Here is a 104169-nt window from a genome sequence, read left to right on the forward strand (position 1 = left end):
GACGTTTCCTCTGATTGAGAACCATATTAAGGTAGGGTGTTCTCACTGTTTGTTTGTGGGTGGTTGTCTTCCGTGTCTGTGTATGTCGCACCACACGGGACTGTTTCGTTTTCGTTCGTGTATGTAGTCTGTTCCTGTTTGTGCGTTCTTCGTTATATGTAAGTTCTCAAGTCCAGGTCTGTCTACGTCGTTTATTGTTTTTGTAATTCTCTAGTGTTCTTCGTGTTTTCGGTTTCGTTTAATAAATCATTATGTCTACCTTCACCGCTGCATTTTGGTCCGACCCTTACTCCTCTTCCTCATCCGAGGAGGAGGAATTAGACGTTCGTTACAGAACCACCCACCTAACAAGGATCAAGCAGCGTGAGAGGAACCAGCAGCAGCGGCCAAAAAACCAGGACTCGTGGACTTGGGAGGAGATTCTGGACGGAAAGGGACCCTGGGCACAGCCAGGAGAATATCGCCGTCCCAAAGCTGAGCTGGAGGCAGCGAAAGCAGAGAGGCGGCGATATGAGGAGGCAGCACGTAAGCGAGGCTGGAAACCCGAAGAGAAACCCCAAAAATGTCTTGGAGGGGGGGGCTAAAAGGGAGTGTGGCGAAGTCAGGTAGGAGACCTGCGCCTACTCCCTGTACTTACCGTGGAGAGCGAGAGTACGGGCAGACACCGTGTTACGCAGTAGAGCGCATGGTGTCTCCTGTACGTGTGCATAGCCCGGTGCGGTACATACCAGCTCCTCGTATCGGCCGGGCTAGATTGAGCATTGAGCCAAGTGCCATGAAGCCGGCTCTACATATCTGGCCTCCAGTACGTCTCCTCGGGCCGGCTTACATGGCACCAGCCATACGCATGGTGTCCCCGGTTCGCCTACATAGCCCGGTGCGGGTTATTCCACCTCCCCGCACTGGTCGGGCGACGGGGAGCATACAACCAGGTAAGGTTGGGCAGGCTCAGTGCTCAAGGGAGCCAGTACGTCTGCACGGTCCGGTATTTCCGGCGCCACCTCCCTGCCCCAGCCCAGTACCACCAGTGCCTACACCACGCACCAGGTTTCCTGTGCGTCTCCAGAGCCCTGTTCCTCCTCCACGCACTAGCCCTGTGGTGCGTGTCTCCAGCCCAGTACCACCAGTGCCTACACCACGCACCAAGCCTCCTGTGCGTCTCCAGAGTCCTGTACGCACTGTTCCTTCTCCCCGTACTCGCCCTGATGTGCGTGCCCTCAGCCCGGTACCACCAGTGCCGGTACCACGCACCAGGCCTATAGTACGCATTGAGAGTCCAGTGTGCCCTGTTGCTGCTCCCCGCACTAGCCTGAAGGTGCGTGTCCTTAGCCCGGTACCTCCAGTTCCGGCACCACGCACCAGGCATACAGTGCGCCTCAGCCGGCCAGAGCTGTCTGTCTGCCAAGCGCCGTCAGAGCTGCCCGAGCCGTCAGAGCTGCCCGTCTGTCCCGAGCCGTCAGAGCCGCCCGTCTGTCCCGAGCCGTCAGAGCCGCCCGTCTGTCCCGAGCCGTCAGAGCCGCCCGTCTGTCCCGAGCCGTCAGAGCCGCCCGTCTGTCCCGAGCCGTCAGAGCCGCCCGTCTGTCCCGAGCCGTCAGAGCCGTCCGTCTGTCCCGAGCCGTCAGAGCCGCCCGTCTGTCCCGAGCCGTCAGAGCCGCCCGTCTGTCCCGAGCCGTCAGAGCCGCCCGTCTGTCCCGAGCCGTCAGAGCCGCCCGTCTGTCCCGAGCCGTCAGAGCCGCCCGTCTGTCCCGAGCCGTCAGAGCCGCCCGTCTGTCCCGAGCCGTCAGAGCCGCCCGTCTGTCCCGAGCCGTCAGAGCCGCCCGTCTGTCCCGAGCCGTCAGAGCCGCCCGTCTGTCCCGAGCCGTCAGAGCCGCCCGTCTGTCCCGAGCCGTCAGAGCCGCCCGTCTGTCCCGAGCCGTCAGAGCCGCCCGTCTGTCCCGAGCCGTCAGAGCCGCCCGTCTGTCCCGAGCCTTCAAAGCCGCCCGTCTGTACTGAGCCTTCAGAGCCGTCCGCCAGACAGGAGCCGCTAGAGCCGTCCGCCAGACAGGAGCCGCTAGAGCCGTCCGCCAGACAGGAGCCGCTAGAGCCGTCCGCCAGACAGGAGCCGCTAGAGCCTTCCGCCAGACAGGAGCCGCTAGAGCCTTCCGCCAGACAGGAGCCGCTAGAGCCTTCCGCCAGACAGGAGCCGCCAGAGCCGTCCGCCAGACAGGAGCCGCCAGAGCCTTCCGCCAGACAGGAGCCGCCAGAGCCTTCCGCCAGACAGGAGCCGCCAGAGCCTTCCGCCAGACAGGAGCCGCCAGAGCCTTCCGCCAGACAGGAGCCGCCAGAGCCTTCCGCCAGACAGGAGCCGCCAGAGCCTTCCGCCAGACAGGAGCCGCCAGAGCCTTCCGCCAGACAGGATCAGCCAGAGCCTTCCGCCAGACAGGATCAGCCAGAGCCTTCCGCCAGACAGGATCAGCCAGAGCCTTCCGCCAGACAGGATCAGCCAGAGCCTTCCGCCAGACAGGATCAGCCAGAGCCTTCCGCCAGACAGGATCAGCCAGAGCCTTCCGCCAGCCATGAGCAGCCAGAGCCTTCCGCCAGCCATGAGCAGCCAGAGCCGCCAGCCAGCCATGAGCAGCCAGAGCCGCCAGCCAGCCATGAGCAGCCAGAGCCGCCAGCCAGCCATGAGCAGCCAGAGCCGCCAGCCAGCCATGAGCAGCCAGAGCCGCCAGCCAGCCATGAGCAGCCAGAGCCGCCAGCCAGCCATGAGCAGCCAGAGCCGCCAGCCAGCCATGAGCAGCCAGACCCGACAGCCAGCCATGAGCAGCCAGAGCCGCCAGCCAGCCATGAGCAGCCAGAGCCGCCAGCCAGCCATGAGCAGCCAGAGCCGCCAGCCAGCCATGAGCAGCCAGAGCCGCCAGCCAGCCATGAGCAGCCAGAGCCGTCAGCCAGCCATGAGCAGCCAGAGCCGTCAGCCAGCCATGAGCAGCCAGAGCCGTCAGCCAGCCATGAGCAGCCAGAGCCAGTCAGCCAGGATCCGCCCCTCATTCCGGAGCTGCCCCTCATTCCGGAGATGCCCCTCATTCCGGAGATGCCCCTCATTCCGGAGATGCCCCTCATTCCGGTGTTGCCCCTCATTCCGGTGCTGCCCCTTAAGCTAGTGGGGTTAATTTGGAGGGTGGTCATTTTGAGGAGGCTACGAAAGCGGGTAGTGACTATGGTGGGGTGGGGACCACGACCAGCGCCAGAGCCGCCACCGTGGACAGACGCCCACCCAGACCCTCCCCTAGACTTTATGCTGGTGCGCCCGGAGTTCTCACCTTAAGGGGGGGGTTATGTCACGTTCCTGACCTTATTTTTCCTTTGTTTAACTTTGTTTAGTTGGTCAGGACGTGAGCTGGGTGGGTAGTCTATGTTTTGTGTTTCTATGTTGGGGTTAATGTGTTGCCTGATATGGTTCTCAATTAGAGGCAGGTGTTTGACGTTTCCTCTGATTGAGAACCATATTAAGGTAGGGTGTTCTCACTGTTTGTTTGTGGGTGGTTGTCTTCCGTGTCTGTGTATGTCGCACCACACGGGACTGTTTCGTTTTCGTTCGTGTATGTAGTCTGTTCCTGTTTGTGCGTTCTTCGTTATATGTAAGTTCTCAAGTCCAGGTCTGTCTACGTCGTTTATTGTTTTTGTAATTCTCTAGTGTTCTTCGTGTTTTCGGTTTCGTTTAATAAATCATTATGTCTACCTTCACCGCTGCATTTTGGTCCGACCCTTACTCCTCTTCCTCATCCGAGGAGGAGGAATTAGACGTTCGTTACATATTGTCCTGCTGAAAGGTGAATTCATCTCCCAGTGTATGGTGGAAAGCCGACTGAACCAGGTTTTCCTCTAGAATTTTGCCTGTGCTTAGCTCAATTCCATTTATTTTTATCCTTAACTCCCCAGTCCTTAACGATTACAAGCATACCCATAACATGATGCAGCCTCCGCTATGCAAGAAAATATGGAGAGGTACTCAGTAATGTGTTTTATTGGATTTGCCCCAAACATAACACTTTATATTCAGGATAAAAAGTGAATTGCTTTGCCACATTTTTTGCAGTATTACTTTAGTGCCTTGTTGCAAACAGGATGCTTGTTTATTATTCTGTCAATTAGGTTAGTATTGTGGAGTAACTACAATGTTGTTGATCCATCCTCAGTTTTCTCCTATCACTGCCATTAAACTCTGTAACTGTTTTAAAGTCACCATTAGCCTCATGGTGAAATCCCTGAGCGGTTTCTTTCCTCTCCGTCAACTGAGTTAGGAAGGATGCCTGTAGCTTTGTAGTGACTGGGTGTATTGATACACCATCCAAAGTGTAATTAATACACTATATATACAAAAGTACGTGGTCACTCCTTCAAATTGGTGGATTCGGCTGTTTCAGCCACACCCGTGTATAAAATTGAGCACACAGCCATGCAATCCCCATAGACAAACATTGGCAGTAGAATGGCCGTACTGAAGAGCTCATTGACTTTCAACGTGGCACCGTCATAGGATGCCACCTTTCCAACAAATCAGTTCGTAAAATTTCTGCCCTGCTGGAGCTGTCCCAGTCAACTGATTCTTTGCTTCCAATTTTGTGGCAACAGTTTGGGGAAGGCCCTTTCCTGTTTCAGCATGACAATGCCACGTGCACAAAGCAAGGTTCATACAGAAATGGTTTGTTGAGATCGGTGTGGAAGAACTTTACTGGCCTGCACAGAGCCCTGACCTCAACCCCATTGAACACCTTTGGGATGAATTGGAACACAGACTGCGAGCCAAGCCTAATCACCCAACATCAGAGCCTGACCTCACCAATGCTCTTGTGGCTGAATGGAAACAAGTCTCCGCCGCAATGTTCCAACATCTAGTGGAAAGATTTCCCAGAAGAGTGGAGGCTGTTATAGCAGCAAAGGGGGGAACAACTCCATAATAATAACCAGGATTTTGGAATGAGATGTTCGACATACACTACATCACCAAAAGTAACTTCACCATGCTCAAAGGAATATTCAATGTCTGCTTATTATTTTTTTAAATCTCCCAGTAGGATCTCTGTGGGCCTAGTTGTCAAAGATTTGTCATTTAACTTTTAAAATATATGACCTTTTATTGTGGCATAACCACAACCAGTCATGATGTTTTCATCTGATTGTCAAACAATCACTTCAAAGGACTATATTTCCAGCCTCCAAACAGTGGTGAATGGAAAGAGACATCTTTTACACAAAACACCAAAAAGTGTAATGACATTTGGTAATTGTCATTAGGCCAGAATTGATGTGTCCACTGCTGTCCATGTGCATCTCGGTGTCTGCCACTCATCTCTGCCATAGCAAAATGTCAGTGTTCTTATAGAACCACATTACATTTAGGAGTGTAGACTATAGGTCTACCACCTGTTTTCAAGTCTATTCACTCTTTTCCATGTCTCTGACATACAGTAATGATAAAACGTGGTGTAATAGCCTACAGTTTTCTTGACCTTTTGTTTGATTTATTGTGATAGGCTCATGTTTTACCGGCACAGTGTACCCCCACTATTTATTTTGCCTGGACGCAGGACAGTACCACCTTACTTTCACCCATGGTTGTAATAATTTTGGGCTCCCGAATGACGCAGCGGTCTAAGGCACTGCATCTCAGTACAAGAGGCGTCACTACAGTCCCTGGTTCGAATCCAGGCTGTATCACATCCGGCCGTGATTGGGAGTCCCATAGGGCGGCGCACAATTGGCCCAGCGTCGTCAGGGTTTGGCCGGGGTAGGTCGTCATTGTAAATAAGAATTTGTTCTTAAATTACATGCCTAGTTAAATAAAGGTTAAATAAATAAATTAATAATACAACAAAAGTCAAGGAGTGTGAATACTTTTTGAAAGCACCTTAACGAATTTGGAGTGCATCTGCCTGTCCTCCTCCCACACCAGACGCCTCTTCTCAAACACAGGCGTATCATCCATCACCTCTGACACACAACACACATACAGCATTGAAATAGTGGAACACTCCTAATAGTGTGTGTGTGTGTGTATATCTGTGTATGTATGTACCTGTGTGTATTTGAGGCGGGAGCAGCAGGAGCGCTCATCTGCATCCGGTTGGCCAGGTGCCTTAACAGGAAGAGGATATGACATCACACAGGGAGAAATAAATGGTGCAGGCAGGGTTACTGTAAAAGCACTATGTGATACCTGCCGGTGTAAAAAAGGCCATATAAATTTGCTTGATTGATTGATTGTATAAGTAGAAGCAAAGACCTCTAACCCATCAGGTAGGAAGAAGCACTTTAAATACCTCCACTAACGTCTTCTGTCTGCACCCCAGGTCCCTCTAACCACAGATAGACCACACATTAACCACGCAAGATGGTCAATACACGGTCAAATCAAACAACCCGAGAATACAAACTTCATAGAAAAGTGAACACAATGTTATCTCTCACAAAAAATACACACTTTTTTCTGAGTAGGACAGACTAAAACAACTGACACATGCAAGCACACATGGACACACTCACATGTGGAGGTAGAGATTTGTGTATGTCCTGGTCAAAGAAGAGGAAGGTCGTGTTTTGCAGGATGTTTTCCTCAGAAAGCATCATGTGAAGCAGCAGCTTTGAGCCTTCACACACTAACCCCTTCAGAGAGGACAGAGGGTATGACCCAGTTGGACTAAGTAGGACTATACCACCAGTAGTAGGCCTGTGCCAAATATCACAGCCAACTGATAAGTCACGATAATAGTTTTTTGATAATACTGCAGGGCTGGCTATTCACCACAACCACAGTAGCTACATGACAGAACCCTTAGTTTCTCTCCCAAGAATTACACAGTGTTTGGCCACAACTTATTTCTACACATTCTTACAAATAATAATTTTGACCACAGTTTTTATTCCACACCCAACTTCCCATCCCATCCTACCCATTCAACATGTCTCCATCCAATGTATCCAATCTAACTTTGTCCCAGAAGCATTTAACCATAGGGCAGTCCCACACAGTGACGGTTGGAGCCCTTCAAGATGAGCGAGGATACATCTTCTTTTTTTATGAGCATGGCCTTATTTCTATTACAGCATATTGGATGACTGTCATTCATATTCCACTCACCCAGCTCAATGTAACACCAGTATGTGATATACCCATCATGAGGTTGCTACAACCTGGCCTATGAATGAAAGTTTACAACATAGGTGCACAGGTTGAGAGAAATTTGAGTAATCAAGGTGACAGACATTGACACATTCGGATCTACAGGAGGGTGTAATCATTAGTTCAACAGTTGCAAACAAGAGTTTCTATTGGACAAATTCAGGTATGTTAATCCCCGCTTCATTCTGTTTGCTTCCTTTTAAGAAACAATTTTCAACAGAATCGGTGGAATGAATCCCCCCCCGATCACACACAAACACAGTTCACTTTCATAGCAGCCACATACAAAGGCATGATCACTTTGCTTGTTGTAAATTCTTCTCGCACCTACGCTCTCTCCTCCTCTCACCTGTTCCCTTCGCTTGTGGAATTCAGTTCACGACACATCAGCTGTCTGTGACCAGGCAAAAAAAAAAATCCAAGCCAAATCTTCATATCATAACCGCTAACCGCTACACACAGCTTACATTGATGTCACCATATTAGCTAACGGCAAGTCAACATAGCTACTAGAACTAATGTGTTAGTAAACCCGCTTCAATCATGCAGTACAGTGTATAGTTAGCAAGCAGTTTAACAGTTACACCGGCGTGCCCCAGTAGCAATAAATTAATAAAACCAAAAGCTTACCTTGACTTGGAAGAGTTCCAGTGTTGGATAGCCAGAGCCAGCTAGGTAACATAGCATCCTTCTCTGTTTGAGCTGGGTGTTTGAGTAGGCTGAACTAGCTAGCTAAGTAAATGAAAGTGAACCAGAAATACAGCCGATATGATGCAAAATGCCTCATACCGGCTGTATTTATGTATTTTGAAAGTTAAAGATCTTGAAAACTTGATTGCTGACATGCATAACATTTTGGAACTATATCAACAAGGACTAATGAAACAAATACCAAAAGATAGTTTTTGGGTGGACTTTTCCTTTAAGGGACCTAATGGGAATGTTGCTGAATGTCCTCAGGACATGCCCTGTTTGCTGGGATGCTGGATTGCATGGAGACAATACTATTTTTCAGTCTCATCAACTGTAGGCTACTAACAACAGCAGCTGCATAGTCTAGCCCACTATGCGCCCTGTCCCTCTGGCCAGATTAAAAGAAGCGGTAACATTGTGTATTTATAGCCCATTTCTTTGTGAGGAAATGTGAATGGGATCAAATTTGGGCTGAATAGGGTACCAAGCTCAGCCCTGTTTCATTGTCCAATCATGTTGCTTTCTGTGTCTGTGCCTAAGAACCCCTTTTGCCCTCAAAACAGCCTCAATTCTTTGGGGCATGGACTCTACAAGGTGTCAAAAGCATTCCAAAGGAATGCTGGCCATTTTGACTCCATGGGGCATTATCCTGCTGAAAAAATAATTTTGCAGATGGATACACTGCTGGCATGAAGGGATGCACCTGATTGGCAATGATGTTCAGATATCCTGTGGCATTCAAACATTGCTCCACTTTTATCAAGGGCCCAATGTGTGCCATGAAAACACACCCCACACTATCACACCACCACCACCAGCCTGCAATGATGACACACGGCACGATGGATACATGTACTCATGTGGTTTTCTCCATACCCTAGTCCTCCCATCAGCGTGAAACAGCAGGAACCGGGATTCATCAGACCAGGCAATGTTTTTCCAATTCTCCAGTGTCCAGTGCTTTTGTTCCTTAGTTCAGTTTCTTGTTGAAGGAAGTGGAACTCTGTAAGGTTGTCGGCTGCCATACACCATTCGTGTCAAGGTAGGACGAGTTGTGCATTATTTTATAGGTCTCTGGGCACCAATGTCGTACTGGACTGTCAGTTGACTAACTTTAGCCCGTCTGTTGCTCTGCACAATTGGTGTCAACCTCCTTTGTCCTCTTTCATCAATGAGCTGTTATCAACCACTGGCCTGCCGTTGGCTGGATGTCCTTTGGGTGGTGGACCATTTTTGACACATATGGGAAACTGATGAGGGTGAGAAACCCATCAGTGCTACAGTTCTTGACACACACAAACTGGTGCGCCTGGCACCTACTACCATACCCCGTTCAAAGGTACTTAAACATTTTGTCTTGCACATTCACCCTCTGAATGGCACACATCCATGTCTCAATTGTCTCAAGGCTTAAAAATCATTCTTTAACCTGTCTCCTCCCCTTCAGCTACACTGAAGTTTATTTAACAAGTGACATCAATAAGGGATCATAGCTTTCACCTGGATTCACGTGGTCAGTCTATGTCATGGAAAAAGCAGGTGTTCCTAATGTTTTGTACACTGTGTAGGCTAATATATGCAGAATTAGACAATTATTGATATAAGAAATGGAATTATCGATATCAATAATTCAACATTTTCATATCAATAACAAAAAAATCAGATCCATTTTTTTTAATGATTGATATTTATATTTAAATTCTCCATTGAATCCTATGAGGAATATTGACATCCATTTTTTAATTATCTAATTAATATCTAATAATTTATATTGATCATTCAATTATATATATTTTTTTATTAAATGTTTTATATAGATAATTCCATTTTTAATATCGATAAATATTTTTAAATATATTTTTTTAAATTATTGATATCGAAAATGTAATTATTGATATAAAAATATAAAATTATTGATATAAAAAAATTCTATGAATATATGTTAAAATGGCTTTTCATATTTCTCCATTGAACCTATGGGGAATTATTGATATAAAAATTATTATTTTATATAAAAAAATATGATTATTGATATAAAATGTTTTATGAATATATGTTAAAACGGCTTTCCATAGCTATGGCAAAATATTCATTTTGACAATAGATATTCTGCCAGCTAAAACAACTGGGATGTTAGTCCATCTACTGTGATCGGATTTAATTGATTTAAATGTTCCATTAAAGTTTCTGGCAATGGTTTTACCTAACGAAGTAAATATATCTGCTCCCAAATATTTTAAATGGGAAACGATTGGGATTCCATAAGTAGAGATGGAGTCCTCCATCGGGGTCTTGAGAGGCAGTAGGGCTGATTTGGTTAGATTCATTTTAGAACTCGAGATGAATTTATCTATGATCTTCAATGCGTTTGGGAGCGATTGACATACATTGTCTAGATATAGGAAAATATCATCTGCGTATAATGAGATGAAGTGATCAATAGATTTAAGGGAAATTTGTGTTATTTCCTTCGATTGACAAATTGCCTGGGCAAGCGGTTGCATGGATAATAAAAATTGCAAAGAAGAAATCAGATCGCCTCGTCTGCTGCTTCCATTGATTCTGAACGGAGCAGAGGAGATTTTGTCTCTTATAACTATGGCTGAGGGATTGGCATATAGTATTTGAATCGTATTAATTAAATTGGAGCCAATTAATCACACATTCTGTACAGCAGCTCCTGACCCAACAACCACAGGGAACAGTGTCATGTGTCATTAACCCAAGAATAATGTCTAGGGCCACAAGTCTCAGAATAATTTCCAGTTCAGGAAGTATTATCATATGATGAAATGAGATGTTGAAATAAGGTTCATGCAGGTGATAGTTGTCTTTTATTAGCACTTTGTTTTCTGGAATCAGAGGATACTCTGATGAGAAGAGAGGGTTGGGTGGATGGGAGGAGAGGGTTCCTGGAAAGACAGTGGTGATGTTTTATGTAAATGCCTGGACAGCATTACTGAATGGTTTCAAACAAGCCAATTAACCAGCAGGAAGCAAAATCAAAACAAGCATTGCGTGAATAACTGAAAAATAATTGCTTTGTGTTTGCTTATGCATGTGTGCTACCTTGGTGTGTACAGTATACACCTCATAGGCACCAGATGCCAAAATATCCAGTATTGTATGGTAGTAAGGCTTTTGTACCCTTGTCGTTTCCCCTTGACAAAAGTTTTTTTCTAACCTCTGGTACAGTGTCCCAAAATATTTTTGGACTGTACTCTTCCATAAGACTAAACTCATTGACTGTATAAAATATAGACTGAACATAGCAGCTATAGTGTAGAGCGACAGGAATGTCAAACTGTTAACCCGTAATAATGTAATTGAATTGAGAGACAGAGTTGATAAAATAAGAGGCATTTAGGCAAATTGACAATGGTTCGCTATCTTGAGTCGCCAAGATGTACTCAGCAAGACATAATCATCTCCTTGTTGATTGTAAAAATGGGGACAAGCTGCCCTTCATTTCCAAAAACAAATTATTAAAATGTATTTGACACAATAAAAATGTGTCAAGTTTGGTTCCTGTCAAACCTAGGGAAATCAGTTTTCTGTATGTTACAGGGAGGAAACGTTTGAGTGCCGGTGAGAGCTATTATGAAGCTGCTCTACACTACATATCTATAACATATCTTCGCCGCTTCCTTTATATTTGTATCAATGAATGACAGAATTTCACAGTCCCTAACCCTGGGGACAGTTTTGCACCATGTTAAATTTAATCAAATCAAATTTTATTGGTCACATACACATTTTTAGCAGATGTTATTGCGGGTGTAGCGAAATGCTTGTAAAAAACAAAAGTGACTAAGACCTAAGACACTGACTTTATCCTCTCATCCCCTTCCTTACTCCTGAATTCCACATGGTTGACTGGACTGGCCTGGATGAGACTGGCCTAGACTGGAGGGTTTGGCTAGTTCATGTCCCATTGGTTTTCGTAGGCTTCATGACTTTGAAGTTTGACAAGCTCAATTTTACAGCCTCATGCAATTAATTTCAGTAAACCAGTTCATTTCCAAATGTTATGTCATGACTTAATCACGGAGCATACAGTGGACAGCAATCGACCATGACCACATGCTAATATGGTTTATCCTAATAACACACTGTTGATGACAGTGGTCTCCTTACAGTACTTACAGTCTGGTCAATTTATCGTACAATAAATTTAAAAAAAAGTAAAGTTACTAATCAATTGAATTATTCCACAGAATTATTGAGCCTGCAAACATCTGGTCACAAGACTTGACAATTCTCCTCCTTTCTCTGTCATTCTACCATGACACACAGGTCAGAGTTCAACAGCCAGGGCTAACTGAAGGATTAACGTAAAGGTGTGGACGCTGCCTGACAGCTGAGGAAAAGCAGCAGGTGACACGAAGGAGTCAGAGAGTCGGGGGAGCTACAGTAAGACCGATCAATGACAGAGGTCGGGGATAGGATTCACACTCTTTGGTGTGCTTTGTCTCGGCTTGCCTGTTAAGCATGCGTCTTAAACAACATGCTAATGCTAAATGCATCTCCTCTTCTCTTAGATGGTTTGGGCTTTGAAAGAAAGACATGACTGAGAAACAGTGCAGTGAGGGTTTTGCGATGTGTTGTAACAAACCTGTCTTTGGTAGGCTGGATATGATGACGTCTGACCGCTTAGTCAATTCGGGGACTACGGAGCATTTTCACCTTGGTGGCTAGAGGGTTCTGAGCTTGATTCTTCTTGAAAAACAATATCCCCAAATTTGCAGCAATATAGTACCTAGCACATGCAACTCAGCCAATTTCTGTCACCAATTCTTACTTTTAAGTCATTACTTTCTTTATAACTTTGTCCCGAAATCCAACCCCAAGGGCTGGTGTGAGATCTTGTCCTTGTGGAACGATTTGCGAAACATTTCCAGTCCTCGTCCTTCCACCGCTAGTGCATCCGACTGGGCAGAGGAATGTGTTCAGCTAGAGAGAGGCCTGTAGGAAAATACTCCTCAGTATTAAAACTCAGTCCAAGTTCATAAATCTACACTAGCCTGTTTTAAATGTACTGGTTCTAATCACACCATTTCTCAAGTCTCAAGTTTGTGTTTGCGTGTTACATAGAACTGGTCCAAAGCACGTCACTAGGATCCACATAAAACAGATGCTGGTGAACTTCAACCGACCATGTGAACAGTGTAAGACCAGGGTCTGACTAGTTCTGTAGCCACAAACCGGAGAAAATATTTTTACATGGAGAACAAGTTCAGGTACAACCGCCTCCGTATCAAAACATTTTCTCACGTTAAGTGCATCCTGAACAGGACCCAGACCATTACTGACCCAGACAGGTCAGAAGATCATATGCAAAATTATCTATTTAGGCAGGAAGTGGGCGTGTTGGTGGAATAGGGAGTTGTTCCTGTGTGTGGGAAGACCACCCAGTCCTACCCCAGCTCTGCTCTGGGAGAATTACTGTAAATCAAGCTTCACTATGGGACTCTCACTCTCAAGTAGGAAAACTGGCACAGTTGCAAAAAACTAGCCCGGGTTATTTACTGGAAGAATGGCTGCTGACGCTATGAAGCTTTGCGTTTTTCATACCAAACATGTTTACAAATGTGTTAACACTTTCATGTGGATGGTTTTATAAGAACAGGGATTCTAACAATAGCATCGTTGTTAGACTTCACCTGTAGGATCTTAGCACGCACAAAACAAATTTACCAAAACTCATTCCCATACTATCCAATGTATTACTCTTCTTTAAAATCTCATCTCCCTTACACTTAGCTCTATTTAAACCACTTGTAACCATGTGATTAGGCTACCACTGACAAGGTGAAGGCACAACGCTCTAAAGCAGGGGTGGGTAACTCCAGTCCTCGAGGGACTGATTGGTGTCACACCTTTTCTCCATCCCTAGCAAACACAGCTGATTAATCAAATCGCATTTTAAACTGAAGATCATGATTAGATGATTATTGGAGTCAGGTGTGTTAGCTGGGGCAAACGTGACACCAATCAGGCCCTCGACGACTGGAATGACCCACCCCTGCTCTAAAGAATACAATAGTCTATGACAAAGGTTACTCTACGCATATGAAACCTACATTATTGAGTTAGTAAATTGGTCAATAAGACAAGCGTTTTCTGTCATGGGAACTGAGGGGGAGTTCAGAGTTTGGGATAAGTTAAACGGCGGAGCCAAAGACTCCTTATGGGGTTAAGAACCACCCCACTGGGCAAAAACTTGTTGAATCAACATTGTTTCCACGTCATTTCAACCCCAAAAATGTATGTGAATGTATGTGATGACGTTGAATGAACGTGGAAAACTAATTGGATTTGAAAAGAAGTCATCAACCTAAGGGAATTTTGTAATTTCTCACCCAACTTTTAACCAAAATCCAATGACATTTTGTTGATTTCACGTTAGATGAAAACTCAACCACATGTAAATCAAAACTAGACGCTGGGCTGTGCCAGTGGGATTACACATCATGGCTATCTATTAGGCCGACGTGCCAAAAGTCTGAGTGTTGTGCCACAAGGTTGGACATTCAGCTCGCTCTGAAAGGAGGCGTTGCCAAGGTAACAGTTGTCCCTCTCCCATGTACTCTCCCTAATTGAGTCTTGTATTATGGAGGGTGAATTCCACAAGCATACAAAGAGGGGATTATTCCCCCTGGCCATAGACTCACTTAAGAGGTTGTTGACGGGAAGAGAAAGGGGTAGAGGGGGAGGGAGAAAGTGAGGGAAAGAAAAATAAAAAGGGGGGGGGGGGTTGAGGTGAATAAAGAGAAGGGGGGAGGGAGAGAGAACGGGGGCGGGGGGTTTGAGGTTGTATTTTTGACTGTGTGCCACAGTGCTGTTCTAATGATCTCTGTTGGTTGCTAGGAAGTCTGTTCTGTTGCTCTCCGGACAGTTGGGGTCTATGCCAGTCATTCTGCAACAGTGGCTTTTCACAACACACATAATTCCTGGCTGTGCTCTTGTCTATTACACTAGTGGTTAGGTCACTGTCTGATGTCGAGGATGTCTCTGGGTTTTAGGTTGGCAATCTCAGATATACAAAATCATCTCCGAAGGTCAAGTCATTCTGACACTAGCCCAAACACGAGTCCCAAAAATCAGTTAGTATGGCATTGCCATCTCCTATGTCATTGTCCTGCCAAAACAGCACAAACAGATAAGGGACTCAGGCTAGTGTCAGTATGACTTGACCTTCGGAGATGATTAGTAATTATGAGGTAAAAGAACACTCAGCAGTGGGTTCTCGGTGGTCTCAGCTTAGAGACCCGTGTGGCTCAGTTGGTAGAGCATGGCGCTTGCAACGCCAGGGTTGTGGGTTCATTCCCCACGGGGGGACCAGGATGAATATGTATGAACTTTCCAATTTGTAAGTCGCTCTGGATAAGAGCGTCTGCTAAATGACTTAAATGTAAATGTAGAAATAGAGACATCCTGTATGGAAGACTTCATGAAACAAAGTTTATTGATACAAAATAACCAAAACAATAGATGAAATGTCTATATTGGGACAAATGGCAATAAATACAACAACAGTGGATGGGGTCTACATACAGACGGGGGCATTATGGCAAAAGGAATCAATGAGATATGAAGAACATTTAAAAATACCTAAGAAGTTTGGTCATGTGACAGAAACTAACATTTGAGATGATCTTCTGAGAGAGTCTCAAGATAGGCAGCGAAAGTACAAAAACAGAGAACTACAAAAACATTGCAGTGCTTTCAAGTCAAACTGGGACATGACAGCCATAAGCATCTTAACTACAACCATCCATCTTTTTCTCCTGCCAATCTTCTCTAAAATATGATTGCTGTATATTCAGAATGGACAGAACATATAAGTCTCTTACCAAAACTTACCACAGAGCAGTAGACTTGTGGTTCAGATTTGAAGGAGATGAAAGAGAACAGACGATATAGTATATTGAAAACAAAGAGGAAAGGAGGGAGCAGGTAAACATGATGTGTAGTGAATGCCAGTGATGGAATGTTTCTCATAGAACTCCCTAGTTGAGTTTCTGAACCGTGAGAACTACAAAACATAGAAAGAACTTGCCACATTCTATACATTATTACGATTGGTCGGAAAATATTGACATTCTAACGAGTTTAAAAGGAATGCTAGATTGATAAACCAACATATCCCTTTTAGGGGGGGGGAAAAAATGTTTTAAAAAACCTAGCAAGGATGGTAAAAGTCTTGCTCTGTTAACAAAATCGCTCCCTCACACTTACTTTACATTACAGTGGCTTTATACCAGAGTAACACATTTGCATCAGTTTAAACAACTTCATCAAAAATGGTACCACAAAAATTGTATCAAACTATATATAGGCCTACGGTTCTTATGATCCGTCAAGGTACTTGAACATGCAACTCCACTCCGGATTCCGGTAGAAGGCCACTATAAACGTTACATATTCCCAGACATACTGTGTTACACTTGGAACTACTGCTACACAGGGTGACATTTTGACTACGCAAAAAAGTCATGCAGTTGTCCAAACAAGCGCTACTTTTTGCGAAGCCAAAATGGGGCCCACAGAGGGGAACATGGCACCCTATTACCCATATAGAGCAATTACACACGAGACAGTCAGTCTAATAGTTGATGCCCTGGTCCTCGTCATAGTGCCCACTGTACTGCTGTTGGTACCCGCCCCTGTACTCTTCCTCGTCGTCATGCTGATACTGGTACTCCACCTGGTAGTCGCTGTCACTAATCTCCGATCCATTGGTGCCTGTTCCCAGGCTCCCGTTGCCGTGGCTACCGGCGTGGTTGCCGAGGGTGACGGGTGAGGTGGGCTCTGTGGGGGAGGCGCAGTACTTGGGGTCGTAAATCTGTCTGCCCAGGCCATAGCTGCTCATGCCCTTCTGGGACGCCACCTTGTTGGTGCCCATCTGCAGGGAGATGGTGGAGCTGTCTGCAGGCTGTCCCGCCGACTTCTGGTCGTAGATGTCGCGGCGGGTACCTGGAGCCGACATGCCAGCCTGGGGGAGAGGAGGTCAGGTTGGCGGTGGAGCGGTTGGTAGTATGTGTGTGTATGTGACCGATAGTGTGTGTGTGTGTGTGTGAGAGAGGGAGAAAGAAAAAGAGCGTGTGTGTACGCGTACACCTGACCACAGTAACCTTTAGTTGGTAGAGGTCTCACCCTGTTACAAGATTACTGCTAATTGCTTCCAGGGATTACAGTGGCTAGGAATCCATTGCAGCAGAAACCATTGAAGCATAAGAAACACAGCATACACATCAAAGACTACATTCTTACCTGGCTGGCGCCCTTGTTGGTTCCCATCTGCAGACTGATGGTAGTCTGGTCGTAGGGCTTGTCTGTCTGTGACTTTGGGTCATATAAGTGTCTCCTGGTCCCATACGCTGTCATACCAGACTGGCTGGCACATTTATTTGTTCCCATCTACCCAGGACAGAAACAGCTTTCAGACAAGGCTCCATCCATAGGTCATAATGTTCTCTAATCAAATCTCTTCTATATCTGGCCATTTTTATTGACCACAAATTAATTTCCGAGTATGACTGGGATCCATTATTAGGATTTTTTTTTAAATTAAGTGGAAAAATACAAACATGTCTACTGCTATAATATCATTATTTAGTGAAAAACAGATGAGATCCATTTAAAGCATTATCTCTGTTGTCATTGCTATTGTGTGTGCACGACTCACCTGCAGTCCAATGACACATTGTCCAGCCTTCATTTTGTCCTCGTCGAAATGGCGCGTCCTCTTGTCTGCGAACTTCACACCGATGTCACAGTTGGAGTTTGAGCCTTTGGTTTTCGCCTGTTGCATGGTATGAGACAAAGGAACAAAAGTCAGTGTCGCTTTCAGTTTTACATGACCATGTTTCTACTCACTATTTCCAACTGTACTGTGAGCCTACATAGTGCTGCATGGGTAGCTCAACCAAATAACATTTTATGTCACATGCACCGAATACAACAGGTGTAGTAGACCTTACCATGAAATGCTTACTTACAAGCCCAACCAATTCGTAACCAACATATCGCCCTAACAGATCCACAGATGATGCAATCTCTATTGCACTCCACACTGCCCTTTCCCACCTGGACAAAAGGAACACCTATGTGAGAATGCTATTCATTGACTACAGCTCAGCGTTCAACACCATAGTGCCCTCAAAGCTCATCAATAAGCTAAGGACCCTGGGACTAAACATCTCCCTCTGCAACTGGATCCTGGACTTCCTGACGGGCCGCCCACAGGTGGTAAGGGTAGGTAACAACACATCCGCCATGCTGATCCTCAATACAGAGGCCCCTAAGGGGTGTGTGGTCAGTCCCCTCCTGTACTCCCTGTTCACTCATGACTGCACAACCAGGTACGACTCCAACACCATCAAGTTTGCCGATGACACAACAATGGTAGGCCTGATCACCGACAACAATGAGACAGCCTATAAGGAGGAGGTCAGAGACCTGGCCATGTGGTGCCAGGACAGACAACAACAACCTCTCCCTTAACGTGATCAAGACAAAGGAGATGATTGTGGACTACAGGGAAAAGAGGACCGAGCACACCCCCATTCTCATCGACGGGGCTGCAGTGGAGCAGGTTGAGAGCTTCAAGTTCCTTGGTGTCCACATCACCAACAAACTATCATGGTCCAAACACCCCAAGACAGTCGTGAAGAGTGCACGACAAAACCTATTCCTCCTCAGGAGACTGAAAAGATTTGGCATGGGTCCTCAGATCCTCAAAACGTTCTGCACGGCAAGCGGTACCGGAGCACCAAATCTAGGTCCAAGAGGCTTCTAAACAGCTTCTACCCCCAAGCCATAAGACTCCAGAACATCTAATCAAATGGCTACCCAGACTATTTGTATTGCCCCCCCCCCCTTTTACACCACTGCTACTCTCTGTTATCATCTATGCATTGTCACTTTAATAACTCTACCTACATGTACATATTACCTCAACTAACCGGTGCCCCAGCACATTGACTCTGTACCGGTACCCCCTGTGTATAGTCTCGTTATTGTTATTTTACTGCTACTCTAACTTCTTTGGGATAGGGGGCAGTATTTTCACGTCCGGATGAAAAGCCTGCCCAGAGTAAACAGCCTGCTACAAAGCCATAAAAGCTAGAATATGAATATAATTAGTAGATTTGGATAGAAAACACTCTGAAGTTTCTAAAACTGTTTGAATGATGTTTGTGAACTCATATGGCATTCAAAAAACTGAGAAAAATCCAACCAGGAAGTGGGCAATCTGAGGTTGGTCGATTTTCAACTCAGCTCCTATTGAAGATAGTGGAATATTGGTAATGTTGCACTTCCTAAGGCTTCCACTAGATGTCAACAGTCTTTAGAACCTTGTCTGATGCTTCTACTGTGAAGTGGGGCCGAAGGAGAGGGGAATGAGTAAGGTCTATCATGACCTGAACATGCCCTGACCATGCGCATTCACGTGAGAGCGAGCTCTGTTACATCGCACTTCTGAAGACAAAGGAATACTCCGGTTGGAACATTATTGAAGAATTATGTTAAAAACATCCTAAAGATTGATTCAATACTTCGTTTGTCATGTTTTTTCAGACTGTAATTTAATTATTTTAACTTTTCGTCCGTACTTTCCGTTGGACTTGCCTGCGCATCGTGAGTTTGGAAAGTGTACTGAACGCTAGAACAACAAGGAGGAATTTGGACATACATGATGGACATTATCGAACAAAACAAACATTTATTGTGGAACTGGGATTCCTGGGAGTTCATTCTGATGAAGATCATCAAAGGTAAGTGAATGTTTATAATGTTATTTCTGACTTCTGTTGACTGCATAATATGGCGGATATATTTGTGTCTTGATTGGGCTCTGAGCGCCGACTCAGATTATTGCATGGGTTGCCTTTCCCTGTAAAGCTTTTTTGAAATCTGACACAGCGGTTGCATTAAGGAGAAGTGCATCTAAAATTCCATGCATAACAGTTGTATCTTTTAGCAATGTTTATTATGAGTATTCCTGTAAATTGATGTGGCTCTCTGCAAAATCAAAGGATGTTTTGGAACTTCTGAACATAAGGCGCCAATGTAAACTCAGATTTTTGAATATAAATATGAACTTTACCGAACAAAACATACATGTATTGTGTAACATGAAGTCCTATGAGTGTCATCTGATGAAGATCAAAGGTCAGTGATTAATTTTATCTATATTTCTGCTTTTTGTGAATCCTCTCTTTGGCTGGAAAATGGCTGTTATTCTGTTAATAGGCACTCAACTAACAATCGTTTGGTTTGCTTTCGTCGTAAAGCCTTTTTGAAATCGGACACTGTGGCTGGATTTACAACAAGTGTATCTTTAAAATGGTGTAAAATACATGTATGTTTGAGGAATTTTAATTATGGGATTTCTGTTGTTTTGAATTTGTCACCCTGCAGTTTCACTGGCTGTTGAAGAGGTGGGACGCTACCGTCTCACGTACCCTAGAGAGGTTAATACCTTGTTACTTTTATTTCTTATTCTTGCTTGTATTTTTTTTAAACTGCATTGTTGGTTAGGTGCTCGTAAGTAAGCAAAAAATGTAAAATAATAAAGTTAAAAAGTAACACTAAATAAAAACAACGAGGCTACAGTATATACAGGGGGTACCGGTTCCGAGTCAATGTGCAGGGGTACAGGTTAGTCGAGGCAATATGTACATGTAGGTTGGGGTAAAGTGACCTCGCATAGATAAACAGCGAGTAGCAGCAGCGTAAAAAAGGGGTCATGGCAAATAGTCTGGGTAGCCATTTGATCATTTCAATTTAAAAAAATTAAACCCTCGTGTTTGTCCGATCCAAGGTTTCAGCACCAATAAAAACAATGTTTTCCTCTTTCTCTTGATCAATCGTAATCCACTTCTATGACACACTCTTTCTGTGTGTTTGGTACTGGGTAATAACGACGTCAGGAACAACTCAGGGTTCTACACTCACCCTGGTCTAACTGAGAACCTACCATACCAGCCAGGGACAGCAGTGTGCTCTGGACCTGGGTCATGTTCCCATTCTCAAACAGGTCATTGGCTTCAAAGATGTCATTGGGACAAAGGCCAAACTTCAGAATGGCTCGGATGAAATTCCCCAGATTTTCCAGCTAGAACAGAACAAAGGAAATCAGACTCCAGTTCATTCTAGTTATTTAGTCTCGTATAATTAAAAGCATATTTCTCTGAAATACTGTAGCAGCTTTACAGTATACATCAAAATCTCAAATTGTATTTTGTCTCACGTACCTTGTGCCAGTTGAGTTTGGAGTGGTTGATTTTCTTAATGGAACAAGGCTGCAGTTTGTTAATCAGCCTGAAGCAGAAGAAAACAGTCCATCTCTTACAATTTGATATGAACATAAACAAAATTGTCAACTAGAGCAATGGAAAATAACAATACACAATTTCTAGTGGTAGTGAAAAGAATGGAGCGATTAAGACCCCAGCTAATCCTCTGTAGGCCTTTTCAACACCTGATCACTGTTATGGCAACAATATAACATCCTGTATTAATTCTACTTGAGTGATCATCTATCGAGGAATGTGACTAAGTATTCCCTTACATCCTCATAGCTGAAGTCTAAATGGTTCAGTAACCTGAACAGGGTAAAACATCCTTCACATGTTGGGATAATACAAACGAAGACTACTGATTGGAAGAATTGTACAATATGCACAAATATCAATGTGTAAAATACCTAAAATGGCAGCATACAAACCCTGTTGGTGAGTGGGTAAATCTAAACACACTTTTTTGTATAGACAGAAAACTTACTCGCAGAGGATGACTCCGTCCTTGAGGCCCTTCTGGAAGTTCTCTCCAATGGGCATGCCCGTCACCTCCTCGATCCAGAACCGGAGCTCCTCCTCCTTCTGCAGGTCGTACTTCCCTGCGATCTGAGAAGACAAAATACTGTTAACTCCACCCACTCTTCATTCAACAGTTGTTCAAAATCAAACCCTGACCCCCTAGACACTTGTTGGGATCTGACTTGTTTGGATAGGTAGGCTATAAAACATCAATACCACTTAGCTTAGAAAAGGGCAAGGTTGATCAATTACCATAAACATCCGATCCTGCAAGCAAACACAATCCTAACACTAACCAACCGAGCCACACACTTAAGGCATCTTGTAATTTGAAACAATTATAACCACAATGCAAGCCTAAACCCAGACTACTTCGCATAGAAAACTGAGTAACCTCTTTGTATATTTATGTATGTGTTGGCCACAGGGAGTGAGAGACAGAGGGAAAGTTATAATAGCCAGGCAGAGGCAGTTTGCTGTTATGAGATTCAAACGGTCAGATTGCTTAGTAAGCAGAGAGCAGCACGCCCACTCAATAGTTAGAACTCATGGTCATTGGGCCCAGCCGCTCCACTCCCTGGGAAAGATACAGTCTGTTAAAAGGAAGGCTTGCACAATAATTCAGAGGGCTTTTAGCACAATCTACTGTAAATACAGAACATCTGAGGAAGCAATGCGCAATAAAACATTGAGAAAAATCTGGTATCCATTCACGTATTTTGTGAAGCCACTTGAGGTAGCACTTCAGTCCTCACAGCAGAAGGTCAAAGCTTTTCAAGTGAAGCCATCACAGAATTGGTCTAAAAAAGGTGGTGCCGACAATGCCGCAAGGTCAGCTTTTCGGGAAAACACTCTCCTCACCCATGTCTAGGCTGTGTGTTTTCCCGAGGCCCGCTGCTAGGAGAGGTAAGACACAGGAAATTACATGGATCGCTGCCCCGCGCCTGAACCCTGGCTTCAGGGGGATTGCTCCACAGGTTCTTAAGACCAGACTGACACTGTTTCTTTACCCAATGGCAAGATTGAAGGAGAGATAGGAGAGAGACAGACAAAGACACACACAGAAAGTGAAAATATCACAGCCGTCAACTTTATCTGGCGTAGCAGACGGAAGGATTAAAGGGATATTGTTGTCATTCATCTTAAATAACTTTCATTGGCTGCTTGTTTGAAGCCCAGGGCATCCAACTGTGATATACATTTCTTGCTGCTTTCGATAAGAACTCAGGAGAAAGCACTCAGGGGCTCCATGTACATGTATCAACCATCTCAGAATTGAAGTGCTGATCTAGGGTCAGACCCCATGTATTCATTATTATCTAAAAGGCTAAACTGAACCTAGATCAGAACTCCTACACTGAGACGTTTAATGCATATGGTCCCCCCTGGCCATAATATTATTTATCATGATCTAAATGACAAAACTGATCCTAGATCAGCACTCCTCCTAGGAGACGGCTCCAGGGCTAATTACATGACTAAGGGGAAACTACGTGACAGCATGGCCAAAACATTATTTTTTTTATTTTTTTAAATCTCAGATTGTTCTTGCAATTCTCACATAAAAACTTCACTGGGAGGAAGGATGTTTAACATGCTTTATACATTTGTATCACAAACCATTTTTGAGAAAATCATGATGAAAGTGGCCCTTTTAAACCTGTACGACATGTATAGTGTGCTCTTAAATATGAAGTATATCTATATTCTGAAATACAAAAAAAAGGTACCTTTTTGATTTTGCCTATTTGTTTGGAACAATATACTCTTCAAACATAACATTTCCAGTGTGGGCTCTCCTCTACTTTTGAAGAAATTATCAGTTTTATATACACTAACGTTCAAAAAGTTTGGGGTCACTTAGAAATGTCCTTGTTTTCCATTAAAACATATATAATTGAGTTGCAAAATGAATAGGAAATATAGTCAAGACGTTGACAAGGTTATAAACTTTAAAAAATAAACGTCTTCTCACTGTCAACTTCGTTTATTTTCAGCAAACTTAACATGTGTAAATATTTGTATGAACATAACAAGATTCAACATCTGAGACATAAACTGAACAAGTTCCACAGACATGTGACTAACAGAAATGGAATAATGTGTCCCTGAACAGGGGGGGGTCAAAATCAAAAGTAACAGTCAGTATCTGGTGTGGCCACCAGCTGCATTAAGTACTGCAGTGCTTCTCCTCCTCATGTACTGCATCAGATTTGCCAGTTCTTGCTGTGAGATGCTACCCCACTCTTCCACCAAGGCACCTGCAAGTTCCCAGACATTTCTGGGGGGGGAATGGTCCTAGCCCTCACCCTCCGATCCAACAGGTCCCGTGACATGCTCAATAGGATTGAGATCCGGGCTCTTCGCTGGCCATGGCAGAACACTGACATTCCTGTCCTGCAGGAAATCACGCACAGAACGAGCTGTATGGCTGGCGGGATTGTCATGCTGGAGGGTCATGTCAGGATGAGCCTGCAGGAAGTGTACCACATGAGGGAGGAGGATGTCTTCCCTGTAACGCACAGCATTGAGATTGCCTGCAATGACAACAAGCTCAGTCCGATGATGCTGTGACACACCGCCCCAGACCATGACGGCCCTCCACCTCCAAATCGATCCCGCTCCAGAGTAAAGGCCTCGGTGTAATGCTCAAACCTTCGACGATAAACGCGAATCCGACAATCACCCCTGGTGAGACAAAACCGCAACTCGTCAGTGAAGAGCACTTTTTGCCAGTCCTGTCTGGTCCAGCGACGGTGGGTTTGTGCCCATAGGCAACGTTGTGATGGCAACGTTGTGGTGAGGACCTGCCTTACAACAGGCCTACAAGCCCTCAGTCCAGCCTCTCTCAGCCTATTGCAGACAGTCTGAGCACTGATGGAGGGATAGTGCGTTCCTGGTGTAACGGGCAGTTGTTGTTGCCATCCTGTACCTGTCCCGCAGGTGTGATGTTCGGATGTACCGATCCTGTGCAGGTGTTGTTACACGTGGTCTGCCACCGCGAGGACGATCAGCTGTCCGTCCTGTCTCCCTGTAACACTATCTTAGGCGTCTCACAGTACGGATATTGCAATTTATTGCCCTGGCCACATCCGCAGTCCTCATGCCTCCTTGCAGCATGCCTAAGGCACGTTCACGCAGATGAGCAGGGATCCTGGGTTCGATTACAGGCTCAAGCCACTTTCACCGTTATCATTTTTTGAGGTGTGTTACAAATGTAAAAAGCATACCAAACATCCTTCCTTCCTATTAAGTTTCTATGTGAGAATTGACAGAACAAATCAGAGATACCAAAATTGTAATCGCCCTAACGAGGTATTGTTTTTACTCTCCGGGCTACAGGAACAACTCCAGCAGGTTATGGTACAGTAACTCTTACCCTACGAGGTCCAGAGCCTGTTGGTTTTCTGTTCTACCTGATAATAAATTGTCCCAGGTCTAAATCAGTCCCTGATTAGAGGGGAACAATGAAAACAATGCAGTGGAACTGGCTTCGAAGTCCAGACTTGAGTTTGAGGGCTGTAGTGCATCTTTTTCCATTAGCGTGGTCACAGGCTCAATTTCAGCCAGCTACATTTTCCACTTCATATTAACTAGGCTACTTTTTATTTTTAGATTCGCTACTCCGTCGAGCCCTCTCCCACTAGAATGAACGATGTGCGTCTTCTAGCGATCTACTGATAGGCTAGGCGCCTGTCAGTCATCACAAAGTGAGCATGACAGGGAAATGCTGCAGAGTATAAGATGCGAAGGGAGAGGTTTCACTCTCGCCAAAATAAGCCCAATGCATTTCTATGGGCTTATTTTGGACCCAAGATTGCCTTCGCGCCTTTGGGATGACTCCCATTGTCAGGGTGGAGAAATGAGCATCTCGTCAATATATACAGATCTTTGGTTGCAGTAGTTTGACACATTTAATTTATTCTTTTATTTTGTGTGTCTCATATAGCCAGCCACATGGAGTCATGGTGCATGGTAGGCCTAGGCTACTTACTGTGTGTCGATTGACAACTGAACAGCAAGTGTTGATTAGTTTATGAAAAGATGTTGAACTGACTGAATAAAGTCGATCTCCTATATCCCTTTGCCATTCATAAAATCATGCAAAGTGATTGTCCATGGTATCGCATAGGTTTTTCTTTCCAAGGATGTCGGGACTTGCCAGTTAGTGACGCTAAAATGAGTGACTCTCGTCTCATCAGCCTAACAAATCGCATCGGTGAGAGCCATTCATTTGGCTCCCTAATTTGCATAGGCTACTGGTAGGCTTAGTCTTTTTGGTGATTATCTGCAGATAAATTATGAAAACATTTGATGAAGATGGTGAATCATCACTGCAGGAACAATAGGTAGTGGAGAGAAGCATTCTGGTCCAAATATGATAATTGGGGCCCTCACGGAATACAGGCATTAAAATAGAATTCAACAATATAAAAAAAAATATATATACAGTGGGGAGAACAAGTATTTGATACACTGCCGATTTTGCAGGTTTTCCTACTTACAAAGCATGTAGAGGTCTGTAATTCTTATCATAGGTACACTTCAACTGTGAGAGACGGAATCTAAAACAAAAATCCAGAAAATCACATTGTATGATTTTTAAGTAATTAATTTGCATTTTACAAACTGAATTCACATTTTCTTAGTAACTAAAAATTGTAAAGTCATGTCTTTTTACACAATAACACAACCATTTTTCCAATCTGTGAGGTAAACTCTATAAAGTATTCAATAATTTCAGATGGAATCAAGGTATTAGGATGTACCAGAGGCCGCCAAAACAGAGCTCTTTCGGACAAATATTTTGAACCCTGGGGGCGCCTGGCTGGCTACTTTTTCTATTTGGCTGGCTAGTCTATGTAATGGTGGAAAACACTGCTCTAAAAGATCAGTCTGGCACGCAAGGACAGATCTGACTGCCTCATATGGGGAAACCAGAGTTTCAGACTGTACGGTATAGTCACTGTATCTGGATATCAAGGAGAAAATCTGACACAAGATTCTTATTCACTGAAGATTTCATGAACAGAGATTGTGAGCTATGGGCTATTGCCATGCAATATCTTCAACAGTGAAGAGGCGACTCTGGGATGTTGGCCTTCTAGGCAGAGTTGCAAAGAAAAAGCCATATCTCAGACTGGCCAATAAAAAGAAAAGATTAAGATGGGCAAAAAAAACACAGACACTGGACAGAGGAACTCTGCCTAGGCCAGCATCCCGGAGTCGCCTCTTCACTGTTGACATTGAGACTGGTGTTTTGCAGGTACTATTTAATGAAGCTGCCAGTTGAGGACTTGTGAGGCTTCTGTTTCTCAAACTAGACACTAATGTACCTGTTCCCTTGCTCAGTTGTGCACCGGGGCCACTCCTCTTTCTAATCTGGTTAGTGCCAGTTTGCACTGTTCTGTGAAGAGAGTAGTACATAGCGTTGTACGAGATCTTCAGTTTCTTGGAAATTTCTCACATGGAATAGCCTGCATTTCTCAGAACAAGAATAGACTGATGAGTTTCGGAAGAAAGTCTTTGTTTCTGGCCATTTTGAGCCTGTAATCAAACCCACAAATGCTGATGCTCCAGATACTCAACTAGTCTAAAGAAGGCCAGTTTTATTGCTTCTTTAATTAGCACAAGTTTTCAGCTGTGCTAACATAATTGAAAAAGGGTTTTCTAATGATAAATTAGCCTTTTAAAATGATAAACTTGGATTAGCTAACAACGTGCCATTGGAACACAGGAGTGATGGTTGCTGATAATGGGCCTTGTGTACGCCGATGTGGATATTCCGTAAAAAAAAAGCGACAATAGTCATTTACAACATTAACAATGTCTACACTGTATTTCTGATCAATGATGTTATTTTAATGGACTTTTTTTTGTTGCTTTTCTTTCAAAAACAAGGACATTTCTAAGTGAACACAAACTTTTGAACGGTAGTGTACATATTACCTCAATTACCTTGACTAACCTGTACCCCAGCACATTGACTCGGTACTCTTGTATATAGCCTTGTTTTTGTTAATTTATTGTGTTATTTTTTCTTCTCCTTTTGTTTATTTGGCAAATTTTTCAGACAAAATTGTATTATTATAATTTTTTTAAAACTCTGCACTGTTGGTTAAGTAAGCATTTCACAGTAAGGTCTACAGCGGTTGTATTCGGTGCCTGTGACAAATTCAATTCTGTTTTATTCTAGCACTGCTGCTTGTCAGACTGAAGATACCACAATGTCAGAACAGAGCCTCTTCAAGTTCTGTGTCTGTCGGTGTTTATCAGGGAAGAGCGGAGGTAGAGGTTAAAGAGATCCCACATCTGTAATTTATTAAACCCCCCAGTCTGCACTTGGGTTACACACACACGGTTATCAATCCCCACACAATGCCTGCAGCTCTCTCTGCCTATGGTGGAAACAAGCAAACAAGAGGTTTTCCAAAGGTTCAGAGCCATCTGTGATAGGCCTAATCCTCCACACACAGACTAACCTCTGCTGAAAGCAGTCATCAGTAGTCCTCCCTCAGCAAGAGAGGACTCAAACCCCACCAACCTCTCCCTTCCCCTTCACACAAAACACCACTTGTATCGTGTCTAACAATTCATCACCCGCCCACATGTCAAATGAGAAAACTGTCAAGATTAAAAAGAGCTAACAACTACAGAGCTAAGGCTCTGTGTAGGAAAGATGGCAGCCCTTCCTACAAAGACCAGCAGTCTTCAAAAAGGGCAAAGAGTCTTTAATGGGATTAAATGGAGGGGGAAAGTTGATGCGATGTCCCAGAAATGCATTCATTTGACTCCTATCCCACACTGGGAGGGTCAGAGGTAGATAAAGGAAAAAGTTCGCTCGCAACCTTGTGTCACACCAAACAAGCTACGTTAGGCTAGCCGTTGCTATGAGACCCAGAAGACACAAGTCCCACACAGCGAGTCCCTTTAAAAACGTCCCATGGAGAGCTGAGAGGGGAGCGTGAACAGTCCCTGTTCGAGTCTAGAAATCGCTCCTCATGGCCAAACAATAGCTTCAGTGTTCTTGATAGAGCAGAACTAGCTAGGCATTCATAGAAGAAAGAGGGGGAGAAACACAGGTCTAGCCAAAAAGACCTTGACTCATCTTTCTCCTTCTTAGACATGCAAAGAAAGAAACCCCCTCTTCTTATACTACCACTGCTGCCCACACAACTGGAAGTATTTTCTGATGAGTCTGGGGAATGGAGAGAACATCTGGACTGAAAAAAGAATGAGAGCGTTGTATTGTAAATGGGCCGCTCCTTCAGGATACGACATTACGGTACTGCGAAAGTTAGCCTACGTTTGTGCGAAAATTACAGGCTTTGCCCTCCAAAACCTTGAAATGTATGCTCCTACAAAACCCCAAACCTGTTTAAATATTGGTTATCCATTTATTGTAGAGGAAATGTTATTGAATGGAGCCTTGACAATAGAGACAGCTGGTGGTGTTAATAAATTATTAACCTTACGTGCCTCTGGGAAATGTTCAATGGAGTGGAATGATGCAGCGATTTTTTTCTGTGATGAGTGTGGTGTGAGGTAGAAACAATTACACCATCTGTTTACGTTGCCCTAGGCCCATTGTCATAGTGTTGTTTGTTGACATACAGTAAGAACGTGTTAACAGACACAAGTAAAGCTGGAAGGCAGCCATTTTCCACATTGTGTGGACATTTTTCCCCATTTCCAATTGAAATCTGGCTCTATCCATCCTCACCTGTGAGCCATGACTCAAAATGTCACTGTTATCCGTAGGACACCTCCTCCTGACCTGATAATATAAAAATAACCAAAAAGGAAATAACTCCCGATATGTCAAAAACAGAAAGTGCTGCTGCTCCATCCTGTGTTCTTCCTGAGTTTGAAGGGTAATTATAGTGAGTGTTTACTTAACAGCACTCAGGAAGACTCCTTCCTGTTCGCCTTGAGATGTCAGCGTGGGGTTTAAAAGGCCACTCTGGGACATCCTCAACGGATGGAGGATGGCCAAGTTAGCACTTTAGAGGAGTGTCAACAAAATCATGACATTCCCTCCCAACAGCCATGTGTTGTGGTGGTAGAACTAATTAAATTACACACACATGCACACACTGGCCCCAGTTTGCTGAACTATATGAACATATTTTGCATTTACATTCTATTATGCAAAACAGAACAAGTGGTGAGTATTCCTGGGAGTTAAATGCAAATATTTCTGGACTGATACACTTGAGCGTAATCTATTCAGTCCTCTTTCAAACAACTAACACCACAAGCATGTCTTTGTTCTGTGTGGCTGGACATGGGTTAACGCTGAATACTGTAGTCAGGGGAGCTATTTTATGTCCTATGGATGAGGTGCACATGATGTTCACCACAGCCTTATCTCTTGTGCACAGGAGCGAAAAGTAGCTGTGGACACGTAACTGCAGATACGATACAAGGGCAGTGTGTAAACGTTGTCTGATTACTGAAGAGGTCAGCCAAGTTATGCGAAAGGTGGCTTGAACTCATCGTTATTGCAAATGATGCAAATGGTGTCCTCTTAGTGGGATTAACCGGTACGCGTTGAAAGTTGATGAGAAAGAATGTGCTTGGTTTCACGTTGGGTTATTCATGACATGAACATGTTTGTACCAGTATAGCCCACTTCTACTGTGTCTCTACTGTAGGGGTGAAGGTTACAGGGGTATATGTAACATTAGATGAGTAGGGGTCATGTCCATGTGCCAACACTTTCAGCCTGGTTTTCATAGTTAAAAATTGGTATTTTCTCTTGCTAGCACTTCCTAGCGGACTGGAGGTTTGAAGTGTCCTGTCCTCGAGCCAGCACAGATGGTCAGACCAACACAGCACCACTTTATTACAGTCCTTACTGTTAAGGGTTATGGCAAAAATAGGCAAGCCTTACAGCTGTCTTACAGATGTTACAGCTTACAAAGTCCTCCAAGTATCTGTACTACTAAAGAAAAAGCTATAACCACAACAGTTTCAGCCCTGTATCAGATTCATAACGTTTTGGACGGTGTCAGATAACACAATGCAGGAAGCCAGAACTTGAGGTATGACTGAAGACCAGGGAGAGGGTATTTTACAAAGTAGGCTAATTCACTTTAATTACTTTTGCAATTACTGGACAAAGCAACTTCCTTTGCAGTGTAGCGCTCCATTGTACTCCTGAGTGCATTGTAAGTATTAATAAATAGCACATACAAGCATTTCCCATCTCTGTAAGTAAAATAAACATAGGATGGCGTCAATACCATTTCAAGAAAGTCAATAATTAAATTTCCTGAATCCACTGAGTCGAAAAGGAATCGGCCACAATCACCCAAGCCTGCTACACCAGCACCATGTCCTACATTGTTGCTGTCTGGCATACAGCCATACTTGTGAAGATGTTGTGTGGTGGTTTTTAACAATCAAAGTATCAAAAGGCCGTGTAAGGTGATGTTGACAACCTGGTGACAGCCAGTTACACACACCAAAGCTCCCACTGTGGTCTTGACATGATGGGAGCCTCCCATTGTGATCAGCTGTTTACTTCCTGGAACACATCTGGGTGCCAGCTTGCCAGGAGTTACCATGAAAACTATGACCAGGAACCCATGTGGAGGGCTCTAACTCTACTATTACAGACAGCTTCCAGGACTCAGATTTTGCATATACCTGGACTAAAAAGCACTTTCAATGGATAATATCCATTGAGCATGCTTAAGTCCAGGAGTAAGCTTAATCTGAGCCTGGGAAACAAGTCCAAAGAGGCCCAAAGGATTTGCCTAAAAGTGCCGTATGCAGATCTTCACTAGAAAGGAATATTAAAATGGTATAAGGGGGGGGGGGGGGGGGGGGGGGGGGCTTGTACTCCGCTTGACAGTTCAGAGACATTCATGGCACTTCCTATGGAACACAATCTCGCTTTTCTTTTCCACAAGCCGTCGCAGCAGACCACTGAAGGGCTGGCATATCTCTGTCAGACTTCTAATAAAGCGTATCTTCTGGCAGACCACATGGAAAATGTCTCCGCTCACACTGGAAGGAGGCGGGGATTGGGATGGAACCATTGCTTCGCATGGATGGAATGACCCACTTTGGACTCCATTTAGAAAGGGAGTGAAAGGACAAAAACCCACTGGAGAGGAGCTGTGGATATCGGTATAAAAAGACTAGTAAATATGATAGCAGTTTTTTCACACTATGTGGCTTGACTTGGAAAACTCTGGGCCCTAGATATACTGTAGCTATAACCAGGTCAAGTTAGGTGATCAGGAAAAACTCCTGGCCCTAGTGAAGGGGGGGGTGATCCACCTCTTTAGTTATGGGACATACTGTACGTGTGGATCATAGACCTCTGGGCCATCTGGGATTCTCCCCAGGAGCAACGTGCTCAATTGAGCAGATGCCAACAAAAAAACCCACAGAGGATTTGGCAAGGGGCCCAGCCCATCATTCAACAGCTAAAAAGATTCATATTTAATTTTCATGCTATATTGCTGAACGGTAGATAGAAAAACATCTAGGGGACCCTTTAAAACGATAGTAGCAAATTGATTCCACATGAGTCTGACAATGAAGGCGACACTGCAGTTTTACACTGTGTATAAAATTCAATAAACTACAGTGAGGTCAGACAAGGAGAAAGCATTGTTGAGGCGGATGTTGTCTAGTACTGCAGACTTCACTCAGCAGTATAGGGACCCTTACACAACCCGTATAGGGCTCCACCCACTATGTTGGAGCAACAATGAGTTGTTGGCCTTGCCAAACATTCATGACGCTTTCATCCTTTCCTGTAGCAAAAAAGATCATAAGGGAATATTGTACATAATGTAGAATTGTTTTCATCCAGCATCACTTTAGCCCAAAAAAGTTGCATTTGTGAAAGGTCTGGGAAAAGTGGACCAAGAATGACAATACTTGACATACAGCCTATTTTTTTTTCCAGCGCAGTGTTCTTGCTGAGAAAATTACATAATTATGTTAAAGACATTAAATCACAGGCAATTCGCTTTTTTTGTGTGGGGGAGGGTGTCCTGCACCCTGTAACCTGATAGACTATCCCTTTTGGGCCAAATTGTGCAACAAGACAAAGGGCACATTGATTAAGAAATTGAGCATAATTCATACTGAATTACGTGGCCATTTGCCAACACACACTTTCCACAATTAGAAAAACAGTTGCAGGTCGTATCGAGAGGAAATGAATGCACCGACTTGATCCGAAGCAGTTCCACGGGGACCTATTTCATGTAAATAATCAGTGTTCTCCCAAACACCTCTCATTTAATCACTTTGATAGGTAAAATGGTATAATCCTAATATTCACGCACGCTTACCTTGCTTCTCAATTCTGCAGTCAAACCGTACACTGGACCCTTGTTGAATTGAGTCATTTTCTTTGTTTTGCAAATGTAAAACAGTGTCAATAATTTGCACAAAGAAAAGTTGCGCCTTCTTCCAAGTTTCCTCTGTTACAAAGTAGCAAGTTCCGTACAAGTGTTACAACTATGAAAATAAATCCGTAAACCTCTTCAATAGCCTGATTCTTCGACGAGCAGATGGAAAGAGAACGGAATTGAGCTTGCACATAAAGTTCTGGTTCGCAGTAGATAGCTTGTCTTTCGACCAAAAAAAAGTGTGCAGCGCGAGAGACCTGCGGTAAGCCAATCAGAAGCCTTGATTTGCCCTGCACTCGCTCATGGATCGCAAGGAAGATAAAGAAATAAGGACGTTAAACACACGTTATTCACAATAACAGATTCACAATTTGGTTTGTCAAGTATCCCCTGATTAGGCTATATGACACTCCTACCATTCGATCCCTTTCCCATAAAATATCAATAGAATATAAAGTGAATTACAAACAATACAAATCATTTATGAAGATGTCTAATTGCATTATAGTAGGCTATCATGCAGCATATGCCTCTCTTCCAAGAGTCCTCCACAACAGGATGGTTTAAGGTAGTAATGCAAGAGTGACATAAATAATGCCTCCTTCCACAATGCATTGAGAAATGACAAGTTTACACTAGACTGAGATCAGCTCTAAAAAACAGCCTCTAGTAAGTCTAGTCTATACTATCTCTACTTAAGCTGGCCAAATGCAAACAAATCATTCCCTCCCTCCCTGCATCCCTCCCCCTCCCTCCATGTGTTTCCTGTCCCCTGAGCAGTGCCATCAAGGGACTCCAAGTGTCCATAAACAGGAAGACTGTCCACAATGGAAACTTGCTGCCAGAACTGCTCATCCTGAAAATAACACAAACAGAGCTACCCTCTGAAGAACTCCCCATGCTATTCCCACCGTGAGGCCTAGCTGGGTCTCAGTCTCTGCCTTTTCCTCTGAAACACTCAGGGTGGTCTAGGCCTAGTCTACTAGTCTGTCTCCACTCCTGAAATAGTTCTGGATTAAATGTCTGAGGAAAAGTCATTTGAAAAGTTGAGCAAAAACACAACACATTTTTCTCAGGATGACAGTCATACTATTACTGTATATGCCTCATAGAAAGAGTCAAGTGCATGTTATTATTACTGTTGGATTGAGTGTGGGCTGTATTTATCAAACATTTTCATTCTGTACATGAAACATATTCATGCGTATGAGTCTGGTGTTTTGGATGTTACTTAGGTGATGAGAAAAAAAGTAAGGGAGGGAATTGGTATTCACCTAGGTAGGTAACAGTTGCCACAAAAAAGAAAAACAAACTGTGAATGGAAATTCAATTCCCTTTTTCCAATTTGTACAAGCAGTGACTATACAGACTCCACAGATCTGATTCAGCTCTTGTTCCAGTTTAACCTGTTGCGTAATTATTACTGTGCATCATTTCATGTTCACCAACAACTAATAAATGCCAACTGCACAACTACTGTAGGTAGTGTACTACTTACTGCATGCTTGATCCATTCACTGAAGCAATGACTGTTAGCCATTATGATTTTGCTTAGGAAGGAAGATAGCTAAGGCTTTCAGTTTACCGAAAAATACTGTAGAAGGTAAGACAATTGCTTAGTGCAGAAGACATTTCTCATGGAAACTGGCAGTGGGCTTATTTCAGCACATTGCAATGCCAAGACATTTACTGTTAAGTCCATCAGTCATTTTTTTCTCTCTCTACATCAGGTCCTGCCGGGAAATAGGCTACATGGCATGGAACTGTATTCCTGAGTGTTTAAAATGAGCAGTGTTAAAAATGTTTTGTGTGTGTGTGTGTTTGTGAGCCTATAGTGCTCAAACAAAAACAATTAGTAAAGCAGAGTACTGGCAACCAGCCATTGTCCATTAAATACTACCCAGTATAATAAAACACCATTTCCCATTTTTCCCAGCATGAGAATAGCTCCCACTGTAGGAAAAGATAGTTGCCTGGCTACCCAAACTCCTTGCTCAGGCCAAATGCTATGCCATGCCCATAGACATTAGTTTCTTCTCCGCAATGAGGGGATTTGATTATCTGGACCATATTACACCCATGGGAGGAGTTTGCACCGGGGGAAAGTGATTGGATTTATTTTGGATTCTAATTATTTTTGGGGGAACCGGGCTGCCTCCTGGGTGTAAACCAGGTGCCCTATTCAAAGCCCACAGCGAAGTCGACTCTAGCCTAGGCTAGATTAACCACGTGGAGTAGTGTGAAGGAATCTGTATTTTCAAATGCGAAAGTGATTGCTTTTGATAAAAATGCTTTTTCTGCCTTCCAATGAAAACTAGTTTTATGGAAAATATATGTTGTATGTTTCTGGACGATGCACCATGCTGCCTTGTTGACAACATGGCCGAGCAGCGCAGATTAATGTTCCATTTGAGAAGGGTGCTCCTCCCTCACCGCTTTTACCCGTTCACGTCACAGGCCATAGACCAGTGCACCACAGCTCAGATTAATAGAACTCCCTCCGTGAGTCTGGATCTGAATACTTCCCGATGATTTCTAGAATGCAAACACATTCTAACCGTTCTGATTTGTCTCAGAAACCGATGGGTTGGGCCAGAGCCAGAACACAGGTGGGTAAAGCGGCATTAGAAAATTTGCCATTGGCTTTGATGTTCTGATTGGTTAGAGATGATCCAATCGCTGATGACTTTGTTTTGTACAACACCCCTTATTTTGACATCACTACAAACAACTTCAGAGATGGCAGTCTTAGATTGAAGTATGTAGCGAACATAGAGTAGCCAAATAATTCAGTTTGAGTCGTCAGGCAACAAAGATAGTACTCACCATGTCTGGGCCTCTTGGGATTAATGTACCGGTACTTGAAGTACTTATCTCATGATCTCATTCAAATGTCCTTGTATGGTCATCACATATCTGCGAATGCCAAGTTTCCCTCTCCTATGCGGTGAGCCCGCCATCCCACTCATCCCAACTCGGAATTCTCCCCAGCTATGGCCATTGGCTCCTACTGTCATGCATGATTTACTAGAAACCTAACAAGAAATCCGACCAGATTCAGGACTAGATGTATTCAATGTGTTCAAAAGCCATTTTTTAAACACCTATGTGGACTTATCTGGCCATTTGCCCCACACTTTTCAAATGTTTCAGGTCGACTAGAGGAAAGAAAAGATGTGAATTTTCCCTCCCCACCAACTTTCCCTCTCCATCGTGGTGACACAACCATCCCACTCCTCCCAACTCTATTGTACACGTTCCCCATCTGTGACTCTTGGCCCCCTCTGTCATGTATGGTTTCCTTCCAAACAAACATGGAGTCGGAGCCCTATTAAATATGGAGAATCTGACTGAAAAACACTATATAGAATGGTGACTGAGGTCCTGTATCAGCAGATTACACTGAGATGTGGTGCTACCCACTGCTAATGAGCACCCCTTTGTTGACCCTGACCCATGTAGAGTAGACATGCAGTAAAGCTCAGACAAATACTCAGCCTAGACATCTGAGAGAGACAAAGAAAGAAAGAAAGAAAGAAAGAAAGAGAGAGAGCAAGAGACAGAGACACAGAGAGAGAGAGAGAGAGAGAGAGAGAGAGAGAGAGAGAGAGAGAGAGAGAGAGAGAGAAAGGAATGCTTCCTAATGAATCACAAGGATTAAAAGGCCCAGTCAAGTCTAATTCTATGTTAACATCTCACTGTTTACAGTATATCTATACATGGAGACAATAACCTTTAAATAGGCAAGATAAGTCATAAAAGTTATGTCATTTCAATGGGGTAATGTCCTTGACTTTCACAATACACTTTTCATTCAGCCCTCTGTATCATGACCATTAAACATTTAAACATTTAAAAGGTTTGACAACCATTAAAAAGTATTGTGATTGATCGACACTTTCTAAACCTCTTTGCAAATCTTAGCTGAGGCATTCAGAGGCATTCGTTAAGTAATTTGAGTAATTAGCTCTCAAAATTAAGGTAACACTTCATCCGATGTACTTCATCAGATTTGTGGCCCCATTTACAGTAATAACAGGTTCAAATCAAATCAAATCAAATTGTATTTGTCACATACACATAGTTAGCAAGATGTTATTGTGAGTGTAGCGAAGTGCTTGTGCTTCTAGTTCCGAGAAGTGCAGCAATATCTAACATGTAATCTAACAATTCCACAGCTACCTAATACACACAAATCTAAGTAAAGGAATGGAATAAGAATATATACATATAAATATAAGGATGAGCAATGACAGAGTGGTGTAGGCAAGATGCAATAGATGGTATAAAATACAGTATATACATATGAGATGAGTAATGCAAGATACGTAAACATATTAAAATCGCATTATTAAAGTGACTAGTGATCCATTTATTAAAATGGCCAATGATTTCAAGTCTGTATGTATGCTGCAGCCTCTGGGTGTTAGTGATGGCTGTTTAACAGTCTGATGGTCTTGAGATAGAAGCTGTTTTTTAGTCTCTCGGTCCCAGCTTTGATGCACCTGTAAAGACATCGCCTTCTGGATGGTCGCGGGGTGAACAGACAATGGCTCGGGTGGTTGTTGTCCTTGATGATCTTTTTGGCCTTCCTGTGACATCAGGTGCTGTAGGTGTCCTGGAGGGCAGGTAGTTTGCCCCTGGTGATGCGTTGTGCAGACCGCACCACCCTCTGGAGAGCCTTGCGGTTGTGGGCGATGCAGTTGCTGTGCCAGGCGGTGATGCAGCCAGACAGGTACTATGGTGGGTACTATGGTGTTGAATGCTGAGCTGTAGTCAATGAACAGCATTCTTACATAGGTATTCCTCTTGTCCAGATGAGATAGGGCAGTGTGCAGTGTTATGGCGATTGCATCGTCTGTGAACCTATTGGGGCGGTAAGCAAATTGAAGTGGGTCTAGGGTGACAGGTAAAGTGGAGGTGATATGATCCTTGACTAGCATCTCAAAGCACTTCATGATGACAGAAGTGAGTGCAACGGGGCGATGGTCATCTAGTTCAGTTACCTTTGCTTTCTTGGGTACAGGAACAATGGTGGCCATCTGAAGCATGTGGGGACAGCAGACTGGGATAGCGAGAGATTGAATATGTCCGTAAACACACCAGCCAGCTGGTCTGCGCATGCTCTGAGGACGCGGCTAGGGATGTCGTCTGGGCCGGCAGCCTTGCGAGGTTTAACACGTATAAATGTCTTATTCCCGTCTGCCAGGGAGAAGAAGAGCCCAAAGTCCTTTGTAACGGGTCGCGTTGGTGGCACTGTATTATCCTCAAAGCGGTTGGCCTGTAGAACATGCAGAGAGTAATATTGTTATTACGGAACATGCAGAGAGAGATTTTTGGAATTAGTTTGGTTAAATATTATCCAGAACAAATCCAGTTTTCTGAATGAATACTGTAAGCCAGTTGATGCTATTAGTAATTAGCCTCTTGGCCTGCTGATTTGTTTTGTAACGGAACATATTTATTTTGTGAGTATAAACCATAGGCTAGAGTAATCAGTAGTCATACACTTCAGCTCATGGCATAATATTGGATATTAAACCATGTTCAAATCATATTCACTTATGTAGAGGAACCTCAGGTAGCCTAATTGATGAAGGCATGCATACAGCAGCCTATTAATCATACATGAAGCAACACATTATGGGGTTGTTGTACTTTAATTTGATATAATATCACATAAGATAGCTATGTCATGTAAGAATTCCTCAGCTTGCTTGAGATTACTCAAGAAAGTGTAAATACTGTATTTATCAGTGGAAAACATTTGTGTTGGTGAAAAAAACAAGTGAAAAACAGAAAGGGAATCCCACCATCTAGTGGTGATTGTAAACAGCTATATTTTGTATTAACTTTTATTTAACCAGGGAAAACACATTGAGGCCTAGGTCTCATTTGCAAATGTGCCCTGGGAACAATACAGAAAATCAAATTATACACAATTTAAAACACAAAATGTATTAAATTAAATAGCTAATATTTTATAAACAATCAAACAAACACATGTATCAATATAAACATTCCTAGTCTTTCTTCTAAACTGACCCAGAGACAACAACACATCCAAATGAAACGTTGCTCGAAGATTATTCCACATGATTGGGGCCTGGTAGGAAAAGGCAGATTTACCCCAACTCTGTGGATACACTTGGAGTCTCCTTAAATAACCAATCCTGGAATCTAGTGTAGTATTCTGAGTTTCTATATTTAAAAAATGATGTTAAGTAAATTGGTAGTTTATTGAGTAAGGCTTTATAAACAAAAACAGAATAAGGATGTGACCTATGCGTTTTTAGTGAGGTCCAACCAACTTTATGATAAACGCTGCAGTTGTGAGTGTCAAAACTGTCAGATGTGAAGTGCGCTGTGATAAATTGTGTCCAAGGGCTTCAAAACACTGTTACTGTAGCTGGATTCATGTATATAATATCGCCATAATCTATAACAGGAATAAATGTAGACTGAATGATCTGTTTTCTACTATTTAATGAAAGGCAAGCCCTATTCCTATAGAATAAGCCCAACTTAATTCTTAATTTCTCGACTAACTCGTCAACGTGCTTTGTAAAAGATAGCTTTTCGTCAATCCAGATGCCCAGATATTTATAGGCGAGGACACGATCAATGAGGGCACCATCTAACGTAGTTATGCACAAATCATCAGTTACATTATTACATGATTTGGCAAAAAGCATGTACTTGGTTTTATCAGCATTTAGTACCAACTACAAGTCAACCAAGGCTTTCTGCAAGGTAGTAAAAGCAGATTGAAGAGTCAACAGAGCCTGAGCTGCCATAGGTGTAGTAGCATATACAACAGTGTCATCTGCATACAGATGAAAGTTACAGTTTTGTACAAATAGACCAATGCTGTTAATATAAATAGAGAAAAGAACTGGACCAAGAATCGAACCCTGTGGGACACCTTTTGTTATGTCTAGAAATCCTGATTTAACACCATCAGTAAGTACACACTGTGATCTGTCTTTTAAATAATTCTCAAACCAGCGACAAGCAGCCTGATCTAAGCCAATCGTAGAGAGTTTCTGAATAAGTAAGGTGTGATCCACAGTGTGAATGCCTTGCACAGGTCAATGAAGAGGGAAGCTCGGTGTTTCTTCGTATCCAAACAATTTATGACATAATTTAAAACCATAGAAGTAGCAGAGATGGTACTATAACCTGGTCTGAACCCTGACTGTTTTACATTCAGAAAAGATGTAGCAGTTAAAAAGGATCTAAGCTGAGTATTAATCAATGATTCCAGGATTTTTGCCAGGCAAGAGAGTTTGGAAATGGGACAATAATTATTTTGATCACTCTGGTCGCCACCTTTATGTAGAGGAAGTACATGGGCCGCCTTCCAAACTCTAGGCATAGTACTTGATGTAACTGTCAAGTTAAAAATATGTGTTAATGCTTCCGCAATCAATGGAGCAGAAAGCTGTAATAAGAAGGGATCAAGCATATCAGCCCCAGTTGATTATTTTTACATCAATCATAAGTAGCTGTTCCAACACATCAGAAGTAGACAGTTGCTCCAGAGAGGTCCTTTATCAAGTCGACTAGCAACTGGATAGAGGACAAGAGAGCAACTGAATATGCTGGTCATATTGTGGCATTAGCTTTCCCACAACACTGTTTACTTATATGACTGGTTCAATGACATGCTATGGGTGAATGGCATACAGTAAAGTAGTACGATACTCCACACGGTTCTTATTTCCACGTTCAAAACAACTAAAACTTGGAAACTCTGAAACCGACCAGTGGAGGCTCCTCAGAGGAGGAAGGGGAGGACCATCCTCCTCAGTGAATTTAATTTAAAAAAAAAGTTAAACATTGAAAAAGTTATCATTTTTAGATAAACCTATAATAAATATAGTCACCAAATAATTAATTAAAACACACTGTTTTAAATTGGTCTACAGTAGCCTCAACAGCATTCTGTTTGGTAGCATCATGGTGCAGTCGGAGGACAGCTAGCTTCCATCCTCCTCTGCTACATTGACTTCAATACAAAACCTAGGAGGCTCTTGGTTCTCACCCCCTTCCATAGACTATAACACAGTAATTATGACAACTTCCGGAGGATGTCCTCCAACCTATCAGAGTTCTTGCAGCATGAACTGACATGTTGTCCACCCTATCAAAGGGTCAGAGAATGAATTTAGTACTGAAAGTATAAGCTACAGCTAGCTAACACTGCAGTGTATAAAATGTGGTGAGTAGTTGACTAAAAGAGAGGGAAAGACAATAGTTTAACTGTTTTCAACAAATTAATTTCTTCAAAAATGAAGAAGCAAGAGAGAGAGAGATAGAGAGAGAGAGAGATTTTCATATTTTTTCACTTTCAGTTTCACTTACTTAGCTAGCAAATGCAGCTGACTAGTTTAGTTACTCGAACACCTGGCTCAAACAGAGGGATGCTATGTTAGCTAGCTGGCTATGACTATCCAACACTGGAACTCTTCCAAGTTAAGTTAAGCTTTTGGTTTTATTAATTTATTGCCACCGGGGCCCGCCGGTGTAACTCCTTACTGACTATACACTGTAACATTACTTAATGATTGTAGCGGGTTTACTCGCGCATTAGTTCTATTAACTATGTTGACTAGGACATTACTTTAGCAAATATGGGGACAACGATGTAGGCTGTGTGTAGTGGTTATGACATGGTTTGGCTTGGAAAGTTTTTTTTGCCTGGTCACATACAGCTGATGTGTTGTTCATTGAAGTCCACAAACGAAGGGAAAAGGTGAGAGGAGGAGTGTGCATTGAGGAGAGAAGGAATACAATGTGGCTGCTATGAAAGTGAACTGTGTTTATGCGTGATCAGAGTATTCATTCTGCCGATTCTGTTGCAAAACGTTTATTAAACGGAAGCAAACGACACAGGGATAAAAATATCTGAATTTTAGACTAACTGTTGGACTAATGATTACACCCTGGATAAGCTAGACGCAGGCAAGAGTGTGCAAGGCGGTATTGAATGTGCCACTGTCTGTTCATGTGTCACTGTCTGTCATCTACATTTTTTCTCTCAACCTGTGTGCACCTACATTGTAAACTTTAATTCATAGGCTAGTTTGTAGCAAACTCATGATGGGTATAGGGAAAATTTGAGTATCATGTAGTAGCCTAAACCTATCGATGTGTTACATTGAACTGGGTGAATGGAATATGAATGACAGTCATCCATCATGCTGTAATAGAAATAAGGCCATGCTCAATTGTCCTGCCTCATCATAAACGGCACTGGCCGCCACTGGAATCGACCAATAGGAAGCTCTACAAAAAATGATGTATGTACATTTTAACTCTGAGGTTATAACAATCTGTTTCGTCACACAATACCCACACGCACATTACTGATGTTTTAGGAAGAGCTACCGACGCATGTACAGTTGGTGTATATAAAATACGCCGTGAGAGTGTTTGTGTACAAGCCACTGCAATGCCAGAATTGTAAAAAGTTTGTACACGTGTCAAGAGGGAACAGGCTGAATATGTTTGTGGCTGAATGCATTTTTTTGTTAAAGCGTTATAGAGTCGGAGCCTTCCCTGTTTCTAGTCCACACTCCAGTCCAGTTGGTGGCGGTAATGCACATTAAAGTTGGTTGTCAACCGCCACAAAAAAATCCACCAAAGAAGAAGAAGAAGAAGAAGCAGCAGCGACATACAGGGAGAGGTGCGAAATGGAGGGAGGAAGATAGATATCTGACTTTAGAAGACAATAGAGGCTGTAAAAACTATTGTTAAAAAAAAAAAGAAGTAGCTTACCTTCCACATCCGGGTGCAACTATCAAACATCAGATGAATTCACCGCCTAACAGTGGCTTTCAAAACAGGCTTAGGCTAAATCTTTTCGGGGAAAAAAAGCCACAAAGGAATAGGCCTAGTCATTCCAAATATAGCTAGCTTGTATTAACTTGAGCATCATTTTTCTTTAAAATATGGAAAGGCAGCGTTATGATTAGGCTATTTCAAAGCCATTTCATGACTATGTGAAAAACAAGGTAAGTTGACAGGGTCACTAGCTAAAGCAAACGAGTCATAAAACAGGATTGTTTACATTTTCTCCTGCATGAACATATGCTGAAGTCATTCTAGTCATTTCAGCCTAAATATTTCCCGCTACCAGTTTTACGCGTTTAACTTTTAGTCAATATAAAAATCTCAACATAGGTGTAAAGCAGTTGTCCATATAGCGACCAACTCCTATTGTAGATCTACACAGCCTGCGTTGCGATGTGGAGTCACTTTTCCTAAATATGTCGGGCAACCAGTTTTACGGGTACTCTCTTGTGCACAGCCTGGGTTTCGACATCACGGGGGATATTTATATATCGGGAAATGGTATTCCCCTTGAAATGCACTTGGCCTTACTCGCACTTCTGTAGCGCACGTTGACGGGACGGTTATAGGGTGTCATTGCCAGTGGAAGTCTTGTTACTCCTTGTAGCACCTTTACTCGGGGGAATAGCATTGCTTAGAAACTACGACAGTGGCTTGAGGGTAAGTACAGTATGCTTCTGTCAATGGTGTGCGATATGCTTGCCTTGTATCAATTGTCTGCCTGTCTATTGACCTATCAGTATCACACTTAAGTGATGCTACTGTCTTATGGACTTCTGTCAGTACAGTATCTACCCTCATAACCCAGTACTACAGTATACTGTACTCGGTGTCTACTGTAGAGATAATGTTGTATTGTTCAGTAGTTATTCGTGCTTTAGTTTGAAAAAGTATGCTATGTCTACTTTATCTTTAAACAGGTTCAGCTGTTCAGATTTCTGTCTGACCACAATTTAGGCGATTCCACAATTTCTTATATTTCCTCAGTCATTGGCTATTTCAGACAGGTTCACTTGTGATCAACAACTACCTGACCCAGACACTTGAGGAGAGCTTGGCAAGGTTCCCCATGTTTCCTTTCATTTGTGGAGGAGGGTTGGGGTTTAGGGCTGTGGGGACATGTAGGGGGATCTGCTTGTGTCCATGTATTTAGTTACAGACCATCAGCGATTTTGGCACAGAGCCAGATGGGGTCAAAGAGTTGTTTACAAGTATGATTGGTCGGCCCACTCCTGTTAGCTAAAGGTGAGGTTTGGTTCATTCAATCGATTTTCTTAAGGGCACTAGGAATGTTTCTCACCATTTTGAGTAATCAACACTTCTACATGGACATGTTATTCTTAGTTATTCCTAAAATGCCTCTCACCAAATAAATCCTTGCATAAAATATGTCCCCTCCAGCTTTAGTAATGACAGGTAAACAGAAGGTCGGGGGTCATCTACTACACCCCTTCACCAAAGGATCTGATGACCACATGAGTGAGAGTGTGACTGGCCTATTTGTAAAGCAGTGGGGGAGTACATGAGATGTGGCTTTGGCTGACCCATGGACTGATTATGACCTTAACGTGATAACGCAACTAAATCAACAAATACTATGTAGGAATAGGCAAATAGTCCACTGTTTCAAGGCAGCCGGTGGTAAATACATGGGTCCTGGCCCGAGGTCAGATACTGCAGAAGCAAGTGATGACATACAGTCCAACATAATTGGTACCCTTGATAAAGATGAGCAAAAAGTACTGTATAAAATAACTAATTCAAATACTGAGCTATATTGTATGCTCAAATAGTAAAAAAACAAATACTTTTATACTAATACAATTGTTAAGTGAAATAGATTTTGTTTAACAAGTAATACAAATAATTCTCAACAAGATTGGTGTCAATTATTGGCACCCCTGTTTTCAATACTCCGGCACCCTCCCCTTGCGAGGATAACGGCACTGAGCCTTTTTCTAAAATGTTTTATGAGGTTGGAGAACACATTGCAAGGGATCTGAGACCATTCCTCTATACAGAATCTTTCCAGATTGTTTTGTCTGTGCTTATGGACTGCCTTCTTAAATTCAAACCACAGGTTTTCAATGGGGTTCAAGTCCAGAGACTGAGATGGCCATTGCAAAATGTTGATGTTGTGATCAATTAACAATTTCTTTGTGGTTTTTGATTAGTGCTTGGAGTTATTGTCTTGCTGGAAAATCCACTTGCGGCCAGTTTTCAGCTTCCTGGCAAAGGCAATCAGTTTTTTTTGCTAAAATGTCCTGGTACTTGGGAGAGTTCATGATGCCGTTGACCTTAACAAGGGCCCCAGGACCAGTGGAAGCAAAACAGCCCCATAACATCAAAGATCCACCACCATATTTTGCAGTAGGTGAGATTATTTTCTGCATATGCATCTTTCTTTTGACGCCAAACTCACCACTGGTGTGCATGGCAAAAGAGCTCTATGTTCATGTCATCTGACCAGAGCACCGGTGCCAATCCACATACCAATGCTGTTTAGAAAACTCCAGGCGTTTACATTTGTTGGTTGCTCTCAATAAGGCTTTTTTTCTGGCAACCCTTAAAGAGCTTCTTGGCATGGAAGATTGTAGATTTGGGGATTTGGGTGACACGAAGACGTAACCAAGTTCGGTAATTCTCCAACTTTGGCCACTGGATTTCTCTTTGCCTCTCGAACCATCTTCCTCACTGCGTGGTGCAACTGACATTTTGCGCGCAAGGGAGGATGAAGAAAGCTTGCCTTGAATCACTGGGCATCTTGTTATGACATGCATTATCTGAATTATACCTACAGAGGAGTGGCTTTTATGGAGGAACTTGTGTGTGCAGAGCAGCACTATAATTAAAACGCGACTTACCTTTTTGTAATTAATGAATCCAGTGTTAAACATTTTTTTTTGTAATGCTTGTAACGTCCTCAGTAGGCTGCAGTAACCTATGCTTCAGCGGGGAGGTGCAGGTAGCCTACGCAAGCTACTGGTAAAGATTTCCAGCTAGCAAACTCACCACAAATGCTGGAATATGTTTCTCAGTGACAGAGTGAGGGCTTTGCTAGGTGATTTTAAAATGTTTTTTGGGGGACTGGAAAAAAATGCTTGGAACATAAAAAACATTATTAACCGGTTCCAATGCTTTTAAAGTAACAGTTCTGCTCCTGAACAGTATAGATAGCTTTCATCTCGGGTTCAGCTTTCATTTTCGGTTCTGTTCCCTGAACCGGTTCCAGCGTTTTGATTTCCACACTGAGTTTTGAATAATACTGTGATATTGTGAAACTGATAACGAGCTTTTAGTGTAAGAGCTGTTTGAAAAGACTGCCTCAAATGTCAGCCTCTTTTGGCAGGATTTTGTTTTGGGCTGCTTGGTTACAGGCTATAAATTAGGTAATAGACCAGTAAGAGAGTTTCAAACCTCTCTGCCAATAACAGCTCATTTAAAATGTTCCCCTCCCCACTTAGACCACGCCCAGACAGTCCTAGCAAAAGATGGCATGAGAAATTGCTCTTTGCTAAGAAGCCCCAGTATTTTTTATTTTTGCTTGATCATTTTTTACATTTAAAACAATCAGAGTAAGATACTTAATTGTTAACCAGAAATGTTTTGATGTAGAGATTAAAAATGGCTGCATTTGACCTTTTTTAAGCTGAAATGAATTTTAAAAAGTTGAAAATTAATGCAGATTTTATTTATAAGAATCTTTAGGGGTGCCAATAATTGACGTTTTGAGAGAGAAACTATTACATCTCTTTGAGTGAGTGTATTAGTATAAGATATCAGTTGATGTAGTCTGACTGACTGTGCTGTATGTTTTCATATCTCACGCTCCTATTTGACACTCTACTATGAACTCACACTCCCCTGTCTGTTTTTTCAATCTCTCTCAGTAACGAGTGATCATGGAGAGCTTCTCTCCGCTGGTCCTGTCCATCGCCGCCACCAGCTTTGTGACGTTCCAGTGTCTGTTCCACTTTGTCAGCCCCTGGATCTCTGCTCAGTTCTTTCCTGGGTACCACCGTCTCAGTCCCAGACACACCATAGAGTGGAACTCCAGGTACAGCATCTGATCATCTGAGAAATGATATGATTGACTATTCAGTCAAAGCTCCTATCAGAAGACCTATTGTATTATCATTTTCCCAGTTGAAGCATATTTCTGAGCGTAGACACTTTCAAATATCGTTGTCGAGAATTGTCCATATGCGTGGAATACCACCGCTGCCACCAAATGTTGCGTTTAAGGAAGTATGCTTTTCTGAGTATTTGTATTTGTGTCTGTTTTTTGTTTTTTCTAGAACTGTGTCTACGTTGCACGCCTTGATAGTGGGGCTTTTTTGTCTCTACATATTACTTCATGATGATGCAGTCAATTATGACCCTGTCTGGTAAGAATCTCCCTGACTACTGAGTGATAAGTGTGCAATCCTTGGTAGAGTAGTCATATTTTGTATATTTGACACCAGACTTTCTTATCATATTTTCAACATGTGCTTTGTGCTATCTTGCCAATAGGGGAGATCCGTCACTGGTGAAAATAAATGTGGCCATAACCTGTGGCTACCTCCTATCAGGTGGGTCTCCACTTCAGACATGTCTAACCCTTGTATTACTTTGCATATTCCCATGGATTATGTTGACCCATACAGTGAGCTATCTCCCTTGTCTGTCTTGCAGATATGCTGCTCATATGTTACTATTGGCGGGCGATAGGGGACAAGTTTTTTGTAATCCACCACCTGGCAGCACTCTATGCTTACTACTATGTACTGGTGAGTTCCTTACTGACCCAGAGCAGAATGTGCAGGCAAGATGGGGAAGGGACATGGGCCAAGGGTGAACACCCATGTAGTTTGATGGGATGGGTTAGAGTGGATAACAAAAGTCTGGTCAGTGATGAAATAGTAGAGTTCCACTTTAGTCAGCATTATATTTGGAACACTTTGATTTACAGTGTTGGTACTGTGTAATTGACCTATAAGTACATTGCTACAAGTGTTATTACTCAGTTTTAATAATTGCAAAACGTGTTTTACTGCACTTACGAGAGTATTACCCAGTAATGGAACATTACAAATTGTTTCCCTCCCCTCTTTGGAAGGTACAGTGTAAGTGAGTAGTTACAGTTGTCAAGCACTTTTGATATGTTGCTTGTTCAATTGTATCTGTATCATATAAAAATCGCTACGGATAGAGTTTAAACTAGGTATTTGGCTGACAATTTGAGTTTTATTGAGGAAGGACACTTTGCACTGTCTTTTGTGCATGTATGAGTCAGAAGAAATATTTGGGAGCTAGTTGGACTGAAAATCATTGTTTTTGTTGCATTTATTGCATATCTTCATTTGACGTACCACCGAAAGCTAGACAACAGTGTAGGTAGGTAGGTAGGTAGGTAGGTAGGTAGGTATAGATGACGGTTCACTCTTGGTCCTGTCCTGTGTAGGTGTTCTGGGCCATCAGGTTCAGTGGCTGCTAAGACTAATGATGATGACAATTGGGACCATTTTTTGCATGGAATGTAATGGCTTGTAGTGCGGGTTTCCAGGACACATTCAGCCTAGTCCTGGACTAGAAAACATGCTCAATGGAGAGTCGCCATTGAAAGTGCTTTTTAGTCCCAGACTGGGCCTAATCTGTGTCCCAGTAAACCATCCTGTAGATGTTCTGTCTATACTGCATGAAGTCTTCCCTTCACTCAGTCTGTAATAGTGATAGGTGCATGCTGCCTTTTTTTTTTGTTTGTTTTGACCTTTCAACCCTACAACCTATACAACTATACAAAGAAAGGGACCTCTCATATATTTCCAAGTCACCACTGACTTATTTTAGTAAACTAGGTAATGTTAGAATGGATTGTAGAGTAAAGGTTCTGAAATTGATCATGACATTAACTTATCTGTCATCGACATAGGTAGTCCATACATCTTTTATTTTATCGGGAGTGTTTGTTCTCTTTTTCAATGTTGAGATGGGGGCTTTTTAATTGTGCCAGTTCTCACTAGTTGCACTTCTGTTTTGTGTAGGTATGTATTTTTTCTGTCTCTCCTCCACTAACATGTGTGATAGTGATGCACCGATATAACATTTTTGCCCAATACCGATATTTTCCTTGCCCAAAAAACGTTACGATAAGTGATATAAATTTTTTTTGCGGCCTTTTAAGCATTCTAGTACAGTTAAATAGTTAACACACACATGGATGCAGCGGTCTAAAGCACTGCATCTCAGTGCAAGAGGCATCACTACAGTCCTGGTTCGAATCCAGGCTATCACATCCAGCCGTGATTGGGAGTCCCATAGGGTCCTCATTACCAGAAACATAATCAAAACCTATTTCTTTCACTTACTTGCTGTGCTGTTTCGTTGTTCATTTGTTCAGTCGTTTCATTCTCAACCAGGATTTCTATGGAACGCCGTTTGGGTCTTTGCGTGTCAAAAAATATACTATTTAACACGTCAAATAAGCTTGTTGACCAATCAGGACCTGAATATGACTGCATGTCACATAATAATTGAACGAGTTCATGGATTTTGTATGTAGTTATGAAATACGAGTGATATTGTAATATGTTACAACGATTCATCGATATATACGAATGCTGTGATGCTGATAAAGTTGTCTCGCACACCTACAGTGCTGGTCATAAAAATTTAAAAAAGCTATGGATGCAAACGATGTTCTTGCCCAAAAACATAGCAAAACGACAATCTGTTTCAGTAGCTATATTTAGCTAGCTAACTATATAACTAGGTGTCATCTAAAATAACCCTAATTTATAAGACAGTTCTTATTTGATTAATGGTGGTCAGACCCATCTATGTGAAGCTAGCCACAATAAGGATTAGCCACAATAGTGGACTTTGCAGTTAGCCTTCAAAATAAAAGTATGTCATTGACAGTGATGCAAATTAATATAAATAGTAGAATTATGCCATAATTGAATAGATAATGCTAAACGAGGTTGGAATGTTGTTATATAAAATCAACAAAAGTCAATCAATCAATAAAATGTATTTATATTGTCCTTCTTACGTCAGCTTTTGTCACAAAGTGCTCTACAGAAACCTAGCTAAAACCCCAAACAGCAAGCAATGCAGGTGTAGAAGCACGGTGGCCAGGAAAAACTTCCTAGAAAGGCCGGAACTTAGGACGAAACCTAGAGAGGAACCAGGCTATGAGGGGTGGCCAGTCCTTCTGGCTGCGCCGGATGGAGATTATAACAGAACATGGCCAAGATGTTCATAGATGACCAGCAGGGTCTAATAATAATAATCACAGTGGTTGTAGAGGGTGCAACAGGTCAGCACCTCAGGAGTAAATGTCAGTTGGCTTTTCATAGCCGATCATTCCGAGTATCTCTACTGCTCCTGCTGTCTCTAGAGAGTTGAAAACCGCAGGTCTGGGACAAGGTAGCACGTCTTGTGATCAGGTCAGGGTTCCATAGCCGCAGGCAGAACAGTTGAAACTGGAGCAGCAGCATGACCAGGTGGACTGGGGACAGCAAGGAGTCATCAGGCCAGGTAGTCCTGAGGTATGGTCCTAGGGGTCAGGTACTCCGAGATAAGACAGGATAAATACCCCAGATATAACAGACTGACCCTAGCACCCCGACACATAAACTATTGCAGCATAAATACTGGAGGCTGAGATAGGAGGGGTCGGGAGACACTGTGGCACCGTCCGACGATACCCCCGGACAGGGCCAAATAGACAGGATATACCCACCCACTTTGCAAAAGCACAGCCCCCACACCACTAGAGGAATATCTTCAACCACCAACTTACTAACCTGAGACAAGGCCGAGTATAGCCCACGAAGATCTCCCCCATGACACGAACCCAAGGGGGGGCGCCAACCCGGACAGGAAGATCATGTCAGTAACTCAACCCACTCAAGTGACGCACCCCTCCTAGGGACGGCATGGAAGAGCACCAGTAAGCCAGTGACTCATCCCCTGTAATAGGGTTAGAGGCAGAGAATCCCAGTGGAGATAGGGGAACCGTCCAGGAAGAGACAGCAAGGGCGGTTCGTTGCTCCAGTGCCTTTCCGTTCACCTTCACCCTCCTGGGCCAGACTACACTCAATCATATGACCTACTGAAGAGATGAGTCTTCAATAAAGACTTAAAGGTCAAGACCGAGTCTGAGTCTCTCACATGGGTAGGCAGACCAGTCTATAAAAATGGAGCTCTACAGGAGAAAGCCCTGCCTCCAGCTGTTTGCTTAGATGTTCTAGGGACAATTAGGGGGCCTGCGTCTTGTGACCGTAGCGTACATATAGGTATGTACGGCAGGACCAAATCAGAAGGTAGTAGGTTAGCAGTAAAACCTTGAAATCAGCCCTAGTCTTACCAGGAAGCCAGTGTTGAGAGGCTAGCACTGGAGTAATATGATACTTTTTTTTGTTAATTTGACAAAATTCTATTGAAATCACACTGGATGTATTATTCTTTTTTAGTATTGCATTGGGGGCATTCTTATTTCTCTGTACAGCCTTACCTATGGATTGTGGATCAATGACATGGGATATCAGTCTACTCAGTGACACCCAGAGAACATTAGCATCGTGGCTCATATTGCGGGACTCTGAAACAACTGTGAATTGAGCCACATTTATTGTCAACCTATGTGTATTGAACAATATTCCAGAGGAAAAACAATACTGGGTGGATGTTTTGGAGTCAGATAACTCTGAGGAGGACGTTGGGAAAAAAATCTCTTGTGTATTGAGTAGACTGTTACCCTATTTCATTGATCCCCAATCCTTAGATAATGCTGTACAGTGCAATATGAATGTCAATACACACAATATGCTGACTGGGGAGGTGAATTGTCACAGTCCCGCGATAAGAGCTGCAACGCTAATATTTACGTAAACTCTTCACAGTTGTGTTCTGTGGGTGTCAGCGAGTAGACTGATACCGCATTTCATTGCTTCACATTCCAACCTTCTTTAACATTATCTAGTCTAAATATGGCATGATTCCACCAATTGTAACTGGCATCACTTTCAAAGGGGTACTTTTATTTTGAAGGCAAACCACAAATTCCACTATTGTGCCTAATCCTTATTGTGGCTAGCTTCAACAACACATAACCCAGTCCGGTCGAGCCTCACTAGCCAGATGAAGCTAGCTGGCTGCTTATAACGTTAGCTTTGGGCAACAGGGTTAAGTAGCTGGCTAGCTATTTATTTTCATGAACTGAAGTTCAATTTCAATAGGCGAACAACTGGGTACCTAGCTAATACTTACTCACAAGGATTCCTAAATCATTGCTAAGAATAGTGAAAATGACTGCAGTTTCTATTGGTCATTGTTGTCAGGCTGGTTGTATTGGTGCTAGCTAGGTTCCAAGCTAAAGCTAGCTAGCTACCCCATAAGTTGTGGTCGAACAAATAATGCTTTATTACCAACGCGCTATTGTAAACACATCGTTTGTGGCCGGTGTTTGCTTGTTTGCAGACTTTTTTTGTACAGCTTTGACAGTGCTACTGATAGTATTGGTGGCGCTTGGCTTGCACGTGCATATTCAAAACACACAACATTCTCTAATAGAACTGTGTTATTTTACGTGTCGAATTTAAAGCTTATTAAACGCATCAAGTAGTGTTATTGTCATATAGTGTTATTTGACGTGTATATTTTTTGACACGCAAAGACCCAAATGGCATTCCATAGTATGTCGTGAAGCTAATAGCAGTGACGCTATTACTGTTTAACTCCGGTAGGGCAGCAACTGAACAATAGCGTACTTGGTAACGTTAGTGTGTACCGGTGCTCGACCAGTCGCGAAAGCCAACGTCACCCAAGACAGAGAACGGTTGATTGTCAAGGGCAATTAATTCCATTATCTTGGCGTTAATGGATTTCGCCTTTGAGTTGTCTCACTGTAATTTTCTTACTCTTTCAAATGACTGCTCGACTTGTTGACTGCTCGATCCACACAGCAGACATTGTGGGCTAGGTTAGGAATGATGTGTTGCAGGTGTAGTACAAAATTTTACGTGGCGTCATTACATCATGTACCTACGTTATATAGTTATGCACATCAGCTTTGACATTTCGTTTTCACATCGGCGTTAAACTAGACATTGGGTCGATACTGATGCATTTTTTTTAGCTAATATCGGCCGATTCCAATATATTCACTGACATATCGTGCATCCCTAATGTGTGATCAATTAACCTAGTCTTGTGTCTCTAACATGCTAACTATACAGTCCATGCAAAAAATGGCCTAAACAAAGAACAGGCCGGTATCAATTGGCTAGGTACAGAAGGGGCCCCTTCCTATCTTGTCTGTAGTGGATTCTGTTGTGGTACATTGAGCACATGTTGCCTAATAACAGTATGGACTTACCAGTACTTAGAGGTATGAGCATGCACTGCTGGAATGTTCACCACCACTTTTTGTACACATTTTGAAAATGTCTGTGACCCAAGTTTATTAACTGTGTCATAACCCCAGTAAGTGCACCTCAATTTTTCCTTTTTAGAGATTGTACAGTAAGTTTGCGATCATGATTTATCCTGAACTCAAATATTATTGAGTGTACTTCTCTTGCCATTATTTTCTTTGCACTTTGTTCTTTCTCTTTTAGAGCATAGGAATGTTGCCTTATTTTGCTAACTTCCGTCTGGTCGCAGAGCTTTCCACTCCTTGTGTGAATCAGCGGTAGGTAACTTCAATGCCAAATAGACTCATGCACGTGCGCAAACTCGCACGCACAACATTACCTGGGAAGTAGAGGGAACCTTGTAAAGTAACCATTTGGTGCCCTGAATGTATTTGCAGAAGGGTTTTTGTCGTTGGTAGTAGTGCATTTAACCATTTCATAAACCGTATTGACTGTTAATGTGTAACTACTTATAGTAAGTCAGACCAGACACACCCAGCCAAAAGCTTGTATCTGACAGCATTATTAGAGACCCATGTTTCATACTTAAACACATTTGAGTCCCATTTCTAATTGTATACTATTATCCTGATTTGAATCCAAGAAAGACAAAATACAGATGCAATGTTAAAGAATTGTTCTTAAAATCTTTCAAGTGCTGGGTATATGTGCCTTCATAAAGTGTTCACACCCCTTGACTTATTCCACAGTTTGTTGTGTTCATTTAATTTTTTATCAATTTTTAATTAAAACAAAAAAACACCCATATACACACAATACCCCATAATAAAGTCAAAACATATTTTTAGAAATGTTTGCAAATTTATTGAAAATGAAATACAGAAATCTCATTTACATAAGTATTCACAAAAATGTCTAAATATGTATTCACTTTGTCATTAGGGTATTGTGTGTATATGGGTGATGGGGGGGGGGAAGGGGGAGAAATCTATTTTAATCCATTTAGAATTCCGGCTGTAACCCACAAAATGTGGAATAAGTCAAGACGTAGTACAATGACTTTTGCCATGTCCCCTCCCATCATGGTGGAGGATTGTAGCGTAGTGATACACATTTTACATAGGGCTGGCCATTGAATACTGGGGACTCTTTCTGAAGGCACTGTATATATGTGTAATGTAGGGGACCTTTCTGGAACAATGCCAGTTGATATCCATGACTCCATTACAAAGTGAGTTCATCTTCAACTCTTATCTCACTCTGTCACCATCCATAACTGTCCTAACTGTATCTATCTTTCAGCTGGTTCTTTGAAGTGCTTGGTTACCCAAAAAGATCATTACCAAATATGGTCAACGGCATTGCCATGACGGCATCCTTCTTCCTGGTGAGGATAGCGGTCATGCCACTGTACTACAGCCGGATGTATGCCGTGTACGGGACAGAACCCTTCTACCGGGTGACCTTTAGTGGCCGCTGTGCCTGGATGGGCCCCAGTTTCTGTCTAGACATTATGAACGTGATGTGGATGCATAAAATGGCCCGTGGCTGCATTGGTGTCCTGCGTTCTCCTGGAAAGGTGAATGTGGAAAAGCTGCAGAATGGGAAAGTGCACTGAGGGATTGAAAAAGGCAATGGTGTTATTTTATTATATGTCTGCTTCAAATGGTTCATGGACATTTTTGGATCAAATGGTTCATGGACTGGAAATGTCATGAGAGTCCCTATTATCCCATGACCAGCCCTAGGTAAATTGCGTACCACTACACTTATCTGCCTAGAATACTTACAATTAAACACGCGCTAAAGTCCTCCACCATGATGGGAGGGGACATCGTAAAAGCCATTGGACTATCTCTCCTCTTGGTCATTACAGATAGAGAGTAAGTGAATGGACGGTGTGACATCATGGATGGAAACAGACAGACAAATACTCTTGTCTGCTGGACCCTTTGTTTCTAAATTGTTTATGTCCACCCAAAGGTGTCTTGTGCATATTGCCAAAATGATATGAACTGACATGGATGAGAATGGAAGAGGAGCTCACATAATTTTTCTAATGTTTATGAAGCTGTAAAGATGGCTCTTGCACAAATATCATGAGAGATATATATATGAACAAAAATAACCTAATTACTTACCTAATTACTCATTAAATCTGTGTTTTCACCAGCATTAGAATGTAAAAGATGTATATTAATCAGACTCCTACTGAAGTCTCTCTGCTCAGGAGCCTGCTCATGTTTGGAACATACAGTAGGCCTAGGAATTATCAGTCATGTTCATAAATTATCAGGGTAGCTTAAGACAAACCATAGCAAACATGCCAGATTGTGTCATTTTATCTCTAGAAGTGACCTTACTAAGTGATTTATGATAACAGCCATGAAAGTGCACTTATGTCTAACCGACACACACACAGTAGAACTTCACACGAGCAACTTTGCAGAGTTAACAAATGATTGATAATACTTCATTATTAACTGTTGAAACAGAGCTTCATAATGTGAAATCCCTGTTTGTTTTCTGGATGAGAATATGTTATTTATTGTGACATTTACAGCCATGGTAGTTTTAATATTTCTATTTTTTTTAACGCATTTTATTAATGTACTCTTCTTTGAGTAAGTGATAACTAAATGTCAATAGCTGCTTTAAATAGTCTTCAGTTGTCAGCAGACAACACGTGTTTGCTTGTGTCTGCTGTTGAGAGCAGGTGTTTGCTTGTGTCTGCTGTTGAGATGTCCTGCTCTCGTGTGGAGACAATGCGGGACTGCAAACATTGTATTCTCCATTTTGTCAAGACTGAACGTACTCAAAGGGAGGGTACAGTGGGCAAGGCGCATTGAGCAATATTCATAAACAAATGATTGATGTTAACCTTGGTTTGGTGTAATTTGGTCATCACATTGTTTTGTCTATACTTATGGCTGCTTTGCCCACCATTATTACCTCTGTCTGTTGTTAAAAATGTGCTATTATGCATGCGTGTATTTTTTGGGGAATTTGAATTACATTAAATACTTTGATTCACTCACAATCATTTAAAAAAGTTATCCAGAAAACATACATGTTTATTTACTGTAGGGGATGGCATGTTTTTCTCATTGGGAGAATCTCAATTGCATATTCTCTCCTTCTCGAAACCCATTTGAGTAGAAGGTCAGAGGGGTGGGACCTCTGGCTTTCTCATCCAATGGGTTTTGAGAAGGAGGCTAGGAGAATGCAATTGAGATATATTTTGGGGCGGAAGGTAGCTTAGTGGTTAGAGGGTTGGACCAGTAACCGAAAGGTTGGTGGAACGAATTCCTGAGCTGACAAGGTAAAAATCTGTTGTTCTGCCCCTGAACAAGGCCGTTAACCCACTGTTCCTAGGCCGTCATTGTAAATAAGAATTTGTTCTTAACTGACTTGACTAGTTAAATAAAAAAATAAATACATTCCCTATATGATCCCATTTCTTTTGAAACCGGAATGCGGATTTTCAGTCGGGGTCGGTAATGACATAATTTGAAAGACCTCTACCAAACCAAAGTAGACAAACATGTAACCGCAGGGTTTACTGTCTCTGATGTAACGACAAGGGAAACTATTTCGCGCCACTTTGATACCAAATCATAGAGAAGGATAGAGATCTCTAGTGCCCAAAATGCCATATATGCATGGGCATAAATGTGACTTGCTTCAGGAAACTAGGCATATGTTGCACGTCACTACTTCACAGGAGAGGCATTTGAACGTTCTTTTTTTAATCAAAATGCTTTCTTTGGCAGAAATGCCTTCTGGAACATGTGAACTTTCATGTGTCTTAATAACAAATGTGTATGCCATCTGTAAGTATGAATAATTTTTTAAAATTACAAGCCTAGTTGCTTTAGCCACGGAAAAAGACAGGAATCTTCCCACTAGCCATTATTGGCTGAGATAATTAATGGGCTGGACATACCGAAAGATGAGTTCACCATGTAGCACCTTCTGTTTATAACATGAGCTGCTTGGTAGATAATTCTTTCTACTGCAGCTATTTTGAAAGATATCATGGAGAACTGTAAAAGGGTTTCTCTGGATTACATCTTCAAACTTAAGGCAACCCTGGCATCTGTGACAAAGCGGGAGAAAGATCTGATGATTCTTAAGGCATTGCACACGGTCAGTGTGAACCAGAGTGACTTGACACAATGAGCCAAGCAAGCTGTATAAACAAAACAGAAATGACACAGGACGTCTTATTTAATGAAAGGGGTCGCAGTCTGTCGTGAAGTGTTCATCCATGTATACGGGTAAGAGTCTAGCTACAGTTTCAGATATTATACGTGTCTAATTTTGTCAGAAAGCTATGACAACCGGTTTGTATTGCCCGTACTCTTTGGATTGGGATGACTGCTACTATAGCTACATGTCTAAACAAAATACTCCCAAGTTAAAGCGTACTGTCAGCTAGCTAGCAAACATTAGCTGGCTGGCTCACTAGCTAACGTTATGTTTATAATTTGTGTAGTAATATTATTAGTATCTCAGATATGGCCTAATGTTAGCTAGCTAACTAACATTTAACCTAGTTGGGTAGCTTTAACTTGTTATGGCTGCATCCCTTGTTCTCAATTTCCGCCTGAAGACATACCCTAATCTAACTGCCTGTAGCTCAGCCCCAGAGGCAACGATATGCATATTCTTGGTATCATTTGAATGGAAACATTCTGAAGTTTGTGGAAATGTTAATTGAATGTAGGAGAATATAACACAGTAGATCTTGTGGAAGAAAAGAGAAAGAAAGAGCATACGTTTTGTTTTTTATTGTTGTAGCATCATTTTCACATGTACTAGAATAGCCACACAGTCAGGATGCTGGATATAATTTTGATGGATAACACAAGAGGGCAACTGTAGGTGTGCAAAGTTTCAGACTGATAACTTCAGGAATGGGTGAGCTACATGACATTTAGCATGAAGTCACCCAGGTGTCCCACACAAGTTGCCCAAATGTACCCAAGTGGCCGAATTGGTGAAATGACCTATAACTATATACAACAGTGCAAATAACTATATACAACATATCAAAAAGCAATTCTAACACAATTTTTTAAATAAAAATGTTTAAAAAATATATTTAAAAAAACAAACAAAAAAACAGGTAGACCCTTTGGAAGTCCTCTACACAATATTTTGCTGCCTGTGCCATGTCCCATAGCAGTCTCTTTCTGATGTAAAGCAGAGGCAAACTGAACAAGTGGTGCAGGTGATGGGGGACTTCATGCGACACAGAACACAACGACGACTCCATGCTTTGCCCTTTTGGCCCTAAGGCACAGTCATGCCTGCAGTAATGAACTGTGGCATATGAACACATATGTGTGTGTTTGCTGTTCTACTCCATTCCATTTGAATAAAAAATTGAAAATATATATATCTGACATACACATACACACACACACACCCACACAGGTTATGGGTCGTACACATACATACACACAGACACACTATAGCCAATGTGTACTTTACACATTTCATCACACATTTCATTGCAAATTGCAACAATATATATATTTAAAAAAATATATATATTTATATTTCATAAAACGGCATTAGCACTTACCAGTCCAGAAGTACGTCCTGTCCTTGCAGAAACAGCTCCAAGTTTGAATCATAACTGTGTTCACTCAAAGATTCCTCAAACAAAAAATCTGTCTCACTTTCCCGATCAATCTCTTCTATAATCTGGTGCAAATCTGTATACTTAGACTTGGACTTTGCTTTTCCTGATTTATTCGCCATGATGTCTTCAATGAAATTGTTGAAAAAACACTTTCCAAAATACTACTTTCCAAAACACTGCTGTGCGTAACAAGCGTGACTGCAACTAGTCTGTTGGTCAATGGCGAGAAGGAAGTTGGTTACGCGTGCGTTTACAAACAAGGGATGGTGGTCCAACCCATAACCATCACATACTGGCGTTTACCTCAGCTCATTGGCTATCTACCCAGCTAGATTTCAAGAAGATCAGTGGTCATTGGGCAGAAATACAGTCAATCAACGAAGCTTCGCTAATATTATTGGTGCGCAATGAAGTCATTGCTCATTGTCTTCAAATCAGTTCACTTCGGTCAATACTCCCCGCAAAACAAACAATCACGTTTGGCTGTGTTGCAAACATCCATAGGATTGCAATGAAACCAACTATGATTAGATAAACGATTGTTTAGTGTGTGTAATTACGTCGAATGCTCCGTAAAAAGTTGATAGAGATGGAATTCACGACACAAACGGTTTACAAAATGTTTCGTTTTAGGTTATAAAAATGGATTTTATCAAAGAAAACGGCACTTCATTTGATCACTGGGACCCTCAGGAAGAGAAATAAGAGCAAGATATCAGAATGTAAGTCATAATTTTACCTTCAGATGTGAATGTGTCAAAACTGTCATGGCGGAAAATGTTTGTTGTTGTTGATCGCTCTTCTCAAACAAAAGCATGGCGTTTGTTCTCTGTAATAGCTATTTTAAATCGGAAAACGTAGTTTGTTTACCAAGATTCTAATCTTTTGAAGGATGTAAGACACTTGCATTTTCAAAAATGTTTAATGTTACGACGTTGTATTTTTAGTTAGTCACTCTGAAATTTCCCCGGATGTTGATCCCTGTACGGGGATCGCAGCCATAAGAGGTAACTAGCTATGACAATCGGTTTGTATTGCTAGTACTCTATGGGTTGGGTTTATAATTCATTGTTTAGCTAGCTAGCTAACGTAAACTCACCCCATTCCGTACAAATGTGCGCAACCGCAACATTCATACGAGGCTACAAAGAAAACTAATGGGACTGTAGCGACTGTGTTGACTTCAAAATCTGGGGTGTGAACTACGTTTCTATTCAAGCGTTGATCGACATGGTAATGGCTCTATAGTATTGTAGAAAAGTTGAAAAATCAGATCCTCCATTACATCGTGACGTGTCATTTCGTAACGTACAGCACGCATAAAGCAACTATTTCTGTCTTACAATCTCTCTCCACCAGGTGTAGCACTTTTCTCATCGTTTAAAAACAAGAAATGGACAGTGACGGGGGTAAGGGGGATACCTAGTCATTTTATGCGTCATCATTGCATGCGATCATCATTCTCAAAGCCTCTGTTTACTTCTAAGATCACTTTAGCACCGCCCTAAAAAACGGATTCAAATTCGACACAAACCTTCAAATAGGTATGTAATGACACATTATATAAACTCTTTATAGTGTTTTATTTACATTTTAGAGGCGATAAGGTGATAAGTTGGACAGATCGAGTGAAAAAAAGCTATTTTCCCACACAACATCTCCATCTCACTATCACGCATTAGTTTCGCTTCCCCACCCGCCATTTTTTTAAAGACCCGACGGAGCTCATTGCCTTGTTGAATCATGCAGAAACGGGCAGCGTGGGGGTCATGTAATTGATTCTGTTGGAAAGGGGAGAAATTGTGCTTTACAATGGTATTGACATTACAGTTGATCTGGAAGTATTACGTTTTTGGGGCACTAAAATAAGGTCAATTGTACGGACCAAGGCGTTGTACAAAAGTGAGTGAGTTTACGTTACATGTCTAAACAAAAGACTCCACTTCGCCAGATGATTACATGACCCATCAAGTTATCCAGGAGTGTCTGACGGTGATTACGTATAATAATGTGAAAATATTTGTATCTGGAATTTGTCTTTCAGTAGAACACGCCTGACTGTCCTCCACCAGTCATACAAGGAGAATGGTCTAATGCCTCCCATCAAAAAGCGAGCTGGCCCATGCAAGCACAGGTTACACCTGAAGCATGAGGACTTGCAGCAAGTTGTGAACTTCAACAACTATGCAAAGGATAATGCAATAGTATTACCAGAACACAAACACTTTGGTGGAAAGCTGCTGCCATCTCATGTGACAAAAGCAGCAGTGTGTTATCTCTACAGGGTATAGATGACAACACTTGGTATGTAAAGCATAAACAACCATCTTTTGATTATTTAATTTACCTCCAACATGATTGGCACTTATTGATCTCACATGATTTGTGTATTTTTCAGAGGTATGTGTACTGAGGCTGTCTTCCTTCGGGAATCTGTGGAGAGATTGCTGGTGTGGTTAAGGACAGAACTGTGACGGGTCAACGTCCCACAGCTGGTTGGACTGAATCGAGGTGGTCAGTCACAAATGTAGTCAATTGGATGGGACTTCCAACTTCATTTGTTGATCCCTCTTGGTGACCCTGTTTGAGTCAAGAAGAAGACAATTGACTACTTCAAAATTGAGACTGCCTCAATTGCGCTATACATGCTGTCACAAACACTATAATGGTATAGATACAGCTCGCTGTGTAGTCACGTGGGCCGTGCGTCAAACAGGCTATTGGCGGACTGCTGTGAGCAAGGTAGCCAACTGTTTATATTTATTACAGTAAACCATAATAAAATTGTTTTAGATGATTGACTTAAAGGAATAGACAACTATTTCACATAGCCAGCTGTTTCTAAACGAACGTCAAACCGGCTTGTGTGCTGATGGGATGGGAGTCCTAACTCTGTCACAAGAGATCCATATAGCACGTTGGGGGCGATGAAACAGGAAGCCCACTCATTTTCATGAAGGAAGCGTAGTGGGCGGGGGACCGTTGGGCGACGCTAGCATTGGGGAGGGAGCGTGAACTTTTGTCACATACTCTGCAACATCGCGTTGCTATTGAATAATTGAAGCTCACTAGTTTGCAGCCCCTACTGGATTAGCTGTTGATATCTAGCACTACCTAGCCTGCTTGCTATTACCAACATGAGGGCAAATCAAGCTTTGCTATTCGGGTCTCCCTGTGGGGGTCTGTTGGCATGCCCCAGGGATTTATTTTACTACTGTGAGGTCACTTCTGCTGATTTATTTAAAGGACAATCTACTCCAAAATGCATGAACGTTAAATTATGTTCTCTTCCTTTGAATCGAGGACAGTTTAATTTTATCTCATGATCTCAATTTCATCACCAGCCAATTCTATGTTAACCCCCAAAATGATTTAGCTAGTGTAACATTACTGTATCTTAGCTAACAATTATTACACATATCTATTAATAGGGTTGGCTTCCAGGATTACAAGATGGTTAGCTAGTTACCTTGGAGGTTTCTCAGATGATTTGATAAGAATCTGAGGAAGATATGTAATTTGATGCCACTTGTCACTCTGATCTTAAAAGCTTGTTTCAGCAGACATTAAAGAATACAAAATATATAGGGGAAACACTGAGCTGAATCAGGTTGATACTGTTTGTAGCCAATAAATCATACAACTAGTCCGACGTTAAGTGTTACAGCTTGCGGACAGCCGTTGATACGATGCTGCTAATCAGAACATTTTTTGACCAACCTTTACTTACCGATTTAAATTTTTATCCATTCGGAAGACACCGTTGTTTTATAAATGTGTGGCTAGTTGCAAGTGGTACACCCCAAAAATATTTGGAATATTCTACTATTTGCAGCGTACGAGGTAGTCTTAGCTGCCGTATTTCTCGCATTTCCAAACATCTTTGCAGGAACTAGTCATTTCTAAGCGCCAGGGCCGCGGCCACATGAAGAAGAGGACACAGTGTGACCCTGACAGTACGACTCTGCTGATTACGGCTAAACAGCAGTTTATGCACAACCTCAGATACAAGCTTTAGCTCTGCCACGGAGGGTCAGTTTACAAGGCTATTGTTGTTGATGGTGTTTGCATTTGTCTATCCGTTCTCTGTTGTCTGTTTTATAGGCTGTCTTTGTCCCTTGCGAGACAAAGCTACTTATAGGTCCTACCCCTAGCACCATCAGTTGTTAAACCGTGCATAAACTCAGCATCTGATTCAAGTTTCCACTTTCAGGGGTGAATGCTTTTGATTGTACAAAATAGGTTCCACCATCGACACACTGTATGACATCAGTACTTTCATTTGTTTGTTGTAATGTATTTTGGCCTGTCCTCTCAGGTGCAATAGCACCACCACTAGAATTCCCTATGCACAAGGGGTCCGCCCCGTCCCAAGTCGAGACCACAACCTCCCAGCAGCTCCAGCAGCAGGATCAGCACATCAGAACCGGGTCTATGAGTTTGTGGAGTTCCCCATGAAGGCAGAAGACAGAGAAATGTGTGTCTGACATTGATATGGCAAACATGATACGCAAAGCAGATACATTTGTTTTAGATGCGCAGTGTATCGTTCTTATTACTGTATAATTACACTACTTGTTACTCCTACAAGTATAATAATATTGGCATTTGGTGTACTTCCTCTTTTTTATACAGGAAGTTGTTGGCTAATGGCTAAAATGTATTTAAAACCAGTCAGTTACAAGATAGGAGCTACTACAGCAATAAATACAGAATTGTTACGTGATATGCAATGCTTCCATATGTAACGGATGTGAAATGGCTAGCTAGTTAGCGGGTACGCGCTAATAGCATTTCAATCGGTTACGTCACTTGCTCTGAGACCTGAAGTAGGGTTTCCCCTTGCTCTGCAAGAGCCGCGGCTTTTGTGGAGCGATGGGTAACGACGCTTCGTGGGTGTCGGTTGTTGATGTGTGCAGAGGGTCCCTGGTTCGCGCCCGTGTCGGGGCGAGGGGACGGTCTAAAGTTATACTGTTACACATACACCGTTACAGCGGTGGTAATGAAAAGTCAGACAGCTAATTTTCAACAAACCTTTACATGGCGATACTTCCTTAGTTCTCAACTTGGAAGGCAGCGGTGTCTCTCCCTTCGCATGTTGCAGGTGGAACGTTGGAATTTATAAAATGTTCCGTTATTAAATTAAATACATTTTTGCTTTATGAAGTAATCCAATAATGCATAGGCCGCCATTTTGTCTATTTCGAATCCTCTCATTGATCAAGACAGGTGGGGTGTCCAGCCCAAAGTGCTGCATGTCATGAGCGTGACACAGAAATTAAGCATGGCTTTGAATGACATACACCTGATGTAACTGGAAATTCTGTAGGCTACATCGCATCTGGATAAAGAGAAATAACATAAAACGATGCGACGTAGCCTACAGAGTTTACAGTTACATCAGGTGTATGTCATTCAAAGCAATGCTTAATTTCTGTGTCACGCTCATGACATGCAGCACTTTGGGCTGGACAACCAGCAGCACGCCCTAGGTCAGCCCTTTGATCTGTCAGTGTCCCAGATCCCCTGGGCGGTACGGGTCAGAACTGGGTCTACCCCTCGGGAACAGATGTTCTGTAATGCCATGGTGAGGAAAGGGTGAGTGGACCAATCACAACACTGCTAGAGGAGGAAACGGGTTTTAGTGCACCATGTAAATGGGTATAGCCAGGCTCGTGTTTATTTGGCACTGAAAATGGACTGAAACAGGGAGGACTTATGAACACAACTCTTTTTTTGTTTTGTTTTCCTTTGCAAAACGTTTTCCGTTGCATGCCCTAATGAACACAATCAATGTACTTTTAACTGAAACTTCAAATAACCTTTGAATGACCAGTACTTGTCATGATCTGTGTGCCATGCCAGATATGTGAAATGTATTTTATTGATTTCTTTCTAGGGACTGTCCCTATGGACCATCCCTGTTATGGTTAGTGGTGGAAAAAGTACTCAATTGTCATACTTGTAAGTAAAGATACCTTAATAGACAATGACTCAAGTGAAAGTCACCCAGTAAAATACTACTTGCGCAAAAGTCTAAAAGTATTTTGTTTTTATATATTTTATTTAACTAGGCAAGTTAGTTAAGAACAAATTCTTATTTACAATGACGGCCTATCCTGGCCAACCCCTAACCCGGACGATGCTGGGCAAATTGTGCGCCGCCCTATGAAACTCCAAATCACGGCTGGTTGTGATACAGCCTGGAATCGAACCAGGGTCTGTAGTGACGCCTCTAGCACTGAGATGCAGTGCCTTAAACTGCTGCGCCCATCAAGAGCCCCCGGTTTTAAATATGCTTAAGTATCAAAAGTAAAAGTAAAAAATGTTTCACATTCCTTGCATTTTTTAATCAAAGGATAGCCAGGGGCACACTCCAACACTGACATCATTTCCAAATGAAGCATTTGTGTTAACTGAGTTCGCCAGATCAGAGGCAGGGATGACCAGGGATGTTCACTTGATAAGTGTGAATTGGACCATTTGTCCTGCTAAGCATTCGAAGTGTAACAAGTACTTTAAAAAATATATATATATATTTTTTTTCACCTTTATTTAACCAGGTAGGCTAGTTGAGAACAAGTTCTCATTTGCAACTGCGACCTGGCCAAGATAAAGCACAGCAGTTCGACACATACAACAACACAGAGTTACACATGGAGTAAACAAACATACAGTCAATAATAGAGAAGGAAAAACATTTAAGTCTATATACAGTGAGTGCAAATGAGGTAAGATAAGGGAGGTAAGGCAATAAATAGGCCATGGTGGCAAAGTAATTACAATATAGCAATTAAACACTGGTATGGTAGATGTGCAGAAGATGAATGTGCAAGTAGAGATACTGGGGTGCAAAGGAGCAAGATAAATAAATAAATACAGTATGGGGATGAGGGAGTTGGATGGGCTGTTTACAGATTTTTATTTATTTTATTTTACCTTTATTTAACCAGGTAGACAAGTTGAGAACAAGTTCTCATTTACAATTGCGACCTGGCCAAGATAAAGCAAAGCAGTTCGACACATACAACAACACAGAGTTACACATGGAGTAAAACAAACATACAGTCAATAATACAGTAGAAAAATAAGTATATACAATGTGAGCAAATGAGGTGAGATAAGGGAGGTAAAGGCAAAAAAAAGCCCATGGTGGCGAGGAAGAATTGGCTTTGGGGGTGACCAGTGAGATATACCTTCTGGAGCGTATGCAACAATGCAGTTTTAAGAAAATCCCCCCAAAATGAAGATAAGATAAACAAATGATTAAAGAGCAGCAGTAAATAACAACAATAGAAGGGCTATTGAAGTGGGTACCGGTACAGAGTCAATGTGTGGGGGGCACCGTTGTCGAGGAAATTGAGGTAATTATGTACATGTAGGTAGAGTTATTAAAGTGACTATGCATAGATAATAACAGAGAGTAGCAGCAGCGTAGAAGGGGGTGGGGGGGTCAATGGAAATAGTCCGGGTAGCCATTTGATTAGCTGTTCAGGAGTCATGACTTTGGGGTAGAAACCTCTTGGGCCTAGACTTGGCGCTCTGGTACCGCTTGCCGTGTGGTGGCAGAGATTACACTCTATGACTAGGGTGGCTGGTGTCTTTGACAATTTTTAGGGCCTTCCTCTGACGCCGCCTGGTATAGAGGTCCTGGATGGCAGGAAGTTTGGCCCCGGTGATGTACTGGGCAGTACACACTACCCTCTGTAGTGCCTTGCGGTCGTAGGCCGAGCAGTTGCCATACCAGGCAGTGATGCAACCTGTCAGGATGCTCTTGATGGTGCAGCTGTAAAACCTTTTGAGGATCTGAGGACCCATGCCAAATCTTTTCAGTCTCGTGAGGGGGAATAGATTTTGTCGAGGGCACGACTGTCTTGGTGTGCTTGGACCATGTTAGTTTGTTGATGTGGATGCCAAGGAATTTGAAGCTCTCAACCTGCTCCACTACAGCCCTGTTGATGCGAATGGGGGCGTGCTCGGTCCTCTTTTTCCTGTAATCCACAATCATCTCCTTTGTCTTGATCACGTTGAGGGAGAGGTTGTTGTCCTTGCACCACACGGTCAGGTCTCTGACGACCTCCCTATAGGCTGTCTCATCGTTGTCGTGATCAGGCCTACCGCTGTTGTGTCGTCAGCAAACTTAATGATGGTGTTGGAGTCGTGCCTGGCCATGCAGTCATGGATGAACAGGGAGTACAGGAGGAGACTGAGCACGCACCCCTGAGGGTCCCCCGTGTTGAGGATCAGTGTGGCGGATGTGTTGTTACATACCCTTACCACCTGGGGGCGGCCTGTCAGGAAGTCCAAGATCCAGTTGCAGAGGGAGGTGTTTAGTCCCAGAGTCCTTAGCTTAGTGATGAGCTTTGAGGGCACTATGGTGTTGAACGCTGAGCTGTAGTCAATGAATAGCATTCTCACATAGGTGTTCCTTTTGTCCAGGTGGGAAAAAGCAGTGTGGAGTGCAATAGAGTTTGCATCATCTGTGGATCTGTTGGTGCGGTATGCAAATTGGAGTGGGTTTCTGGGACAATGGTGTTGATGAGAGCCATGACCAGCCTTTCAAAGTACTTCATGGCTACAGACGTGAGTGCTATGGGTTGGTAGTAATCTAGGCAGGTTATCTTAGTGTTCTTGGGAACAGGGACTATGGTGGTCTGCTTGAAACATGTTGGTATTACAGACTGAGACAGGGAGAGGTTGAAAATGTCAGTGAAGACACTTGCCAGTTGGTCAGCACATGCTCGGAGTACACGTCCTGGTAATCCGTCTGGCCCAGCGGCCTTGTGAATGTTAACCTGTTTAAAGGTCTTACTCACATTGGCTGCAGAGAGCGTGATCACACAGTCATCCAGAACAGCTGATGCTCTCATGCATGTTTCAGTGATACTTGCCTCGAAGCGAGCATAGAAGTTATTTTGCCCATCTGGTAGGCTCGTGTCACTGGTCAGCTCTCGGCTGTACTTCCCTTTGTAGTGTGTAATAGTTTGCAAACCATGCCACATACGACGAGCGTTGGAGCCGGTGTTGTATGATTTGATCTTAGTCCTGTATTGACGCATTGCCTTTTTGATGGTTCATCGGAGGGCAAAGCGGTATTTCTTATAAGCTTCCGTGTTAGAGTCCCGCTCCTTCAAAGCTGCAGATCTACCTTTTAGCTCAGTGCGAATGTTGCCTGTAATCCATGGCTTCTGGTTGGAGTATGTATGTACAGTCACTGTGGGGACGACGTCCTCCAAGCACTTATTGATGAAGCCAGTGACTGATGTGGTGTACTCCTCAATGCCATCGGAAGAATCCCGCAACATATTCCAGTCTGTGCTAGAAAAACAGTCCTGTAGTTTAGCATCTGCTTCCTGCTTTAATTTTTGCTTGTAAGCAGGAATCAGGAGGATAGAGTTATGGTCAGATTTGCCAAATGGAGGGCGAGGGAGAGCTTTGTGGAGCTCTGTAGGGTAAAGGTGGTCTAGAATTTTTTCCCCTCTGGTTGCACATTTAACGTGCTGATAGAAATTAGGTAAAACTGATTTAAGTTTCCCTGCATTAAAGTCCCCGGCCACTAGGAGCACCGACTCTGGATGAGCGTTTTCCTGTTTGCTTATGACGGAATACAGCTCATTGAGTGCGGTTTTAGTGCAGCTTCAGTCTGTGGTGGTATGTTGAAAGCTACGAAAAATGCAGATGAAAACTCTCTAGGTAGATCGTGTGGTCTACAGTTTATCATGAGATTCTCTACATCAGGCGAGCAAAACCCTGAAACCTCCTTAGATATTGTGCACCAGTTATTGTTTACAAATATATGCATAGGCCCCGCCCCGTGTCTTACCAGAGGCTGCTGTTCTGTCCTGCCGATAAAGTGTATAACCCGCCAGCTGTATGTTCTTAATGTCATCGTTCAGCCACGACTCGGTGAAACACAAGATATTACAGTTTTTAATGTCCCATTTATTTTCCAGCGATTGAACGTTAGCTAGCAGAACGGAAGGGAAGGGCAGGTTAGCCACTCGTTGCCTGATCCTCATAAAGCATCCTGATCTCTTTCCGCAAAACCTAAGTTTCCTTTTTCCAGCGAATCACGGGGATCTGGGCCTGGTCGGGTGTCCGTAGTATATCCCTCGCGTCCGACTCATTGAAGAAGAACTCCTCGTCCAATTTGAGGTGAGTAATCCCAGTTCTGATGTCCAGAAGCTCTTTTTGTTCATAAGAGACGTTAGCACTGTTCGCTATTTGTATCCAGTATTATGTGTAGCAGCCGTTTTGGCCTGTTTGTGTGTTGGGGTTATTTTTTTTAACATGTTTTGTACGCTAGAGGATACATTGGGGTCGTCTCTCTCTCGCTCAGCACAGGTGGGAGGAGAACACATACAGTTGTTACCGTATCACAGATGCAGCTTATAGAATGCATCTCTCTGCATCTTTTCTTTATGAATATGTGTTTTGGAGCTAATTATATTTTATGCGTAATAAATGGGAACTTCACCCAAAAAAGAGTAACGTTTGGAAAGCTGATCTTTGTGGACGTGTTATGGACAGCTCTCTCCTGTGCCAGTGGCTTTTCATAAGAAATCGCCACTACATTTTGTGTAAAATAGATATTTGTATGGAGTTGTTTTAAGTTAAAGGGAGGGAGGGTCAAGATAACAGTACAGATCCTGTAATTGTGGGCTTCTAACATGTATTGAAAGTGTCAGCTCAATGACTAAACGCATGAAGACAATATGAGAAATAATTTGTTCCATAGAAAACAGGTTCATGGTATCATTTGGCTTGAAGTTGTACAGTGCAACACTAAACTATGCTTTGTCATAGTTTAGTTAAGTTCAGGGCAGAAGTAATGCTTTTGAACGAGAGCGACCCGGCTCTACGTTTTTAACTGGTTTGGGACTCTGACACCACCCCCAGTTAGAGGGGAATAAAGCAGCCCAAGAGTTAACACACAGGAACTTTACTGAAATACACTGAGGAAGATGAACATAGGGATGAAAAGTGGTAGTGGAATAGTAGTGACTAACTATGAAGAACAATATACAAATGTCACACAACTCACTTTGGGCACGCACACCAAGTCCAGAGATATGAGTTAGTCCAATTGTTGATGGGCAGAGACAGAGATGTGTTGCTCTCTGCCACTTGAGGGAGACTGCAACTATTGTGTGACCTGCAGAATCAAGAGAATGGGCAGATGTCTGGCCCCCTAGTAACCTCCCTAGCAACCTATCAGGGCACAGGTCACACAGGTCAGGGAGAGTTTGAGAGGCAGGTTTATGGTACCCCCTAGGCTCTGGTCGTGGGGGAAGGGGAGTGGAGTGTGCAGCTGAGGGTTGTGAGGTGCTGATAGCTGTCACTGGCAAGGAAAGTGGTAACAGCTTTCATAAAACATTTCACAGCCTTGGTTTGTAGAAGTTGGTTGTACATTTCTGTTTCATTCTGCTCTGAAAATGAAGGTTATTGTTCATAACTTGTCTAATAATTTGCCATGGACCAAAGTTTATAGCTGGTATAGCAGCCACAGGGAAAATATACATAAATGTGGGTTACAAGCTCAAGTATTAAAGTAAACTCTTTTGACAGGTTTTGGTTTGGAGTTGTGCAGAACTAAAAATAGGAACTTGGAGCACATCGGACATAAACACTAAGCACACATTTAACTGAGTACTATCTGGGATCTCCCTACACCGTTGAAGTTGACATTTTAAATGATAAGGGTTTAGTGTAGGGACTTCCCAAGGACTTGAGATTACGCTGAGCACGAGTCGAAGAACACTGATTTCTTTTTGACATTTGAATGACAGTTGTAATTTGACATGACTGAGCTGGCATTGGATGAAATGTCAGTTTTATCAGCAATATACTATGAAAAGGACGAATTCGACCTACTTGAGGATTAAGGAACGTTAATGGCTTGCCTAGATACTAGCTAGGTAGCTATTAGTATTTCACATGTGACGTGAGGTTTATGAGTTACTTGAACACCTGTGCAATACCTTGTTATTTTACATTTACATTTACATTTTAGTCATTTAGCAGACGCTCTTATCCAGAGCGACTTACAGTAGAGTGCATACATTTTATTACATTTTTTTTTTTTACATACTGAGACAAGGATATCCCTACCGGCCAAACCCTCCCTAACCCGGACGACGCTATGCCAATTGTGCGTCGCCCCACGGATCTCCCGGTTGCGGCCGGCTGCGACAGAGCCTGGGCGCAAACCCAGAGACTCTGGTGGCGCAGCTAGCACTGCGATGCAGTGCCCTAGACCACTGCCTTTTTCACAGCTGACAAGAACTTGTATTCCCCATCCAGACACAGTAGAAGTGGAAGCGGACCCGGCGCCACGAGGGCGAAAAGTGTCCCGTAGGGCGGCGCACAATTGTCCCAGCATCGTCCGGGTTTGGCCGGGGTAGGCAGTCATTGTAAATAAGAATTTGTTGCCTTACTTGCCTAGTAAAATAAAGGTTAAATAAAATTATTGGTTATTCATAAACCTTTAGTCCTTCACAAATAATTGTACATTTTTTTTACAAGCAGGGTGTCAAATTGTCTAGTTTCTTTAATTTCAATACACAGAATCTGATTTACTTTTTAGAAGTTACTCATAGAGGTGGACCATCTTCTTTAAATCTTTGTGTGGTCCAACTTGAACTGGACCCAAGGCTGTGACAATGCCAGCCACACACTGCTCATTACCCTTCCTGGTCTCCTTCCCCATTAGCAGGATGGGTTTATAACCAAGTTCATGCAACTCCTGCACCTGAAACACAAAACATTAACACACTACATGTCTGATCTTCACAGAGAATAGAAAAGTAAGCCAGTGTTTGGATGAATGGGATGAACCGTATGCTCCAACTGTAGGCCTATACAAGCATCCATCCGTACAATGATGAGTTCATTTAAAGCTGTCCAATTAAATTAATTTAATTCATTTCATATAGCCCTGGTGCACTAATTTATCTGTATTAGATGCTGTATGCTCTGTTTTATCACAACACATTCTGGTAACTGTGGTGGCATATTTCTGCTTTACCAAATGAGAAGAGTTACAAACTACACACCAGTCAGAGTTATACTTAAACTCCATCTTTAATAATAATAAGCTTTGCAATAGCCTTTTTGACTTTCAATGATGCGCTATCTCTAATGAACCATTGAAAAATGACTACAGAAAAATACAAAGATCTTTTATAGCCAAGATACACCCCTCTCAACTTACATGACGAACCACAGATCTTAGGAACTTAGGAACTCCGCATTTTGAGTGTCTTGGTCACGTCTCAGACACATTTGTACCCGTTACAGATAACTTAAATGGTCTCGAATTGAGTAAGTCAGAGATCAGGGGCCGTATGTACAATATGTATCAAGCTTCTCAGATTAGGAGTGCTGATCTAGGATCAGGGTCCCCTGGTCCATGAGGTGCGCTTGTCCGGACGTGATGGTGCTATCCCTTGCCTGGTAGACCCACTTCCTCTCTGTTTCCTCGTGTCAAAATAGTAGTCCTGCATGTGTGCCGCCATATGTGCACAAACAAGCGATAAGTTGTGGGGGCTTTTATTTTGACATGAGGAAAGCAGAGGGGAAGTGGGTCTACAACAGACCCTCGTTTGTCTGTTTAATAATGCGTTGATTTGGATATTTGTCTAAAATTCCCCAAGGTATAAGGTCAAACTCTTCTGAACTGTCACCTTGCAGTGGTGGAGAGGCTTGTATATACCAAATATACCCCCGGCAGATGCAACCATGCCGTACAGGTCGAAGGGTACGAGGCAGACAAAACAGGCTGGTCCTCTAGGTTGGGGGTTGTGCTAACCCCCCCACCACTTAAAAAATAGCTTGTTACTGAAACCTTTACAGGCCTTGAGTTCCTCCAGGAACAAAGATGATTAAGTAAGTATAAGGGACAATCGGTAGAGTATGTTCAAATATAATTGTAATCAACATTTGTAATAGACAAGGGACTTTTAGGTTTTTGTGTATGTAGAAATGCGTGGCGCTGCTGTTCAGGCAAGGGACAGATAGTATTGTCACGTCGGAACTAGAGGTGCCACTGACCATGTAATCTTATTTGTTTTTGATCTAAAAGGCAAAACTGATCTTTAATCAGCACTCCTACTCTGAGATGCTTGATACTGTACATATGGCCCTCTGACTTGACTCTGTCAAATGCACCTGTATTTGGGGAGTTTCCCCCCATTCTTCTCTGCAGATCCTCTCAAACTCTTGTCAGGTTGGAAGGGGAGTGTTGCTGCACAGCTATTTTCAGGTCTCGCCAGAGATGTTAGATCGGGTTCAAGTCTGGGCTCTGGCTGGGCCACTCAAGGACAATCAGAGACTAGTCCGGAAACCACTTCTGCGTTGTTTTGGCTGTGTGCTTAGAGTCGTGAACCTTTGCCTCAGTCTGAGGTCCTGAATGGAGCAGGTTTTCATCAAGGATCTCTCTGTACTTTGTTCTGTTCATCTTTCCCTCGATCCTGACCAGTCTCCCAGTCCCTGCCGCTGAAAAACATCCTTACAGCATGATGCTGCCACCACCATGCTTCACCGTAGGGATGGTGCAAGGTTTCCTCCAGACGTGACGCTTGGCATTCAGGCCAAATAGTTCAATCTGCTGGCCTTCTAGGCAGAGTTGCTGGCAGCTTCATTAAATAGTACCCTGAAAAAACTAGTCTCAGCGTAAACAGTGAAGCGGCTACTCCGGAATGCTGGCCTTCTAGGCAGAGTTGCAAAGAAAAAGCCATATCTCTGTCCAGTGTCTGTTATTTTGCCCATCTTAATCTTTTCTTTTTATTGGCCAGTCTGAGATTTTTCTTTGCAACTCTGCCTAGAAGGCCAGCATCCCGGGGTCGCCTCTTCACTGTTGACGTTGAGACTGGTGTTTTGCGGGTACTATTTAATAAAGCTGCCAGTTGAGGATTTGTAAGGTGTCTGCCTCCCACTCCTCTTTCTATTCTGGTTTGCGCTGTTCTGTGAAGGGAGTAGTACACAGCGTTGTACCAGATCTTCAGTTTCTTGGCAATTTCTCACATGGACTAGCCTTCATTTCTCAGAACAAGAATGGACTGACGAGTTTCAGAAGAAAGTTCTTTGTTTCTGGCCATTTTGAGCCTGTAATCGAACCCACAAATGCTGATGCTCCAGATACTCAACTAGTCTAAAGAAGGCCAGTTTTATTGCTTCTTTAAATCAGGACAACAGTTTTCAGCTGTGCTAACATAATTGCAAAAGGGTTTTCTAATGATCAATTAGCCTTTTAAAATGATAAACTTGGATTAGCTAACACAACGTGCCATTGGAACACAGGAGTGATGGGTGCTGATAATGAGCCTCTGTGCGCCTATGTGGATATTCCATAAAAAATCTGCCATTTCCAGCTAAATAGTCATTTACAACATTAACAATGTCTACACTGTATTTCTGATCAATTTGATGTTATTTTAATGGACAAAAAAATTGCTTTTCTTTCAAAACAAGAACATTTCTAAGTGACCCCAAACTTTTGAACAGTAGTGTATTTTTTTTAATTTTTTTTAATGAGAAATTAGCAGAAATTTCGAAAAACTGTTTTTGCTTTTTCAATTTGGGCTACTGTGATGAGATTTTTATTTAATTTAAACCATTTTAGAATAAGAATGTAACGTAACAAAATTTGGAAAAAGTCAAGGGGTCTGAATTCTTTCCGAATGCACTGTATATATATATACACAGTACCAGTCAAAAGTTGACACACCTACTCATTCAAGGGGTTTTATTTATTTTTTACTATTTTCTACATTGTGGAATAATAGTGAAGACATCAAAACTATAAAATAACACACATGGAATCATGTAGTCACCAAAAAAACATTTGGGATTTTTCAAAGTAGCCACCCTTTGCCTTGATGACAGTATTGCACACTCTTGGCATTCTCTCAACCAGCTTCACCTGGAATACTTTTCCAACAGTCTTGATGGAGTTCCCACATATTCGGAGCACTTGTTGGCTGCTTTTCCTTCAATCTGCGATCCAACTCATCCCAAACCATCTCAATTGGGTTGAGGTCGGGTGATTGTGGAGGCCAGGTCATTTAAATTCAAAATGATGGAATTCAAATACAATTTCTGTTGGCACTGATATCGCTCCATAGACTTGTCTGAATGGTCAAATCGGATTGATTTGCCCTCAATGGTTTTTAAACTGTTATTTGGCATATCTTGTTGCTTGCTAGTTACTCTGTTGACAGTTTCACATGAACATGTGGTAGCCAACTAGCTTTGTAATTGTTTACAAACAAATTAGTGTATGTGCTAGAAAGCTGCTGTGGCAAGCCATTTTGAAAGTTGGATTATTTTATTCTTTGAGTCTTAGGAATTTGAATTATTCTGTTGAATATATGAAAATGAAAACGGGGATACCTATTAAATTGTACAATTGAATGCATTCAACTGAAATGCATCTTCCGTATTTAACCCAACCCCTCTGAATCAGAGGTGCGGGTGGCTGCCTTAAATCGACATCCATGGTGCCCGGGGAACAGTGGGTTAACTGCCTTGCTCAGGGGCAGATGTTTACCTTGTCAGCTCGGTTACTGGCCCAAAGCTCCTACCTGCCGCCCCATGAAACTTTGATGATACTTGAAATGATAGTTTGTACACTTGATACACAGACAATGAACACAATAATCAAATCAAACTTTGTCACATGCGCCGAATACAACAAGTGTAGACTTTACCGTGAAATGCTTACTTACAAGCCCTTAATTAATAACTTCTTGGAACTATAGGGGGTGCTGTTCCGCATTAGCATATTTGGGTCTCCAAATTAAACTGCCTCGTGCTAAATTCTTGATCGTACAATATGCATATTATTGTTATTATTGGATAGAAAACACTTTCTAGTTTCTATAGCCGTTGGAATTTTGTCTCTGAGTGGTACAGAACAATATCTACAGCACTTTTCATGACAGGGGTCAGATTTCAGAAATTTTTACCCCTGATCTGGAGTCTGTTTTTAAGGCGACAGTGAATGCTATGAAGAAACCGACACTGCCTACGTCTTCCTCTGGGTGTCTGTACGTCATCACGTTTTGAATGGAGTCTATTGCATAATCACAGCCACTATAAAACAAGAAAACGTAGAAGTACCGCTCTCTTCCTGCATGCGTCGTGCGCAAGATGGGCATCAGACCTGCCTCCTTCCAAATCGTTGTTTAGAGAGTGATATTTCTCCGGTCATGTTTTTAGTCGTTATAGTTGTTAAAAACATCATAATGTAGTTAATTTGAACCGTTTTATAGCAATTTATATCCGTTTAGTGCGATTTTGAGGAATTTCTTTGTTGTGCACTCTGAAACTTTGGACACGTTTTGGGGTCCCGTTCGATCGTTAGTGGATATTTCGAAGGACAGAGGACATCTATCGACCAAAAGAAGATTACAACATAGAAAGGATACATTGCCCAAGAATCTGATGGAAGAACAGCTCAAAGTAAGCAATATTTAATATGATAAATCGTTGTTCTGTCGAAATATTTTAAACGCATATTTCGCCATTTTGTTTGTTATCGCGTCACTTGGCGAACCCTGTATTGAAAAGTAAGGATAATTTTAAAAATGTAAGTCAGCGGTTGCATTAAGAACTAATTTGTCTTTCGATTCCTGTCAACCCTGTATTTTTTAGTCAAGTATATGATTAGCTTTCGATTAAACTAGATCACTCTGAAAGCTGACGTCCCTCATTTTGATGCTTGAGTTGCTACTATTTTCATTGTATAACCACGGTTTTGTATGGCTAAATATGCACATTTTCGAACAAACTGTATATGTATGTTGTAAAATGATGTTACAGGAGTGTCATCGGAAGAATTCTGAGAAGGTTAGTGAAAAAATTAATATATTTTGGCGGTGATTACGTTATAGCGCTCTTTGGCTGGAATCGATGCTCTGGTAACGTTTTCACATGTGGTATGCTAACTTATCGATTTATTGTGTTTTCGCTGTAAAACGCATAGAAAATCTGAAATATTGTCTGGAATCACAAGATCTGGGTCTTTCCATTGCTATGCTTTGTCTATTCTTATGAAATGTTTTATTAAGAGTAAATTGGTCATACACGTTGCTCTCTATAGTAATTCTAGTCGTCTTGTGATGGTCGGTGCAATTGTAAACTGTGATTTCTACCTGAAATATGCACTTTTTTCTAACAAAACCTATCCTATACCATAAATATGTTATCAGACTGTCATCTGAAGAGGTTTTTTCTTGGTTAGTGGCTATCAATATCTTAGTTTAGCCGAATTGGTGATAGCACCTGAAGTAGTAAGAAACTGATGGAGTTAGAAAAGTGGTGTATTTTGCTAACGTGTTTAGCTAATAGATTTACATATTTTGTCTTCCCTGTAAAACATTTTAAAAATCTGAAATGGTGGCTTTATTCACAAGATCTGTATCTTTCATCTGGTGTCTTGGACTTGTGATTTAATGATATTTAGATGCTACTATCTACTTGTGAAGCTATGCTAGCTATGCTAATCAGTGTGTGGGGGGATGGGGGGTGATCCCGGACCCGGGGTAGAGGCTCGTTAGGCCCTTAACCAACAGTGCAGTTCAAGAAGAAGAAAATATTTACCAAGTAGCCTAAAATAAAAAGTAATAATAAAAAGTAACACAATAATGAGGCTATATACAGGGGGCACCGGTACTGAGTCAGTGTGCGGGGGTACAGGCTAGATGAAGTAATCTGTACATGTAGGTGGGGGCAAAGTGACTATGCATAAGTAACAAACAAACAGCGAGTAGCAGTAGTGTACAGGGGGGGGGGGGGGTGCTCAATGTAAATTGTCCAGTGGCGATTTTATGAATTGTTCAGCAGTCTTATGGCTTGTGGGTAGAAGCTGTTGATCTACCATATTGAAATGGAATATATAAATATTGAATATTCAATTAAAACTGTCAATTTTATTTTAAAACTGAATTCAGTATTCATTCAATTTAGTTTCAAATCATGAAATACAAGTTAAATCTATGAATTCAATGATTCAAGTTGTGCATGACAAATTCAAAAATATTACATTCAAATTCAATATCCTGTTGGCACTGAAATCGCTCAATGCAAGTCGTATGGCCAGGAATCAAATTTGTATCTGATATCAAACCAAGGTGGTTTTGGCTGTTCAGACAACAGAACAAAATAACAGATTCTAATCAGATATACAAATTTTTATTTGAGTCACTTCCAATGTGAACATGGCTTAAATGCAGCCTTAGAGACACATTTTAATACCATGTGTAGATACATTTATGAAAATGTGGGCACAATAAGAATGTGGGCAAGATCAGGACACAGGACGAATGTTAGCACCTGGTATAAACAAGGCTCTAGAGTCCTGCATCGGGTCAGATATCCGCTGGTGGGTGGAATGACATTCTTTCAACCCGCGGGTCAGCGTGCGGTTCAGAAATTATATTGCGGGTCGGAAACATTTTAAATCCAGAGAATATATTCCATCCTGTGAGCGGTGAGGCACACAGGCTACCAGCCATGCAAGCAGTGGATCAGGGAACTGTCCATTATTTGTGTGGAGCTGAAACTTATGTTTCATCACCCCACGTGAGAATACATTGCGAAGTGTACTTTCTCTGCCTAGCTTAGCTCACATGAATTGCAGGAAATTAACTTTAAAACGTAAATATTTCTCTCCGCTGTCAAGATGGAAGCCACTAAAATGTTTTGCCCGTGAAGTGGGGGGACCCTCAACCAAATCTCAGTTAGGGCCCTCAAAACTCTAGGGCCGGCCCTGGCTGTGGCTCCAACAGAACTTCACTGAACTCACCTCAAATGCACAGTCCCAGGTAAAGGAAGCGCGGATGGGTAGTGAGGAGCGATCAAAGGTGTATTAAATCGAACACGGGCATGCAAAGGTACAGGACGGCAGGCAGGCTCAGGGTCCGGGCAGGCAGAAATGTCAAAACAAGAACTATAGACAAGACAGGAGCAAGCGGAAAAAAGTTGACAGGTTTGATGAGCAAAACGAACTGGCAACAGACAAACAGAGAACACAGGTATAAATACACAAGGGATAATGGGGAAGATGGGTGACACCTGGAGGAGGCTGGAGACAATCACAAAGACAGGTGAAACAGATCAGGGTGTGACAAAGGTAGCACGTCCGGTGAACAGGTCAGTGTTCCATAGCCGCAGGCAGTTGAACAGTTGAAAATGGAGCAGCAGCACGACCAGGTGGACTGTGGACAGCAAGGAGTCATCAGGCCAGGTAGTCCTGAGGCATGGTCTTAGGGCTCAGGTCCTCTGAGAAAAGAGAGAAAGATGGAGAAAGAGAGAGCGAATTAGAGGGAGCATACTTAATTCACACAGGACACCGGATAAGACAGGAGAAATACTCCAGATATAACAGACTGACCTTAGCCCCCCCGACACATAAACTATTGCAGCATAAATACTGGAGGCTGAGATAGGAGGGTCTGGAGACACTGTTGCACCATCCGACGATACCCCCGGACAGGGCCAGCCAGCCAGATGAACCCAAGGGGGGGCGCCAACCCGGACAGAAAGATCACGTCAGTGACTCAAGTGATGCACCCCTCCTAGGGACGGCATGGAAGAGCACCAGTAAGTCAGTGACTCAGCCCCCGTAATAGGGTTAGAGGCAGAGAATCCCAGTGGAGAAAGGGGAACCGGCCAGGCAGAGACAGCAAGGGTTTCCACGTCATCTCCTGACGTCTTCAGACATGGATAGACGTCTAATACTGACTTGTATCAGAGGTGACCTGGCTGGTTAACATTTGATCTAAACCTAAATGAATGACTATCAGTCCACAACATCATGTCTGTGTTGTTTTCCATTTTTCGTTTGTTCATTGATTAACTGCATGTAAATCGACTTGTACTGAATATGGAAGTTGGGAAATAGAATTCAGACAGTCAGTGTCGGGACATGTTGACTTGACACCTTAATTATTGCAACATCATTATTGATATTTATTAACCTGCTTTCTTCTTCGTTATTTGCCAATAAGGAATGATTATTACCCATGCTAAACTTATACTTGAACAGTATTAATTCATTAAGCTAAGATAATAATGGCCAATCAGAAATGCCTACCGTCTCCACGACTACTGCATTGACAGGTCATTATAATTACAACCCAAACCCATGCCTCAAGAGACCTCAAACACAACATCCATTTAAAATGTCGCCCTGTTTGCCATTTGTTTTCCCTCTGTAGGAATACAGTACATCCATCTTCAGAGAACTGTGAAAGTAGACGTGGATTCATCAGGTAAGAGATGCAAAGAGAAGATGATGAGAGTTCCTTGCGAAACCCAAGTCTTAGACCTCAAACAGTTTAATTATTTTCTCAGCTGTTCTGTATGAACGTGTGGCTTAACTTGGCATTGTACAATTGGGAATTGTAAAGGTCTTAGCAGTAAATGTGGTCAAGGTATCTGAGACAATAGCCAGTCGACACATGCTCTTCTAAGAACTGTCTCTATGGTGTGTCCTTGAGTTATCTTACTGCTCCTCGTCACTCCGTCATCCTTCATTGTGTTTCTTTCTCTCTCTCATTCATAGGATCTCATCTCTCTCATCTCATCTCATCTTTTTGTCCCTCAAGGAGCTGAAGAGAGTTTGAGCAGGTTGGACTATTAGAACTGTACCAAGAGTAATTGCCGACATTGCTGTAGCAATCATGCTTTTGTCATGATGTGCTTTTCCAGACTGGTGCAGATTGTGTGAACTTTCCATATATTTTCCATATAACAGACAAGATACGGACCACCCTAAACATCTGATTAACATTAAATGATGGGTTACAGTTGTGCATTGAAGATAGTAATTCATTCATTGTTTTCGTTGATTTTATTATTTAATACAGTTTACCGTCCACAAGATGGCAGCAAAGTCTACCATATCAATCAGAGATTTGTAAAGTTGTTTGTTTAGTTGTTAGTCTTTTCACTAGTTAAAAAGTTGTGCCTTTCTAATCCTGACAGATTTGTCCCTCCCTCATGTACCTCTTCAACGTGTTGATGATGCAGTTTGATGGTAAATACAATAATGTTAAGGTTATATAGAAAAATATTAAGTGGTGGGCAAAACCATGATGTAAGATTGAAGTTACATTGTTGGACTAAGTAACAACATATACCATTACGCTATTCATGTAACTGCCTTTTAGAGCTACTTAAAAACACTGAACTGAAAGGTTGTTGCAAAGTTTATCTCAAACTGTGGGAAGTACCACTCATCATATATTCCTGCCTCCATCAGCCATAAATAAAACAGAGCCCACAACACAACCATTACTCAGAGTTCCGCGTATGTCAATATCAATTGTTTTTCTCCCTTACAGAAGGCCTGCAAATGAGGCCATTTAAATGTTAGGCAGTGTTTTATAGTTTTATTGATCTCATCTTAAAACAGCTGCGTATTGGAAGATGGATGTCTTTTACATTTCGGAGGCACATTCAATAATATCAGTTTATTCCTGTCCTGCCCAGCCATCGAGTTATTATAATTAGAAATCAGAAGCAGAGAAGTAGTCATGTTGGCTGTTGTACCTATTAACCAGCTGTCATGGGTATCTGCACTGAATACCTCCGGTTGTTGTTAGGAAACCGACTTTGAGGGATTCATAGTGTCACTATCGATGGTACAGGTATCGAATGTTACAGGATACATATGTGTCATTAAACAATGTATAGGTACAGAATGGTATAAAAGTCTTTATGAATGGTATATCATACAGGTATAGAATTGTACCTGGAGAGTGTCCGTATGAATGGTAGATGGGTACAGAATGGGATGGTCCGTAGAATGGTATACAAGTCTCCTTGTGAATGGTATAGGTACAGAATGTGTGTCTCAATGAATGCCATACAGGTATAGAATGGTGTAGGAGAGATAGTGCTTGTGAATGGCGTAGGGATACAATGTATTTTGTTTTTCTCAGTGATTAAACAGGCCTTAATGAAACCCACTCACTCCAGCACCTTTATACCACCTCCTGCCCTGAACAATCAATCCACCTGGCCTGCCCTTTTCCCTGACACACACTCTCAAAATAACACTGCTTAAATGTCACTCAACTACTGGCATTGAATTGGATAAAACAGGGCTTAGAGCAGACACCGCAGGGCCAGCCGGTTATGAAACAGAGATTATGACAAAAAAACGATTTTGTCTGTTCAAAATAATGATTGATTTATACATTCTTAGAAAAAAGGGTTCCAAAAGGGTTCTTTGGCTGTCCCCATAGGAGAACCCTTTTTGGTTCTAGGTAGAACTCTTTTGGGTTCCATGTAGAATCATCTGTGTAAAGGGTTATTATTATATATATATTTTTACTTTTACCCCTTTTTCTCTCCAATTTCGTGGTATCCAATTGGTAGTTACAGTCTTGTCTCATCGCTGCAACTCCCGTACGGACTCGGTAGAGGCGAAGGTCGAGAGCCATGCGTCCTCCGAAACACGACCCTGCCAAGCCGCACTGCTTCTTGACACAATGCCTGCTTAACCCGGAAGCCAGCCACACCGATGTGTCAGAGGAAACGCCGTACACTTGGCGACCGGGTTAGCGTGCATGCGTCCGAGATGGGACAAGGACATCCCTGCCGGCCAAACCCTCCCCTAACCCGGACGACGCTGGGCCAATTGTGTGCCGCCGCATGGGTCTCCCGGTCGCGGCCGGCTGCGACAGATCCTGGACTCAAACCAGGATCTCTAGTGGCACAGCTAGTAACTGTGATGCCTTGGACCACTGCGCCACTCGGGAGGCCCGTGTAAAGGGTTCTCCTATGGGGACAGCCGAATAAACCTTTTAGGTTCCAGATAGCACGTTTTTTATAGAGTATAAGCTCAGTGGTGGATGTGTTGTTGTATAAAGCCTAGATTACTACTCACTCTTCAGATTAACTAGCTTAATGCAGGGTTTCCTAAACTTGCAGAGGCCCGTCTGTGGGTGAACACAGACCTTGGCCGACTAGGCGGGATGGAACCTCCCTCTGCTGTCATCCTAAGGTAAGACTTCACAGCAGAGAAGTATGGCACCTTCTAGTCTAGAAATATCGATGTTGGTCGAGACTCATCCATCCATCCATCATATGGTATGTCCTCCTTGTGATCCAGGAGATATTTGTCAGGTGGACAGTTGTTGCCATGGCGGTACAGCCCCTGTACTGAGGACAGTTGCTACCATGCAGGTGCAGTCCCCTGTACTGTGGGCCTTTGGTCAAGAGGGTAATACATAACTTTCCCCTGAAGCTGTCTGCCATGAGAGAGGCCTTCAAGGTGAATACTTCAATAGTAGCTACATGCATGTTTCTAGTCGTTACTGGTATACTGCTACTATAGGTATCGTAATAGTTCCAACATGCCATCTCATTTCCTTCTCTGTCCCATAGACCCTCCTGAGCAACAAGGAGTTCATTAACTTCCTCCATGACTGGAGAAATTTAACTGGGTGGATAGGCCATTGCTGGCAACAAGGTAGATATAACCTCTGACCTGTAGTGGTCTCAATACCTGTAGTGGTCTCAATACCTGACCTGTACTGGGCTCCTGAGTGGCGCAGCGTTCTAAGGCACTGCATCTCAGTGCTAGAGGCGTCACTACAGACCCTGGTTCGATCCCAGGCTGTATCACAACCGGCCGTGATTGGGAGTCCCATAGGGCGGCGTACAATTGGCCCAGCGTCATTTGGGTTAGGGTTTGGCTGGAGTAGGCCGTCATTGTAAATAAGAACTTGTTCTTAACTGACTTGCCTAGTTAAATAAAGGTAAAAAAATGTATAATTAAATTTGAAGGGTAACAGCATAACAGCATAAGGCTCTATTCAATCCCTAGTGCTGAAGTGCCGCTTTATAGCGCGATTGACAATTAAAGGCAGTGTTCCCGCGGAGACGGCATTCAATACAAATGACCTTTACATTAATCTTGCTCAATCTGTAAAGCTTCAGTGATACAGATTGAATAGAGCCTTAATACTGACTTTGTTATGAATTACTGTCCCTCTTGCTTCCCCTGAAACAGAACAGGAGAGATTTCTACTCCCTATATGAATAGCTGCTGAAGTAAGCCAGGGATTAAACAAATCCTACCGCAATCGCCCAGGAGTTGGCCGACCATGGAGTAACTTCACCACATTTCTTGGTCTATTTACTGTATATTCAGTGTGTACATATGAATACCATATTGCGCAGTAGTCCCAAACGAACAGGTGTAAATTGACTGAATGACGCCTTACAGATCCAACATTTCAACTTTGCGTACGTCACCATCACCATGCATTGTGGCAGAGGTTCATTGCAGATGCCGCTAAATAGTGGCCCTAAAACGGAACCTTGAGGAACACCGAAATTTACAGTTGATTTGTCAGAGGACAAACTATTCACAGAGACAAACTGATATCTTTCCGACAGATAAGATCTAAACCAGGCCAGAACTTGTCCGTGTAGACCAATTTGGGTTTCCAATCTCTCCAGAAGAATGTGGTGATCGATGGTATCAAAAGCAGCACTAAGGTCTAGGAGCACGAGGACAGATGCAGAGCCTCGGTCTGACGCCATTAAAAGGTAATTTACCACCCTCACAAGTGCAGTCTCAGTGCTATGATGGGGTCTAAAACCAGACTGAAGCATTTCGTATACATTGTTTGTCTTCAGGAAGGCAGTGAGTTGCTGCGCAACAGCTTTTAAATTTTTTTTTGAGAGGAATGGAAGATTCCGATAGTTTTTTTTATATTTTCTGGGTCAAAACAACCCATAGATTTTCAAGATGGTAGGTAAAGATTTAAAACACGCCCCCAAAACTCACCCAAACTGTAATTAGGCCATCCCATTTAGATAAGGTGAAAGCCTTGCAACCCATCAACAGCCCTGCTCTCTCCTCCCTCTGTTTCACCCTCTCTTCCCATTAAACCTCTACTTTAGAAATAAATAAATATTCATTCATGTACTTGACTGTATGTGTCTGCATTCATTTAGTCTCTCATGAAGAGATCGACGTAAACATAACTGGTACCATGGAATCTGTGGGGAAAGAACTGGATGCGTGGAATAATGAGCAGCAGGGCATTCGGCCTGTAGAGGTGGAGATCTGTAGAGGTGTAGAGGTGGAGATCCTCGTTCCGGTTCAGCTCCACATTCTAGCTCTTAATCCCTTCTCTTAACATGTATAGACCCAGAATTTAATCGAGCAGCTGACCAATTACGCAAGTTTTTAGTTCTGGGTTGACCGAGATTACCATTCATTCAATTCCTCAAAATTTTCCAAGGATTAATTGTGTTGCACATAAACCAAACCGCACACACAGACAGAGTTCTTCAATCTTTATCAGCATAATGACTTAGTGAATGACAGTGTCATCGGATGTGGCATTTCACCCTGCACTGACTGACGCTCTAATCGTTCTCATGACCTGCCCCTCACGGCGGTTCTGATAGCGTGGACACACACACACACACACACACACACACACACACACACACACACACACACACACACACACACACACACACACACACACACACACACACACACACACACACACACACCCCCCTGCCTCAATTACCCTGGCATTACTGCTGCTCTCCCCATTATTGAGCTGGCTTCTTAATTATCCCTAACTCGTTAGCATGCAGCCGCACGCTCCTGAGGAACGCAACGAGAGGACGCTGGCCTTTTTAATTAAAGTGGAGTAGTTGTTTTTTACGTGAGAGATAAACGTGTTATTGGCAATTACGCAAAAGGAATAAAAAAGAAAAAGTGGTACAGGATGGGACATAATGCTTCTGATTGGTGGAAAGGGGACATAATGCTTCTGATTGGTGGAAAGGGGACATAATGCTTCTGATTGGTGGAAAGGGGACATAATTCTTCTGATTGGTGGACAGGGATGGATGAGAGAAATATGTTTTTGGATGTCTGTCATACAGTATAGTCTGGCTATGTGGCTTTACATTAGGATTCAAGGCTTAGTTTTTGTTAGTTGGTGACTACTGTGACTTCAACTGTGAGAGAAATGGTTATTTCAATGTTGGTACTTCACAGATTAAGGAAGTCTTATTCCATTCATCCAAACAAACAAGTCATTATTTCATTGTCAAACCAAGATTAGCATTTTGCCCTATTGTAAGCACTCTGCCACCAAAATCTATTTTCCAACACTGTTACTCAATCAAATGCAAAGGCAATCTTATTCTCCAGGAGAAGATAAGACAGCTGCCATGCTTGAGAGGGGTAGGCAAAGATTAGAGAGTCAATTAGGAGAGCGCATTATACCCAAACCACCACATGAGGGGAATGCACTGGTCTACACTGAGTGCAGTAGATGCTGCTGAGGGGAGGACGGCTCATAATAATGGGTGGAACAGAGCAAATGGAATGGCATCAAACACATGGAAAATATGTGTTTGATGTATTTGCTACCATTCCACTTATTACGCTCCAGCCATTACCACAAACCTGTCCTCCACAATTAAGGTGCCACCAACCTCATGTGACTGAGTGTACAAAACATTAAGAACGCTTTCCTTGACAGACTGACCACGTGAATCCAGGTGAAAGCTATGATCCCTTATTGATGTCACTTGTTAAATGCACTTCAATCAGTGTAGATGAAGGGGAGGAGATGGGTTAAAGGAGGATTTTTCAGCCTTGAGACAATTGAGACATGGATTGTGTATGTGTGACATTCAAAGGGTGAATGGGCAAGGCAAAGGATTTATGTGCCTTTGAAGGGGGTATGGTAGTAAGTGCCAGGCGCACCGGTTTGTGTAAAGAACTGCAACGCTGCTGGGTCTTTACTGCTCAACAGTTTCCTGTGTGTATCAAGAATGGTCCACCACCCAAAGGACATCCAACCAACTTGACACAACTGTGGGAAGCATTGGAGTCAACATGGGCCAGCATCCCTGTGGAACGCTTTTGACACCTTGTACAGTCCATGCCCCGATGAAATGAGGCTGTTCTGAGAGTAAAGGCGGAGGGGGGCCAACTCAATATTAGGAAGGTGTTCTTAATGTTTAGTGCACTCAGTGTGTTTGTGTGTCCCGTGTGCCGTGTCCCGCGTCTCATTGTTAATGACACATAAATATGCGGGCGAGTAATTTTCTGCGCAGACCTCAATGACTTGTCTATGGGACTCCATTTTGATGAAGTCTTTGATATTCACATGAAAGAGCTGGAATGAAAAAAATAACACAAGTATTCTGTACATAGACACAGTGAGTCGATAAATATTTTAATAGAGCCTGTATCCCTTGCCCCCTTAGCTCCGAATTAATACCAGCTTTAAACTTGAAGGCGATGTGGTGATGCTGGGGAGGGGTGATTGACAGCTTAGGCCTTGAAAAACACATCTATTGATATGTGGTGTGTGTGTGTGTGTGCGAGAGAGAGATACACATTGAGAGTGTTAGAGTGATAGAACTTGCATGTTTATACTCTCAGACCGGAACGGTATATGATCTTTAAATGACAACCACCAGAGGACACTGTCGTGCTATACCAAGTGACTATTCCCTCCACAGCCACTGTCACACATATTTGAATTCTGATGTAAATTGAGACTATGGATAATTATGATCATGATGTTTCATTTGGTTTCCTTCAAAACTACAATTACATCAGACATTACAGTTAATGTAATGAGTTACATCAACGTTATATTTCACATCAGGGGTGATCAGGTATTTTACCAACCATTGAAGAGGTCTGTGTGTGTGTAAGGTTGTTAAAGGGGGCTTTTCCCCTCAGTTGTAGTTTTATGTCCCTATATAAAAATAGCTAAAAAGTTCAAATGATCTTCGCTGTGCTTTGCCAGCTCAATGGACAGGGCGTGCAAAGGTGTGTAGGTGGGCTATGGAAAGCCACTGGGCGGGAAGAAAATGCTTCTCATCTCTGTGGTAGGCTAAGTGAATAATGTGATATGCCTCCGCCTGTAATATTTGATTTTGATTTATAAGGGCGGGGTCTAGTTTACCATCGAAGCTGCTTCACTCAACTGTGCCTCATGCCCCACCACTTCAGAGTTCAGTTAGCTTCTTAGCTAGCCGTACAAAGTGTCAGTGTTATTAGCATTAGCCGATTTAGCTATCTCAAACCAGCTAGTCTGTCACAATGGCTATCAGAAATTGGCTTGGCCAAAGTACCCAAACAAAGCCAAAGGAGAAGGAGAGCGATGAGCAGCAGCAGCATCAAGCAGCGATGATTCTGCCGAGCTCCAGCTAGCTCCGTATGCAGAGCCTACCCACCTTCTCATAAGCGCCACCAGGATAATGGCTCCACAGTCCCCTCCACCTCTGACGGTTCCTGATGATCTTGGAACAGAGGAGCCAGCCCAGGTTAGCCTTGAATCCATCCCTAGCCGCAGGTTTTCTGTCCAAAAACGTTTCTGTCCAACAGCCAACTGGTGGAGGCCATGTGTGCCCTTTACCCAGAGAGCCATGACTTTCTAGATGTGATAAAGGTGAAACCACTGCTGGATTTAAGCAAAACAGATTTGGTGAAAGCTGAGTTTAGTGTCGCTCACCAGTTTTTGCTGAAGTCGCCCGCTCTGGCTCCAATGTGGACAAATGGACCCTATTTGATATCCTGCAACAATTCTCTGGCCCTCTCTCCACTATGCTGACCGTGCTTACTGCACTGAAACATGGACTGACTTTTGGAGTGTTCACAACTACATGCAGGAACTAATTTTCCACTTTGAAAAACATCTTCAGTCAGCAGGGAAGAAGCATGCTACACCTGAGGAAAGCTCAACTAAGAGGATCTTACAAGAACATTTTGGGGAGAATGACATTATCGATTACTAAGGAAGTTTCACAGAGCATCAAGGAGGTTGCAACTCTTTGAAAAGTTAAGATTGAAACAATATAGCTGGTTGGTTTTTATAAAAATCTTGCTTAGTGTGTAGGGCACTGTCCATGGTGCTGATAGAAGGCAGCAGAGATTTCATGCCATTAAACCTGTTACTTCTTGGTCAAAAGCATTTAAACTTTTTTTTTCTTGTGGTATAGCATGATATAAGCAGAATTTAAATATAATTCCAATGTAAGAATGACGCCTGTGGGTATAGCTACATAGCTCGTTTCATCATAGAAATAGATACATTACATAATGGTTTTCTTGGTAGCCTATTGGTTATCATTGCTGTAAATGGAACTGTACATATTGGAAACGTGTTTATGGTAAACTGTCATTGCTAAATGGATAAAGTGGGTAGAAAATCATTCACAGAAGTGTATTGTGCCATGTCACAACGTGTTGCTGAACTCCTGCACGAGCTGCATGATTTCCCATGTTTGAAGCAGGACTTTATAGAGTGGTGAGGAGGAGGAGTCTACCGTGTCCGGAAGCAACTTCAGCCTTCATTTTCTGGATTCAGGTTCACGCAAACATCGTTTTAAGCTTTGTTTTACTATTGACCGTTACAGTTGATTTCGGGATTGTTTATATATTAGCTCTCCTTAAATTTTTGTAATCTGATGTATTAGTTTCAGTCTCAGAATTGTTTAATCAAACTGATATCAGGGCATAAAAACTACAATCGGTGTCCTGAATTAGCCTAGTGCGCATGTGTGCCCAGCTATGCTCTGAGTTTGTTTTCCCCGGTTTTCCCTGGCTGAACTATGCACGTTTTTGTCCTCGTGGCCAAACTTCATAAATACTGCAACCTCAACATCAAAACTCCTTTGCTAGTTATACAAACATGTAACTAAGAAATTTACTGGAAAGAAACTTGAAAATGATTTATTGTTTTGTTGAATAGTCATAACACGTTGGAGCTATCTTCCGTGTCGTTAGACAACGGTGGCGAAGGATACATTGCTACTTAACGCGGATCTAAGTTCAGTTTTGAGATACACTGGAGTCGTTTGCGTAAGGTTAACTGGACGTTTCTGACTGGTCTTGGAACTGTGACAACAGGCGGCCTCTCCCCGCTTGGTTTCGATGGGATATGTAGTGATTTTGCCAACACAGCCAGATATGTACAGTACACAGCCTTTTACCCTTTTAACTGACTATCGTATTTGTTGACTAAATCAGACTTTTTTGGTATAATGAGTAATAATGGAATGTCACAAATGAATTGATACGAGAAAACCTGAGAAAATAGCAACTCTGTTATGGGAGTGCATCTGGCTCGTCATTTAACATTCAAACAAACTCTACAGAGTGCCAATGGCTACAATGATTGGTTAAATGACTTCCGGACACAAAGTGTTCGCGGAGCTCCTCTTCCTCCTCACTATATAGGCCTATTTATTTGACAAGACAGCATCTCACTGTAGTAGACGAGGCAATATTTTGATCATTTTGGATCTTCTTTCGCCTTTTGTTTACTGCGTTTGTTTACTGTTAATGTAACCAGCCTACATATACAGTTGAAGTTGGAAGTTTACATACACCTTAGCCAAATACATTTAACCTCAGTTTTTCACAATTCCTGACATTTCATCCTAGTAAAAAATCCCTGTCTTAGGTCAGTTAGGATCACCACTTTATTTTAAGAAAGTGAAATATCAGAATAATAGTAGAGAGAATGATTTATTTCAGCTTTTATTTCTTTCATCACATTCCCAGTGGGTCAGAAGTTTACATACACTCAATTAGTATTTGGTAGCATTGCCTTTAAATCGTTTAACTTGGGTCATACGTTTTGGGTAGCCTTCCATAAGCTTCCCACAATAAGTTGGGTGAATTTTGGCCCATTCCTCCTGACAGAGCTGGTGTAACTGAGTCAGGTGTGTAGACCTTGCTCGCACACGCTTTTTCAGTTCTGCCCACAAATTGTCTATAGGATTGAGGTCAGGGCTTTGTATGGCCACTCCAATACCTTGACTTTGTTGTCCTTAAGCCATTTTGCAACAACTTTGGAAGTATGCTTAGGGTCGTTGTCCATTTGGAAGACCCATTTGCAACCAAGCTTTAACTTCCTGACTGATGTCTTGAGATGTTGTGTAACAGTATAACTTTAGTACGTCCCCTCGCCCCGACACGGGCGCGAACCAGGGACCCTCTGCACACATCAACAACTGACACCCACGAAGCATCGTTACCCATCGCTCCACAAAAGCCGCGGCCCTTGCAGAGCAAGGGGCAACACTACTTCTAGGTTTCAGAGCAAGTGACGTAACTGATTGAAACGCTAGTAGCGCGTACCCGCTAACTAGCTAGCCATTTCACATCCGTTACACTCACCCCCCTTTCAACCTCCTCCTTTTCCGCAGCAACCAGTGATCCGGGTCAACAGCATCAATGTAACAGTATAACTTTAGTACGTCCCCTCGCCCCGACACGGGCGCGAACCAGGGACCCTCTGCACACATCAACAACTGACACCCACGAAGCATCGTTACCCATCGCTCCACAAAAGCCGCGGCCCTTGCAGAGCAAGGGGCAACACTACTTCTAGGTTTCAGAGCAAGTGACGTAACTGATTGAAACGCTAGTAGCGCGTACCCGCTAACTAGCTAGCCATTTCACATCCGTTACAGTTGCTTCAATATATCCACATCATATTCCTTCCTCATGAAGCCATCTATTTTGTGAAGTGCCCCAGTCCCTCCTGCAGCAAAGCACCCCCACAACATGATGCTGCCACCCCCGTGCTTCACGGTTGGGATGGTGTTCTTCGGCTTGCAACCCTCCCTCCTTTTCCTCCAGACATAACGATGGTCATTATGGCCAAACAGTTCCATTTTTGTTTCATCAGACCAGAGGACATTTCTCCAAAAAGTATGATCTTTGTCCCCATGTGCAGTGGCAAACCGTAGTCTGGCTTTTTTATGGCTGTTTTGGAGCAGTGGCTTCTTCCTTGCTGAGCAGCCTTTCAGGTTATGTCGATAAAGGGACGTTTTACTGTGGAAATATATACTTTTGTACCTGTTTCCTCCAGCATCTTCACAAGGTCCTTTGCTGTTGTTCTGGAATTAATTTGCACTTTTTGCACCAAAGTACATTCATCTTTAGGAGACAGAACGCGTCTCCTTACTGATCGGTATGGCGGCTGCGTGGTCCCATGGTGTTTATACTTGCGTACTATTGTTTGTACAGATGAACGTGGTACATTCAGGCGTTTGGAAATTGCTCCCAAGGATGAACCAGACTTGTGGAGGTCTACAATTTGTTTTCTGAGGTCTGGGCTGATTTATTTTGATTTTCCCATGATGTCAAGCAAAGAGGTTATGAGTTTGAAGGTAGGCCTTGATATCCCAAAATTGTGCTGATTTTCAACTTCCCCCCTAAGTTACTTTATCCTGGTGCCGGGTCTGGTAAGTGTGTAAGTGTAAACACTGGAAGTGTTTCCGCCTGATGCTTGAGAACAGCAGTCCGTCATACCTGCCCCTCTCTGAGGCTTTGCTTGTAGCCTCCGGGTTTACAGTGAAGAAGGAGGGTCATTTCTAGACTGGTGCCAGATCAGATCTGGATGTGCCATGTATGACATGACTACGATAGTAGAACTAATGTACAGTGCTCATCATTTATACTCAGCAGGTGATTACAGATGGTAAAGGCACATCCCTAAGTCTGCTTCTCAAATGACAGCATATAGTGCATTACTTTTCACCAGTCACCCTATTTCCTGGCTTATACTATATAGTCCACTTGTTTTTACCAAGTAGTGCACTATATAGGTAATAGGCTGTAATTTCAGAGGCATCATATCTCTTCATTACTTTGGACAAATGATCATTACCCATGAGGTCACAGTCAGTCAAACGACTGCTGAAACAATCAATGGCAATAAAATGAGGTCTGTCTCATTTCACTAGCCTCCATGCCAGGACAATCCCATTTCCTTGCCCCTTTGGCAGATAGAGAGTGTGATAAAACTAATACCTGAAATTTTGCGGTATACTGCGAAACAACTTGGCATCAAGTGTTTTCTTGCTTTTCATACTCAAGCGGGCATGCCGTATACAACAAGTCATTTTATTAAGGATGACGTGATATTGGGCTCTTGAGTGGCATAGCGGTCTAAGGCACTGCATCTCAGTGCTAGAGGCGTCACTACAGTCCCTGGGTCGAATCCAGGCTGAATCACATCTGGCCGTGATTGGGAGTCCCATAGGGTGACGCACACAATTGGTCCAGCGTCGTCCGGGTAAGGCCGTCATTGTAAATAAGATTTTGTTCTTAACTGACTTGCCTAGTTAAATAAAAGTAAAAAAATTGTTTTATCATAAAATATTGTGGAGCTTGAATTTGCATTCAAAAACAACTAGAGAAGTTTGTTTTAGGCGTGATTGACCCTTGCTACTGACCCTTCCAAAAATTCTGCCTGCTCTCCGTGGCTATTGCTATATATTTTTAATTGATCGGTTCGCGAAAAGACCTCGGCTTGTTCCTGTAAAGACGGGACAACCTTGTTTCCCTGGCCCCTTTCTGACTAGACAATTCTAATCGGAGAAAAACACATAATTAACTGTGCAGACTGAGAAATACGACTCGCTCATCTTCATGCCCTCTCCAATGTTGTCTGCCACGGATAAGGTGCAGGACAAAAGTGGGCGGTGCAGGGAAGGTGCTACTTTTCTGTCTGTGGTGGCAAATGAGCAAATTAGTTGAATATCTATTAGATAAAAGTCTTAACAAGAAGGGTCTTAAATGCCCCTGTAGTTACAAAGGCAGACACAATTTATGCTGTCATTACACTGTGCCTACCTATGTAACTGCCGTGTAAATACATAGGTAGGAGGGACATGTTTTGTGGGAACTAAAAAGTCTTTATCCTATATGCCAGGCCTACTTGTACACAAAACAAATTGCATTTTGTCCCCCTTCCCCAAAAATTACACTATATGCATACAGAGCTGTGAACAAATGGTAGAAGCCATGGTCTAACAGGCTCAGCGCTGCTGGAAAACAAGCAGGATAACAGATTTGCCCTTGAAGATGACGATGTGTTGTGCCTAATTGCTGGGAAGAGGATAATTGAGCCACCTGCCGGCTTAATGAAACATTTTCCCATGTTTCACCTTGCCTCACAGAGACGCACAAATACACACAAATCTGTCATGAAAATGGGATGGAGGGATGCGGAGGAGTAGGAGGGATGTACTGTGGGCTTTGTCTGAAAAAAATTGAATCTGTTTCTAATGCCCTGGTCCAAAATAAAGGCTATGATCCTGATGCTCGTGTTCACTCATAGTGGATGATCTCCTTCTCATGGCTAGACTCTACTGTATAGAAATCTGTTCTAATGTTAATCCTTTGCTTTGACAAACATAATTAGTTTTTGAGCAATTTGAATTGGCCAGGATACAGGTTGCAGTGGGCCATTTCAAACCTCAGGTTATGCAAAAGGACGGCTGTTGTGCAAGTCTAGCTTCTGACATAAAGATTGCTTCCTGCTCTCAATTAATGCAGCAATATGGAGACATATCTCAGTGTTTGTAACTGCTTCCTTGGTCACGACATCTTAAAGCCTTAGTTTACCGAGATTAGATGCTGACTGGATCATCACGCCTCTATGTCTTTGATGTGTCACTGCCACCCACCAGTCAGCTTAATTGTGGATACCTGGGAAAAGAAAGAATGGAAGAAAACAAAATGAAGACTACTGTCATTGGAGTGGGTTGTGTGCCTCAAGAAAAAAATGAAAGAAAATACAGACCCGCACACACTCACGTTCACCCACACACATGGACGCATGCACATACATACACACTTAAAACAACACATTTCACTACACAGATCTGGTGTATGTGACAATAAAATATATACAGTACCAGTCAAAAGTTTGGACACACTTACTCATTCAAGGGTTTTTCTTTATTTTATTTTTTTACTATTTTCTACATTGTAGAATAATAGTGAAGACATGAAAACTATGAAATGTCACATACGGAATCATGTAGTAACCAAAAAAGTCTTAAACAAATTCAAATATATTTTATGAAATTCTTTGAGATTCTTCAAAGTAGCCACCCTTTGCCTTGACAGCTTTGCACACTCTGGCATTCTCTCAACCAGCTTCATGAGGTAGTCACCTGGAATGCATTTCAATTAACAGGTGTGCCTTGTTAAAAGTTCATTTGTAGAATTTCTTTCCTTCTTAATGCAATCGAGCCAATCAGTTGTGTTGTGACAAGATAGGGGTGGTATACAGAAGATAGCCCTATTTGGTAAAAGACCAAGTCCATGTTCTGGCAAGAACAGCTCAAATAAGCAAAGAGAAATGACAGTCCATCATTAGTTGAATATATGAAGGTCAGTCAACACGGAAAAGTTGCAATCGTAAAAACCATCAAGCGCTATGATAAAACTGGCTCTCATGAGGACCACCACAGGAAAGACCAAGAGTTACCTCTGCTGTAGAGGATACGTTCATTAGAGTTACCAGCCTCAGAAATTGCAGCCCAAATAAATAAAGTAACAGACACATCTCAAAATTAACTGTTCAGAGGAGACTGCTTGAATCAGGCCTTCATGGTTGAATTTCTGAAAAGAAACCACACCAATAAGAAGAAGAGACTTGGGCCAAGAAACACAAGCAATGGACATTAGACCAGTGGAAATCTGTCCTTTGGTCTGATGAGTCCAAATTTGAGAGTTTTGGTTCCAACCGCCGTATCTTTGTGAGACGCAGAGTAGATGAACGGATGATCGCCGCATGTGTGGTTCCCACTGTGAAGCATGGAGGAGGAGGTGTGATGGTGCTTTGCTGATGACACTGTCAGTGAATATTTAGAATTCAAGGCACACTTAACCAGCATGACTACCACATCATTCTGCAGCGATACGCCATCACCTCTGGTTTGCGCTTAGTGGTACTATAATTTGTGTTTCAACAGGACAATGACCCAACACACCTCCAGGCTGTGTAAAGGCTATTTTACCAAGAAGGAAAGTCATGGAGTGCTATATCAGATGACCTGGCCTCCACAATCCCCCGACCTCAACCCAATTTAAATTGTTTGGGATGAGTTGGACCGCAGAGTGAAGGAAAAGCAGCCAACAAGTGCTCAGCATATGTGGAACTCATTCAAGACTGTTGGAAAAGCATTCCAGGTGAAGCTGGTTGAGAGAATGCCAAGAGTGTGCAAAACTGTCATCAAGGCAAAGGGTGGCTACTTTGAAGAATTATATTTTTATTTGTTTAACACTTGTTTGGTTACTACATGATTCAATATGTGTTATTTTATAGTTTTGATGTCTTCACTATTACTCTACAATGTAGAAAATAGTAAAAATAAAGAAAAACCCTTGAATGAGTAGGTGTGTCCAAACTTTTGACTGGTACATTTGTGTGTGCGTGAAGTGTAAGGTTAGGGTTATTTTTTTCACACTTCACGCACACACACAGACACACATAGACATGCATAGACACACATATACACATATACACACATACTGTAGACACACGTAGACACACAGACACACATAGAAACACAGACACATGTAGACACAGACAGACGTAGATATACACAGACACACAGAGACACACAAAGAGACATACATGTAGACACACATAGAAACACAGAGACACATAGACACAGACACACAGACACACGGAGACACATACTGTAGACACACATACACAGACAGACACACTTACACTTCTTAAATGAGCTGTTGGAGTGCCTCACAAATGCAATTTGTCAGCTTATAAAATGGCAGGTGCTGCAAAGTGATAGTGAATGCGGTGTGTTCACTCTACCTCATCTGAGAATCTAACTAAACAGATACATCACTGTGGATTATTGTCAAACCCTCCAGCCTGCTACTCCCCACGGGGCTTCCTCAGACACTGCCCTTTTAAATACAGCAGCAGCAAATACCAGATAACCACTCCTCCATACAGCACTGGTGGTTGACCTGTTGGTGGGAATTTAACCTTCTATTGGTCACTTGATGGTGAAATGCCAAAAGAAGGAATTTTGCACAAAGGAAAAAATGGTTTTGAAAAAAAATCATGTATCATACTTTTCAAGCCATCATGTTGACCACGGTATAGACACAGCGGAACAGCCAGCCCAGTTGTACCAATCAGGAGATGTATTACAATTTCGGCCACCATTATTACCAAGCACTCTCTTTTAAACTGCCAGGTGTACTTACTGTAGAAACAGCCAAACAAATGCTGTATTACGAATCTGGCAATAGAACAGGCTGGTAACAGCGGGTGTTCTCTGCATCACTTCCAACATACAGTGGTATGTGGTTTTACCATTTTAATTGTTGTTCCTAACAGCAAGAAAGCCATTTTAAGTGTTGTTCACAGTTCATGTAATCTAATTGAGAGTGTAGTTGCATTTCTTTAAAGTAAGATAAGGGAGGACTGCGAGCATGCCAAGGTTTTACTTATTCAGAGCCAATGAGACATCTTACTTTAAGTAATTGGTGTGTGACAAATTAGGAAATGCAAAGGGTTGAGAGAAAAAGAGGACACACGCCAAGACATGATTAAAGTTAATATTTGCCATTTTGAAAAATAGGTATAATAGGTTCCCGGGTTTAAAGGTTTTATAGGGAAGTGAATTTTATCTCTTTGGTATTAGCACGAGGCCCGTCTCTCCACATTGACTCCACTCGATATCTAAGAGTATTAAAAGGCGCATTTCTTCATGAATGATCAATAATATGACTCATATAATACATTTCACACTGAGACCAGAAGATCATTCAACACTTTAGGTCGGTTTATTTGGAGCTCGCGTCAATAACTCTTTTACTGAACTCCATGAGATATTTGCTACTTTCTCACCACCATACCTGTTCAGAAATACACAACTTATTCAACATATTTGACTGTGAGAATTCTATAGTGATGAAAAATCTGTGGTCCTTCGTGGCGGATATGAACCAGCGAAACACATGAGAAATAGTACATTAGCTATATTACCTGAATATCAACAGCCACTTGAGTTGGTTGTTTTCGGCCAAAGTGCAATAATTATACACAACCAACTTCTTCTCATGAGCAGCAATTCTGAAGAAGAGGTCAGAGGTGAGTAATTAAGAGGTTTACGATTACTTCGGTAATATTGTGGTATAGAAATAGCCACACACAGGAGGGCTGCTATAAACATTCTGATTACACAGATAGTGAGACCTGTATATATGAATCATCCGTGGTTTGAGCTGGCCTGTCTTGACCTCTGCGAGAGCTCCTTCGAAGCCACAGAACCACCCATATGGCATGCAGACAAATGTGTGTGTGTGTGAGATGTAATTTGCCTCAGTGGGGGAGCTGGCAATAGGCCAAGTCTCAGCGCACGGCACACACCTCTCGCTAAGAGACACATCTCTATTCTGTGCTGTAGTTTTATCTATGGTGAAAGTACATTTCATTTCTTACCGGTATGGGACCTACTATGTGTGCACGCAAAAAAAAAAATGTATGGGTCTCATCATAGAATTCCATATAAAATCCATATAAATATTGTATGGTCTCTGTGGGCCTAGTAAAGATTTGTCATATAACTTTTTAATGTGCCATAAACACAACCAGTTATGACACAGTGTTCCTTTTGGCTACCCGCGCACGTTTTGTCAAAATAATTCCAGCATCCAAACAGAGGACTTTGCACCTGCAATCTGATGAATGGAGAGAGATATCTGTTAGCCTACAAGTAAGCTAAATGTGTAATGACATTCGGGGATTGTCATTAGGTCCACTTCACTTGTAGCCTGAATTGAGGCGTCCACTGCTGTACGGGCGCGTCTCGGTCGATCTCGGCCACTTATCTCCGCCTTGGCAGAATGTTACTCATCAAACAACAGCACAATTTGGAGAGGTATACCACCCATTTTCAAGTAAATTCGCTCATTTTCGTGCAGCTGACAATGTTCAATAAAGATAGTTTTCTTGGCATTTTGTTTTAATTATTGTGATGGGCTCAGGTATGGGATACAGTACTGGACCACAGCGGAGTAATTTCACCCCTGCTGCTATCTACCCTGCACTGCAGTTTAAGCGTAGCTTTTCAGTTTACATTAAGGACTCGTTACAGTAAATGCCTTGCATATGAGCATTTAAACTACATTGAGACCAGATTGTATGGTATGACAACAGTAGTCAGAGGAGTTGGCTAAAACACATGCAGATCTGGGACCAGGCAAGTGCAGTCAGCAAATTTCTAAAACAGAATGTTTACAGAGAGATTCATTGTTCATCTTTTTATGAAGGATGGAGAGTCAACTCTATGCATAAAGCACTGTGACGATAATCTCAGCAATCACATTCAGTTGTGCCACAGGCTCATTACATTTCAGTGGACCCTTCAGTTGTTCCACATCAGAGTTGTACGTCACTCATGATACACATGAACTGGAAGATGAGATGGCATGTGGAATTACACGTGAGATCAGCTCAAAGTAGGTTAACCATGCCAAATGCAATAGCTATACACTAACACACCAGCCCCTGTACTGTGGCAGACAGGGAACGGATGCTGTGTGTGTGTGTGTGTGTGTGTGTGTGCGTGCGTGTGTGCGTGCGCGCGCGTGTGTGGAGAGGGAAGCTGTGGTTCACTGAGTGAAAAGATAGCTCTGAGTGCGACTGTGTGAGGCTTGAAGCGGAAAGCTGATGTTTGACAGGAGCTTCGATGCATAGCAAAATTGTAATTATCGTAAACCAACGGCAGCGCTTCATTACAAATATTCTCTGTAAAACGCAGTGCAAGTGATTTACTCTGTTACTCAGCAAACATGTTAAGATTACAGCTCCAACACCAATGTTATTTCTGACGCCATATCGCTGTATACTTTTAATCTGCATCGGTTGTTGAGGACTATCAATTATCATTGTAGAGAATACATTTGTCCACAGTTTCAGTGTTTGTGTGTGCGTGTGTGCGTGTGAGAGACTATTGTGTGTGTGTCTCTGAATGCGAAGCCTACATATCCGTGTCTTACATTACAATAGACAAACCATCCTCTCTCTCTTTCTATTACAGTTGGCTTGTGTACTCTATCTCACCATGGGCTCAGTAGACATTTCTACACTCAAAAAATTAGGGGTTCAACAAGGGTTCTTCTGAGATCCTCAAAGTTCTTCGAAGAAAATTGCCCCCAAAAAGGTTCTTCCAAGAACCCCATTAGAGGTGGGATTCATCGAGGAACCTTCTTAGTTGGTGGGGGTTCTTGCAGGAACCTAACTGCCCAACTGAAACATTTGGATTTGAATGTGAAAGGAAAGGCACTGAACTGAAACATTTAAAGATCTCAATTTAAGGTAAGTTTTGTCCCTTGTATGATCTAAATGTATATTGTTTTATGATGATACCATCTATCTTTTCATATTTGTGCAAATCTTTCTAAAATAGAACATGGACACAATTTAATGGTTAACAATCAACAAAGAGGTAAGGCTATGTAGGCTATTAGAGTATGTTGAAGGCTAGCTGTATTGGGTGCAGATGACTGAACTGCTCACTTTTGTGTCTGTGTCTGCAGGTATACAGACGAGGAGGCATACAAAGGTATGTCAATAGGTATTGGTATGTAATACAGATCACATTTACCATCCTCCTCCCTTACCTCTTCAATGAATATCCCATAGGCCTCTACATTATGGACAAGGTATGTTTATAAAAACCATTATCAAAACAGTTTTTTTCATTCACATTTAACACAAAAACCAAGGTATGAATACTCTTGTGTGCACGGTTTGTTAATCATCTGTATAATTACTATTTTTTGGATTCAGACTTCACCCTCCCTACACCTCTGATGAATATTACAGGAAACCTGTTCGATCACTGCAAAAAACATCAACACATTAACATCAACACGGTAGAGGATAAACCCATTGGACTTGGGGCTCTACTGGGAGTTAAACTCATATTTGGATTTAAAAATTCTGTTTTGCCACTAAAATCATAATAAACACTGACAACTAAAATAGTGTGTTATTGTTATGCATATTATTAATAATAATAAAAGGGGAGGGGAGGGGGGGGTAGTTAAAAAACGAACCCCAAAAAGTTATTCAAAGGGGTCTTCGAGGATCCATTAAAATGAGTTATTTTTCATAGAACTTATAGGGGTTCCCCCACCGTTTCAATTTGAAGAGCCTCTAAAGGATCCTCCAGGAATCTTTTCAGAGTGTGGTACAGGGCCTTATTGCTTAAATAAACACTGACAACTAAAATATGGTGTTATTGTTATGCATATTGTTATTAACAATAATAATAGAGGGGGGGGGGGTAGTTAAAACATTTACCCCAAAGGTTCTTAGAGGATCCATTTAAAGGTTCTTTGAAGAACATATAGGGGTTCCCCCATAGTTTCAATTTGAAGAACCGCGAAAGGAAACTCCAGGAACTTTTTATTTTTAGAGTGTTTGCCATACTACGTCCAAATGGGATAAAAGCCAATGATGGGGTGCTTATGAGCCATACGCCTTCCCTTTGCATAATTCATGTTTATTCTCCTCCTCGGCCAAGCCTCGCCTGCCTGGTCTCCATGCTCACTGTGACTCAGTGAACAAAGATAATGTCAGGCAATGTGTTCAGACAGTCAGTGATTATTAGTCCAGGTGATGGGAGGTAACGTGCAGGTTACTAATGAAATCATATCAGGCTACTTGGATACCGGCCTCTAGTGAGGGATTATGAATTGATAGGCCAAACAATTAGCATATACGCTCAAACATGACTGGCATGCATTCATGCAAACATGCGTGGAACGCAACACACGCGCGCGCACACACAGCTTTGAACCCGGGGAACAAAGATAGGTTATAAATGTGAAGCATACCAATAACTATAGCTAACAAAATCATTCCTGTCAAAATGGATTAAGAGTAATTTTATACAGTTGAGTAATACAAGAATCTGAGCTTCCGAATTTGAATAATGAAAGCTATCAGATACATTTTATTCTAAGAAGCAAAGACAACTTAACAAAGTTCATTTGTCAGGCGGCTGCACCACAACCAGATTTTGTTACTGAGAGTGAAACGTTTCATTTCAGCTAATTCAGATTGGCAGGGAAATTAATCTTTCTCTTTTCGACAAAAATCTGCCTCCTTATTTGTGATTTACGCATACTAAATATTTAGAATGTCTCTGAAAAAATTGTCCCACACAATAAATCCTCAAAAAACGGGTTTCTGACTGAAAAGTCTTTCCTAAATAATACATTTCCTAATTTATGACTTTAATGATTTGCAAGCACTAGATAAAGCAAAATTATAAATAACTATACTAAACAAAAATATAAACGCAACATGTAAAATGTCAGTCCCATGTTTCATGAGCTGAAATAAAAGATCCCAGAAATGTTCCATATGCACAAAAAGCTTATTTCTCTCATATTTTGTGCACAAATGTGTTTACTTCCCTGTTAGTGAGCATTTCTCCTTTGCCAAGAGAATCCATCCACCTGACAGGTGTGGCATATCAAGAAGCTGATTAAACAGCATGATCAATACACAGGTGCAAATTGTGCTGGGGACAATAAAAGGCCACTCCAAAATGTGCAGTTTTGTCACACAACACAATGCCACAGATGTCTCAAGTTTTGAGAGAGCATGCATTTGGCATGCTGACTGGAGGAATCTCCACCAGAGCTTTTGCCAGTGACCTGAATGTAAATTTCTCTACCATAAAATAATTTTTGAGACCAGCCTCACAACAGCCGTGTAACCACGCCAGCCCAGGACCTCCACATCAGGGATGTGCGGGATGGTCTGAGACCAGCCACCCGGACAGCTGATGGAACTGTGCATTTGCACAACCAAATAATTTCTGCACAAACTGTCAAAAACCGTCTCAGGGAAGCTCAGGGAAGCTCATCTGCGTGCTCGTTGACCTGACTGCAGTTCGGCATTGTTACCGACTTCAGTGGGCAAATGCTCTTCAGTGGGCAAATGCTCTTCAGTGGGCAAATGCTCTTCAGTGGGCAAATGCTCTTCAGTGGGCAAATGCTCTTCATGGAGGAATCCAGGTTTCAACTGTACTGGGCAGATGGCGTCATGTGGGCGAGTGGTTAGCTGATGTCAATGTTGTGAACAGAGTGCCCCATGGTGGCAGTAGGGTTATGGTATGGTCAGGACTAAGCTAAAGACAACGAACCCAATTGCGTTTTATCAATGGCAATTCGAATTCACAGAGATACCGTGACGAGATCCTGAGGCCCATTGTCGTGCCATTCATCCTCCACCATCACCTCATGTTTCAGCATGATAATGCACAGCCCCATGTCGCAGGGATCTGTACACAATTCCTGGAAGCTGAAAATGTCCCAGTTCTTCCATGTCCTGCATACGCAGACATGTCACCCATTGAGCCTGTTTGGGATGCTCTGGATCGACATGTACAACAGCGTGTTGCAGTTTCTGCCAATATCCAGCAACTTCGCACAGCCATTGAAGAGGAGTGGGACAACATTCCACAGGCCACAATCAACAGCCTGATCACCTCTATGAAAAGGAGATGTGTCTTGCTGCATGAGGCAAATGGTGATCACACCAGACACTGACTGGTTTTCTGATCCACGCCCCTACTTTTTTTTAAAGGTATCTGTGACCAACAGATGCGTATCTGTATTCCCAGTCATGTGAAATCCATAGATTAGGGCCTAATTTATTCATTTCAATTGACTGATTTCTTTATATGAATTGAAACTCAGTAAAATCTTTGAAATTGTTGCCTTTTGCGTTTGGATTTTTGTTCAGTGTATTTAACACTCCTATCACTGCATATACTGTGGTTATTAGTTACGAGTAGAAAATCCCCAGTTCATTGTTACTGTTACCCATGTTACTCTTAGTTCACCTCACGTGTCCATGGCATGTCAATCATTTGACCACCTGGTGGTAATGGAGTGGACGGGGCACCAAAGTAGCTCACCCTCAAACACCTCCTAAATGAAACATACTTAAAAAGTGTTCTTCCCCCTACCTTCACACCCTATCATGACACAGGTCTTGACTCTGAGTCTTGAGGTGAACTGCTATAACACAGGAGACACACAGTGTACCATCCGGCAGCTTCCTCAATAATTTATACCAGCAGCACAAGCAGTGGGGGGTGGGTGGGGGGGGCTGTTGTAGGAGACACGCCCGGGGCGACAAACAAACCCAGGCCTGATAGTTACAGTTGTACTCTCCCTGTAGAGCTCCCTTCCCCTCCCCATGCCCTCCGTCACTCAGGCCCCCGACCGGGCCATTGTTCATTAAATGCTGCCTACCACTGTTTCCATGGCGCCCTGAAGTGTTCTGTAGAGGAACGATCAAACAGGACGATGATCATGACAGGTTGAGGCCGGGGTCTGGGA

General features: G+C 42.5%; 2 protein-coding genes across 8 annotated transcripts; one reads left to right on the forward strand and one right to left on the reverse strand.

Moving 5' to 3' along the window:
• Positions 1-15296: 15296 nt before the first annotated feature.
• LOC139550965 (calponin-3-like) lies at positions 15297-33354 on the reverse strand. The gene is made up of 7 exons (XM_071362270.1): positions 33003-33354; positions 21647-21768; positions 21118-21184; positions 20841-20978; positions 17544-17660; positions 17129-17275; positions 15297-16850 (listed from the first exon to the last, which is right to left on the reverse strand). Exons 1-7 carry the CDS (start codon positions 33057-33059, stop codon positions 16461-16463), a joined length of 1038 nt encoding a protein of 345 aa, XP_071218371.1. The 5' UTR covers positions 33060-33354; the 3' UTR covers positions 15297-16460.
• A 9289-nt stretch (positions 33355-42643) lies between these two features.
• LOC139550966 (TLC domain-containing protein 4-B-like) lies at positions 42644-56340 on the forward strand. 7 transcript variants are annotated; one of them, XR_011670162.1, is made up of 8 exons: positions 42717-43081; positions 46811-46977; positions 47219-47308; positions 47436-47494; positions 47598-47692; positions 53528-53601; positions 54587-55970; positions 56001-56340. XR_011670162.1 is itself a non-coding variant. In XM_071362272.1 (8 exons), exons 3-8 carry the CDS (start codon positions 46823-46825, stop codon positions 54900-54902), a joined length of 789 nt encoding a protein of 262 aa, XP_071218373.1. In that variant the 5' UTR covers positions 42717-43081; positions 45095-45294; positions 46811-46822; the 3' UTR covers positions 54903-56340. The 7 variants fall into 7 exon arrangements, 6 of the variants coding, with proteins under 6 accessions (XP_071218376.1, XP_071218373.1, XP_071218375.1 ...); XM_071362272.1 differs by adding an exon at positions 45095-45294 and having other exon boundaries at positions 54587-56340; XM_071362274.1 differs by adding an exon at positions 45095-45290 and having other exon boundaries at positions 54587-56340.
• The last annotated feature ends 47829 nt before the right edge of the window (positions 56341-104169 follow it).

This window comes from Salvelinus alpinus, chromosome 23, assembly GCF_045679555.1.
Source record: "Salvelinus alpinus chromosome 23, SLU_Salpinus.1, whole genome shotgun sequence".
Classification (NCBI taxonomy): domain Eukaryota; kingdom Metazoa; phylum Chordata; class Actinopteri; order Salmoniformes; family Salmonidae; genus Salvelinus; species Salvelinus alpinus.

Excerpts from the sequence above, each read along its gene's own strand:
- LOC139550965 (XM_071362270.1), bottom strand. The coding sequence starts at position 33,059 with ATGACTCAATTCAACAAGGGTCCAGTGTACGGTTTGACTGCAGAATTG. Across the intron at positions 21,769-33,002 it reads CTGCAGAATTGAGAAGCAAG|ATCGCAGGGAAGTACGACCT; the intron begins GTAAGCGTGCGT and ends TTGTCTTCTCAG. Across the intron at positions 16,851-17,128 it reads CCAACAAGGGCGCCAGCCAG|GCTGGCATGTCGGCTCCAGG; the intron begins GTAAGAATGTAG and ends CCTCTCCCCCAG.
- LOC139550966 (XM_071362275.1), top strand. The coding sequence starts at position 46,823 with ATGGAGAGCTTCTCTCCGCTGGTCCTGTCCATCGCCGCCACCAGCTTT. Across the intron at positions 46,978-47,218 it reads ACCATAGAGTGGAACTCCAG|AACTGTGTCTACGTTGCACG; the intron begins GTACAGCATCTG and ends TGTTTTTTCTAG. Across the intron at positions 53,602-54,586 it reads ACTCCTTGTGTGAATCAGCG|CTGGTTCTTTGAAGTGCTTG; the intron begins GTAGGTAACTTC and ends TCTATCTTTCAG.